The sequence below is a fragment of the Lipophrys pholis genome (genome assembly GCF_963383615.2).
Source record: "Lipophrys pholis genome assembly, chromosome: 1".
NCBI classification, from domain to species: Eukaryota; Metazoa; Chordata; class Actinopteri; order Blenniiformes; family Blenniidae; genus Lipophrys; species Lipophrys pholis.
Window position 1 is genome coordinate 33,358,476 of NC_137635.1, and position 127,877 is coordinate 33,486,352.

Below are 127,877 nucleotides of genomic sequence, written 5' to 3' on the forward strand. Positions count from 1 at the left end.
CTCTCAGCAGCAGCAGCGACTTTTGCATTGCGCAACCAAGCAGGCTGCGCGCGTCGAGATATCTCAGGTAAAGGTGCGAGGCGGTGGGGGACCAATGCAGAGAGGAGCTCCCGATTCAGGGAAGGGTCCATAGGTATAGGACTCTTTTGATGGCCCTTTAATTTAAACCCGCTCCATAGTAACGCGGCTTCGTCGAGGCGCTCCTCCGGTTTGGTTTTTCTTTTTTCCGCGTTCCCTCAAATATGTTCAAGACGGTCAATTACCCGACGGTGGATCCTGCGCCCACCATCATGCACGGCACTTGGTTTGCCACGGGGTGCCGAGAAAACACGCCCGTGGCGGTGGAGAAGCCCAAGAAAAAGGCGTTCAGCCTGGTGAAAATCATGTCTCTGAGCAGCAAGAAGGCGCACGGTGCGCATCCGCACCACAACAACAACATGCCGTTCACCATCCACTGTCACATCGGGAAGGAGATCAAACACATATGCAGCAACTGCAGCCGCGGAAACGACACGCAGGATGGTGAGTACGGGCTCCTAAAACCTTGTGTGGTTTCGCCCATAGTAAGTAGGGAAGCCTTGCGGTATTACCAACCACGACGTGTTTCCCTGTTGTGTTGGATCTGGCAGCGCCTCGTCGTCTGATAACCAGATCAGACGCAGATCAGTCTGTTTGTTTGTTTGTTTGTGTCTGTCCTTACCTTCCATTGCAGTGGTTTACTTAGAATCAAAATGACACCACAAAAAAAAAAAACCGAGAGTGATTCACTGTGGCTTGTTGCTGAAACTGCAGCTGAATGGATCAGAACTTCTCGCGGGGCTGGGCTGCTCCCTGTTGTTTTGCATAAAAACAAAGATGATTTGTTTCTCCTGATTTTAAAGATGTTTTTTCATGTTTGTTTTTTTTACCTGTTTAGATGTGTTCTGATGCAATGCAGCGTGTTTGTGCAAAGCCATTTCCAGTTCAGTGTCATTACATCACCACTCAGCCATCTTGGTATGCAAACAAGTGTTTTTAATTGAAACCAGTCACAACAGTTCGCTACTAAACTAGTGGAGAATGTGAGTTATGTGCACCACAGTGAGGGCTGCAAATACAAACGCATTTGACTCCCTCTGCACGAGATATCTGGAGAAAACGATCCTCCTTTCTTGTCCTTGCTGTCAGTAGACAGAGCTCCTCTCTTGTGCCAGAATTTTGTCAAGATTGTACTAAATTGCATCATCACAATTAGACATTCTGGTTTCTGTCTGTCTGGAAGTAGAGGGGGGAAAAAAAGAACCATGTAAGGAGGTGTTGAGCAGCGTGGATCAGCAGATCCAGTGGGTTAGATTTCACAGAAGATGCCCAGATCAGCCTAAATTGTGTTTGAAACTTTGCTTCATTTCAATTGTGTTTTAAAGGAGCAGCAGCCAAAGACGTTTTTGACGTTGTGCACAAACGCTGACGCTGAAGCTACTAAAAGTGAGAGACGTTGTCCTCTCTCCTTCAGTCATGCAGTGACGGAAGAAAGGCCGTTAAGACGCTGCTCAGCTTACAATCGGGTGTCTTCCTCTCTTCATCTGTCCTTTTGGACCTCTAATGAAGTCATATGAATCTCAACTGGATTCAATTAGCACTGACTGTGGAGTTATTTATAGGTTGGTGTGGTGGCAAGATTGCCAAGATGGTTGGCTCCGAGGCACCGAAGTCGTCAAGTAAGGGTCCGTGGGGCCGACTTCTGCACTGCATTACTGTCACAGTATTTATCAGGCTGTCCTATTGCCCTCAGGAGGGGGTGGGAGGAGGGAGGCTGGCCTGTAAAATGATACGTCTGTGTTGACGAACCCTGTGAAATTGATGTGGTGATTTAAAGGGGAGAAAGCTGGTCGGCTGATTCCCCGATGGCGTGTTGCGGATGACGATCTGAAGCAATGTGGTGACGCTGACGGTAGAGTCACTTCATGCGTCTAGAGTTTTATTTTTATTTCATTATTCTGTTTCTGGGTCCATCCTGTCTTGAAGTTCTAATAATTCCAATCATTTCATGGCCAGTGGTTCAAGTTTTGTGTTTAAATCAATGACTGCAACATTAACTACAGATTAGCTAAACTGTATGTAAAAATTCAGAATCTGTTGATCTTCATCTTGCAGGTTGACTTGAGATAAATAAGTCTCATTTGGCTGTAAAGGCTGCAGACAAACGTTCACAGTTGTTGCGATTGTCTCAAGGGGAGTGAAAATGTTTCCAGGTTCGGTCGTCCATTATACTCAAATACTAATAATAATCTCTGTCTGCTTTAGTTACTATGAATCCTGCCGTATAGTTTTACATCTGCTAAAGCAGCTCTGCTACTGTAGTGTGTAACTGCATTGATTGATTTGAAAACTCTTGACATCCATCAGTGTTGACCACACTCACAGTGGAGATGATTGAGGGCACGTTCCTCCAAGCTGAATGAATTCGTAGAGTTCGGGCCGCGAGAGTCCAAGTTGGATTGTTGTTTCTGAAAATACTTCTTTAATAAACAGTTCTTTGGAAGCGTTTTGAGTTGTGTGATTGTTCTGTTCAGTCAAGGTCACTTAGCCTAGTATGTATTTGAGAGACTTGGTACAGTTTGAAGTGAGGAGACTGGGGAGCACACGGTGCTGTTTGCTGCAAGCATTCCTCATAGTTTAGTCCTTTTTTTTTTTTTAAGCTGTTCACAAGCCAAGAGTCTTTTGTTTGTTTTCTGTGCACCATGTTGTTGGTTTTTCTTTTCCTGTAAGTGGCGCGTGTGTATCCCTTTGCATTTGGATTCATCTCTTCGTGTATTAACAAAATGCTTAACATTCATTGCTTCGGATATCAAACGGTACTTTAAAGTCTTAAGGGGTGGGTCTCGTGAATATTTGATGACGAGTAGAAAGATTTCGTCCTAATGAGGTGCTTATCAGTCTGTTTAGTGCGTTCTGGCAAGTCATGCAAACGGCTCAGTGTGATGCAGCCTCAAAGTGTTCTGCATAATGCCATCTGATATACAGGTTTGTTTATCTTCTTGTGGAAGCGCTTCCACTTACCATGAAGATTCAGGAGGCCACTCCGCACCAATGTTTGCTTCTTGGATCTTTCAAAACTAAACTGTCTGCATCTTCACCTAAAATACGTCATTCTGCTCGTCCCGTCACAGCTGAGGAGGTAGAGAGACTGGCCGCCATGCGCTCCGAGTCCCTGCTGTCCGGCACCCACACTCCACCCATCCGACGCAGGAGCAAGTTTGCTACTCTGGGTCGACTCCTCAAGCCCTGGAAATGGAGGAAGAAGAAGAGCGAGAAGTTCAAGCAGACGTCTGCAGGTACTTCACATATTCACAGTCGTTCCATTTTAACACTGGTGTCAAAACTACAAGGGTAACTTGTAAGAGAAGCTATTTTTTTTTTTTTTTTTTTAAACTAACTGCCATAATATTTTCTTTTAATTGTATAATATTCTAATACTCGTAAATGATTCAAATAATGTGCAGTGTTTTATTGTCAAAATTGCAACATTTATATTGTCAATCGGCCCTCTGCCATTGGGAATCATTGGGAAGCCTAAAATGTTGCCGGAAAATGGGCTTTGGTTATATTGTGCATCACTGCTTTAGCAGTCTCGAAGCGCTTTACACTGTTACGTACACACACACACACACACACACACACACACACACACCCCTGTGGCCACAGCTGCCCCAAAATTAAACTTTGCATCCCCTGCAGAGGTGCTTGATGTGGAAGGACCTCAACATTGGTAAACACTCTACCTTAATTTGAAAAGGTTGTGCTTTGGCAAAAAGAAAATAAATATTGAGTTTTGGTCCTCGAGGTGATTGAACATGCGGCGAATTGATTCAGCAAAAAGTGCAGCGTTGGAGTTTCATGTTTTTAGGGATCTTTAGATTTTCTTTCATCTTGCAGCCTGCTGTCGTCAGAGTGAGTGGTCTCCTCAGAGGTGGCTCTTCTTTTTTTTTTTTTTTTCTTTAACCTTCAGCTCCGATATCCTGAACTCTGCTGTCAGTCTGTTTGATAGGAGGAGGCATTTTCTATCTTCCAGGTTTGAAGTGGAAAGTTTATTGTGGATGCACAATTGCTCAGGAACTTCAATGTGGTCTGAACAAGCCACAGTGTAATGATGCATGCCCTTTGATAACAGCATCTTCTGAAGGACGGCGATGAAGAGCAGAGCAACAAAAGCTGCTGTGTTTGGGGTATTAATGCACAGTGGAACCGAGGGGACCGGCTCTATTCATTGCTTTTGTGATCTCCCTTGTTTTGCATGCGTACAGCTGCCACCTCCAAACAATTCAGTCGCCACTTTTGTTCTATTCTGTGCTTATTGTTGACAGATTATGACCCGCCGCATCTCGCTGGACTGAATTTCTGGGTTGAGTTGAGTCACAGGCGGTATGCAGCCTGACAGGCAGCTCTGGCCGAAGCTTTAGCTGCAGCAATCTCCTGCAAATGGAACCACTTTATCACATCTTAGCATGAAGCGTGGATCCAACTTTTAAAGTCAGAACTAAATGGAGTACTGGTAGTTTTTTTTTTTTTTTGCAGAGTCGCAGAAGTCCTAGTCTGAAAAATTCAAATGACGGGAAATGTTAGGGGGATTTTAAACTCTAGCAGGAAAGTCAATCGCAGTTCTATAGAGACTTTAAAGCTGCTAATGTTTGTTGTGTTTGTCATTGTGACTGAGAATTGGAGCCGTGGTTCCTCTCGGCTCTTCAGGCTCAGATTGTTTAGGGTCATTGTTTTGTTTTCAGCCGCCAGTGTATTGCTTTGGTTGATCCCACGTCTTTCCCTCGCATCGTCCACGTTTCCAGCTTCAGCAAGCTGCCAAACACAAGCTGTGAGCCGGAGAGCGACTATTTGAGTTTTATTGGGTCAGAAGCAGAAGTAGAAGTGCATGCTGATGTTCAAACTCTGCTTCTGCTGTTTGCTCTTGCGTCGGAGCACATTCAGCTACATGAGGTCGGAACATACATTGCACGGGCGCCGTCAAATCAGTTACTTTTACGACACGACATCTTATATAAGTAATCGTTGCTTCATATTTGAGTGTAACTATTTCAAATACACGGAAGAAAAGAGAAGAATGAATATAACTTATTCACGACAAAGTGTTTTCAGATTCTGTTATCACCTATTAAACAAAATTGATTTGGTGACCCGTAGCCTCGTTATTGATCTCAGTTTATTAATAGAACATCATGCATGCTGTTTTGCATCTGCCCTCATTTAAGTGCCAAGATGACAGCCGTTTGACTCTCCTTAATACAGATGACCTCATTTTTAAGAAATGATGGAAGACTGATGCCACCTTCTGCGACCAGTTTGATTTGTTGTATTAATTCTTTGTCTTTGCTGACAGCTTGAAGTCTCCAAGAGGTATGACTGGCCATTTGTTAGCCTGTGGTTTAAAGTCTTCGGTGTTCAAAAAAAAAAAAGGGAAAAATTTGTGTAGTGCAGTGGTTGCACTTTCTGTTTGTCTCATTAAAGGCAAAGTCGAGTGTGCGGTCGTGATCACCGCTGAACTGCTCTGATCTTGGACTTGAATGCGTCGTCTTTTTGTTCCGGCGGTTGTCGCCGATACCTTGCTGTTGATTATGTTTCCCCGTTTCAGCGGGGAGCGAGACCAGCCACTGGGCATGCAGATGTTGTCACGGATAATTGGACGGCGAACACAGCGGATGATTATGAATGTGTTGTGATATTAAGCAGATGAAGGCGAGCTCCGGGGGGCTGTACTCTTCACCTCAGGAAGGAAGACGGGAGAGCCTGACAGTTGGTTGGCTTGTCACGCCGCCTTATTCTGCTCGGTAAATTTTCTCCACGAGCTGGTATCAGGAAGAGATCTCACGAGGCAGATTTATCAAAGGAGCATGCATGTTTTAGTCTGATATTATCTTGACGTCTTGTTTTAATCTGATTAGCAGATTTCTCTGTAAGAAGCAGTCGTCTGAGGACACCGATGATCGATGGTGATTATCAAAATACTTTTATATAAACAATTTTCTTAATGTTTGTATAAGAAAGAGAAGTTGGTGTCAAAAGGCCGGGGTGTCCTCTCATAGGTGTCAAGGTCTCACTTTGCTTTGCCGTCACGGTTCGGCTCCTCATTGATAAAAGACTCCATGAAAGTTGCAATACAGTTTTCGTGAAGCTCAGCCTGTGAGAATTGCCTCAGTAAAAGCCTCCACTTTGAGCTACTGAGCCTCAGGGTTGGTAGGATGTGTTCCGAGTATCTGGGTCACTTCGCAGTGGAATAGGTTTTTTTTTTTTTTTATAAAAAAATATAAGTGTAGTGTTCTCAGATCAATGGCGGCTCTGCTCAGATATGCCAGTTTCATTTAATATGCTCTCAGCTGAGTCTCCCCGATGGGCGCCTAATCTTCTCATCTCAGTACAGATTCAGTGGCTGGAGCGTCGGACTCGGGCTGGAGTAGCCATCCAAGTAAAAGTTGCTTAATTTCGGAAATGAAAGGTTACATGAAGTGTTGTTTTTGTCTTAATTTGTGTACCTCGGCTGTACCCTCCATCGATTCATTTTCTGTACCCACACGGGAGGCACTGGAAGCGGGACTCTCGTCTACTTAATTCACCCAACGCGCAGGTCTATAAGCTGTGGATGGACACAGATTACCTGGAGACAAACCACATGCTCAAAAAGACCATGCAGACTCTACACTGAAATTGCCCCAAGTTTGAAATCGTACCGGGATGGTTTCAAAATGAGGACAAATCACTACAACACCACTGTAAGGCCTAGGAAAATCCTCAAAAAACGAATTATTTGTGTATCTGACACTTCTTTTTGGCGGTAACGCACTAGTAACTGATTACTTTTATGGAAGTGTCACAATAGCGTTATCGTGCTTCTCACCGCCAGCGGCTGAATGCATGAAGCTGTTGTCTTAACAGTCACCATTTCAATAAACTCCTGTTTGCTGATGGAGCCCCTCATTGATCATGAATTAACTCAACGCTTCTGACCGCAACACCAAAGATATCCAACTGTAAGTACCACGAGAAAGTTTCAGATGAAATTTTGTATGTGCCTCCTGCTTGCTGTTGATGAGTATCGCCTCCATTTTGTGTTTTTTCACCAAAGTCCCGTCCATTTTGACTGGCCAGCTTTTCGCAATTTTTTATTTATTTTTTAAACAGTTTGCCGAATCTTTCACAAAAGTCACAGCACACCTCTCCCTCTTAAAGAGGCAGGCACACAGAGTTAACATGAGACTATATCCACAGTAGGTGTAATTGGTTGGCAGGCAACAACAATATGTTTGACAAGATATTATAATAGAAATATATTAATCATTGTATGTTGGTAGAAAAAAACGAAAAAAAAAAACTTGTATACTAGTCTTTAGACTGACCCACACGGACTGGCTTTTTTTTTTTTTTGATTGGCACAAAATTGTGTTTTTGGGTACGGCTCTTTTAGGAGCATCCCAATGAAATAAAAAATAAATGACTTTCTCTTGCATGCTAATAATGTAATTTTTTTATTTATTTATTTTTGCTGGCAAGCCTGTGTTTCATCTCTTTACTTGATATGCAGCCTGTATCTGACAAGTTTCCACTTCAATTTCACCAATTTCCCCTTTTTGTTTCATGAGAAGCCACCGCGTGTCAAAATACGAAGACATAATATTCTCATTAAGGCTTTTGAGTTAATGGTATTATGCAACTGTGTACATCCCGTGGCCTGCGGTTATGTCATAAAGCTTTAAGTAATTACTTTTCATTTGAGATGAAACGGCAGTATAATCCTTGTACACATTGCACCATGGCCTGTCTGGGGTTGACCCTTTAGCCACATGTTTCCCTGGTTGAACTGATGTTGTTCATATTTATTAATCTGAAGAACATTTGTTCAGATGAATGAAAGGTTAAAAAGATTTGTAGTGTTACAAAATACTAGTTCAAGTTGGAGGACAACGTTTAGTTAACCACTTCAAAGGGCAAAAATACATGGAAATGAAATATTTCAAATCTATGGGCTGTTATTGAAAACTGTATTAAGTTTTTCTTTAACACCACTACATGCCATTTATATGTAATAAAAACCTGTAAAATTACTAAAAGTAAAAAAAAAAAAAAAAAAAAAAAGTGAATTTGTGTGAATTTATGGAAAACTGTTAACGCAGACAGAACAGAAGACTGTAGTAAACTTCAACTTTGCCTATATTTATCATTCATATCATGTCGGCTGCTCATTGAAGTAGTCTGACATGACCTGACCCTTCTTTATTTATCTTCTCGGTCCTGCTCAAACAGCAGATGTGATCTTGTTGCTCTCACCGTCATCAGTCACCATCTACATCAACGCCTTTCGTTCTGGTGAATAGCTACTTACTTTATCTGGTGTCTTTCTAAATATACAAGTGCAGTGGGAGGAGTGAATAGAAGAGTCCATGAAATGAAACGTATCGGGTACAAGGAACTGGAAGCAGATTGCAGGTACAGAGACTTTCTATGAGGTTGGTTGCTGTCTACCTGAAGCCTTTCCTCTGTTGAGCGTCACAGGTGCAGCCAAGATGAAGTCCATGAGATCAGCAAACAAAGCCACAGAGAAAACAACAGGGTGGCTTGGGATTAGGAAGGCTGATCCATGGATTGCTGCAGAGATGCAAGTCAGGGCTTGATCAACAGCAGCTGAGTCACCTGGATAAAAGTGTCTGATACTGTGAGACCAGAAACCCTGGCGATGCTCCATTAGATTCGATGCTCTGATTTAGTTTACTGCAAACTACTTCTTGTTCAGCGAGAAATCCTTGATGTCTGGTATCGGTGCTGGTTGATTGGACATGGGGGAAGAGACATGGAAAGGTATTATAGTGGCTTTTTCCTCATCATATTTGAGAAATAATCATGGTAAATACATGATAAAGGGGTGCGGCAGTATTTTAAGATTTGGAAGAGTTTTATAGAAAAATAATGGATTGGTTGTATAACATTTCAGAATGACGTTTTATGAGCTTACAGTTAGGGCTGTTTCTCTGAGTCTGGTTTCTGCAAAGATTTCTTCCTGTTAGAGTTTTTCTTTTCTACAGTCGCAAATAAATCTGCTTGCTCATGTGGATTCGTTGGGTTTTTCTCTGTTAAAAGCACTTAGAAATGACTGTGTTGTATTTGGTGCTATATAAATAAAGTTGAATTGAATATGAATAACAGATGCCTTAAACGCGTCACAAATTATTTTAATTTGCTGCACATTATTTTAGCGTTGAGCTTTTTCTTGGCATGAAAGTTGGCAGCCTTTTAGTTTAGGTGTTTATCGTGAATCGCTAAAACACTTGGAGTCAATTAAATCGGCTCTGTGGGTTCTGGGTCAGCTGCTTGATGGGTCTTGTTTACTCTCTTCTTGTTGTACTTGACCTAATGTTTATTGGGTCCTCCCTGGGGGAAATTAATCACTTTTGGATGGAGCTGCCAGCATCAGCGCCCCCATATCGCAAGCAGAAATGGTGCACTTTCCTTTGATTTCATGCTAAATTTGCCACTTCCTAAGGCTCAAATGGTGATTCTTTTCATGAAAAACGGGTGATATTTTGGTCACGTACTTCTCCTCAACTTCCTACCCCCCCCCCCCCCCCCCCCCCCCCCAAAAAAAAACCTGTTTAACTAATTCCAGGCTTAGAGCTTGTGTCAAACAGGCTTCTGTTGGAAAACTTTTGAAGTGTAGAGTGATCTTGAACGTCTGCTATCCTGAAGGGGCTCGCCGTGGATTGTACTGCTAAATGATAACTGTTGTTATTTTCAACCAGCTGAAGGACAGTGAATCCAAATATCTGCCCCACAGGGCTGCCAGTCTGACATTTATATGACTTTCAGTTCATTCTTTTGACTCTGTGGCGTTGGTTTTGAATGTACCGTGCTGTGACTGAGAGCAGGACTCGGTGAGGTATTTTTTATTTTTGTTTCCCATGAATCTCCTGCGAGGATGAAGCAGCATTGAAGGGCGATGGACTGGAGTGGACTCCTGGGTCATAAGCGAGGCACACATGGCAGAAGCCGTGATCTTGCTCCGGGGCAGGAGCTGCAGGGGCCTGCGGCGAGTCTCCTGTGCTATTCTGCTCGAGTGCCGTTGCTCATGCCCATTTCAAATTTTTAATTGGTTTCGTCGCAGGGTTAGATTTCGGAATAAGTAACGTGATTTTTAACTGCTTTCGTTCAGCCTGCTGATAGAAGATCTTAAACACTTCAACTTTTGAAGGCTAAAAATAGAAGCAGACAAGAGCTGTGGGACACGCCGTCTTGTGCATAATGTATTACTATGAAGCCAAGTGTTGCTGGAGTATCTCTTTTATCCTCAGTCTTCGCAAACTGGCGCTTTTTGCGTTTCCGCTTTAAGTGTTAACGATATCTTCATGGCCACATTTAGGATTCAATACATTATCTTCCCAAATGGAAATTTGGATTTTCCCGAATAAAACAAAAGACAATATTTACAGAAATGGGGCACATTCGTGGCTGAGTTTAATAGGTTTGCCAGTGAAGCAGCATAGCATGAAAAACATTTGCATTGGATATGAGCGTTTTATTCAGTGCAGTCAATATGAATAAAGTACAGTCTGCCGCTGTAATCGGTAGTGAAGATCCAGCAAATAACATGTTTAACGATAGTGGGGCAGAATTGCCTTGGAGTCCACAGATGTTTTACATACAGATTAATATTATTGCAAAGTCCTTTCTTTATTGTTTCTTTAAGTTCCTCCAAAACGTCATCACAGCTGCTTATATCATCACCTGCATTATAAATCTAGGATGTTATCAGCAGACATCATATTCTAATATAGCTGAATGATTTGTTTTTTTATTAAAGATATTCTCCTGTCTGAACTTTGAATTTGAGCAAAGACCACCAAATGATGGCTATACGCGTTTCAATGGCTTGATATGTGGCTTGTCAAGTGGTATGACAGTTGAGTGCAATGTTATTGAATGTCAGTACTTCATCACAGGGAATCAAGGTGCTCGTCACTAAAGAAAATAACTTTTGCAATACTTTCCCTCAAAGTAAAGAAGCGTTAAAAATGTGCACGTTGCTGTATTATGGCAGTGTTGCGGTGACGCATCAGCTGAGCTGAGAGCTGGCTGGGTTAGTCTGAACGAGTCACTCATCAGCTGAATTTACATCAGTGAGTTCGGAGGAAGACGCTCTGGATAATCTGGATATTAGCTTTTCTTGAGAGAAGAGGATTTATGAGAAGCTGCAACAGAGCCGATGAGAAGCTACAGATATGCAGACGGATCTTATCAAGGAACTTGATATTTACTTAAGACTACTAATGCATTTTAGCTTCTGTGGATACGAGTTAATGTTACTTGCTGCGATAGGATATTTTTCATTGAGTTCATGAATGTGAACAGGGGGAGTAAAAAGGGAGAGCTGCCTCCTTGTAAACAGGAGTTTAGTGGACTAGTAACCCCCCCCCCCCCCCCCCCCCGGAGAAAACGGGTTTTGTGGGAAGCTGAACTTCAATCGGCTCAGGAAAAGCTGCTATTTTGCATGCAGTTAATGGTGTTCATGGTTAATGTGGTATTCCCAACACTGCTTGTATTTTAAAAAGTATGAGCGATAAAGAGACGTGGTCGAGTTGTGTTTTTGTGCGTGTTTGTTTTTTTGTTGAGTTCAGATAGTCTTCTCAGACTGGCAGCCCGAGCTGCAACAGCATTTCTTTAAACTCAGTTTCGTCGGTCAGCCTTTTTCCATCACTGCTCTCACTACTATTTTTATGCCTACTGAGCTCCTTAACAACAACTGAGCCAGAAAGCAGGTTGGCCCATGACAAGTGGTAACCATGGATTACTGCCGCACAATAAAGTATCTTTCAGCATACATATCAAATGCACTGAATCTTTTCTGGCCCCGGCGAGCTCAGTTGGTAGAGGATGAGACTCGCAATCTCATGGTAGAGGGTTCATGTCCCACGCCGGGCGCCACCTTCCCGTGGGCTCACCACCCGCAGGAAAGGTTCTTAATGGGTGCAATGTGATCTGGGTGACAGTGCTCAGACTGCCACCCCCGCCACCCGGAAATGGATAAGCGGGAGAAGATGGATGGATGAATCTTTTCTGCATCTTAATTTTGCTTTCAGATGATTTTCTTTTTTTTTTTTTTTACTGAAATGTAACATGGACTGAATGTAAATCTTGCAACTATTAAAAAAAAATTAAATAAAAAAAAAATCATGAAAGTTGACCTCTTTTACGGTGGTGAAACGGTTTAATGGCTTACATTTTCACCTTTACGTCAACATACCTCTAATGCTCCTCTTCTCTATGCTCTCAGCTTTGGAGAGGAAGATGTCAGTCCGGCAGAGCCGAGATGAGCTCATCAAGAGAGGAGTGCTGAAGGAGATCTTTGAAAAAGGTGAGGCGATTTAATGTTCCGGACTGCCTGGGATTTAACTAGGAAGTCTGCGAGAGGGGATAGACGTGTGCTCGATTCGAAGGTCTTCAGTTATTCATCTCCTCATTAATCAGTAGTCTCTGATGTGCACTCTTCAAGATTTGGCACGGGGAATCTAAAGATATAATCTTTCATTATAGAAATTTTGTAGAGTTTTAGAAAACTCTTTGATCTTGATTTGACGTGCCTCCGACACCCCACATTCAAAGCTGGAGCGTAGAACTTCAGTCTGACAGCGGGGTGTCTCCCTGCCTCAGGACATCAAAAACAAAGTTGGAGGAGCTGAGAAAGTCTGCTGGCTCCTGCCTGGATGCAAACAGGGAGCATGTAAGGAAGTGTGCAGACTTCCCTCAATTGCATTGTGTTAAATCTAAGCTTTGTGGACAATTTGAAATACGGAAGAGAAGTCTTTGATGTGAGAGCTGAGGCAAATCTTATTCAAAAGCACAGACTGATAATTAATATTGTATTACATTTGTTGATTGAAAGCCTCTTTTTCCTGGCCTTGTGTGCCCTCTCCGCATTTTCAATAACATGCACCCTCTTCCTCAGTGAAAAGTCAACAGTAATCAATTAAAGCTGCCAGTCCCTATTTTAGCACATTGTCTGTCTCTTGTTAGGTGCATATTATTACTGTACACCCAGGGCAGATCACCAGTATGTCACAGGGACACACACACACACACACACACACACACAGTCCATATGTTGATCCATTTTTGTAATAACATTTTGTCAGTAATGAAATAATAATTCATTATATAACTGAAGTAGAATGGGGGGAAAAAAAATCATTTTTAAAGGTAATAACTGCAGCCAATAATGTAATAATTCATATATATTTTACTATTTTATGTTATTGGCTTTATTACATCAAGAATGGCCAAAATTATTACAATTTACAATGACCAGTAAACCAAGGAAACCCAACTGCCGTAAAAAGAAATCCTCAGCTCACACGCAAGGGACAACATGCAAATTCCACAGAAATCAGACTTGAACTGGCCAGAGCATGAAACACCACCCCCATCGTCCAGCCTTAAATCAGTAGTATTTGTTTTTATACGTTCAAAGCACACACTTACAGCACATCTGAATGTTGAACGTGGAAATAAATGTAGACGTCTTTAGATGATGATTGAATCTCTGTAGTGTACAATTAGACATTTCCTTAAGAGTATGTTGCAATGTGAAATCTGACACCTAGAATATAGCTGGACTGTGCTTGAAAGTTGCACAGGAATTTATGTAAATTCTTCTTTATTATTTGGAGAATTTTGATATGAGTGCATGCAAACGTTTCTCTGCATCCACTAGAAGTGACTACAGAGTTTTTAAATAAATTGCATAGTGAGAATACTTAAGAAGAGGTAAACTGGGTACGTAGGTATCAAATTAAAATGTTGGCATTTAAATAAGTGTCTATGCAAAAAAAATAAAAATTTGAACGAAAAAAATCTATAATGTTTAAAACTTTATTTGGATTTATATTATTGATGTACGAAAACAAAACGGTTATGGTAATGTTTTAAAATTGAAGTACAGACAAACTTTTTTCCAGTCTTTTTCAGGGGTCAAGCAGATAAAAGACAGCGCAGCTTCCACAGTAGAAGTGTGACTGTGTAGGTTCACAAAAGATTTGCTGGTATTAGAAAAGACTGTTGCTAATTCAAAGTGGACACAGGAAGACTTGAAATACAGCTATCAATGATAACTTTATTAATGATATCGTGTGCACTGGTGTATTGCAGATGATTGTTTTCACACTCTTTAGTTCTCATTCATAAAGCTCGACTGTCTGTTTTGTTCCAGTCAGTCACGAAATAATACACTGCAGTCTTTTTGAACGTGGAAAAAATGAAGTCTGAACCTGTTTCACAAGTCTTGCAGAGACCGTTCGAAGCGACGTTTCGGAAGTGCGACAAGACAAATGCATTGTTTGTCAGCATGTTGGAGCATTGCTGTGATTTGCTCCGTCAGTCTTAAAATGTGATCATGCAAAACCCATTAAATTACTGAGAGCTGTAGAAGAATTAAAAAGCAAAAAGTTGAGTCAAACTGCTCATGTGCTGTCGTTCTGTGGTCTGGTCCTTGCTGATAAAAAGCTCTCGGGTTGTTAAACACTCTTAGCTCCCGTTGGTGTGAAAACACTCCGACTTTGCATCAAAACTTTGTTTAAAAAGTCTGTTTGGGGCGTGTCTCTCTCGTGCAGTTCAACAGATCATTAATGCATGTCACGTTTCTTTTCCTTTTCTTTTTTTTTTTTTCTTTCAGCAACAGTTGAATTTCGATCTTCGATGGACAGTGGCGTCTGCACTCAGGAGCCCCCTTTGAAATCATCCATGGTCCTGCCCTCCAAGAAATGTGTCACCTTCCCAAGTGACCATCAGGACACCCCCGCCAAGCCGCCGCTATATCACAAACAGCCCCCCGCTCTCCCCCCAAAGCCTTTTTCTCGGATCCCAAACCATAGCACAGGTGAGCCATTTTTACAGAGTTGTCATGGGTATTTGCAGATTTCTATCAGTGGTCTCCAAACCAGCATACAGAACTATACAAATGGCAGGGTTAATAGATGGTAGGGAAATCTTCAATGGGATCTTCTTCACTTATTTCACCAGCGGAAACATTTTTCTTGGATTAGGCTCGACTTTGTCAAGACGTTACCTCAAAACCATCAGAGCGTCTTCTAGAAATGGTGCAAACAACGCTTCATTATTCAGAAAGCTTAAAATCCTTCATATTACTGCTGAACCTTGGAAGTTACTCTTGCTTCAAAACGGTTGATCACCCCCGAGACGTCTTGTTCAAGCCTTGCATAATGTTAAAGGTCAGGATTACAATAGTTGTTTCACGTGTAAACCATATTAAATGATGTGTTTAGAGCTGCCTGGGGGCCAATTAAAGATTAACCTCACCTTTGATTTAAATGCCTATAAACATAACAGGTATTGAGTTTAAAAAAAATAAAATAAAAAATTTACTTTATAGCAATACATGACAACTTGAAGATACTTTAAAACCAGAATTCACACTACACATGTATACAAATGACATTTTCGAATGTGGTGATTAATTTGTGCATTGCTTTGTCTTTTTTTTTTTTTTTTTTTTTCATGCGAATATCAGATGTATATGAGAGACGAGACATGACTGCTTCTGTTATATTCTGTACTTCTGTTTCTCTCTTAAATTTCCTCCAACATTTCTTTCTCTACCCATTTCATCCAACTTGTGTAACACAGAAGAAACATATATACACACACCAAACAATACGGCATGTTTCTCTGTTTTTAGGGGAAATAAAGCAACGACTACGTGCTTACAGACGACATGCAGACTCCACTTTAAGGCACCGAGTTTGGAATTGATGCAGTGTTTTATATGAAGTTCTCAAAAATATGCCAGTAGAACAAGTGGAAACTAAGTCTGTTACTAAAAAAAACACACAAAAAAAACGGATTATTTAAAGTACAAGAGGTTCTGGTAAATCTCACTCAGAACTGCTTGTTCCTGAAAAATGTTTGTAGTGCGATCTGTGTCATAATCCACCAGCAAGTAGCTTATTTTATGGGAGGTTGGTAATACAGCCTAATCACTTGGATATTGTTTAGTTGTTTTGTTTTTTTCATTTTGAGTGTACTCACAATAATTTCACTGATATTTTCTTGCAAAAATATGTCTGGGTGTGATTGAACATATTCCCAAGGTGATTCATATGAATATTAGAAAATCCTTACAATACTTCTTGAAGCAAAGTGATTCCTCTTTCACTATGTACACGACAACTTAAACCCCAACTACAGTCATCTGACGCATCGGTCATATGAAGATATTTTCACCCCACAAGATTAAGGGTCTGAATGTAATCCTGGAAATTATTCCCATCCTAAAGTCGGTCTCGTCTCCATGGTTTGTTATATTTACCACAAATACATTGAGTCCAGGCTTTAGCTGAAGCTGATTGTCCAGTATAGTTGGGTGTAAAATGATCATTTGAGTGATATTCAGACAAGATACTGGGTAGGAGTTTCCTGCTGTGTGAAGTGTACCTGCATTGCCACACATGTGCAGAGGATTATAGTAGTCTCATTACAATCCCCCGTGGTTAGGTCAGCTGGACTCTCTCCGTCATTATCAATCTGTCACTGGAGAGAAGTGGCATTACTCTGGCCTAATTCCAGTTCCTTTGTGCCTGAGACATGTCCGACCGTCTGAGTCTTCTGCAAAACAAACTGCAGTACACCACTACATGTTTTCCTTGGTAACTCTCGATGTGGTTGCATTTCTTTTTCTCTCTCTGTAGATTCTTGCCAGCCAATGAAGTTGCCCTGTATGCCCGGGGGGAAACACTCTCCCCCTCTGCCTCCCAAGAAAGTGATGATTTGCGTGCCTCCGGGAGGGCTGGACTCCTCTTCGTCTCCATCCCCCAACCCCCTCAGCGCTCTCTCGCAGAAGTGTGCCCCCCCTCAGGGCATGCCGTCCCACCACGGCACCACCTTGCTGCCGTCTCAGCTGGCAGGCTTATCCGCTCTCCACCAGAGCCATGGTCACCCGCTGCAGCTTCAGTACGGCAGCTTACACGCTCCCAGCCGGATCATCGAGGAGCTCAATAAAACGCTGGCACTTTCCATGCAGAGGTTTGAAAGGTTAGTAGTGCGCAGGTCACAAAATCTGATTGTGTGAAGGCTGCCGCGGATTATGCATTGTCCTCTGTCTGTACCAAGAATAATATCTTGGTTGGATTTGGATTAAATATTTTCTGTGTATTTTTTTTAAATTACTCAGATTGATGTTATGAAACATAGCAATAGTTCAGTAATGATGGTGCTGATATTTCTTGTTTTTATTGGCACTGAAAATGTTTCTCTCTTCTCTTTGGACATGAGGATCACAGGAAGTAGTGAACTAACTGAAAGCTTCCCCCGAATCAGAGTCATGACTGCAAACAGACATGAGAGCTACCACAGTGCACCCTGCTTATTGGCATTTATTTTTGTGGCAACTCGTCTGCCCTTTCCAAATATATTCTGCTCTTAATCGAGGTTGCATCCCGTCAGCTCCGGAGCACTGGTATACAGGTCTAAATTGGCACAGTGCATCACAGGCCAGCATGGCCTAATTCTTAAGTAAATGTGTGTATGTGTGGGCACAGGCAGGCGCGCAGAGTAGGCGTCCCTCCAGCAGTTGGCCTGACATAACATGACCAGCTGCTCTTTACAAGCGCCGCAATTCTTCATGTTTGGAGATCAGGGGACATGATAGCGGATTGGACATTATATAACCTTGTACGTTCCCTTTTTTTTTTTTTTTTTTTCTCCCAACCAAAAGCCATTTGGGCAGAGGATAAGGAAGTAACAGTCCCGACGTTGCTCACAATTAGTCTGAAAGCTTGAAATGGTTATGTAACCGCGACGCTCCAGCGAGGCGGTTATTAATCCGTCTGTCAAATATATCACTGATTAATGCTAGTGGATGCTAACTACTGATCGCTCCTGAAATTTAAGCGACTTCTTGTATGTTTTAATTGACACAGGTTGTATAACGTCTTCTTTTCCTCAGTGCAGAATAGAGAGTCTCACAGCATTGTGTACAAATGAACAGAACTGCTCTCAGTTTGTATTCAGGCTCTAGTTTCATTTATTCTGCCCTCCTTTTATAGATGGATTAATAGCCACTAAGCTATTATCATTATGTTCTGTTGCAGAATAGGTTTTTTGGGGGGATTTTCTAGGTTGAGAGGGTTCAGTGGCGCTAATATTTAAATAATATACAGTATGTTGCAGAGAAAAAAAAACGTAAAACATTTGCTGAGAGATAATGTCTTTGATGTCTTCATTAGATTTTTGCCTTTCACCGTGAGGCGTGGGCACAAATTCAAGTTAAATTAATTTCTTTTTTCTTTTTTTTAATCTCATGAGTGAGTCAACTGTGCATTCATCTCTTTTGCTGTGCTGACTTAATGTCAAAAAGACTATTACTGGGGTTCACACCAATGCACATTCAATGCAAATGCTCCTTCTACCCCGAAACGATTTTACCATAAACTAAATATTGCTCTGGAATTGCTTCACGTGGATTTAAATGTCACGACCATGAACATGTGCTCCAGTACAGTATGATGAATAGTGTTGCTAATATTTTGCCCCATCCCATGTTCGCCAGTGGACTGTCCAAATGATCAGAAACAAATAAATGCCTCTGTGATGGCCTCGAGTCAAACTAAACCATGTCAGATTTATATTGTTAGCGCATTTCCGAGAAGTGTTTTTGTTAGTTTTTTTTCTTTTCATTCCTCATGTCAAAAGAAAAGCTATTTATTCTTTCTACTCTATTAGATTATACTTGTGTTATTAAGGAAGTGGCCAACAAATGTAAATTTGTGTCAGCATTGCCCCGAAGCTATCATCATTTTTGTAAATTAAGTTTGTGCACTGAGAAGCTATAATAACGGCATCAATCTGTTGGGCACTTTTATTCTGAAAACAAAGATGAAATTTCTCAGTTGCTTTTCTTTTTGTGATCCTGATGTCTCGTCCTCATAGGACATGTATTCATATTGTGTGTATATATTATGAAGTAAAGCATGTAGAAGCAACCGTGATCATGTTGCATGTTGATTGACTGAAAGCTGTTTTTTTCTTCTACATGTTTATTACATTGAGATCATCTGTTGCAGTTTTGGCTACCGTTTGGAAGACGTTCGTAGCCTCATGCCTCCTTTTCACTCGTGTAGCTCTGCTTTGCACGGTGGCAGTCAGTGTGTCCCCCTGGACCGAAGAGAAGTGCCGTCTGTGATCATCGACTATGAGGACGACAAGGAGAACATGCCCAATGAGTCCGACTACGAAGATCTACCGAGCATGTATAAAGACGAGGACGACGACGTGGATGACGAAGAGGACGATGACGAAGACGACGACTCCCTATTTACGAGTGAGTGGAGGCAGTTTGTTTTGGGTTTTTTTTTTTGTCTTTTTTCTTCAGCTCCTCTGCGCTCCTTATTGTTTCTCCAATTAATCATTTTGCTATATTTTATGAATAATGTGATTCTCAGGCTGCATTAATAAATTTTTTAAGCGTCTTAATTATGAATGTTAGTCATACCATTTAAATTTTAATATTTAGCAAAGAGAGGAAAAACTACTATGAAATGACAGTGTGTCTTGGCAGGGGAGATTTTATTGTGTATTTAGCTGGTCGGATAGCTTATGTTCGCAGATATGGTGACCTCCTTGCTTGACCATTTTTAAATTGGTTAATATCACCTGAATAGTCTTGGAGCTTAGATGCAGAGCTGACCTTCAAGGCAAGGCCAAAATTAGGCACACAGTGTGTGTTTCCAGGCTCACGCTGTCACCAAACACTATTGTGTGTGTTTGCTTCCCGTTGGCAAAGCGACTGAACTGCGCGGGGCGTTTTTTTTTTTTTTTTTCTTCTTTCTTTCCCACCAATTTAGGATTTCTAAAAGTTGCCATTGGTCTTGTATGATGGAGCGGCTCAGTAATGTCACATCGTAGCTTTAAGGGTTGAAGTTATTTTCAAATGGCTTTCTGAGACATGTGTGCACGTCAGTTCAGCCCTGACATGGGACCACTGGCAGCCCGCGAGCCACATGTAACCCTCCTTGCCCCAGTTCTGTGCAGCCCCGTGAGCCAATTCCCCAAAGTGGTGATGAAAGGTCACTCGGCCACATTTGAACCAGATATCAGTTGTATAAATATCAAATGTGTCCATTTTGATTGATTTAATGTGATTTACAGACATATTCACATAACTAGGGTTAGAGTTTCACCCTTTGATCATTATGGGTGTCGACAACATTTCATCCTCTTTGCTGAAGAGGGTCGTCTTTGATTTACGCCGTAGTCTCTTTAAACATTTTACAGCTTTGTTGGTACTGATGTTAACAAAACAGTGACAACTGACAGCATTGAAAGATAACACTTGATTACCGTCAGCATTCTATTTAAATAAAAACTACTGAATTTGAGCGTCTCCGTTGTCAGCACTATGTGGGTCAAGATAATGACTGATTCCCTCAATATATAAGGCTTAAATCAGTTTGTTGGCTCTATAAATTGGATGTTGACTCTTTTAGAAAGAAACGGATGCAAGAATGACAAGAAGCATCAACAAAAGCAGCTGATATCAACTGGCAGACAGAAATCTGCGTGTTTCCAGCTCTTTAAACCTGTAGCTAATGTTTCAGGTTGGTAGTGCATCACGGGTACTGTGGATCCAGTTTACGGCCACTGTCAGTTAAAGTCGGACATTTTTCATGGTGCTGTCAGGTGGAGTGAGTTACTTTGGCATTCATGTTCCTCCTCCGGTATTAGCAGGTCATTGAAATGGAAACAAATGACACAATAGCTTCAGCTAATGCAAACAGTCAGTTTAATGAACTGTCCAGCCACCCAGCTCTTTTAATGTAGAACAAAAGTAAAACATAATGAGGTCACAGACAATTCACCAACACTAACAGAGCTGGTACTTTCACTTACAAGGCCATTATTGCCAAAATAGTGGCGTTACAGTAACCTACAAAGACCAATAATAGAACTAATATTAAGATTTGATGCCTATTTATAAAAAAAAAAAAAAAAGGATTTGCAACTTGTAACAGAGATGCAGGTGATATAGAAATTGCTTATGTCTTTTGTTTACTCTACATCTGCACTGGTTTTGATGCATGCACTGTGATTTGTTTGGGTTTAGGTACCTTGGCTCAGAAGGTGCTAAGAAAAGACTCTTTGGCTATCAAGCTGAGCAATCGTCCATCCAAAAGAGAGCTGGAGGAGAAAAACATCCTTCCAATGCAGACAGATGAAGAGAGGCTGGAGTCTCGGCAGCAGATCGGCACGAAGCTCACCAGGTGAGACACGTGCACACATGCATTTTTAAACCTGAATACATTTGCGATACATGCAAGACATGTAGGTCAGGTATTTCACTAAACCTGGTTGATTCAGACTCGGGAACGGACTCGGACTCGCAAACGGCTCTGGCTTTTCAGTCAAGCTCAGTATTTTGTCCCGCATTGTGTTGACGGCACCCAAAATCCTGGCGCATAGAAGTGTGACTCAGTCCTAAGCCGATGTCTGTTTTTTTATATTCTCAAGCACTTTTATATTCTTTCATATCTCCCTTCTTAACATCCGATAAGGATAAACGCTTTATCTCGTTAAAATGAGTCTCTGAAAATGGAGCTGACCTAATTTCAGCATAGCATCACCCCTCCCCTCTCTTTTTTTCCTTTTCTTGTTCTCTTGTCTTCCCTGTCTTTCTCTCTCCGTTCTTCCTCCTGCCTGACTTCCTCCCTCGCTCACTGAATCATCACCACAGTGATGCATGTGCCAAACTCTCTCCACCCGACTCCTCCGCACAGCAGCACCACGCAAGCCGCTTCATAACGGCAGTTTACACACACACAGGCTCACTACGCTGGCGCAGTATGTACAAAAGGAATTTGTGTACATATGTCAGGGTCATGAATGTGAATTCTAGTAGCTGGGCGGATCAAACATCACGTTTCTTCCCCACAGCATGATTTTGCTCTCTGTTCTTTAAATGTGAATCGAGAGACCAAATAAAGAAGGTGCAATGATGTGCTGGGGGCGAAGGGGGGGGGGCATACATCGAGGAGGTAATGCAGTAATATAAATGAAAGATATGAAATGTGATGTTGGCAAGCGGGCGATGGGAGTATTATCTAGAGAAATTGGCAAACAGCTCTATTGTTCCCCACTGTGACCGGAACACGGCGCATGTTCCCAGAAGGCCTGCCTGCTATACTTGTCATGTTCCCAAAAAGATAATGTCCTTCACACAGTATCGCCCAATGCACATCTCTCCCAATTTCACCCTGGCTTTTTTTTTTTGTTGTTGTTGTTTACCGGGAGCTTTGTGTCCTGTAATGCTCTAATGTCACTGCTTGTGCTGGCCCGGTCCTAATTGATTATGATAATGCTGTTCCAGGACATGCTGACCTCGACTTAGTTCTGTTGACCTGGTTGTCGGGGAAAGTGTTGAAGAGTGAAGGAAAGTGTTTCGGCTTTTACCCTTGAGCAAGCACACATACACTGAGGAATTTTTGGGATTTTCATTGCCTTCCGAAATCCACATATGCATTTATATTTTTCAATGCATTTATTTTGTATCCCAAAAGGAAAGATTGTCTCTTTGGGAAATGCATTTATTTATTTATTAGTATTTTTTTTTTATGTTTTTGGCAGGATTTTTAATTTCAGGTGCCTTGACTACATTTCCTCCTATTGTTCAATATAACAATTTAGAATGCATTGCAAAAGCAACAATGAAATTACATCAAAAGGTTTGCAATTGTATTATTGCGATTGTGTTTTGACTTATCTGAAAAAAGAAACAAAGGTTTGGTTCCTTTTGCTGATTATTTCCCACCATTTCCATAACTAGCATATGTGCTTAAAATGAACCAGATTTTGGTCGAACTGGTTTGGTATCGTTTGACACACACATTGATATTTCTTGACATTATTCGGAGAGGAGTTACTGCTTTAGCTTTTCTGAGCAATAAATCTCAAGTGGGAGAAAAAGACAAAAGATGAGATGAGACGAGCTCGCCTGAGCACAGACCGATGCTGCATACAACAGCCTATTGGGCTTAACAGCTCCAGATGGCTGTCAGATCTCACAAGACGGAGACAATTATTGATCTAGTGCCTACAGATAGACTTGCTTACATCAGGTGCTGACACGGTGCTTTAATACCAGTCCCCAGCTGAAAGTATTTGGATTGACCTTTCAGTGATTTCAATCGCGTTATAAATCAACAAAATATGAAATGATCTGCATACAGTGCATCTTTTAAGAAAAAGAAGAAAAGAAAACGTGTCTTTTTTTCCCCGTTTGTTTTTGTAAATGTGAGCGAAGGTTTTGTGATGAAACCTTTCGTTTGGCATTTAAAGGTGTCATAATCACATTTGCCTAATTCAGCATCAAATGTGAGCTCAGGCCTCAGGAACTTCTGGCTTTATTTTGCTCTCACTCATTCTTAATTTACAATCTGATGGAGAGACAATAATAGATGTTACTTGGTAGATGCCTTGATGAGGATTTGGAGACCGAGACACTCGGATACTTTCCGCGATACTTGAATCGATGCACAGATATTTGGATTGATGCCTAGATACTTGTTTGGATACGGAAATATATATATATATATATATATATATATACTTGTCCATATTCTTGGATACGTGCATTGATAGTCAAATTGATTAATTAATAAGTTTTGATACTTGGACAGATGGATAAATATTTAATCATGAGGGTGGGTTGATTTCAATGTACCTTATTGGAAGTTTGAACCACTGACCCCATTGAATATTACCAGAACTTAAATGCACAAGTTGGATTAACCACAATGGAAAGTTACATTAACATAAGTTCAAAGGTTGTAAAAGGACAGACGAAACAGTGCGGAGACAAAAAGCGCTCATTCTGAACAGTTTTTTCCTGTGAGAAAGGAACGGATGATCAGTTTTGGGGAGGGCCTCTGTCAAGCTGTCATGGAGTTAAGATAATGTGTGAACCTTTTTCTTAAATAAACACATCCGTAAACTGAAGCTCGCCCCAAGCGCTTTTTTCTGTAAATCACTTGTGTCGGGTGGGAGGGGTGTTGGTAAGAATTCCAAATGAGGTGATCTATATTCAATTGATTTTCAGACAGTGCCTTTTATCTAAATCCTTGTGTTGCCGGTTGTGCTGCTTCTTTAAGACAAAATGCCAATAAGATAACCTTGCAGGAAGCTGCTGTCAAAGCAAGAGAAGTGAGCGCGGGGCAAAATGTAGCGGAGGAAAAAATAAACTAAGCAGCCGACCCTGAACCACACTCACCGAGGACTTTATTAGCAGCACCATGATGATATTGCAGAGAGAGGCAGACCTCCCTTTGCTCCGACAGCAGCTTCCACTTCTTTTCTTCCAAAGGTTCAGCATCCTGTTGGAAATTCTCCTCTGATGTTCTGCTCTGTTCTGACATGATCACATTTATCCTGGGCAATTGTCAGCTGCGTGTTCAATTTCTGCTTCCAACACGTTCTATCAGATGCACTGGAGGTCCCTGAAGTATGAAGAACTCATGTTAATGGTTCTTCCCATGTGAAATCAGACCCATATACACATGCTGGCAGGTAGAACTTGTTACCAGATTTGTTTATTTGGTTAATTTATTTATTTTTAAAAAGGTCATGACCGACTCATTTAAATTCTGATATTATTTCGTAAGAGTTTACATTGCACTGAAAGTTAAATCAGAGAAGTTGGTTTTGCCACCAAGGAAAACAAAACACCCAAAAGCTGAATCTATGTTTTGATGTTCTAATAAATAAAGTGTGGTTCAAGGCTTCTTTGGTGTATTTCCTAATTAAAACTTGCCCTTCCCAGCGGTCTGATTAACAAGTTTATAGTGGACGTTGGGATACACTGGCAGCATGCACTTAAAATAATAATTATATTTGTGCATTCTTAATCTGAATGTGATTATGATCGATTGGAGTATCTGTAAAGCAAAACTCTTCCAGGATTGTGTTGTGCATTGTTTGGTTACTCCACTCTCTCATCGGACTGTTTGTGAAGTCAGAACTTCCTGCTGCTTCTCTCTCGTGTGACGTTTCACCACAGAGTGTGCATCTTTTTATTAATACTTTGCACTGCACCACACGGCTCCTTATAAATGTCATTTTGAGTTTACACAGGGTACCTTTGTGTGCAACAGCAGGGACGAAGAAAGTGAAATGTTGGCACAGATTTCATCTGAAATGTTTGACAATGTCATTATTAAAGAGCAGTTTGATTTTCGTTGGAAACACTAACCCCCTTTTGGATTCATTGTTGATCTCCGTGAGTTTGTGTGCTGACAATGGATGGTGTGTTTCCCCATCAGGCGCTTGAGTCAGAGACCCACAGCGGAGGAGCTAGAACAAAGAAACATCCTAAAACGTGAGTATCCTTTCAGGATGTGTATTAAAATGATCTCTTAAGTGTGAAATGTTTGAATAAAAATGTCACATCGCATCGTGGCAATCCGTGCTCGTAGCAGTCTTTTGCAGACTTAATGTAGTGGAGCCCGGTGATTTGGGAGACCTAGTTATGAGAAAGCTCGTGGCATACATCTCTCCCTTTATTTCTCCTTGGTCGGCCTTTTCATGTGAGTCGAGCAGGCAGGCAGGCAGCAGGGCTCCCCGAGGAGTCGCGTCCAGGGAGACCGGTGTCTTAGCTCAAACACACGCCGTATCAGAGAGAAGCAGTTCTGTTGCCTGGGACTCTGCGGCTCTCACATCAAAGACCGATTCACAAGCCGTTCCTGCTTTCCCAGAGGCCCCTGCTTGATTGGCAGAGTGCAGGAGGTAAAAACAAATGTAGGAATTTGAGTGACAAGTCAGGTCATCCCATCGCTCAGACACATAGGATAGGTTGAACACATTGGGTGCCGTTTTCTCGACGGACTCAATCCAAGGACAAAAAGTGAAGAAAGCTGTGTTTTGTAGATCATGTTTTCGATGTCACAATGCTCCCTGGCAAAAAAAAAGAAATCCTACACTGGTGAAAAGCCTGTTTATTCATCATTTAAATTATGCCATGAAGATGTGCTATGTTCAGATCCCAAAACCTCAGTTAGCCCTGGAGATATTGTGTTTGTACTGTTAAAGTGCAAGTCGAGCTTTATTGAAGAAGCTTTCACAAACATCCCAGAATGATTCTTGTTTACTTGTTTCTCCCTTCACTGAGCTGGAGGTTTTTATCCTCTGTAATTGAGTTCAAATCAAGACGAAGACGTATCGTGAGCAGCAATGCTTTTCCTTAAAAGAAGTGCTTTTTTTTTCTTTCTTTTTTTCTGAAATGTCTTCATTAGTTGATCACTTGATCATAAACATGGACCAAAAAGCCCTGAGACTGCTTAAAAGGAACAAAGCAATCATTCTCCCCTGATACCCATTCCTAATAGCATTAAACAGCCAATAATGGAAACTATTTTGAGCTTTGAGAAACTTCTCCAGCTCAGTGTGGCTCTAATGAGCCGTATTATGCAAAACAGTGTTTGTTGGCCTTCCAAAGAAGAAGAATTCAACGTCTGGTGTGTCTGGATTCAAAAAAAAATAATCCTCTCGTTCTTTGCAGCTCGCAATGAGCAGGAAGAAATGGAGGAGAAGAGGGAGATAAAGCGAAGGCTAACGCGGAAGGTGAGTCCAAAACAGTCGCAAAGTTGAGAACCTGCACGTGCTCTTGTAGCGCTGAGCGCAGATGTTAGACCCGTGCCCCGTCAGGTAAAGCTGTAGTTTTACTTCTCGGGTTTTCCCCGAGAGACGGCGTCGTCCTTGTTGCCCTTCAAGCACGTTGGCTGCCAAATCCTTTGACCCCATAGGGAGGTGTTGAGCATGTTCCCACCACTGTCAATTAAAGAATAACACTTTCTGCTCACCCGCAGACAAAACACTCAAAACAGACCAAAAAAAAAAAGTCACTCTGTTCAAGTAGACCTTCGTGTGTCGACCGCTTCAGCACAGAAGCACATAATTAATGCAGTTCACTTATTCTAAATTCTCTGAGAAGTAATGCATATTTATTTCAACATTTATCATTCATAATATTTTATGCAAACCTATGATCTGAAATATGTAAAAGGTCCTGTTTTGTTTTTTCATTATTATTATTAAAAGTTCCAGTTGTCCTCGAATATTTTAATCCTCATTACACTGTATTCCTGTACACTGTATTCACAAGAACACTTTGAATTCATATCCACAGGGAAGACCAGGATAAAGCTGCGTGTACAAATCACTGACATAATTAGAATGAAATAAAACATTAGAAATATACCCTCGGGGGGGGGGGGGGGGGGGGGGGGACTTCTAAGAAGTTCCAACCACTCGGGAAAACAAAAGCATAGTTGGACAATAAACAACTGCGACAACTTATCTGGATGTGAAATATCTATTGTGTACTTTTAGGAAGTAGTGTAAATTTTGTGTAATTGATTAAAAAAAAAAAAAATTGTTTTTTTGGTCAAAGATGTTGATGTTTAACTGAAATGCCATTCGTATCGAGTTGATTTGTGTCAGACGATTGTTCCAAACGGGTTTAGCAGCCCACTTTAGGATTGTTGTAATCATTGATTGTTGTTTCTTAATTACACACTTGGAACAGTATCTAAGATCGTAATCAGCGCTTCCTGCCGCGCAGTGTGACACTGAGAGCAGGAAAAGGCGTCCACGTGATATATCGACGAGTTTATTCAGTAGCATATGATAACATGATACTGTATTGGTAAACAAACAACCGTTCTACATTGATCCGGAGTCCAGTTTTCATACCTGTATGAAAGGGACAATATTGTCAAAATGAAAATGGTGATTGAGAGAATATCAAGTGTCTGGTTCACTGCTGAAGGATATACAGTAGTTGTAAAGATGTGTAATAATGTCGACACTCCCCGCAGGCCACAGTTTACGTAATTGGCTTATAAATGAGGTTCAACAATGCAGATAAAAGACTTTGCACATGGAAGAAAAAAAGTGGGTATAGATATCAAAATGTATTGCATGCATGCATATATATTCATACAAACACACAAGTAGATGCACAGATGACTGAAAACCAGAATCAATTAAAAAGAAAATTCTCGAGTTTGCACTTTTGTTCAGTAACATTTTAATAAAGTGTTTTGTTTTGGGGGTTTTTAAGACTGCAGGATTTTAAATATTAATTTGATGCAGTTATTCAGTTATCACTCAGTATAACGGAGCGTTTTGGTTTCAAGCTACTCTCTCATGGAAATTGGGGGGGAAAAAAGATTTCTCCGAGGTTCTGCAGAGCTGGTGATATCCCAGCAGCTCCCAATGCCTCACCTCGCTTTCAGTTTCGTAACTCTTCTTCCCCGTTTTGTTCCAGCTGAGCCAGAGGCCCACAGTAGAGGAGCTGAGACAGGCCAAAATTCTCATCCGATTCAGTGACTACGTGGAGGTGTCCGATGCCCAGGACTACGACAGGCGAGCAGATAAACCCTGGACCCGGCTCACAGCAGCAGACAAGGCCAGTATTACTTCAGCTAATCTTACACTTAAATGAAGATGATCTTTTAATATTCTCAAAGTTCGTCCTTCCCCTCATCTGAAATTTCTTCAAGCACTGTTAATCCCCCGCCCCCGCCCCGTTTGTGCTTTATATGATGCAACCCATGATGCAAGAGGGTAATGGCAGCAGGATGTGTTCTTCTTTCTCTTATTATGATAACTTCCACCTCATCTGTTTGATTCCCCTTTGTGAGTAAGCCCCCCCGGAGCAGTCCTGCTGTTTACTGTCCAGCCGTCCATGTCTGACTTCTAATGAGAGCTGGATTTTTATTTTATTTTTACATGTGTGCCGAGCAGATATTCCACTCCGAGCACTCCAGGTCACACCTGAGGACCGCTCATGTGGAAATCACAGGGATTCAGCGTTTTGATTATGCAACAACTTGCCTTACATAAGAGAGTAATTGGACAAGCAGTGCCCCAGGACCCCCGTAGCCACTGTGCTGCTGTGCTGACAACCCCCCCCCCCTCCCCGCTACCCCTCCACCACCTCCACAACCACTTCTGCTCCAAACTCATCAAGCACAGATCTGAAATGTTTGTCGATGCCTCCTCCCGAGGCCGCACAGGTCCCCTTGAGTAATACCGAATAGTAAAAGCAGTGACATCACCTGGCCCCGGCACTGTAACACGCGAGGGAATGTGAAAGTATGGTGAAGGGCTCAGCATTCTATTCTGTAGTCTGCAGCCCACCACTGAGCCAGAATTTCTGCTCTGAGGCTTTCATTTATTGGCCTTTGTTCTGCACATGAATGTACATAAATAGCATCTTTCTGGACAAAAAAGATGCTTTCATCTTTTTTTTTTTATGGGCAAACATTATTGAAGATGCAGTGAGGCCTGCATATATTGTTACACCCACAGCGCCTCCTGTTGACATAACTAAAGCACTACAGGCTTCACTTTGGCATTTTCTTTGGTCTTTTTTTTAGAAAATGTGCCACATTTTGAGCAGTTTAATCAAGACAGAAGAGTTTTATAGGGTTACAGGGTTCAATTAACTGTATTATTGTCAAAACTAAAAATACAATTTTTGTAGGGGTTTTTTCCTATATGTGTTTTATGTCTGTAAAACATTAACCTCTCATTATAGTTAAAATACAAGCTGTTTCCAAGCAACCGATTGTGAATTATATTGGAACTGTTAGATACCTGAAGAGAAGAAGGAGAAAGCTACGTTGATATGAGGGTAGAATTCAGCCAAATTCTTCACAGCCTAGAGATAAGCATAAATAATGCATAAAGCATACTAAAATGGAGGCAGTCTGGGCTCGGAGGCTACAGTTTGTGAGAAAAGCTTTCTCTCAATCTTGCTCCTTATTTGCCCTCTGCAGGCAGCTATAAGGAAGGAACTCAACGATTTCAAGAGCAATGAGATGGAAGTGCACGAGTCAAGTCGCCATTTAACCAGGTAATGTGCTCAACTTTTAGTTTGTGCGTGATGGTGCATGCCTAAATGTGCAGTGTGTGCAGAGAAGGCGTGAAAGTCCACATTATCTTAACTCAAGTTGTTTCAGGGCAGTTGTTGACCAGTAAAGCCTTTTTGTGATGACATCCAAGTAGTCATCCCTGAGGAGTGCCGGCTGAGCCTATAATGAACATATTTATAAAAAATTCACCTTTCTGGACACTGATAGGACTCATCTGACACGACACCTTTTTTTTTTTTTAAAGGTTTTTTCACTCTGTAAAACTATTTTTGACTCTACATTTTAAAATTGTTTATTTTTGTTGATATTGTTAGTAGTTTGCTTTTAATGTAAAAAAAAATATTTTAGATATATAAGGTAAAATGACTGGTGAACTAATTTTAATCACTGTGACACATAGACAGATACATAGACCACACGCACGCACGCACACACGCACACACACGCACATACATTCTCTCCTGGCAAGTCGCACCTCATATGCAATCAAGGACATTCACACAATGTCTATAATGAGGATGAGCTGGGGTGATGTAACACCATGAAACCTTTCTTAACAACCTTTTTCTCCCATGTTTGCAGGTTTCACAGACCATAGTAGACCACCACTGTCTGGAGGAGTGCCGGACAGATGCGCTCCCACCCCCCCCCCACCCACCCCCGACTGAGAACCTTAAGTGCTGGACAGTAAAATGGTGCCCGTTTCTACAATAAGGCCATGTCTTCTGAAATGCCTTTTCAAGACCCAAACAACTGAGTCGGTACTACGCCACCAGACACAGACGAGTCCCACCACTCCATCCGATGTAGTAGCACACGATGACTCCAGCTGATACGTTGCCCCTGCCCCCCTTTCCGTGGAATATTTCTCTCCAGACGCCCTGCCGAGCTCTCAGGCGGATGCTCGGCTCTGCAGCCATCAAGATCTTGTTTGCGACCGATTAACACTTGCGACGTCTCGCTGAGGGCGGCTGCACCTTGGTTCATCGATCAACCCCAGTGAACTTGTCTCAGTGGACATGTTTTTATCTCTCCTTTATTATGCTGTCCCCCCCCAGACTCCTTTAACCCCTTTATGAACAACTCTATGCGAGGATGCAGGGTCGATTGTTCTCAGTTCACCACATTAGAAGAAGCTCCATCTCTACTGAACCTGCTCAGACTTTGGAAGTGGCACAGAAAGACACACGGGCAGAAAAGGATGCATCCAACTTTAGAATCATGTGCAATATTTAATTTCCTTCTGCTTCTCTTAGACTATAGCACTCCCTGGAGTTCCCTTTGTGTCATTGCTATGTAGTCCTGACTTCTTTCTTCATTATGTGCAATTCTCACTGTACCGACGATGCTGACATCTAATTGCTAACTGTGAATTGAGAGTTTGGGTGACTTCTACACTCTCTTACAATGTACATTTTGTTTATATGCAAAAAGAAGGTAAAAAACAAATTCCTTTTAAAGAAGAATCATGCTTATCCAAGTTTTACTCTCGTCACAGTCTTACGGATTTAATGTTACAGTTGCAGCTGGAAGTTCAATTGTGTTTCCAGTGTGCATGGTCTGTTTTATATTTCTGTTGGTTTTTAAACTCTTAATTCTTGTCTTCACTCATCTCAGTGCTTTGAATTATGTGATTTTTGAAACTGAATATCAAGCGATGACTCACCACATTATCTTTTTGTTTGTTTGCAGCAGTACTTTAAATGATATCTGCTCATAATGTGCATTTGTATTATACACTTTTCTTTTATACTTGTCTCTCAAGCTTTTGACAAAGCAATATCCGTTGTTTGTAGAGAAAAGGTTAAACTGCAGGTGTACCCCCACCATTGTTTTTTTACTGTGCATATACACTATGCCTACACTTCAGGGTTTTAAGTTTTCTTTTATACATGACTTTAGAAAATATTTTATTCTGGAGAACAGCTCAATTTTCTTGAGTCAGCCACCCAAAAATACAAAATCTGCCTCTCTGACAGCTTTACCAGCACTTTCAGATGAGATTTGATTAAACCAACACTCTCGAAGATTCATCTTCTCAAATTCAGGAGATGAAAGGAGATTTTATTGTATTTACCAAGTTAGCACTTTTAAAATATTTTTGATTATCTGGATTCTTTGCACTGTTAAGAGTTTGGCTTTACAATGGTAAACGTTTGGAGGTTTGAGTCCAAATGTGAAAATTGCTCTTGGATTTCTGAGCCGTTTGTCTCGTTGTGTTGACGGTCTTGTTACCTCATCCTGCAACAGTATTTCAACACTCATGAGCTTTATGTGCACAGAGTTTTTTCTTTTTTTTCCTTTTTTTTTTTAACGGTTACTTTTAAAGTTGCAATATGATTGTTTTTTTTGTAAGATGACGAAATGTAGTAGAGGTAAAAGGCTGCTGGCTGGTACCACTGTAATGTGTCTGTCTGCAGAAGAACACATGCTCCCCTTTAGATAAAGGCTGTGATCTGTGATCGACGACTCGATAAAATTTAGGAATTTAAAACAAAATCTGTTTTGCGCAGTATGGTTTGAATGAGGTAATAAGGGTTTTGACCGGTTTGTCATCAGAAATCACTAGAAGTGTAATTAGTGTGACACCTTGCCTTTTTAATGAAAATTTTCATTGGGTTATCGCATCACAAAGGCTTTGAAAAATGACGTTTTGTTGTGTTTGGATTCAGCTTCTGTGCGATTGTTTATTTTTGATCCACAGGTTCTGTACAATAGAGCATAAAGGGAATGACTTCAATCAAATACAATCCTGTTCCCAGCTCCTCAGTAACAACCGGAGCCACCGGGCTGAGCATGAGGTTCTTTTTTTCTTCTTTTTTTAATACTGTTTTTGCTGGAATCAAGGAACATGAATTCAGCAATAATCCGTTTCCTTTTCCATGTTGAACAAGCAACTGAACACATCTGAAGTGGACCTTTTTTTTTTTTCTTTTTCTTTTTTTTTTTTTGGACATACAGAATACCATGTAAAGGATACATCATGCCAATTAAATCCCATTTCTGAATGCATTTGCATCGTATGTGTTGTTATTTTGTAGGTTCTCTTTCAAAGTGCAATCTCACAGCTGTAATTACTTGTTTGCAGGCGTCTTTTGAGACAATCTATTTTTACTGTAACTAATTCATGTTCTTCCATTTACTGTGTCCCTAAACTTTATGCTCCTGTTGAGTTTCCACAATGCATCCAGTGCTGAGTTTCTTTCTCAGGTGCAGCCATTGGCCCGTTGCCCCAAAGCAAAATTATTATAATGGTTATTAGCTCAGCTTGTTTGATTCAATTATAAAATCACATACTTCCCCAGGGGATTATTCTGGTGTTATACTGTTGTCTAAAACCTGCAGCCCGAGTTAAAATAATGGCAGGTCTGGCTTGGACCAGTTCCTCATGAATACTTGATTGTCACACATGTCGTGTGAGAGGGTGGCTCATTATGATCACAAGAAGATGCACTGACTTCAGATAAATCAGCCTTTTAGACATTCAATAGACAACTCCTGAAACATGTAATGCTGAAAATTAATGGTTAAATTGGATAAGTGCACCCAACCAGCTCTTATTTGAGATGATTACAAAAGACTCTTTTGAAATATACATGTTAAAAGTATATCTAATCACCAGCACAACATGCGGGACAATTATAAGAAGCAAAATAAAATAATTTGCTGTGCAGTCGGGTTTAAAAAAAAAAAAAAAAGGATCCTCCATAGAAATAACTGCTTTTTGACATTTAGAAATCCCCTGATTCTTGCCAGACACTGCATTTGTGTTTTTCGGATATTTATGTGGTTACGTGTGTATTACTTTTGTTGTGTGTGTAACTTCAAATTGTGGCTCGGTTTCCAAAACGAGTTGTCAATATCCCATCTGGCTCTGTTCATATCACAGCGTGTACTAAAACCTGAATTGCTCCCAGTGGAGGTTGATCACCTTGCATGGCAGCCGTCACCAATGATGTGTGTGTGTTTGGATGGGTTCATCATAAAAACAGTATAAAGTGTGTTGAGACTGTTAAAACAGTGAACATTTTTTTTATATATATGTGCCATATCTTTTGTCCCTCTGGTTACACCTATTATGAGAGGCACATTGAGCTGTATGGGGTTTATGTAATTAAGAGTCACCAGGATCCAAGAAATTGACATCAGTTCACATTACAACTACTATTGTATCATAGTATTTCCTTTACATTTATAGAAACAGTGTAAACTTTGCCAAAATCTTTTAAATGGCTGTAAACTTTAAGGTCATAGCCTTTTCAATCTGCAATTTCTATTAATCAGCGTCTAAACATTTCACTCAAGTATGAAATAATTGCAGTGCTTTTCCTTATCTGCAGTCACCATAGGACCTGCTGATAATTTGGATAATCAATAATGCAGCCCCAACACATACATATAATATTCTGTATACGTTTAAAGTCTATAACAATAATAAATAAAAGCACTTGTGGAACATATACACAAAAGGATGGATTAGTTTCTTCCATAAATGTATTCACCCCCTTCATATCTGCCTCACAATGGTTTAGTCCATGTTCCTGCCTGAAGATCAGTGTAAATGTGTCAAAAAGGAGGTATCTGGTCTCCTGTGGATACACTTCACAGACTCTGTGAAAACAAGAGGCATGTCAAACAACATTTATCTCCCTCTGCTCTTCCAACGACACCGATCATTTGCAACCAGACTGTATGTTGTTCTCAGTCTCATGGCACTGTTAAACAACAACAATTAATACCACCCCCTCAACTTCAGAGTGGTTTCAAAGCAAGCTGTAATGTCCAAATCACCAGATGTGCATTTATAGAACTGAATACATTTCTTTCCTTGGAACAGATATTTCTGTTGACTGATTTTATTATTGTCTGTGTGACATTAACCTTAAAATGAACTTGTATCCTTCATGGTTGTTTTTAATGATATCATCTGTCCTAATATAGGCTTTTATTAATCGATTTTATCTTTTAAATTCCATCCATCCATCCATCCATATTCTATACTACTTTGTTCTGTTCGTGAGTCACAGAGTGCAGGAGCTAATCCAGGTACACCAGGGACAGGTCACCAGACCACACACACACACTCACCTTTAGGGTATGAATGTGAATGCAATTCACAAAGTCACCAATTAATCTCACATGTGGCATTATGTCCCCAGACAGTATGAAGAGGTGGAGTGAGTGAGAGAGCATGTTTTTTGGACTGTGGGAGGAAACCGTAGCTATTTTGGAAGAAACCCTGGCATACACAGGAAGAACATGCAACATCCAGATGGAAAGGCCAAGTTCATACTTGATTCTGTTCACCATTATTTGCCTTTGTCAATACCTATGGTTTCATTATGTATTATTATTTTTGTCTTTAGTTTTACACTTTATTCAACAGCAATTTGTAATCTACTCGGAGAGTTTAATTAGTGTATCTGCCTTTTGATTTCTTCAGTTGAGTGTGCCCCATATAATAAGACTAAATACTCTTCATCACTGCGACTATATTGGCTATTTCACCGTTTACGGTTTTCTTCATTTCCTTTTAGAGGATGAACAAAGTTTTTCCTCACACTGATGTATTCGTTTTGGGGAAATTCGGCGCGCCAGTGCGCGCTGCTCTCCACTAGATGGCGAAAAGCTCAACCGAATATGAGCGTGTACAGTACACTGAGCCGGTCTATGGTCTTGTGAAATGGCGTCCTGATGAGATGGTGTCGAAGTTATTTGCCTCGTCACCACTAGTCAAAAACAATCGGAACCACTGCGAAGTGTATTTTAGCCATGCGTCTCAATCTGGGGATGTCGACGCTGCGTGCGCAACGAGTTGCGCGCAGTATACGCGAGCGCCGAACGAAGTTCCCCCCCACATATTCAACAGTTGACATCATCGGCTTTAAGGCAGCGTGTGGTTTGTTCAGGGGCTGTGATGAGTTTATTTTTTTAGTGTTAGTGTAAATTCAGCGAAAGAAGACGGCGCTCCTTTAAGTAGAGAACGCGCATCAAATTGGCTCCACACCAAACATTTTATACGAGCTATGTTTACGCCTCTCATCTGTTCGCCGCCTCGCTTGACTGAAACCGACGAACGGCCTCCTGGGAAATGTAGTTCTGACACCTGATCCTTATTTAAAGCCTAGACGGTCGCGTGCAATACACTTCCCACAATCCACCGCGTTGTTGTGAGCGGCCCCATCTTGTGTGCTCCTCATGAATATATATCAGTCAGTATTTGCGTAGGAGGTCGGCCGACGTTCATTTCATATTCCAGCGCTGTATTTTAGTCCAAATGGGACGCACAGTCACGTCTCCGCCCTGCTCAGTCCCTGCGCGCCCAGCCTCTTCCCAGCGACTCTAACCAGCAAGATGTTTTTTTTCGGAGGAGACTCCGACGGGGGAAAGGAAAGACAAGGCAAGAAGTGAATGACTACTAGTGGGATAACTCGGCAACACCGCCCAGTCGGCGGACATTTACCACGGTGGGCACGTATCCCGGCGTTTAAATGTAGTGGCTGTAGGTGTAACCGAGTGCGCACCGTTATTTATTCGGAGACGGGGACTTCTCACTGGCACGGATGGAAAGTGTGCAGGCTGCCGCTGAGGATGGCGCGTCGGATGGAGGCGCGACCAAGTTAATGAAGAAGCCCAGCGGACTGTCTGTCGCCCGGGGGACTCCGGCGGATGATGGCGGTGGACATTTGGCACCCTCCCGCGTAGAGGCAAAGAACGGAAACAGCCTCTCTCATTCCGCCTCCACGGCGGGAGCCAGTGCGTCAAACCGAGCCGCGGCGGCTGCTAATGGCCGGGGCTCGTCGGGCAACTCCAGCTCCCTCCTGTTGAGGCGGAGGCGCTTGAAGAGGAACCTCTCCGCCGCAGCTGCGGCCACGGCCACCTCGGCTGTCACTGCCGCCTGCGGCGCGAAGATGAACTCGGCCCTGTCTTCTGCGTCTTTGCACACTCGGAGTCTGGACAGGAAAACTCTGCTGAAGCACCGGCAGAACATGCAGCTGCAGCCCGCGGATCGAGAGTGGGTGAGAGCGGATCTCCACCGGGGCTCCGTACACGTCCACGACAGACTGACGCCCTCATATCCCAGGCCGGTCCTTTGCACTATGGACACCACAGCCGGCGAGGTTGCGCTCAGACTCAGTAAACTCTGCAGCAAGTCGAGCTCCGTCATGCGCATTTTTTGTAAAGATAGCTCCAAGACGGACCACAATGGCAACTGCAATGCGAAGTATGAATATAGTCACAATCCCTGCACGGTGAAAGACGACTCTAGTATAAAGTGTAACCACCTGACTCCCCTGGAATCCGCAGAATTAGGAAACCATCCGAGCGACAGGCTGAGATTATTGCTCATGGAGGATGCAGATGACAGGCAAAAGCAACAGGACGTTGATGGGAAACTTTTCACCCCAGAATCAGAGTCACAAGACAACATAACCTGCTCGCTGTCGGACTTGAATTCCAATTCTAACATTGACACCCCTAACGATGACGATTCGGAGCACAGGAACGGCGTGGACAGCTATGGATTAAATTCTGGATCAGATGTGGAGAGCAGTGCGTTTGATGACCTGAGCTCAGGGGCCCGGCTCAGTGAACACAGGGACTCCCTCAGTGATGACATGATCCTGGGAACAGAGGCGTCCATCCTCAGTCCCTCCTTTGACAGTGCCACAGAGGGCCACGACATGTATGGGAGCTCCTCGGACGAACTGGAGCTTGATGGTCCTGCGTCAGGCACAAGCATGGACGCCATAGTCCCGCACCACTCCAATGGCATCCTTGCTGTCACTGCCAACTACAAGCAGTGTGACATGGGCCATTTAAACGACATGACAAACAATATGGGGCCAGATAGCATACACGGCTCACACAGTCTGGGCAGCCTGCCACCCAGCAGTAGCGCAGGCTCATTGTCAAGAGCCTGTTCCACAGGTAATACCCCTGACATCCAAGACCCGGACTGTGGCCAAGGTGCTTTAAAATCAGAGCAGACATCACTCCACAATGGAGAGTCCTGTGATTCCAGCCCCACACTGTATGTTCAGCTGCATGGTGAAGCTGTCAGGAGGCTTAGCCCAGATGAGAGGCCTCTGCAGATCCAGAATGACTTTCTCTTTAAGCTTGGATTTAAGGACCCATGGAGAGTTCAAGAAGAGGGGCTTAACACAGAAATTGGATCCTTGTTGCGTTTTTATGCAGGTAAATGAAAAAACATATTCAAATATATTGCGTTTCTTTTTAAGATTCATGTTTCTGCTCATTGCGAGACTTGCTGGGGATTTTTGGTGGATATATATTATTTGGAGTGTCAGTACTTCTAACAGGTTATCAACCTGTCATTATGAAGCGGGTGCATTTCTGGATTTCTACTTGATAAACTGGCCATGTCTGTATTTCTGAGGGACCAACATGTTTTAAAAAGCAGCACAACTTGTGTCATAATTGCAGTGCACCACGAGACCTTTGCTGATAATAAGGGCAGCAATTTAAGGGGTAATTATTGAAAGCATGTTTGCTTAGGCCTTTTAGTGTTGGTTAACTGTGTGGTGCAATTAAAGGATCAGAGTGAGGTTAATGTCCAAAAGATGTTGGTTTACCACAACTACCTTGTCTCAGGGAGTCTCCTGAATTTACCTGATCGCTTTCTGTGTTTCTTCTGCCTTCACTGTGTGCTCTGCCTCGGAGCAGCACACGCTGCTTCAGTGGATACGCATGACATTACCCCAAAGCCATCGCCACAACTTATGGCGCTCCGACATGGGGCCCTTTCCGGCTTTTGCCCCATTATCATCCTAATGAAAAGGCTGAATGCCTTTGTGGTTGGATGGAGAATAGGGGTGGGAGCAGTATGGCTGAGAGGACCATAAACCCTCTCTGTGGACTCAGTGAATTCTGGTCATTGACATGCTACACACTGCCTGTCCTATTGGCATCCAACACAGCCGCTGTCACACTAACTAACTGCCTGCCAAGCCGGGTTAACATGCTCCTCCAAAGCTCAGGAAGCCCCTTTCTTTGCCGTGCCACTGCCTCCACCACTGCTGCAATGGCTGTAGCTGCAGTGGGAAGTATAAAGTTGGGGAAGTGTTGCATGAGTAGTGAAAATGTGAGTCTACTGAATATAGTCGAAAACCAATTGTTGAGTTTGAAGTTTTCGGTATGGTGTAACTTCAATTATTGGATTAGGTATGTGGATTAAGCTTTTTTTGTTTGGAATCTTCTCGATTAATGTTTTAAATACTTTAAAATGTGAGAAAATCACGAGACATTTTTAGCTGTGATTCACAAAGCCAGACATGCACGTTGAAATACCTTTTCCTGCCATACTGAACAGTGCATGAACAAGATAAATCAGTTGTTTGTTGTAAACAGAGGCGTCCAAGTTACTGTGAATTAGTACTTGATTGCTTTCAGTCTGACTGAATCGCTCATCAGGTCCACTCGGGAGTTAAATAAGTTCTTTGAAGGAAGATGCTCTGTAATCCGGATGTTAGTGTGTATTGAAAGAAGCAGCAACTAAACACACGACATAAAGTACAAACGTGCAAACAGCTCAAGTTAGTTCAAGATCATCCTCCTGCAAACAGGAGTTTAGAGAAACAGTAGCAGTTAGAGGCACCTGTCAGCTCGTCCACAGGACAGGACCTTCAGCTGGAGGCCACAAAGATAAAACATTTAAAATGGCCACACAATCTCCATGACCTTTTGTGCTCTTGAATAACTGGTTTGCTTAAGGTATTGTTGGAATGATTTCATCAAGATAGCATCATATGGCCACTTGTATGAGCCGGCATGCTGGCGCTCACATAGATGGATGTGCATTTATAGGAAAATATCTACACTGAGCCTGTGCAATCCGCTGAGTCGAACTAGTAGCAGCAGTGGCAGAAACGTGGGCAAAAGGAGCCCTGATGCCCCTGTGACGGCGCCGCCTCCACTTCCCATGTGAGACAGCTTAACTGTGGTCACCTGAGCTTTCCTCCGGCCTCCCCCAACAGCCGCGGGGAGGTCCACACAGGACGACTAATTCTTCTTCAGCCACACACGAGAGGACACAGAAGAGCACTTTGATGCAGATACAGATGTGTGGACTGCAAAATGAAAGATGCGTTGATCCCCTTGTGACATGTCTGGCCTGCGCTTCCTTACACGATGGAGGCATGTGAGGAATGTACGCTGGCTCCTCCAGAATGTCAGGCATGTCCGCTGAGGAGGAAGTGGACTGAGGGGGCGTTGGTGGGGGACGGGCTGTAGGAGGGGACACTGGCCTGATAACATGTGCTGCGCTGACTTGGAGTGGTTGTTCTGCCCAGAAAGTGGAGATGGGAGCAGCCTCAGCTGACTTGCTGGCTGCATATCAGGCCCAGCTGCCACAACTGTAGACTTTCAGTGGCTCCAAAGGCCTTTTTTATCTGCATTGCCTGAGCATGCGGAGTGGCCTTTGATACAGGAAGTCCAATATTTACCTGTTTTATTGCTCAGTCGCTCTTTAGGAGAAACACTGCCAGGTGCAAAACTTTACTAACAACAGAGTTATAGTAACAATTGTTTAGTGATTTGTGTTACATAAGGTAATCAGCAGTTTACACGTTCCGATCATGTGCTTGACCTCATGTCACCTAAATGATTGATGCAGACAAAAAAAAAGAGAAGTCTCCAGTGGTTTAGGGTGTGTGTACTGACATTGTTTGGAATTTGGCAAGAACATGCAAATTCCAAGCGCCTGACTTAATTGGTAATAGCTGTATGTGTGTGTGTGTCGGTGTGCCCCGCACGTGTGTGTGGGTGTGCATCACTTTTGAAAGTGATAACTTGTTTGATGCATTACTTCTTCAGCGGTGACTCCAACTTGAAAGAGCCCCATGTCGTTTCAGCGGTTGCCCAGATATAAGGTATCTGAACAGCTGATAATGCTGTGCTGCAGACTGATGAGGTGCTCGCCACTCCTTGAGATAAGGCGAGCATGTCAAGCATGGGAAGAAGCCGTTTAAGTTCAGGAGTTGCCATGGTGCAAGTCGCCAGATCTTTTCGGACAATGCAGTGACCGGTTTGACTTTGAAGGGGTCAGGTCATGCTTTGAGTGTACACACTCTGCAGTAGCCAGATGAGAAAACTCAGCTTGGCCTCTGAGACACACACACACACACACACACACACACACACACACACACACACACACACACACACACACACACACACACACACACACACACACACACACACACACAGGGCTGCCTGGATCAAAGGGCCGCTGTCCTCTTTGGCAGACTGATGAGTGATCCTTTCAGAGCTGCCCGCACAGGACTCTCTTGTAATGCCGAGCCAGCTTTATTAGAGTTTAAGTACAAGAGAAAAGAGCATGAAATGAAAAGCATGCACATTCTGTTGCAGACAAATCTATGATTTCACAGTTCTCAACGATTGTCCCACAGGGTTGGGCTTTTAGGAAGTTCTTCTACAGTTGCACTTAATCATAACACTCAAAACTAGTATTTGATTATGGTATCTGGGCTTTTAGGAAGTTCTTCTACAGTTGCACTTAATCATAACACTCAAAACTAGTATTTGATTATGGTATCTGGTTACTTCCTTCAAAAGTATGCGGTTACTTTGCCATTAACTCAACTCTTGCTATATGCCTGTGCACATATTTGTATTCTTGGAGTGTGTCTGTGACACATTAGCTGAACTGTGTATCAGTCTGATGACTGATTCACTCGCCACATCATTTGGTCGGAGGGACACGCTCTACAATCTGAACGTTGGTGCTTCAAAAAACATATTTATGAAAAGATAAGAGGCGGCAACGGAACAGCCCAGATAAACTATCAGCACGCAAACCACTCCTATTAAGAAAACCTAATGCATCACAGGTACTGTAGAAACAGTAAAATGTTAAGACTGAATGACTAAGTTCAGTTTACAGTAATGCGAAGAGTCACTCAGTGAGCGTGACAGAGAGTCAGCGGCCCTTCAACAAAAATAATAGGCTTTACTGAGTTAGCAGTTGATATAATCAATTTGTTACAGCTGCATAACTGCCACAAATAGTGTTGTTACAGTATTGTATTAGTCTCATTCTGGTCACAGCCACAGTGTAGTTTCCCATCCAGGTGAAGCTGTCATGCACAGGTCATTGTTGTTGTGTAACCGGGCTTCAACTGTGACAACAGGAGATCCTCAGCTCAAGAGGTAATGACGCCCCCCTCTGCTCGGGTGGCGGTGCTCCTTTACCCTGAGGTAATAGTGTTTGTATAGACTAGTTGAAAGTAAAGGAAACGGCATACTGAACCCTAACACACACTGGCGCAGGGTTTCCCTGGAGGCAGCGGACCTGGAGTCCTTAACCAATCCAACGCGGCACACTAAATTATTTAGATTCATTAGCCTACTCAGCTTTGCAAACACTCTCACTCGTGCTCTTCAGACTACCCACTCCTCTTTGTAAGCTCGCTACTCAACCTAATAAAGTTGAAATGTTTGAAGAGCAGTTTCTTGTAAATCTAAAGTGGTATTAGGTTTCGGTTTGCTTTATGAGCGCAGTTAATGACCACCGACAGCTCCTGGCCTGCAAACTGTGGAGGTATCAATCCATTTCAGCTTCGCCGCATGTTTATAGCTCCAGTTCATATGGGACAAAGTCGAGAGGGTTTTTAACCAGCTGTACCCAAGTTTCAGGGAACTCCTGTGTTGTTTATCCGTTTGTGCCAGTAAGGTGAACCTGGCAGGAAGAAATGTTCATGCAGAAACGATAATAAGATAATGGATCTCAAGTTGCAAAGCAGAACAACAGCGTCTTCCTGCTTGTGGAATGCGCTTTGCACATTTATAGTAAAATAACACTCACAATGAGAATTCTTTCTTTTATTTTCATACATTTTTACAATCCTCTTTTCTATTAAATGGTTTTAATATTACATTTTTGGGGGGCAATCCTTCCCAAAACAATTTGTAATTTTGTTCTTATTACTCCACTGTTACTGAGGTGCTCATTCACAAAAAAAGAATTTCTGACAATAAATGACTCCTTCATTGCTTTGGGATCTCTGCTCAGATTCTGTATTCATGCAATCACCCGGGTTAACTGTGCAGCATGTTAAAAAGACAGATTATTATCTTTTTAGGAACCTGAATGTTCCTGTTGAGCCAGTGGAAGAAAATGAAAAAACTTAATATAGGGGAATTACTACCTGGTCACAACATTTCAGGGTTTTGTGTGTGCCTCTACATGATATTCACAGTCACATGCAACACACACACACACAAACACACAGTGAGTCAAAGACCATGACTAAATAATTTCCTGACTTTTTATTGTCCAGTTAGTGAACTCCAAACCTAAATGGATTATGTTCTACGTCTACTCTGTACTTCAACCATCTCCTCTCATTTTTATATATTGTTATTATTTGTATAGCACCTTCAGTACATTAATGAATTTGTTTGATACGGTAACGTGTATGTAGAGGTGAGTTAAACAGGTCATATTATGCAAAATTCACTTTCTACTGGTTTTCCAACAGTAATAATCATCCCCATACCTGGAATGACGCCCCACAAGTGAGGAAAGTCTGTCTCTCTCTCTCTCTCTCTCTCTCTCTCTCTCTCTCTCTCTCTCTCTCTCTCTCTCTCTCTCTCTCTCTCTCTCTCTCTCTCTCTCTCTAGGTTGTTTGAATTTTTAAAAAGTGTGTTGCTCCAACCAGCCAATCAGAAATCAAAGCCTATATAGTGTCATTGGGGGTTTAGCCAATCCAAATCAAGGTAGGCCCTCCCTTTGACCCTCCCACAATTAGGCAGCTCTGCTCTGGCACATGGCACCACGAGAGGAAGCACTTCCTCCTCTTCCCAAGATGGGCATGTGGGACCACTTTAATAATCAAATTTAAGGCATTTACCAAAACATATATCTATGATTCAACAACTTCATAAAGATAATTATTCCAAATAATAAATGTCTAATTTAAAAAATGTAACGTATTAAGCTAACGTAAATCCATGGAATATAAAAAAAAGTTTGAAAACTAAAAAAAAGGGTAAAATTAAATAACTTATTGGTTGATTTTGCCTCAAGTGATGATTATTTATTCTAAATCATTGCAAGTTGTTAACATTTGAAGAAGACCATAGTATCTCAATTGCTTTAAAAGCTTTGTTAAATCTTAGATCTGGGCTATGTACGATGTTGAACATTATGGCCTTATGCATTAATGTTATAGCAATAGATATAGATAGTTTAAATTATTGACAGCATTGACTTAAATAGCAAAAGTGATCCATTTCCCCCAAAATATTTTGAATTTATCAAAAAGTTTAATAAATCAATACACAGAAATTGTGCCTGAATCAATAAAATGCCAACGGGATTGAAATCACTTGAGAAATAATTTTTAAAAAGTAGTTTACAGCGTGCATCAAGACATTTTTACTCAAGATTCAATATGTGAAGGGATGAAATTAAATCACTTTGCCTGTAGCCGCAAACAAAAAAATCAATAGTGGCGTGACTAATGGACGGCTGCTTGATTTCTCCTGATATAATTGTCTTCAATCCATGTAGACGCAATATGTTAACATTTTAAGGAGACAGTGATAGGTCAATTACGCTAAAAGCTTTGTGAAATCTCAGTCGAGGGCTGTGTCTTTCCACTGCTACCTCCGGCCCTCCCTGAGGAGGCAGTGGCTATAGTGACGTGATGACTTAAAGGACTCTGCAGGGTTTAAAGGCTTAATGAAGCGCCCAGCTTTCTCCAGCAAGGCTCTGTGGCAGCTATTAAGCGGAGAGGCGCTCACTCCGTCTTGTCTGTGCCACGTCGGTCGCTCCCTCCGCGCTGTCGGTGCGGCCAGATTGCTCACACACTCACACTTGCGCTTCTATGAAAACATTTTCAAAGGCAGAAGGAGAACAGTCTGCACAATTTATTAATTAATTTTTTTTGGTCATTGTTTTGGTTTATTTTTGTGTTTAATTTTGTTATGAACGGTCATGGATTACCCGGAGAGCAGTGTGAGGATCCCTGCTTGTGGTTCATTTTGAATATGTTTTCTCATTCAAATCAGGTTACACTGCTCACCTGAGATTTGTAGCTTGCAATAGTCAGGTGTCGCTTTCGCTTAAACCCATCGAGCACTTCGAAAATCACAACGTCCCCATGTATGGAGCGGCACGCGGGAGATCTTTGCAGAAGTGAGGCACCAGGCTGCTTCATCCTTTCTTACATCAGTGCCCCTGCATGACAGCGAATGGTCCTTCTAAATGGCCCATTGCTGAGTCATTATGTAATTGTGTAACCAGATTTCACACGTTCCAGAGCTTAAATCCACTACGCATGTGTCGGTGTGCACTGAGGCTTTATTTATTTTTTATGTTCACTATTAAGAGAGCCTCGGAGGAAAAGCAGGCCATTAGAGAACGATTTTATGCATTTCATGTGTCTTCCCATGTGAAGCACACACGCAGAAACCATCCTCCACGAAATGTGGCCATAAGGCCTGAGCACAGAGCCGGCTGTTTGTATCTCTGAGGAGTCACATGTGTCTACCGAGGCAGCCATGGAGAGGATGGTGGTGTCAGCTTGTAGCAGTTAAAGCCAGGGGAACTGTTTTCTGTCTAATATAGATTGCCTTCTTGGCTGACATCCTGCCTCCCTCCCCTCCTCTCTTCTCACACCGAATCTTCCTCCCTCTCTCAATTTCTCTCATGATCGATCCTCCTCCCTCTCCTCCTGCTCTCTCTCTCTCTCCTCGCATCTCCTCCTCCCTCACACCATCTGACAGTTTCCATTTATCTTCCCATATCTCTATCTTTAGCCAGCTTATTGCCTTCCACTCCAAAAAAAACCTACTGGGGACCCTCATAACTGCCTTCAAAAATATTAACAATGTTCAAGCTCATGTCATTATTTTGCAGGTCTAGTGCAGTTTAAAAAAAAACATCCGTTCCCATGGCTGTTTCTGTCTGTGGATGTGCTTGCTTTTGACTTGTAATCAGTATTGGTGAAAGGACGTTAGAAAAAGTGTTTCAGCGATGCCTCAACTTCAGGTAATGCAGCCCTGGTAAATGAGCGGCACAGACTTTCTGAAGTTTGCGCTTGTTGTACATAAAACAGTTGTGGAACTGTCGTCACTCTTTCTTGCTCTCAAGCTGTCGGCGGTATTGTTAGTCGGACCCGAAGCTGAGTCGCATTGTGGACATTTTTCATCAGCAAGTTTCTCATAACTCGTGGTGTAAACAGCTGCAGAGCTGCTGTCTCTCCCTATTGGGCGCAACACGCTAACTCATTGGCTGTTACTTTTTCACTGAATGCCTGTTTACCTCGTCAATCCTGAAAGATGTCAGCTCGTGGGTTAAGTGTGTTTTAATCTGTTCTCCCATCAGCTGTGGTGCATTAGAAGCCTGAAATAAACATTAGCGTGTCTTTATAGGTGTTTTATGAAAGTTGGTAGTTTATCTCAGCAGTTTAAGTTGCTGCTTTCTTGTGCTATTAGATCCTAAACCTGAATATTCACCAACTAATTGCCAGTCATCAGACTTAACGTGTCACAGCAACTCTGTCAAGTGGACATTATAGAGATTGTAACTTAACAAAGAAACGTTGAACCCTGGCCTGTTTTAAAGCTGTAACTAGTAACTGTCGTCAAGTTCTAACATGGAAAATGCTACTCATAGGTCACCTTAGTTTGGCACTGCTGTGGAAGTATTGGGAGGGTAAGAAATGTTGGGTCATGCATTTTGACATTTTAATTTTGTTGTGGTAAGCAGCTGAATCTTGGCTGAGCAGTGTCATGCTGATTTGCCACTGCTGTCTGCCAGAGAGCACATCCTAGATGGGGAGTTGGGAAAGGTTGTTGGGAAGGGCAGTAGCTTTTCCTGCCCTGTGGGGGAAGTCTGGCGTCTCAGCTGCCCGTCGAGCTGCCCTTGCCAAACGCTCCCCAAAACACCTTGTAGAGAGGGTTCCCCTTTCAGCGGGGTCAAGGAGCAGGCTTGACCGTCCCTGAGCTGAGCACCAGCCCCTTCTTTGACCGCATGCATGAGGGGGGATTAGAGGCAGGCCAGCGGGGGCTCACTCTCTGCAGCTTTGATCAGCAGCAGCATGGCCTAATACCAGACAACATCTGCAACTCTCAGCATTAAAGAGGCCCAAAAATTCCGATTAGGGAACACGCGGCCTGCATGCCCGCTAGTGTACAGGACGTAACTGTGTCAATTCCTGGATGGGAGCTTTTTTTTTCTTCTTTTTTTAAATACCACCGGTACAGTGGTGCTTACAATGATTTGTTTTACAAAGCCTAAATCTCCAGAGAGGGTATTCTGCTTTGTGTTTGAAATTCCAGTTTGATAGCCTTTCATTCTCTTCAACACTCCGAGAGTAATAGCAAAGGGACAGGATCGGTTCAGGTTTGGCACAGCTTTGTATTGAACTTGTGTCTTTGCAGAAACAAAGGAGCACAGAGATGGAGTGTTTTTGCACACAGCTCCGTGAATGGAATTTAGAATAAGCAGACTGCCCCCGAATCTTGGTTGGTGTCATCTGGACACGGCCAGATAAGGTGTGTTTGGGTGGAGCTCAGCTTGTTTCTATGGACTCTGCTCTAATAGAGAGTTGTTGATATGAACTGACCTAGTTTAAAGTTCATTCAGCTAAAAAAAAAAAAAAAAAGACAGACAGAGAGACACTTCCTCATTGGCAGGGAGAATGTTTTAGTGATCAGGGTGGAAAGTAATGTACAATCCATGCACTTTGATTGTAGAGGTATATCAAGAGCACATCATTCTTGGATTATTTCCTTATGACTCATCTTTGTTATTGTCGTTTTCGTGCACAGTACACATTGTACAAATACGTCCCAATAACACACTGAATGCCACTTATCGTATTATCAACAGATAATAAACCAGATAATCATTGAAGTGGCATGTTGTGCAACACACTCGAGCACTTTTCAAGAACTTCATCTTCATCTTCTTTGTCTTCAGCAAAAAAAAAAAAAATTATTATGAAAGAAGAATACCTGAGAAAATAAGTGAAATAGATAATATATCCTCCTCATTATTGCACCCACAGTCTTCTATAATATCACAAACCAGTATTTTAAGCATTATCATAGATGTATATTTCCCCCAAATTCAGCAGATTTATTAAACACGAAGTGCATGTAGGAAAACAAGCCACCATAAGAGCGGTGAAAATAAGATTAATAGTGACGGTCTTATATTGGAGTACATTTGATTAGATGTGCCCAATAAACTGTCCGGTCAGTTTGCATACCGGCGGTGTGTGTCCTGAGACGTTGTCGGGCTGGGAGAACAGCGATGGTGCAGAGATGGAGAGAGAGAGGGGGAGAGAGAGTGAGGAGACAACGCTCCACGTGCAGCTGGCCTGAATCATTTACGCTGCAATTTGCCTGCCTCTCGCTGTTAGCCGTACAGTTTGATAATTACCCGAGGTCCTGGAAAAAAAGTGGAGCTGTCACCTGCTGCTTTACCTGTCACTTCCCCTTCCCTGGGTGTTTGCTGGCTTATCACTATTCCACTTGTCGCTCTGTGGTCCGAGTCTCCCCTCTTTTCGTTCTCTCATTATCCCCCTCGCTCTCTCTGCCCTCCCACCCTCACTGAACCCCCACCCACCCCCACCCCCACCCCTCCCACCCCTTCTCCCCCAGTGCCACTGCGTTCACATGGCCCCTGCATGTGACAGGAATCCGAGCCAAAACACCCCGGATGCCCGCTTCAGCCCTCCACTGTTCCAGACCTTGTTAAATTTTAAACAAAACAAAAGGAGAGGGAAAGGAGGGAGGAGGGAGAAGGAGAAGAAAGCGAGAGGGGAAAAAAAGTGAGCACGTGGGGGCCGGGGGAATGTGCAACAACATCACAATCTCATTCATTCATTCATTCACTCTCTCTGTCCCTCCTGTGCATCATCAGGAGAGCACAGCCCTTTAATTCTCCCCCTCGGCCCCCCTCCTCTTTGCTCTCCTGGTGTGAAAGCCTTCCCCTTGCCTCTCTCTCTCTCTCTCTCTCTCTCTACTTTCTCTCCACTCTGAACTGGACGGATTGTAGTCTTAACCACAGATCGGGGGTTTGATTACTTTGTGGCCCGTACTTCTGTGAGGTGGATTAAAGAACAACTGTCTCTGTAGCTGCTGTCTTTGTGGCCAACTTCCTCCTTAATTGCCCCAAGGCCAATGTAGACGTTCAGATATTACGCAGAAATGGCAAGGTGGCTTCATTGGAAACACAGAAAACAGCAAACGCTTTAATAATGTCTGTACTTTTTCCCCTGTAATCTGAGCACACAATTAAGAAAATTTGTGTCTGGTAGATTCTTTCTCTGTTGTAAAAAAAAAAAAAAAAGATGGTGCTGCTGAAGTGATTTAATCAGCTGTTGGTTCACGTCCTGGGCTTTGCCGTGCATCCCACAAATGCACGTTTCTTACAAATGGGACTGTTTATTGAAAAGTGAAATAAATAAGCCATTTTCCCAAAACGCATTGTTACAGCAAAATATATTTCCTTACATTTTGTTGTTCTTTTCACGATCAAAAGAGTGCAGCTGCATAGTCGTCTCTGATATGAAGCCTCCCAGAACAACTCGTATTACTACTGCATCCCAGCAGGTCGCTGCTCGTCTCCGACTGTCATTTCTAGCCTCTGATAATGAACGGCGTCAGAGGTTAAGTACAGACAATAACCAATGATGTGCTTTTCTGTGAGTCTGTGGGCTTCCCTCTGGGATAATGTGGAACTGAGACTGGTTTGACTGTCTTTCATTGCGGATTAGAGGCTAATCAATCAGGGAATTAAAAGTTCCGTCAGTGTCGCCACACTGCGTTGGTCTGAAGACATGCATAATGCATCCTGATGGTGAGACTCCAGATTTGTGGGCAAACTGAAGCCAAAAGCATGCAATGTTTTGTTTTACGATTTGGTCGACCTGCTTTCAGATTTCTGTTGCTGTGAACAGTCAAAACAGGCCAGGTTGGAGTGTCTGTGAATCTAAAAACAGCATTATTGCTTCGCTTTCAGATTGTTGTTTGTGAGCAAAACATGTTCAGACAGGAGCCTGGAGCAGGCTGCAGTTTTAAGTTCAGGCACAGCATCATATTCATCCCTACACACACGGTTTTCTTCCGGCCCCACAGTACAGTACGCTGCTCTTGTATTCACCCAGTCTTTGGCTCAATCCAGAGCTATTCTAGTGCTGTATCTATGAAAATGTTACTGCCGCCTACTGAAAGCTGCTTTCCCTCGCTCAGAAATCCTTCTCCTCTGACAGGTAGCACATGCTCAGTGCACACGATGCATGAAATCCTGGCTGTTCGCTGCAAGCGTCGCTCCACGGTCTTTTGGAGAAAAAATAAACTGCAATAAAAACGTTTACATGCTGTGCTGTGTTAGCATGGTAATAAAGCCAGTAATGCAGGTGCATTGTGGGAAATGATATGGGATTGAGATCGATCTGATTTCCTGTACACTTGTGAAGCTGATACCGGCTCAATAGAAATCCACAGTTTTGTTTGTCTGAAACTCAATATTCTCACTTTTGATCTTTAGTTATGTGACCCTGATGCTTATCAAGCCTTCAGTCTTGGAGTTATAACATTATGTCTCACACACACAGACACACACACACACACACACACACACACACACACACACACACACACACACACACACACACACACACACACACACACACACACACACACACACACACACACACACACACAATACCTCAACCCAACTCCAATCTTTATCTGACCTTGAAACGTGCTTCCAAAAACTGAATGGTTTTCCTCCCGAGGAGCTGATTTTAGTCCCCATGATGAGAAGAAGGCAGGATTTGGTTAAATGAGCTGTTTGCAGTGCAACACAAGATGAGAAGTGCCATTTCTGTCTCTTAAGTATCAATGCTAATGCGCCTGTGATAATGATTTTTACTAAGTGGTTAAGTTTGGCTTTTTAACATAATGTGGATCTCTTCTGCGTTGCTGCCTAAATTCCCCATGGTATTGCAAATTAAGACCACGATCCTCCGAGCTGCATAATGCACATTTCTCCATAAATTAGGAAGATTATTTGTGCTATGCACAGACAAAAAAAAAAAAAATCACCAAATGTCACAGAGAGCTGTGACTCATGCAGTCCACCTGATTATCTCGTGCAATTTTGCTCTTTCGTGACCTTTACAATGTTTCTCCTCCTAATAGGCGTTGGTGCTGGCCTTCAGGCGGGATAGTGGGGCTGTTGTCTCCATTAAGGGACTTCATTTTTTTTTCCAAGACTGACCTCAGCAATAAAGTTGGTGGCACACTGATATGAAGTGAGATTACTGTTACTGGAGGGCACTGATGAAACACGCTGGTTAATTCAGGTCAGATTTTTTCACTTTCTAATCAAGTCAACTTTGACAAACGCTTCTAAAATACAACTTTGGATGAAATTGATTATTTTGTTAGTCTGGATGTGAGGATGCTGTCATGGTGACTCTCTGAAACAGCCCCCGATTTCAAAGTTAACAGGGTCAAAGAACTTACACTTTAATGATTACACTCAAGTTCTTGAGCTGCATACAGTATATTTTCAGTCAGAAGTAGCTTCACACATCAGTGCAGTATATGTTTCCCGGCAAGTGGTCGTCTGAGTCACTTTTATTTGCACCTAAATGATTTCTGCTACATAATGTCAGTATGCTGTCCAGTTTACTGGAAGGTGATACTTTGCTTGAAGGCAATATGGTTCCTGACTGTCATTTCTGCATGAAAAAAAAGAGCAATGGACATGATGGGGGGGGGGGAAGGAAAAATCTATATTTAAATATTGAAGCTTGAGGAGGTGCTCGTGGTGAGCTGTGGATGTGAAACGTCGCTTTTCCAACAGCGACCGGCATCATTAATGCGGCGGTACAAACGAACAGGGAAGCCCAGGGTGACAAGCAGGTGGGAGTCCTCTGCAAGCAAATTAATCATTGAAGCAAACGCACACACTCAAGAAATGTGTGTGCACGTTTATGCACGGACCTTCCACCACAATCAGCTCTAACCTTTTACGCCACATCAAACCGTCACAAACTCACCAATTAGCATACCCTGCCTCGCCTCTTTAACCCCGGTATCAGAGGGAGGTGTTGTCAGGTGGCTCCTTATCGCTGCTTCCCCTTCATCCCCAGCTCTCGCGTTTCACCCTCCCTTGATGCCCTTCCTGGGGGGGTGGGGGGGGGGCCTTTGAATGTGGGTAAGCCTAAACCTCTGTGTCTGGAAGGGTGTTATTGTACTGTGCTTAAGATGACAATACCTCACTCCCATCTTTTTCCCGCTCTCTTTAAGCCCCCCCCCCCCCCCCCCCCCATCCAGTATAGAGGCGCTGCACTCTATCAAGGCCCTGTATGGAGCGCTGCAGAGACAGGTTGCTGCTGTATACAGGCCATTAGCAACTGCTGAGTGACAGAATGCGGAGGCTGAAGTGACACAGCGATGGTGCTGATGAGCAGCCAGTGTCCTGAGCGAAAAGATAATGTGCGTGTCTGAAAAACCTCTTACATGATTTGGATGAAACTTAAAAATAGACTCTGCAGGAGAATCATCAGTCATTTTTCTGACTCGCAATAAAACCTTATTGTTTTATTTTAATATTTTTGGGGGAAGACGCAAGTAAGCATTCTGTGTGTGTGTGTGTGTGTGTGTGTGTGTGTGTGTGTGTGTGTGTGTGTGTGTGTGTGTGTGTGTGTGTGTGTGTGTGTGTGTGTGTGTGTGTGTGTGTGTGTGTGTGTGTGAGCGCGCGCGCGAATAAGCAAAAAAAATTGTTTACTTGGTTGTTAATCCAAAAAATATCTTTTTATCAATTCTGAGGAAAAATGCTGAATCCTCCCAATTTAGTGAAGACACTTTATTTCCTTAAAGCGGTACTCAAGTTGTAGAAAGTGCTCATATGCACCATTAAACGTAGGAAACATTTGTGAGCCCATTTTATAAAAACATTTGCAAATTTGAACCCAATGAATGCCAACTGTACGACAAATGGTGACAGAAGGTAAATGTTAATGATGACGTCACAACAATCGCTGTCTTTTACCTGAGACCTCCAAACTGGCAGTGAATCAGTGTTTTCATGTGAGGTGAAATGGTTAAATCTACCATTGCATATACCATTTAGATGATGCACAATCATTGTTTCTACCTCTAACTCGCTCCCATTTACTACAGCAAATGTCATACAAACTGTCGGCATCAGTATATTTCTGCAAACTATTTCTTGCAGGTCTCCCAACTTCTTTAAACCACGAATCAATGAATTATTAAAGTGATGAGCAATATAGTTGTACAAACAGTGAACCTGTGTAAAATACCTCTGACGCATGCTTGTAGTACTCGCGCTTCAGATGTTCTGTGATCAAACAAAACATTGTTGTCTACATACGTGTAACGGAGCTCGTGTAGATGTTTGTACCTCGCTCGTTTAAAAATAATCCTCCAGCCAGAAGAAACTCTATCACAGGGTTGTCGGAGGCTCTTTGGCGGCGATGGGGGTTTGCTTTAATTGCGTGTGTGTGTGTGTGTGTGTGTGTGTGTGTGTGTGTGTGTGTGTGTGTGTGTGTGTGTGTGTGTGTGTGTGTGTGTGTGTGTGTGTGTGTGTGTGTGTGTGTGTGTGTGTGTGTGTGTGTGTGTGTGTGTGTGTGTGTGTGTAAGCCTGATTATGTGTTCTCATGTGTTAGTAAGAGAGCTGTAAGACTGAAGGCGAGTGCTGCATCATTCATGAGTGTGTGCCACCCTGTGCCTGGGCTTCAGTGACCCGTAGCTGTCAACAGCGTATCCTTGAGCATGATGGCACTGGCTGTGCTGAGGACACGCTGGCATGTGGGGGGGCAGGGGTCATGGGGATAAGGGCATGGCAGGGCAGAATAGTACACCGAGGTCACTGTAGTACAATATCTGCAAAATTTTTCTTTTGCTCATTAAGTTCTTTGGGGAGGTCAGAGGCTCTCTGGGTTCTACCTGAGGAAACGGAAACAAAATGGAAAACAGTTGAAAACACTCTTTCTTTGCTCTGAATTACAATTTATATCATTAAATCGAGAAAGCTCGTTTAAAAAATTATTGAAGGCGGATTTTAACATCAGTCTCCTGCAGTGAACGGTGCAGAGCAGGTCACATCGGTAGTATATGATGCTCATTACGGCTGACAAACTATGGAAACTTTGTTTTATTTAAGTGTCACCTTGCGATACGAGTCGCTCTGAAAGATTGTCTGATGTGCAGCGAAATGAAAGCAAGAAAGAAAGACGAACTTTGTTGTCTTGACATCAACTTCAATAAGTGATATCATCATTTCAGAGCAGATAACATGTTAAGATCCTCCTCTTACTATATAAAAATCTCAAATTTGAGAAAAAGTTTGTACAAAATTGTTGTTTATTAGAGGTACAAGATTTAGTCCAAATAAAAAGATTTATGCATTTTTTATTTTAATTATTGGTTAAAGTATGTTCTTTGTCAGTTTAATGGTAAAAATTCAGCTTTAGAATGTAAAAATGGTAAATCCCAACAAGAGTCCTCACATGAAACCAGTCGTAATGTAACAAAATTCCAATATAATTCTTTTTGAAATGCATTTCTAAACTTCATATTTTTCAAAAACAAGGAGATTTTCTGTCTTTCTATTATTGTATATGAATGCGTTTTATCAAGTAAATGTTTAAAATGTTAGCCTTTATCCTCATACAATTCCATCTGAGAAATAAATACAAATCAGTTCGTCTATATAAAAACAAATTTCATTTTTCAGTGATTATTGACATATTTCGGAATAGATGTGAAGAAAGAGAGAAAGAGGTGTCGGGGTTTGAGTTAGATTGGGTAACATGCTTATTCCAAGCAGGAGCTGACGGATAACATGCTCATACTTTACATCTGAACGGAGTAAAGTGAGAAGAGGAGAGCAGAGAGTGTGGGTGACAGCTGGAGATACTGAAGCCTGACGGTATATACTCTGGAGGGGGGGGGGGGGGGGGGGGGGGGTGTTAATGGGGGGAGATAAGTAAGGAAAATGAAGAATGTAAGTTGCGCTGAGACCTTCCTCGCACTCTGAAACATCAAGATTAAAACCTTTCCAGTCTTAACCTGTGAGTGTGTGATCGAGACAGAGACACGTTACGTAACTGGACAGTCCCCTGCCAGGTTACTATCACAGAACAGCAACTCAATTCACACGTGTGCGGGCTTGCTTTATTTTGTGTGTGAAGGCGCAGCCTCCCATTTGTTTCTCACGCGTTCAATGACCTGCTCGTAATGTATTATTTCCCAACATAGAGCGGCCACCGTCTTCCGTGCCAGTGAACGAGTTCCTCATGCATTTTAACTCTCCACGGAGCAGCGTTACATAAAGGCTCGGAGGGTTTTGATGGAGAATACATCTGACCTTTTCTTCTGACAAGATATTAGACTCTCAGCTCGTGACGGAGGCATCAAAGTCTCTTTTTCTCAGTTGATAACTTCAAACAGGGAAAAGCAATGAGCATTAAAATAGCTCCACGCTGATGGAAGCTCGCCTTACTATCCTTTTTAAACCACCTCATCTGAAAATGAATGGCGTTTTATTTTTAGTTTGAAGAAATCTGGCCTGACGGAGCTGGACGTCTTGCCTTTTCTTTAAAGGATGATTCCACTTCTTATGACGTTAATCATCTTATTGGCAGACTTTTATCTCTCCAGCTTCAACTCTGTCATTATGTTAATCAGGTGGACTAGCTGGCGGTGGAGCTCGCGGCCCAAGTGGTTCAGGGCTCACGTGAGCGGGAAACAATACAGTTCTGCTGCGTTTTAATGTGAAGCTTAGTGCAGAGTGGTAATGGAGAGGAACCGCAGCTGGCGGTGAGAGTCGAAGTTGACAACAAGGTTTGCAGTTTAAAAAAAAAAGACCTCGTTTCTTATGTTAAATATCCATCCATCCATCCATCCATTTTCTTCCGCTTATCCATTTCCGGGTCGCGGGGGTGGCAGTCTGAGCACTGTCACCCAGATCACATTGCATTGTTAAATATCCAGGTTGTCAAACAGTCTCCAGGTCTGATTCTTGACTTAAAAATTTTCTGATCCCTTGTTCTTAAAATAAACATTTCCAATCTTCAAAGGCAGAAATCTCACTTTGAGATCTATTCTACTCAACGCGACATCATAAAACTTGCTACTTGTTTTTGTGACGTTTGTAGACGACAGTAACAAAATCCCAACTGTAATATGTGAACATATGGGTGATAGCTGTGCCAAATGAATACCCGGGAAAAACATACCTCTGCGTTCTGTTCGGTGTAGTAAAACTTTAAGGATTATGGTATTTAATTAATACCCAGGTGTCACACTCAACTGTGTTGTTTGCTCTAGATGCAATACTAATCCCACTGATGATATCGAGCTTTATGTCACATTCATTACAACAGCAGATGTACAAAGTGATTTATAAAGGTGAACACATTTAGGGTAAACACAATTAAAACATCAAGACATTTAAAAGACAAATACAATCTGTAAAGGCAGTTGTTATAATGGAATGAATTTAATAATCTGATGCAGATTAATGTCACTCACTAAATGTGCTTTTAGAGTGGCATGTCATTGTAAAAATGAGTATTCGTGCACAGAGGCTCACATTCATTGTTTCAGTCGGTCATTTTTGCGGCGATGCTGTGTCCTGTCCTCTCCGTGCCACCGCTCACGTTTTCAGCAGCCTGAGATTGGCTCGCAGACTTATTGCGCTTCATACTCAGCCTGATGTGACAGCGGATGCCTGCAGGCAATTCCTCCTCTGTATGTATTTATCCATCCATGCAATTTTGTCTTTTCTGCTCTTCTTCTCCTGAGCCATCTCTTGGTCTCACCGTATTTTCCCTCACCGGGTACCCAGTCGTCTACCATGTTCTTTTCTATAACCCGGCCCGTGCCGCCCGCTGTGCTCGTGCTTTCACTGCTACGTGCCACTCCAAACCCTCATTACTTTCAATTTATTTATTTATTTTTTTTAATGTGTGTGTGTGTGCGCTTTTATTTGTTTGATTCTTGCCCACAAAATACTAAATAATTCATTTGGGGGCACTGCACATTCTCAGCCTTGCAGTCATGTTCAGATTTACACTGTATTTAATTAATTAGTAGCGTGCACGCATGCACTCAGTGTATGTGTCATTTACATTCACTCATAAAGAAGAAAGTCCCTCGAGCTCCTGTGTTTCTGTGTGTGTGTGTGAGCACTGAGCTGGCTGATCAGTGGGCCCGTGTTTTCCAATGTAAGGTTTCATAACACTCACTCATTACATAACAGCAGCAGGAGTGGAGCCGAGAAGAGAGAGAGAGAGGGGGAGTTCGAGGGGGAGCACACATCTACGTACGTCAGTATCCAGCCCGATCGCAGGCAGGGAATCACTGGGGAGAATCTTTCCTCTTCTTTTTTTTTTTTTTTCACACGGTCATGCCAACACCTGCGATCCAGTTCACCCGTAACACCATTTCTCCTCTCGGACCGCTGAATCAGAGCCTACTTTCCGGGGATTCAGCTTGAATAACGTGTTGGCGCATGTTCCCACTGTGTGAGGCATGGTGGTGCTCATTGAAAATGCGGTTCCATCTTTTACTTAATGGTACATAAGTCATTTATTTAAAAATTCATGGCTACACAACATGATTTACTAACCACTTATGAAGCTGTTGCAGTTTCTCATTCAGGCCGTCAGCCGTATGACTTACGGCTGCATATTTATACATCATTTGCATTTGCGTCTGCGCTTCAGTATGGATTTGCATCAGGTTTAGACACCCTGATATCAGAAGATATTAAGTGGATCGGACGTCTACAGTTTTACGTTCATTTCTGATAAACATTGAAACATTTTCCGTTAGGGTTTCCTTGTGCCGGCATGCAAACCCAACACTGCCCCCACAGGTATTGAGTGGTAATGCAGTGACCTGATAACGAGCTGTACCATGTCCTTTAGTAGCATAGGGCTGTTTAGTTCCCTTCTCCCCAGGGGTAAAGGGTAATAATGGTTTGATGGGGAAGATATTGCAGACTGTGACCTCATTTGGATTCAGGATGTGTTTCACTGGACTGAAAGAGGATGTTTTGTGTGGTGTCTGCGTGTGTGTGCATGTTTCTACCTCCTGACTGCGTCCTTCCAGGTGACATGCTGAAAAAAGAAAAAAAAAACTATCAAAGTTTTAGGATCACCCATCAACCTATTTGTCCACTTCTGCTTCCCTTTGAGAGAACAGCAGCGTCTCATAGCTGACAGCGCAACAGCAACATATTTTCCCAGAGTTCCTTGCCACTATGGCCCCGCTCTTTAATGTGTGTAGGCGGAATAGAGAGGGGTATCACTTCGACTGTGCTGTTTAAGCTGAAGGATGTTCAGTGTCTGACAGGAGACAGGCACACAAAGCTGAGTGTCGCTCAGCTTTCCCTAGAGGGATTGGAAGTACTCCTCAGCACTCTCTTGAGAACAAAAAAAAGCAAGTACAAGCACATGGGCTGCCTGTCACTTCATGTTGAGATATTGGTCGACAATATTTCAGCGAACTCCAAATAATTAAAATTCTATACCGCTGCTTTGCTCCTGTTTTTTTTTTTTTTTTTAGATCACTCAACAAATTTGGCTCAACTCCAATGCATAGCAATCCAATCATGTTTAGTTTGATTAATTAAGGATAATGAAAGCAAGCTGCAGCATAGATGATTGAATAAATACTCATCAAGCTAATCAGCTGTGTGCAATGCTGTCCTCACAAGTAGAGATCGCTGTTGTTTATCATCATTTCACTGTAGTAAATCATCTGAATTAAACGGAAAGAAACAACAAAATTTATGAAAAAAAAGAAACAAACAGTAGCTCCTTGTCATATTTACATTTGTTGATATTATGGCACAACTGTTCAGTTTTATCTATATGGTGAAACACTTCGACTCATCAATAAATATAAATGCTGCTTCACTGAGTCATGTGACTCATCAGAAACCTTTATCATCACTTCAGACGAGTACAGAGACGAGAGAGTGAAAGAGAGAGAGAGACACACTGTTGTATTGACATTAAAAGAGGAGAGAAGCTTAGTGTGTTGAATTATGTCCTGAGCTAAACTCCAAAAGTGTCCTGAACAAACCCAAACTAACTTAGAAAATAGGAAAAATGTAATCCTGACTTATCAGTTGTGAGTTGTCTTTAAATACACAAGATTGCAATGGTGGGGGGGGGGACTTTTAATTCCATTTCATTGAAGGCCTTTTTCATTCGCGAAAATATCAGTGGTGAATAATTTAGGGAATTCTTCCACAAATTCACAAACAAGCTCAGGTAAGGTTAAAAGTTAAAAGTCACCAATTCATCTCAAATGAATGTTTGGGGACTGTGGGAGGAAACCCCACAAATGCCCAGTGAATACATGTAAACCACGCAAAGAAAAGCCCCCAAGTCCAACATGGAATTAAATCAAGGTTTTCTCGCTTTTGAATGGCTACACCACTGTGTAGACCAGTCTGTCCATTCATTTGTCTTTAAGACCATACACTCACAAGCTGGAATACAATAATAATTAAGAAAAATAAAGAAATTTTGTGATAAACGCGAGAATGCTAATCACTAACTATCTGAAGTACTGCCCAGTTCATCTGGACTGCTGCACTTGTTTTGGCATTGGCCTTCCTGGCAGTCAAAATATTTCAACCTAAACAGTCTCTGCAGTCGTCCCTGCGTCTTCCATACCCACGTTATGCAAGTTAGGGTCACAAAGGGACTGGAGCCAACACAAGCTGACGACGTACACAAAGCATCGTACCCCATAGCGAGGCCATCAGCTCATGACAAAGCAGAGGCATCAGTCAACCTAACAAGCATGAGGTTTTTATTGTGGGAGGAAGCCTGGGCACCTATAGAAAGCTCACCAAAGTGCAGGGAGAACATGCAAGTGCGTTAACAACTGTACCATTTGGAGCTTTTTGTAAACTGTCTGTTTCTATCTGAATACTGTCCAATTTGTCCTTGTTTGATATTTTGACTGCTGCACATTTAGTTTAAATTAACCTTCCTCTCAGTCACAATATTCAAACTTAAATCACGTGTTTGTAACTATTAAAGCAAGAGTATGACCCGAAGTACGAACAGGCAGGTATTAGTAGGCCAATGCTGAGAACATCTCACTTATTTCCCATGCAAACGTGGAGCTCAGCCTCTTATCACTTTTACACAAAGGACAGCTTGACACGTTTCACACATCAAATCCTCTTCAGTCCTTGATGTAAAACAAAAACAGAAAACAGCCCCACTCTTCTGTCTGTGTGGACCCGATTGTGTGAAAACATCTGGGAACTTCTCAAGGGGGTGTTGTAGGATTAAAGAGATACTAATTAGGGATCACTCAGTGCTGAAGCTGTGAAACTGTGAAGCTTAAACATCCGTGAGACTAAAAATCCCCCTTTGCATATTGTTTTTTTTTTTTTTTTTCGTTGTTTCCCTCTCTCTCGCTGCTCCGCATTCACACCCCAGCGTTTCTGTGAAAGGTGCAGGGAGGGGTGAAGTGTGAGGCGAAGGGAAAATGTGGAGCACTGTCACCCGTGATGGCCTTTGCCACCTTCTCGCAGGGCTCGTCAGCCGCTGCCTGAACACACAGCTGGCTTCAGGAGGCCCGTCACCCCGGGCCTGAGAAATCACCTCCAGGTATCGGCCAGACAAGGAGGAACGATGAAGAAATAAAAGAAGGGAAAGGTTCCGTTTAGGAAGAGAAACACGCCTGATAAGATTCAGGAAGCACATTTGCCCGAAAACACGCTGACCTTTCAGTAGGTACAATTCGACTGTGTGCGTGTGTGTGTGCGTGTGCGTGTTTTGAAGCAGAAATACAGTGAAGCTATTTGCGTCTCTGAGTAACAGCTGGCCTCACTCTGTTTTACATCTATTCCTATACCTGTTCTCCTCCAGCCTGTGTATGCACAGTTAATCTAGCAGAGTAATTTTAGTTCAGGAGCCACATATAGCCCAATTTCATAACAATTGGGCCAGACCGGTAAAATTATGCCATCTCCTTCATCTCTTGGCTTCTCCCTCCACCGCAGCGGATCCTCGAACACATACTAAGACTGGTGAATTAAAATCTATTTGTGAAATATGAGCGGATTAAGTAATTAAAAGACGGTAAAACTGATGTTAAAGATAAATAAACGAAAACCCAAAACAAAGTTGAAAATGTAATACATCACGTAAGACGAATTAAGATGAAATCCAGTACAATAAGGTCAATCCGGAATAGAGAAGAAAGATGTACTGTATGGATGGATAGAAAAAAATCTGAAGAACATTGAATGCTAATGTTATTGGTAGCCAATATAAGCTGGGGAGAGCTAGTAAGTCCTACAGTCTCGCCATCCGGTGCATCACATCTGTCATCGCCTATAGAGTAAACAAGAATGCGTCTACGCATGCTCGTGCTCCGATGTGACTTATGTGGGTCACTGATGCCCTGCGGTATGGCATGCCCAGTGCTGTAGTAGTGGAGGTGTGCGGATGTCAGGTTGCATTTAGCAGGGCATGGTGATTAACCAGGGGGATGTGTCCTTGTTATCAGTGAGACCATCTAGAGGAGAGGAAGGAGCGATGATCTGTTAAATGTTTGATGGATGGAGTGAGGTCGGCCTTGGGCGCTGACGGCTCGCTGCGGCGGGTCTGAGAGCCGGGGCAGCTCCAAGTGCAGACATCAAACAATGGTGTCTTTGCAGAAATACACAGTGTACTGACAGTAGATCAATATCTTTATACAATTACTGCTGCAGTTTAGGTTTTTGTTTGTGAGACCAAATCTTCTGAATCAGTTAAGATTGGATCCAGCATCCCTCCGACCTTAAGTTGAATAAACCTGTTAAGAAGACAATTAGATAGAATCTGCAGAATTCCTTTTTTTCTCTTTGAGAAAATCTGAATATTAACATGAGGAACTTGTGCTGTATGTGTGTCTGTTCTTCTATATGATACACAATACCGGTCTGTGGATGGTAACCTGCTTACACAATGAACCAAAGGGTATCATGTAACTGTGAACATAAAATCACTAAATCCACTAAAGACCTGCAAAGTAGTTTTGGCTTACTGTTTGACAGCTAGTACTTGCCTTTGAGTTTATAAACGGAATATAAGTCTAAGAATTGCTCCCGAAGGAAATGAAAATCTAAAGTGTGTGTGTGCAAGGCAATAAAGCTGTACACACATGTATAGTAGACCCGAGAGTGGAAGGGAAACTGGTATTTCCTGCGCCCAGGGAAAAAGGAAGGAAACCATCTCTAGTTACTAACAAACTCACACACACAGTAGTAATCTTGCTCCTACATACAGTAAGTCTAGGAATAGACTGGCTTCTGCACTTGAAGACAAACGCCCACCTTGCAGTGCCTGAGTATCCGTTGCCCTTAGATTATGGGATGACTGACCACCGTGACTAACATCACCGCTCCTCAAAATATTCCTGGTGTAGGTGTCTTATGAGCCATGAGTTTTGAATATGGCAAATGCCTCTTATAATTTCCTTCCCCTCTTATAGGGTTAGCAGGAGACCCTTGGTTTTTCTGGCCCACCCCTGTAAACAGGATGCTCACGTGGGAGTCCCACCCATCTCCCTGTTTCCTCCACCACGCTTTCCCATGGCCCGGCCCAAAGCCTGTGCCGGCATCCAGTCCGTCCCACGTCGATGGTTGTAAACGGCAGCGTCGGCGCAGGAGCCGCTTTCAGACTCACTCCAATCACAAAAGCAGCCCACTCAAGCTGTCTGTATTGTTTCCTCCCATAAAAATAAAGTCTCTTGCTGTTTTGGGTCCATCAACATTCGTGGGGGCAATTAGATGGATGCACATATGGAGATGGTTAATCACTGTCACTGTCAGGTGTGTGTGTGTGTGTGTGTGTGTGTGTGTGTGTGTGTGTGTGTGTGTGTGTGTGTGTGTGTGTGTGTGTGTGTGTGTGTGTGTGTGTGTGTGTGTGTGTGTGTGTGTGTGTGTGTGTGTGTGTGTGTGTGTGTGTGTGTGTGTCGGCCGGCAAGCAAAAGAGGAAACGAAAGGATGTGTGTGTGTGTTTGTGCATATGCTTGTGTGGGAGAGCGCACGCTCCAACAAAAGGCCTAAAAATAGTAAGAATATGCCCATGTGACATATTGAGGCTAAAAGCTTGTGAATAATTTGTCTAATGCAACACATACTCTCCTCCTAAGCTCAGTGATGAAAACGTGCTCCTGCTGATAACCTCGGCCAGCCTGCAAGTTGGGAATGAAGGGGGAAACCGGTTTCCTCCGTCTGCACAGCCGGGCTGCTGTCTGTTTCCACTGCATCACATGGATACCAGTGCCATTTGCAGGATGGATGCAGTGCATGTTGGCTGAAGAAAAACTTGATTATGAATTTGGATATGATCTGGTAACAAAAAATGTAACTCTTTGTACTGGATTCACACTCATGTATAAGTTTAAAGCATTTACACTAAGATTAATAGTTTATATGGTTAAATAAAAAATAAAAAAAGATATTATTTTAACTGGAATACAAATAAAATGCATCCGCGTCATATCATTTTAAATTTGTAAATAATTAACTCTTAAATGTCTTATCTAAAGCAGTAGACACCCATTACCTTTGCCTGAACCTTTACGTTATTTCAGGAATGAATAAATGAGGGAAGTTTCCCTAAGTTAATTTTGAAAATATATTGGAAAACAAATAATTGACAATTTATTCTCAAGGATTAAACTTTACTAAAGTAAATTAAATATTCATATATTCAGTAAAAATATTTGGAAAACAATCATGTACAGTATTGCTCAAATAAAACAATATTTAATTGATAAAAAACTAAGACATAAAAAGCAGCTTTTCTTTCAGTTTCCATTTTGTTCCTCCCAGTGTGTACACACAGCCACAATCAGCCAAAGCCTCAGTCATTTAATAGCATTTCTAGCAGCATGAATTGCGATATTGCTCCTTTTAAAGAGAGATAAAACCTGCAGTTTAATTTGTTTCCTGCACACTCCACTCGTTTCAGTTAAATGAACGTGGAAGTCGTCAGCAGAAGGAGAAGAGAGTAGGAGAAGCGTGTTAAATAAGAGAAGACAAAACAACCACTCATTCATTGAGTTGGGATTTTCAGGTGGAAAACAAATATTATTTTTAGGTAGTCTTTGATGGCAGAGCTGCAAAATCCTGATTAATGGACATGAGAATTATAATAAGCTGTTATAAGTTTCTAAAAAAAAAATAAAAAATACACAAGTTATTCATCTTGACTCTGTAGTACGTGACATAATGGCATCTCAGTGCATTACCTTGTAGGTACAGTATATGAGCACAGGAATGGAAGCATTACAGATGTTTTGCGCATCCTGGTAGCTCATTAAAACGTATTTATTCATATTAATTACTGTGATGATTGCCAGCTTTTAGCTGCTGCTGTGAAGTCGGGGCTGTCTGCCAGAGCGCAGAGTGACACGGGGAAAATATGGCATTTAGACAGAGAATTACACATTATAAAGTTACATGTAACTGCCTTTCGCTATAACAAGTTAGTTACTGATCACTCTTATTCAATCAGCAATGGGTCACAATTATTGTGGTGCATGAAAACTGTTGTGGGGCTGCTGTCTCTCTGACCTGACCCCCGTGACCTCGTTTTTTCTAATTATTTCACAAAATATTAAGTGTTATTTAACAATGTCGTATTCCGTGTGTAATACGTACCGTTGAGGTCTGTCGTGTCTCCGACATGTTTTATTATTGGCAGCTCGCCAGTGTTGCGTTCTCACAGTGTTAAATCAATAAGATGACTATTATCATTATACGTTGTACAGTTGTTCTTACATTCAGGCATGCCAAGAAGATTCATCACTGAAGACTTGCATGACTTCTAATCAGTATTAAATTGTAGTAGTTCACGTTACACACCCAGACTTCTGTCAGAGCAAATATCCTTTCGCAAACTAGGCCATTGATTCTGCTGTTAACACAAGATTAGCTTGTACCAGAGACTAGAGGTCAGGGCTCAGTGGCTGCATTGATTTTGGAGAGAAATCTCAAGTTTGTGTCAAACTCTGCCTCTTAAACAAGGTGAACACAACTTTTCCTCAGAATTACGGTAAACTGCGTTTGCATTGTTACGACCTCAGATTCAACTGCATAACTCATGCGGAGTGTTTTGAAGCCCTGCTGAGTGTGCCGGACCAGAACCGTGCGCGGTGCGCTGCTGTGCTGCATTAGTCTTCCAGTCCGCATGTGAAAGATTTGAATTATTTAAAGCCACAAGAGCTTGTGCAAGTTCACACTTGCTTACCCTACAAACACTTTCTTCCTTTCCTTTAACCCTTCTGGACTGACACCCCCCCCCCCCATCAACCAAACCAACCCTTTCTGCACTCTGCAGCCAGTTATGGGACGATCAACTCAATCAATCAATCAATAATCAAACAATCAATAATCAGTCATTCAATGTGTAATTATATAGCATTTTTAGGTAAATTGGTAGATTTTAAAAGGCCAGCAGATCATTTAAAAGGTGAAGGCAAAACAACTGCTAATCTTCAAACTGAACACAAAGACTAAATAAAATAGGAAACAAAAAAAATGTAAACTTCTCAATTGAAAATAATACATTTCATAATAAATATGATATAATAAATACGTCTTATTTGTCTCTCCAAGAGTAAAACTAAAATGTCCTTTTTTTTTTTTGCTGGGATGAGAAAACATTGAGGTTAAATCTGATGTGAGCACACAATATTCCAGCCACCAATAGGACGGGGAGGTGGGAAGGCCGGGCAGCAGCACGGATTAAACAGAAACGCCGGAGGGGAGGAGAACAGTGCATGCCAGCCCTGGGAGGTTGTTTAGTGGAGGTGGAGGTAGACGGAAAGCAGGTGGATGTTTAGACAGAACGATAACACAGCCCGGCTGACAGAATGGCTGATAAGCAGCCCGACGCTCAGGTTTGGCAAGCTGGCAATGAACTGAGCGCCAGGCTCAGAGGAAAGGCAAACAGATGGGTTAAAGTGAATAAGGGATCCGCAGATATTGTAACAGCGTAATTCAGTCGAGGTGCAATCTGGACTATTCAATCCCATGTGCTCAGTCGTACCTCCGTGCCGACCTCTGTGCCTGAACTTGTTCCCATTCCCAAAGTTTTTCTTGTAATTTGCAGAGTATACATGTTTCAGTGTACGCCTCCTCCTTGAAGTTGGAGGTCTGTTATGGATAGAACCTAAAAAATATTGAGGAATTATTTAACAATCTGAATCAGTGATTGAGTTGTTTGACTCAGATTAGATGACATTTGTGAATCAGCTGTTTTACGTGATAAAGGTCATTTGAATGTGGGTTTTTTTTTAAGTTGGGCAAAACAGCTACAACTACAAGGAGAAGAAATATACAAACCCCACACAGAGAGGCCCTGTGCACAAATTGAACTGGGGTTTTGTATAAGGGAAAAGTACTCACCACTACACTAGTATTATATGAAACGACTGGACTTTTATCTGTTTTTCCTCTTTCTGACTACATATATTCTCTTTGTGCTTCACAGGAAAGCCCCAAAACATCGAAAGCTTGGAGCGGGTTCAGCTGTCGGGGACCTACAACGTCCGGAAAGGGAAGCTCCAGCTGCCAGTCAACCGCTGGACACGACGGCAGGTCATCCTGTGCGGCACCTGCCTCATCGTCTCCTCCGTCAAGGAGAGCCAGACTGGGAAGATGCACATCCTGCCGCTCATAGGAGGGAAAGTATGTCAGAAACTTGTTTTCTTCTCCCTTCACACCGGCCTTTTATTGTGATGCTTTATACTTCACGCTTTGGATCATAAACTCATAATGTCTTATCACAGGGGAATGGCCTGTTAAAGTCCATGTTATTACCCCTCGTCATGTGCCCCCTTGCGTTGCGAAGTCACTTCAAACAACTGTTTGCCCTCTAGTTTGACATCCAGCTTTGTTCTTTTTTAGCTCAAGGTCAAAGACAAATGGAAAAAAGTCACATCTCGCTGGCTAAAAATATTTAATCAGGCACTCAAATAGCCTCTATCTCGAGCTCTTTTTTTTTTTAAACTGCCTAACTAAAAATGACCTTTATTGCTTTTTCTGTGTGTTCACTCATTGAGGGCTTATCTCCTTGTCGGCCTGCCGCAAAGGACACTCCATACCCCGCCACACCCTCTGTTTCAACATTTCACACACAACACATGACCTCTACTCCACCGCGCTTCCGCTCAGTGCCTCCACACGTCTTTGTACGTGTTGAGTCTGCATGTGTGCGTGCTGACGATCCATTCCAAACCAATATAAGTAGTCAGCTGATGGAGTTTGCAGGCTTGAGAGTAACGCTGCGTGTCTAAAATGCACTTTCACATGCATTTATTGCCGCTCATGTCACGCTCATGTGTTTATCATATGATCGTGCGTGCCTGATGCATTTTGTGCTCCTGGTTGATTGAACTTGTCGACACGCACCGCGTCGTATTTGCTTCGGAAAGACAAGAAATGTCGAGAACACCGTATGTCTGTTTTCCCTCCTTTGATTCGTGATCAGCATGAGGTCGTCGTTCACAGTCAGGAGCAGTGTCGCGATGGTGTTGGTTCTTCAGACTAATGTGTCACTCTTGTGTTTGTGTCTGGCCGCAGGTGGAGGAGGTGAAGAAGCACAATCACTGCTTGGCCTTCAGCTCAGCGGGGCCTCAGAGTCAAACCTACTACGTCAGCTTTGATAGCTTCACGGAGCACCTGCGCTGGCACAGACACGCTGCCAAGGTATGGTGTGTGCGTGAGAGTTGGAGAAAGAAAAAGAAACGCGCGCTTCCTGCAAATTACAGGCCGAGAGGAACTTGTTGGTCTTGCTGGCATATTTGGAACAGCAGACAGTATCACCTTGAGAGAATGCCTGTTATTTGACTGGTTGGATGTTTCTAAGAAACATTGCATGTTTTCCAAAAAGTCCAAAATCAAATTTGCCCTAAAAAAACAACAAGTAAAAAGACCAATTTTTCTGATTGATATAAGATGCATCATACACATGGTTTGATTTTGGGCCCTCAGACAAAAAAAACCTAAAAAAATCTGCAATGTTTTTCATTGTGGCTTAAAACTTAAGGTTTTATATCTTAGATCTAAGATGATGACAGCAGAAATATTATTGCAACAACACATCATCAGTCTGATGAAACTCGCCAGCTCACGGTCCCCATTAATGGGAGAACAATTAAACGCTTGGCGAATCCTGCTTCATAACGATAGGAAGAGACGACATCAGAGCATCAAATGCCACGTTGCTATGAACGCTCGGTCACGATAAGACAGTTATCCCCGTGGTAACTTTTCTGATACTTCCTGCTTATAACCAAAAACATCAGAAGATGAGGGGATATGATGACGATTAATACTTAATACAACGGTAACACGACACCCAAACAATGGTTTGTACATTCCAAGAGAGATAAAAGGCAATACTCCTCTTTCTCTTCCTTTTCTTTTCTTTTTCCAGCACATAAGTGGCATAAGGAGGGAAAAAAGAGATGCTTTGGGAGGTGGTGTATTGGATTGGAATAGACATTGATAAGAATGGTATCCGTTATTTCATATTCCAATGCTGTGAACAGGAGTTGCCATTGGCACTTCTCATAACCATAACTCATACACCCATTTGTGGTATCTAAAAAATTCAGGAACTGCCAGAAAGCAGAGAAATGGAGCATTACAGTGGCCCGCAGGACTTCCACAGTACGCCCGTCCAATGTCAGACGAGATTCACCAGCGTGTCGGTTCCATCAGTAAAACTATTGAATCATGAATTGGAAGATGAAGTTATGTTGTGAAGTAGAGGCTGAGGGCTCACTCTTTGCACCTTTCTGGACAATTCTACAACCATGAAGTCCAAATAGATCCAGTCCATCTAGTAACAAGAGGATTAAACAGTAACTAGAGGTTTGCATTTCCGGACGAAAATGCATATGTGAATGCCGCAGCCGAACAAAGCCGAACTGCAATGCTGTAAACTGTAATGCTCCTGGCCGCAGGCGCCTCGGTAGATCCCCCACATCCGGGGGTGCGGCGAGAAGAAGTAGTGCATCCACGTGCCGTTATTGGTCAGTAGTGGCTGTCATAGAAAGGAAAGGTCCAACTGAAGATTGCAGGAGTTATAGCATGGTTTTAAAGAAGTCAGAATAATAATGACTATATGCCTTGTGGCATTCACATAATAACCATCATATTGCTGTTATCATTTACAACCACAACATTCATACTTGCATGTATCCATCAACCTTTTGTAAAGCTTTATCCAATTTTAGGGTTGTGAGGCACTGGAGTCAATCCCAACTGATTATTGGTGAAAGCAGAGTAAGATTAGAATTATGATTTACAAGATTATGCCATTTTTAGCACTAACAATAATGATGTAGCAATAGGTTGACTGCGTCATGGGATCTAGTAGGTGAGAACCAACATTGATAAAATGTTAGAATCTGCATGAGGTCATATAGTAAACATGTTTGGTGCAGTCAAATAACTAGGACACATCCTCATGTGACCCGCGGAGCACGGTTAGGGAGACGCTCCGGTTGGGGTCTGCCTCGCTGCCTCAGGGTCTGAGCAGCTCACAGTCACTGAGTCAGAGTTAACGTGAGGACACGAGTCCAAATGGCAAAGAAGTGAACCTCTCAGCGGGATAATGAACCCGAGAGCGCTCATCATTTCACCGCGATGTGATTCGCAACGCGGAAATGGAGGGCCGTGAATCAAAAATGCCATTAGAAGTGTCCGAGGGATTTAAAATAGACCACTCGTGTAAGAGGACAGAAAACATCTCAAACAGCAAACAGTCTTTTGAAGAACAATAAGAATTATATTAAATAATAATTATATATATTATATCATCCACAGGTCTTTCTGGAGATCGCTATCCTACTTTCTGAGGTCACTTACTAAGGTTTTCTAGGAGTTGCTGTCATTGGTCATCTGAACCTTTTTCAAATTAAACCATTTACAAAAGTTGGATGCAGGAATATATTATCAGATGGTATGACATACTCACTCTATACCGTCTCAACTAACATAATGGATTAAGAATTAAAGTATCGTTGAATTTTATCACAATCCAAATTTATTGACATTACTGTTTGATTCATTTATCATCACTGTTATGATCCTTTAGTTGAATCTGATTTTAGTAAGCAACTATGTGTTTTTTCCACATTTTAATTGTATGTTATCAACTTGGATAAAGATCCATGCTAAATATCATTCAATCATATCACATTACATTTCCTAATATTGTAGTAATATATTAATTAGAATTTATTAACTGATCTTCCTCATTTGTATCATTGTTTGAAATTATTGGTATCGATTTTTCACATTAGAACTATAAAAACTATAAAAAGCTTTATTGCTTCTTTTTTTTTATTACACAAACCAAAAGAGTAAAGTCCAGTGTGGCTATTACTTATTATTTTACCATTATCTGTATATTTTGACAGATTCTGTTAAAACTGTAATCTTCCCACTGAAAAGATCTGCCTTCTGTAATCTGATATGTTGTAATGTCCAAAATATCACTTCTTTCAATTATTGTTCCAAAATTGGAATCCTGAATCCTGCACACATTTCACTGCTGTCCAGTCTGTGGTGTATAAAACAAGCGTCTCTGGGAGCTTTACACACAGAAAACACCACTCATGGCTCTGTCTCGCTCTCTCCTCTTTTCTCATTGGAACTCAACTAGGCCATAGCCAGAAAACCTCTTTTCTAAATATTACCGGGGACATGCATGTCACCAGCACCCTGAGGGCCACTCAGAATAGAAGCCTGGATAGAAGCAGCACGTGCTCCACTGACAACTGCTGAGCCTCCAGCTAACGCTCCTCTGAAAGGCTCCTCGATATTTATTTATTCCCCCCCCCCCCCCCGTCAGATTTTTTTATACTTTCATTACAGAATCAAATGCTTTTCTTTTTTTTTTTTTTTGACCAACTTATGATTGAAGGACAACTCTCCTGAGCACCTAGATTACATAACGTGGTCGTTTGTGATGTTAAGACGTTAACCTGTGGGACTTTCCCTCCACTTCCTCTGACTCTATAATCCTAAGAAGATTGACACTAAATGACATTTTACCCCCAGCGGGCTGCAAACATACACACTAAACCAGTCTTGTGTGGTCGAGGTAATCCCTTTTGACCCAACGTCCTTCTTTCTCTCATTCTCGCTCTGCTTCCTCTTCCATCTAGATGGTGTCCCAGAGGATCAACTCGGTGGATCTGTCCTGCTGCAGTCTGGAGCAGCTACCTCCAAACCTCTTCTACAGCCACGACCTCACCCACCTCAACCTCAAACACAACTTTCTGCCTGCAGACCAGCGGCTGCAGCAGCTGCAGAGGTACAAGGCCACAATAAATACACTGTAAAACACTCCTGACATTTCACCAGAAGAACGAGGCGGGCTTAGAAAAGCCCTTCGTATTCTAAATTCCACATTTCTTCAAAAGTATCATCGGAAAACATGATTGAATAATATCCTCAGATATCTTTTAGAGGCACTGGAGCCAATCCCTGCTCAAAATGGATGAAGCTGGGATACTCTCTGGACAGGTCAAATGACAGACTAACACAGAGAGACACACTGTCTCACACACCGAAAGGCAATTTAGAGTCACCCAGAGAAAACCACACACAGGGAGGACGAGCTAACGTTACACAGAAAGACCTCAAGCGTGCTAATCACCATGTCACTGCCACTGGAGTGTCGCAAAGATTTGAAATCTGTAAACACCATGACCAGCCATGATCACACCAGTGCACCTGATTGAAGGACTGAACTTAAAAATGTTTTAAAGATCTGGAAATTGGTGTGATAACCTGCAATACGCCTGTCAAAATATAGTCACAGCTACAGTCTGCCAATAAGAGGCATCTGCTGCCTCTCATCCAGAGATACTGTTCATATAAACTGTAAATAATGTTTCATTTGGTCTGTTTTAGACTTTTAGAGATATAATAGATGTTTCCCCTGTGCACACATGGAATTTATTTTTACTCTGACTTGCTTCCACTTTTCGGAGACGTGCTTGTCCACATCATTGGCGACAGAATTGTGCATGCATGTGTGATTATGTCTCTCTGTGTTTGTTCTGTGACGGGCTGGAGACCGGTCCAGGATGTACACCGCCTTCAGCCCATTATCAGCCGGGAGCTGCTCCAGTTCTCTGCAACCCCCTGTTTGGATAGAAAATGAATGAATGGATGCATATGACGGTGTTTATTTTTACTGAAGACTGTGAAGGATGAAGTGACAAGATAGTTGAGACAGGTTTGGACGACTGCTGCTGTGAGCAGGATGAAAATAGACACAAGACAGGGTTTGGAAAACAATTAGCATAACTGGGCCACAATAGGAGCTGCAATGGGCGTGTTGGACGTTGAGGCGGCAGACAAGAATTTGTCACAGCAGGTCATGGCTGAACGGTTTTACAGAGCTTTAGCATTGTGATTGCAATTTGCAAGCCATCGACCTCAGTTGTTTAGGACGGCGGCCATTGGCAAACGCGTACCAAAGGTGGCCGGCCAGGGCCGTACCAGACTCAGTCCGATGAGCCCTGAGCCCCAGAAGGGTAGATGCGTCCATGGGGAGGCTTTTAATGTGCCTGGCCTCCCTCACTCTTTCCCTCTGTGGGCACCATCTGCTGCATGCTTATCATGGTCTCAGATTAAAGACCACAGCCAAGACATAAGTGTGTGTGTGTGTGTGTGTGTGTGTGTGTGTGTGTGTGTGTGTGTGTGTGTGTGTGTGTGTGTGTGTGTGTGTGTGTGTGTGTGTGTGTGTGTGTGTGTGTGTGTGTGTGTGTGTGTGTGTGTGTGTGTGTGTGTGTGTGTGTGTGTGTGTGTGCGTGTGCGTGCACTTGCATTGATACATGCACTGGTACACTTTGCACGCTTGTCACAGCGTCTCTTTGCAAAGATTACTGCCAGAAGACTTCTACCATTTAGCCGAGTGAATTGTGTGAACTGGATGTGTGAGCTTCAGTTAGCTGTGCTTGCAGAATGATGCGTCTGTGAGAGGGAGAGTTGCTCGCTTGTACGCAACAGAAATAGAGGCTGCAGGCTACAGATTTGGGGTCAGTGGATACAAAGTCTTGATACAGTATGGCATTTGTTGTGTTTCTCGTCTTCATTTTAAGACAGCGGCACTGAAGGAATCAGTGGGTCTGCATTGTGTGACTCCGTTTGTACCTGATAGAAAATTGTGCATCAGTGCAGTTCTGATTTTCCACATTCTATTTTGTTTTTTTTAATTCATTTGTAATCTGCAGGATTCTGATTGATGCTAAATAGAAGATCACAGAGGACTACTTTTCTCAGTCTGTGAGGGCTGCACAGCTCCCCTGCTGGCCAAGTGAGATAACGTCTATTTAGTGCTGCCAAATCAAAGTAGGCTCATCCGCTTTTGACCCAGCATGACAGAAAAAGAGGTCAGTAATGAGAAAGAGATGAATAGTTAGCTGAAAATAAAGAGGTTTTGACAGCAACATGCAAGGGAGTTGCTTGAGTACTCGCGTCCCCTTGAGAGGCACGAATCAAAAGAAATGGAGTCGAGAGCAATATTGCTCTTTGCGCGGCCCTCTGTCAATGTGGGTGTATGTGTTTTGGTGTGGACTGCTTTTGTTTCAGTACAAACACGAGCTCTTTCTGACATCTAACATGGGGTCATAGTGCTTTTGTATTTTTCCTGGGGCAGTGGAATGTGTGAACCTGCCGCCTGCCTCTCCCTTTCTCTCTTTTCTTTCCGGCCAAATACTAACCGGTGAGGGATTTGCCAATCAGATATGCATAATCAGTTGTCTGGGATACTAGCTTTCTCTTCTGGCATGGGAATGCCTTCCCAACATGCATCTCGCTGTGAGACAGAGATCGCCACTCACGGAGGGGGAATAGCTAATGTTCCATGCATATCATTGAACCATCGGCCTGTTTATTTGCATATGTATGATAATTTAGGAAGCCGTGAAGGACAAAAGAGTCACGTAACTACAAGACAGAAAAGCATCAGCAAATTGCTATGAAAGGAACCAAAAAGTGAAATGTTACCACATTATGAACTCCTAAAGGTGATGTGGTGAATGTTTTAGTGAGTCTTAACAGTTTTTCTTTACATTTCAGTACATCCTGAGTTGTATTAGCGTCTATTGAGAAATGTTACTGCTGCCATAACTCATATCAACTCAATATACTCTACCTTTTCTTCTTTCTGAGGAAACCAGTTTGTTAGCAACTAATCGCTATTTCTTCCTGCCTTTTTAACCATCTAACCAAAAGTCAGTTAGGAAGAAGTATATTTTCACTACAAGTGGAAATGGAAAGTTCCAACTTCTGAGTGGGGAAAAAATATATCTGAATGCTGCCAAACTTGGAAATTCCCACCGGGAAAGTCGAAAGTTATTGATGGCTTAGAGAAGCAAATCTGAACATTTGTGCTGAAATACAACTATCACATAAAAGAGGGTGAAAAGACCCATATTTCTTGAGCCGAGCCCAATGGCAGCTGAGTTTGGCAACGAAACGAAATAAAAGTGGTACCTTAATACATAACACAATATGGTAATAAAATAGTAACTCTGGAAGGCAATTTTATAAACGACAAAGCATCTTCTGTTGCCATGTTTAGCCCCACGTTAGAAAACGTACCTTTTGTAAGATTTGTAAACGCTTCAGAAATCAAGTATGTGAGATTTGATATATTTAGTATGATTAAATGTCACATACTTGATTTTTTGAAATCTTTTTTCTTCATTTATCTTCAATAATAAAAAAATTAACGCTTCAGAAATCAGGTGTGTGTGTGTACTCGTATGTTTTATATCTTATGACCTTTCAAGGAACACAAATCTGCTGGACAAAACTGTAAAAAAAAAAAAAAAAAAAGTAATTATGAGGGGTTTTTTTACTCGATTTTGGTGATGAATGTTTGTAATCGTGATAGCGAGCAGTGGCCAAATAACAGAATGAGATGAGAGGACAGATGATAGAGAATGACACACACACACACACACACACACCCTGAGGAGGGGGCATGAGCGTTACTCAGCAGATTGCAGAGGTTGATTTAATGGTGGAATGACATTTTCCCACATCCCCTCCACCAACTGCCTGCCGGAGTCACCCTCAGCTGGAAGGACTTGGCCACCCGGATCAATAGCACTCATGTCCCGGGCGCCTTTTCTTCCATCAACTGAGTGGCGTGTGTGTGTGTGTGTGTGTGTGTGTGTGCTGTTGCAGTGCGCATGGCTAACATGGCTCAGCTTCACCCGCTCACTGCGATAGGGTGATAACAGGTTGCACGTGTGTGTCTGTGGATAAATAAAGAGGAGTATCTCACACACACACACACACACACACACACACACACACACCCACGTTACGCCGCTCCCTCGGCTCGCTCCTCCCTTGAGAGTCCGACCCCTGTGAAGGTCACCGCTCTGCCATGGGACGGCACGAGAATGCCACCGGTCACCAGTGTTTAAATGAACAACACAGACATCTCTGTTCTTGTTTGCTCAACAAGCCACTGAAGGTTTTACCTTGCTGTTTACAGGGAGGCTTTGTTCACGCATGTGTTGAATCTAACTGTTATTGTCTCCAACACTTTGCTTCACTACCCATGAATATATGTATGAATAGGTTATACTCTATTAAAAGATTATTGTTGACAGTACACGACACTCTTCTCTTTTTGTTCAAATGAATGTCTCGTCTCTCTCCAGGTTTTCTCGTCTGCGGAGCCTCAACCTGTCCAATAACCATCTTGGCCAGTTTCCCCCGGCGGTCTGTGACATCCCCACCCTGACAGAAGTCAACCTCAGCTGTAACTACCTGGCCTCTGTCCCCGGCTCTGTGGGTGCTATGACCAAGTAAGGAACGAGAAGATCTTGCTGATAACCATAGCTTTTCGATAATGCATGGCAACATAAACTTTTCTGGAGTCTCAACACTTTCCCATTAAAATATCTATAACTGATGAGAGTTGTGCATTTAGTCACACAGTTACAACTGAAAACTCTTCTTAAGTCTCTTTCTATGCAGCTCACCTTGTTGATTGACAGTTTTTTTTCCCTTTTATCACAATATTGGCTATTTCACTAAACTCCTGTCTGATTGAGGAGTTTCTCATCGATTCTGACATTATTTTTAAACTGTTGCTTTTCGTCTCTATCCACAGTTCGGCTGTTGTGTCAGAGCAACTCCACAATAATACTAAGAAAGGCCTCAAAAGTAATTCAGTTGTCACGTTTAGAAATGAGTAGTTGTAATATTTTCAAGTAACTCACCGCTTCTGAAAGAAGTAACAGGTTGTGACTTACTTACACGACATGACAAATCCTCTGCAGCAACATTTAAATTGATTTCAGTGATTCAATAAGCTTGAATCTACAGATTACAAGTCGTTTTTCATCTTGGCTACAGTAAAAGATGCCGGGTAGCAAATTCATTCTCTTATCGTGCCATATATGTCCAAATAACATGAATCTACATCTAAAACTTTTAACATATTAACCATAAGTTCACTTGTTTCAGAGGCCAGTATTGCACAATGCACAATAAGACAATGATTTCGCAACGGTCACATGACATAACAACCACCAACAATGTGCTTTGCCAGCATTGGAGCAAACTACAGTGTTATTAGTGTAACATTAATCTTACTCTGTTCACTCAAATGAACTTTGGTCCGATTTAAAAAACAAAACAAAAAAAAAAAAAACACTTCTGACTTCTTTTTAAAGTTTCTTTACATTATTTCTGAGCTGATCAGATATTATGGAGAATGCAGTTTTGAGCGTCTCCTCCTATTTCGCCGTGGGCAGATGTAGCACACTGATCTTGAGCAAAGCGTTGTTTGGTAGACGTTGTCAAGTAAAGGAGCCTTGCATTGGGTTTAGCATGTTCTTCACATTGACGTTAGTCTGCTGCAGGTGTAGTCCAGTCCAGAAACATGCCTGTGAGGTTAAATGTGATGTCCTGCTGACCCGTTCTGGACTCTTTCCTGGGAAACTTCCAGATTTCATAGAGATGACGGAACATAACTGATTTTGCTGGCTGTACATCTTTTTCTTTTCTTTATTTTTCTTTTGTCGTGAGAATACTTTGAATGTTTTAGGTTTTGGTCGAGCTTCAGTTTTAACCCCATGTACTTTTGAAAAAGCCCCCTCTGCTTCCTCTGTAAATGAGGGTGAGATATATTTACTCAACTTATTTCTAGAGAGTTCCAGGTATCCTCCAAACCTAAATCTGTCTCTGAAGTCAAGTGAATATTCATATTATGTGTTGGGTCTATTTTCCTCCCTCACCACAATAGGGATTAAGGGTGATCTTTAGTAACTGGGTCAGTACTGACAGTTTGGATATTACATCTGCTTCGAGCTAAAACCTTATTTGAAACTAAAGTACAGGTATGCGGCTTGAAGCAGTGCAAGAGGAGAAGTTAATCTGCAGGAATGATCTGGTATGCCTGTAAATTCCTCAAGTGCCCAGTAGGGCATCTGTGCTGGCACTGCCATCTGCTGGACATTTAGAGGATTATCCCATTTGGTACATTATCGCTGTTGGAAGTTCATTATTTCTGTAAATATCAAAGAAATGATTGTTGTTGTTTTTTTTCATATTATCGACCTCTTCCTAGACCAGACCTTGGCAGTCGAATAAGATCCATGAGAAATTCTGGATAAACTATGAATTATTCTGCATGATGCTTCGCTTTTATTTGAAGGTAGCCTCTTTATCAGTTTTTAGACTTTGTGCTTAGTCGGTGTTTGTGAGCCTTCACAACGTCCTTATTTACTGCAGTCAAGGTAAAGCAGCGTGCTTGGCTTGTGGACGACAGTGCAATTACAGAGGATTACAATTTAGAGGGAATTAATTTTCCACCCTCGGATCTAAACTGAGGTCATTTGCCTGAAGTCCTTGTTCTTCTCTCAGTTTGCAGACTTTCCTGTTGGATGGAAACAGTTTAAGTGACCTGCCCAGCGAGCTGGGGTCCCTGCAGAGGCTCAGTTACTTGGGCCTCTCCTTCAATCAGTTCAGCCACGTGCCGCAGGTGCTGGAGAGGTTGACCTCCATGGAGAAGCTGTGCATGGCCGGCAATCACCTGGAAACGCTCACTCTGCAGAACTTCCGGCTGCTCCACGTCAAACACATCGACTTAAGGTACGGCCAGGCGGGCAGGGCCCGTCCACACACCATTGCACAATTCTTTAAAATAAACATAATGTGGATTATCATTGTCATAATTGAACTGAAATTTGAAGCCGCCGGTCATGCGTATCCCGAGTACTGCACGCAGTGACACATGTTAGTCCACTAATGACCGAAACAAAAACACAATGAGGCAGCCAAAACACGAACAGACAGCCAGACAGCGCGGAGTCAGGAAATCATTTGCCTGCCGTGGCTCCGTTAGCCGTCTGAGAAATCACCAAGCTGGAGTGACTTGCACTATTTTGTAGTTAATGTCTCACTCCTTCTGGGCTCGCTTGAATCTCCCTCCTCAAAAAAAAAAAAAAGAAGTTTACATACCCAGTTTCTCAGTCTCACATGTAAGGACAAAGATCACCTGGTATCCCCGAGGAAGTTTTGTTTTTATTTGTGTTCTCTTGGTTTAAAAAAAAAAAAAAAAGTGTCCCAGAAACTGTGTTGTTGAATATTTGGAGCGTTTTGGTTCCAGGTCCAATGAGCCTCAATCTACTCCTGCTTTTTGCAGATTTCAAGATTGTCGTTCATGTATTTCTACGTTCATAAAGTTAGCTTTTTACAGCATAGAATATTAAAAGTTTGAATGAAATGTATTATATTTACTATTATCAAATCAATGCACAGTCAGCAGCTCCACGGATGAAACTCTGAATAGATTTAACCTTCAACGTTGAGTTAAGAAAAAGGCCACAGTGAATGGAAACTAAAGGCTGATATATGGAGGAGATAATGTCATTTAAAAGAATTTGAAATGTGAGAAGAAGAAAACATCTTGTAATGAACCTTAAATGTTCTGACATTTCACTGATTTAGTTGCTAAAACTGTTTGAATATCCTATGACTGTACCTTACTATGTTATATGAATGCCTTATTTAATCTGTTCTCTCAATATTCAGCTTCATTCTCATTTGTGTGTCTGAAGATGACAAATCTCTTTTTCTTGTCAAGTATATTAAGTACTCCTATATGTTTCAATAGTTTTGGAGTAGTTGCCAGAATGACAATGCAATGTAACTGTGTGCTCAAATCAAAAGCAGAAACTTATGGCTACTTTCTCTGTTTTTAAGCGGCGTTTTTGATTGTGGGACCTGGTCGTCCTTTCGTCACTAATTGATCCAAGATAACAAACAATCCAGTCATTTTCAGTGGTTATACTTCCTCATGAGCCACCAGTATTGCACAAACTGTGTAACCAAAACAACCCGACGCTTGGGAATACATACCAGCGATCGCTCACACTTTGTGCGGTTCCGCCTCGTCTGCTCTACACATAAACCATCGCCTCCTCCTTGCCTCCTCTGTCAGGTTGAATAAGATCTCCGTCATGGTGCCGGATGAGCCAGACCTGCTGAGGCACGTGACCCAGCTAGACGTGAGGGACAACAGGCTGACGGACCTGGACGCCTCGGTGTTCCCCAGACTGGAGGTGCTTCACTGCGAGAGGAACCACATCGGCAGTCTCAAGGCCAAGGGCTGCTTGCTCAAAGGCATCTACGCCTCCAGCAACGGTGTGTTTGGACAGACGCACACAGAACTCTTTCCTACGACCCTGTAACAGACCGTCGTCATCTTTTCTTTTTTTTCTTTCTATGATCGTCCATCAATAAGGAATTAATTTTTAATCATCAGTCCCGCAGTCTCATTGTCTCTCTCCATCATTCCTCTCCGACCTGTCATCTCCGTCCTCCCGCCGTCCGAAAGCGCTCCCCCATTTTCCATCCACCTGCTTCTGTAATAGACCGTGTCTGTCCTTGCTGGAGGTTAATGTGTTTGGATTTCTCCCCACAGAGCTACGACAACTGGATGTCAGTCCTGTGCCCTCCAATCTCAGCTACATGGATATCTCCAGGTGAGAATTATTCCTCAGGTGCACGGTGCGCTATTTATAAACCTGAACCTCGTTTACAGGACGTCCTCGCCACTTGTCAGGCGCACAGAAGCTTTATTTGTTTGGCGTAAATGTTGCTCTGGAAATGATGTGAGTGCATTTGAAAGCACTTAGTCGTGTGTTGAAATGTGAGCGCAGGAAGCTGTCATTCGTTAACCAGGTTGACCCTGACCTTTGACACGACCATGGATTGTAGAGGAAAACATAGCTTCCTCTTCAAAAACCTGTTCACGTTCGATAAAAGGCATAAAAGACCACCTTGATTTAAACCCTTTTACCCTAATTTCTGCCTGTTTCTTCCTTACTAACTATGACAAATTAATAACTATCAGAGAAGACAAAAAAAATTGTGCTTGCGTTGGATATTGTGTAAATAATGACCAGGCTTGACACTGTTTTAAACTTTTAATAAATTAACATGAACACTGCTGTGTTTTGGCCCTTTCACTATCAGTTAGTGCACAAGGTCACCTGTTTGGTGAATCCGATCAAATGTGAAAAATTGTGATACCAAATGTAATCCGAGTGCTGACAGCACGTAATAATACAAACACTGGAGCAACTTCAAAAAAATGACTCATTACAGTGTATGATCGTTGTACTAAATGAGCTTGTTGAGGAACATTTTTAAGTCATGTGATTTTGGTCAGTTGCACACTTTGCAATTTTGTGAGTAAAACAAGTCGCAGTTGAAAATATACCCTTGAAATACTCATCAATTCAAAAAGTCCAGACTATTAAATTTTCCCACTTTAAAGTATTTCACCGAGTGCCCGAGAAAGAGTTATTATATCTCCCGGGTTTACCTTCTATCTATGGATTACTTAATTTAATAAAAGTAAACAAACTGGCTACTTCAAATATCACACGATCAACTTTTCATTGTTTTTCTGAGCCGTGTCAATTTTCAGGCTTTGATAGTGTCACTTTTAAAAACAGCTGCTGAAAATTGTGATTACTATTCTATTCTTTGTAAAACACACACACACACCCAAAACAAAACTGTAAATGATGTAAGATAATAGACGATTACACGCCTCTACTATTTCAGCCCATTTCCACTGCTCTGCAATCTGCACATAATTCTTCATCATCATCGTCATCATCACCCTGTCTGTCCTCCTGTAGGAACCATATGGAGTCCCTGCCAGACTGGCTCTGTGAAGCTAAGAAACTGGAAGTCCTGGACGTGAGCCACAATCTCATCGCTGAGCTGCCGGCACGGTGAGTCTCTCTCGCAGCCAACGTGCCTGCATGAGCCTGTAAATGGAGTACAGTGCCGGATTATTCTCCCTGCCCTTTGCCGGCCCGTCATCTATCCCCCATAGAGGCTCATAAATCACACCGATAGCCTGTAACCTCTGTAGCCTACGTCCATTCTCTTCCTCTTTATACAGCCTTTTTAGAAGGTCGGCTCAGATGCACCTCTTTCTCGTCCCTGCATCTTGCTCCGTCTGTCTCGTTGCCTTTCTCTTCGTCCTCTCTCTCACTCTCTCTTGGGTTCTAAATGTCTATACACCTGCTATTCTTATTGTCTGGAGATGCTTTTTGGGTTTTTTCTACCCATGAATGTCAGAATGATAAATTTCGGCTGCAGGCCCCACTAGAGTTGTTGCTATTTTCTCATCCTTATAACTGTTTCAGCCTTACGCTGCATTTTACCATCCATCCATCCATCTATCCACCTGACGGTGTGTGTGTGTGTGTGTGTGTGTGTGTGTGTGTGTGTGTGTGTGTGTGTGTGTGTGTGTGTGTGTGTGTGTGTGTGTGTGTGTGTGTGTGTGTGTGTGTGTGTGTGTGTGTGTGTGTGTGTGTGTGTGTGTGTGTGTGTGTGTTCTCTGTGCTGCAGGTTGCTTTGCAGCAGCAGTCTGAGGAAGCTGGGTGCAGGACACAACCAGTTGCAGAAGCTGCCAGAAAGAGTGGAGCGCCCTCTGCTGGAGGTTCTGGATGTACAGCACAATCAACTGGTCGAGCTGCCCTGCAACCTGTTCCTCAAATCTGACAGGTAGCATTAATCATGAAGTGGGAGTGATTTTTATAATTTTTTTTCTCCCCCCTCTAACATCAGACCGAAGCACTTAATGTTGGGAAATGACTGGGGAATGAGGATGAATTATGAGGAGGCTTTTTCAATCAAGGATGGCATCCAAGGGCGAGGATGACACACAAATATTAAACAAGTCATTTGAAAGCGACGGAAATGATTTGATGTTGGAATTACATGCATGCTGTTATATTGCACTGGCTCACCTCAGTTGTTTTTTTTTTTTTTTTTTTTTTTTTAAATGTCCTTGTCTGAAGGAGAAAACATGTATGCGTTTGCTTCGACTTGCAGCTTGCGGAGCGTTAACGCATCAGCCAATAAGCTGGAGCACCTGCCTCCATCCAGCCTATCAGAGGAGAGCCACAGCATCCTGCAGGAGCTCTACCTGACCAATAACCGGCTCACAGACAAGTGTGTGCCCATGCTGACCGGTCACACACACCTCAGAGTTTTACACATGGCCTATAACCACCTCCAGACCTTTCCAGCCAGGTAAAAACCGCAAATCTTGTTGTTATGTTATCATGGGTTGATTACTTATTTGGATTACTCCAAATAACCAGAGCAGGGGGGCAAGCAAAGAAATTCAGTTTATTGTGATATAAAGGGTTAGGGTTAGTGTAATTAATGCTTAAATTTAGTTATTCGACATTACAATCCAAATCACACATTTCTAGCTCACAACTCTTTTTTTTTTTCATTGTTCAGTTTCATTGTGTTTAATTTATTCCCACGTCATATACATTTTCAACATGGTTGGATGCATAAAATGATAATGTCAAGAGAACTATTTAAGCTGTTAGTAGTCGTCCAGTTTTCTGCAGCGACCGTGGCCTCCTCCCACAATTCAAAGACGTCTCATGTAGCCGGAATGCTGAGATTGTCTTATATATATATATAATATCTGATCTTTTATCACTGTATGTGTTGAAAACATCAACTGTATATGTGTTGTATTGCATGTGATTACCGAACTGAACCAAACATGGTCGTCTGGTTAACTGGTCACTCTAACCTGCCTTCAAACTGTGTGTGTGTGTGCTGCGTGTGTAATTGTATGAGTGTGAGTGTGTGTGTGTGATGGTAAAAGAAGTGTAGAAAAGGTTGTGATGTATTTCTTTGTTTGCTCCGGCTCAATCGCTGTATTTTTTTCCCCCCACTTCCAGTAAAATGGCCAAGCTGGAGGAGCTGGAGGAGGTGGACCTGAGCGGCAACATGCTGAAGACCGTCCCCACCACCATCATGAACTGCCGGCGGATGCACACCCTCATCGCCCACTCCAACGCCATCGAGGTCTTCCCGGAGGTCATGCAGCTGATGGAGATGAAAGTGAGCTCATGTTTGATCACACGCCTACAAAACTCAGAGGTTTGGACTGTGGCCTGTGTTTGTGCGAGGACTGACGTGTTGTGTGCCGTCGTTGTCAGTGTGTAGATCTGAGCTGTAACGAGCTGGGTGAAATCACTCTGCCAGAGAATCTGCCTCCGAAGCTGCAGGAGCTGGACCTCACCGGGAACCCTCGCCTCAACCTGGACCACAAGACCCTGGAGCAGCTCAAGTAAGTCACTGTCTTTATATTCCCATGCGTGATTTTGTTTGACTTTAACTGGTTTTTGTGTGGACTGTGTATTTGATTGTAATTGTGTCCGTCTTCTGGACTGTTTTCTATCGATACGTTTATGTAGCGTATTGTACCCATTTTGAGGAGAGAAGCGACTCCTCTAGATTTTATGTGTCATAGCGCCTCAACCCGACCCAGTGAATGTGATATTTTCATGTTTCCTTGTTTTTCAGTAATATTCGCTGCTTCCGCATTGATCCGCCTCCAACCTTTTCTTCAAATGAGGCATCCGGCGGGCCTGCTGTGTGGAGCCATGGTTACACGGAGGCCTCAGGCGTCAAGAACAAGTAAGTCCAATTCAGTCGATGATGAGACAACCGCCGCCGTCGCACACTCGTCCATTGAAGCCTTTCTAATCCCAGACTCTCGAGAGGCAGGATTGTCAAAGCCATGTCACTCCGCTGGAAGGAAACACTGAAGCGTTGCTGAGCAAAAACACAAATCATGCACATTCAAAAGACCAAACCTCTCCAATGTAATGCAGACAAATTCAGTTTAAAGGTGCTATAAAGCAACACAGCATCACTATCTATGGCCGTAATACACTACTAGCTCAAATAACTGTTGTATCACTGTTATGACTTATAAACTTAGTAGTTGGAGTTACAAAGAGGGGATTTTACATGTAACTTACTTTATGATCCACGTGAAAACAAGTGTAGAGTTGCTGTCTGTCTACCTCACAAGCGAACTGTTACCGTTTCACTAAGCTCCTGTTTGCTGGAGGAAGAGTCTCCTAATCCTGAAGTCCTGAACGAACTCATTCCTCGTGACTGCACCATGAACCATCATGACAGCACCACCTGCTCTTATTATTGCTTTTCATCAGTATTATCTATTATTGTCTGTAGCATCACTGGGATTTCCTCCTTGTGGGATGAATAAAGTCAATCTTATTAAAATGCTTGTAAATATAATTTCCACCTAAAACATATTAGTAAAGACTGTTTCAAGATTTTTGAAACGCTTTTAAAGTATTAGGGGGTAAAGGACTCACAAAATACAGTAGAAATAAACATTTAAAATAAAAGAAACTGGTCAAAATTAACTTATTTTGCAATTTAGGGCCTCAGTATTTCTTTGAATTTGATACGTTTCTTTTTCAAAGCTTTGTAGTTTTGTTACCACATTTTTAAACACCTTTGAATCCTATTCTCCGACAATATAACATTTTATTAGCGATCTTAAATGTGACAAATGAATTTGACAAACGAATAAATGCTGCATAATGTCACAATGCATCAGTCAGGTCCACTGACTGAAGGTAAAAGTTATAAGGGCCATAACACCAGCATTGTTTGCGGTATTTTAAGAAGTATACCACAAAATCTTCCCTAATTTTCTCAATGTCTACGAATCCAACAAAAGCAGCACTGATCAGAAATTAAGAGAATTTTTTAATCTTATTCTGTTACTGTCTTCAGTAATAATCAGAAATAACAGAAATCGTTTTGGTAACTTATCAAGAAATGATCACGACAGGATAAAAGAAGTAATAAATAAATGTGATGAATAACTTATTTTATGTGCCTTTCTTAATGCCGGTGCTTTAAATAGCACGCCCAACTGAGTAATTCCACAACAGAACGCTGATTGTCGCCTCGCAGTGAAATCGTTGGTCTCTCCTCAGACTCTGTGTGGCGGCCCTGTCGGTCAACAGTTTCTGTGGAAGTCGTGAAGCTCTGTACGGCGTCTTCGATGGTGACCGGAACGTGGAAGTGCCGTACCTCCTGCAGTGCACAATGAACGACGTGCTGGCTGAAGAACTGCACAAGACCAAGAGCGAGGAAGACTACATGACCAACACCTTCCTCGTCATGCAAAGGTAGAGTTTCGGCTTCGTCCTGATGTCATCTCAAATCACCAAACTGTTCCAAATATGTTTTTATGGTAACGTGTTCACATAATAAGTTACAAGTAATGCTTGTAATAAAGATGGCAAAACAGATTTTCTTCACTTCAACCGATCACCTCTCACCCTAATAAAGATAGGCAGAGGCAATCAACAGCAGTACGTACTATGGGGATTAACCTTAGTTAATATTTGATTTGTTGCATGTAAAGGAATTATGACTGTAGACCGAAAAATACATCTTTTAAATCATTTAAACCTGAATATAATTGATGGCCATTTCTTATATTTATTAGCAGTATGTTCCCCACCCCCCTTTTCAAATATGCATGCATGTAATTATATACACCTGGTAACTACTTACTCCAAGTAATCCTCAATTAATCAAAGATATCTATAACGCAAACTGGGTGGTGTGTCAAGTGACTATTAATTTATTATTGTTTCTCATTTCTATATTAAATATCTTCGTCTGCATTTTTAACCCCTTCCTTGTGCTCCTGCAGGAAACTCGGAACTGCGGGACAGAAGCTGGGCGGCTCGGCGGCTCTTTGTCACATCCGACATGACCCCACTGACCCGGGCGGCTGCTTCACCCTCACAGCTGCCAACGTGGGCAAGTGCCAGGCCATCCTGTGCCGCGACGGGAAGCCGCTGCCTCTGTCGCTGCTGCACAACGTGGGGCTTGAGGAGGAATATCGCAGGATTAGGCAGCACAGGGCGATCATCACCGAGGTAGAGACGCGGGAATCAGTGTGCTAATTAAAGTAAATGTGATGTCACATGTGTGAATGTATTTGAGTCCAAGGGTTGATTCGTGTACTTTTCCCCCACAGGATAACAAGGTGAACGGAGTGACGGACTCTACGCGGATCATGGGTTACTCCTTCCTCTACCCCTCCGTCATTCCTTGTCCCTACGTGCAGACGGTCACCCTCACGCCTCAGGATGAGTTCTTCATCCTGGGCAGCCGCGGCCTGTGGGACTCGGTGTCTCCCACCGAGGCCGTGGAAGCCGTTCGAAACGTCCCCGACGGCCTGGCAGCTGCTAAAAAGCTGTGCACGCTGGCGCAGGGCTACGGCTGCACCGACAGCCTCAGTGCTGTCGTGGTGCAGCTCAGCGTGAGCGAAGACTGCTGCTCCTGCTGTTGTTCTGAGCCCCCCCAGCCTCCGCCCAGCCCCGGCTTGGGCCCCTACCCGCCCTCCTCATCCGGCATCAAGGAGCGGCCCTCTGACGGTTCCCTCCCCGTGCCCCCGTCTTCCTGCAGCGAAATCAGCAGTGAAATCAGCACCAGCGAGATGAGCAGCGAGGTGGGCTCCACTGCCTCGTCCGACGAGCCGCCGCAGAGCTCCCTGGTGCTGCTGCAGGAGCAGCCCCACCACCCCCACCTGGGTCTGCACCATCAGGCCCACTTGTTGGCCCTACAAAACCAGCAGGCCAATATGAGTGCCCAGCCCTGCCAGTATCTCTTCCCAAACTCTGAGCTGCCGTCGGCCCGCAGCTGCTGCGCCCTCCACCCCGCCTGCCTGGCGGGCTCCTTTCAGAGGCAGCTCTCCAGCGCCACCTTCTCCAGCGCCTTGTCTGACAACGGCTTAGACAGCGAGGACGAAGAGCCCATTGCTGGCGTCTTCTCTAACGGGAGCCGCGTGGAAGTGGAAGCGGACGTCCACTGCCTAAAAGCAGAGGCCTCCTTGTCCTCGTCGCCTCAAACTTCAGCCCCTCCAACATGCAGTCAAGAACGCGCAGAGCTCACGGTCCCGCCACCTCCTCCTCCGCCGCCGTGCACCCCGGAACCGCTGGAGGACGCGGCGGACATGAGCCAGGGGGAGGCCGAGAACGGCCTGGAGCGAGACGAACCGTGGCAGAGTGCAGGAGCAGGAGGCGCAGACGCGGGAAAGCTGGCGGGCAAGAGGCGGGTCAACGGATCGGTGGCACGCCAGGAGAAAAGCCACAACCTGATTGAGGTGGCTGCCGATGCTCCCTCCAAAAAGTCTGGGGGTTATTTCACAGCGCCAGCACAACCCGACCCAGACGACCAGTTTATCATCCCCCCAGAGCTGGAGGAGGAGGTGAAGGAAATTATGAAACAGCATCAGCAGAAACAGCAGAAGCCACCTGGGACGGATCAGCCCTCGGACTACTACGACACCCCGCTCTGAACAGCAACAACTAACAGCCTCATCTTCCCTACATCAGCCTAATGGCTCCGATTTTTTTATTTTTGTTTCTGGGCCATATATGGACACCAACACATTTATTTCCCTCAAAGAGGCTGTAAAGTGTCCCTGAAAAAGTCTCACCCAGCATTTTCTAACACATCCTCCTATTTTTCCTCCCGGCCTCTCCAACGGAGGAACGCGCACTATAACCTGCTCCACCCGTACACTCAAACAGGCAAACGAGCCCTTTAATGATATTGAACCCGAGCCTGTGGACGCAGCTCTTCGTGCCCTTCTTAAAGACCGTGGAACTTTATTTTTACATTAGTCGACCAGCTGTAATCTACACTAGTCTCTTTACAATAGCATTAGCTTTGCCACAAACACTTGTTGATATGGATAACAACTCCATGGTTTGTTTGTTTGTTTTGTAAGAACTTACCATATCTTTTAATGTGAAAGCAGCGAAGTATGCTGAAGGATTTTTAAAAACAAGAGACACATAATCTTCTTTTTTTATTATTATCAGTGAACTATGTTGAATGGTACACCAATAATACCACACCTAACTGTTGTAGATAGGGCACTTAAAATACTGTATTTCTTCAGTAAATCATGGCTCTTGGCCTGTAAAATGGCATAGAAATTTTTTGTAGAAATTTGCAATACTAACTCCTAGGAGTTGCATACTCTTGGTGACTCAGTCACTTTTACTAATCTTCTCTGAGAGAAATGGTGATTTTTTTTTTTTTTTTTTTTTCCAATGATTGTAAATAAGAGAAATGTTGTATACTGATGCTTTTAAAGGAACTGCATACCTGTATGTCGGTGAAGGTTTTTAGTGGCGGGGGAGGAGGTGTCGTTTGCTATTATGGAGGTATCACCCCCTTCCCTCCTGTCTTGCAATGTAGACACACTCACCCACACACACACACCTACACACACACACACACACACACACACACACACGCACATGCACACACAAATGTAAATGTGCAATTGCAAGTCAGAAACCCTGACGTTCCATGCAATATAATTACACTAAAGTTGCTATGGTTTGCTCCACTTTGTCTAATTGTGATGTCCCGTAGTCATCACTGTATCTATTCAACACAAATAGACACACACACACACACACACACACACACACACACACACACACACACACACACACACACACACGCAGACACACATACACACACAGGTAATTTTAGTCCCACCTCCCTCCTACAGTAACTGTTATCACCGGCATGACTGTGTCAAGTTCAGTAATACAAACAAATATATCCACATGGAAAAGAGACAACACAAATGTTCCTGTCTTTGGTATAATAAATTTTAAATTTGTGAATATATGTCATGTTGTTTGGAATCTGTTCTGTATTGATAAACCCAAAAAAATTCAAAAGACCTTTTGGCTCTCATGATGGGACTTTATGTAGTGGAATTAATTTTAAACATTCATACAAAAATAATCTTAAAATAATAAATTTAACATGTAGATATTCTATTGAACGTATAATGCATTAATCTGTGAATGTAAACATTATTTTATTCCTTCAAAGTCTGGTTTTCAGAAGGAGCTTTCTTTCCAAGCTTCCTTTCTTGACGTACTCCTTCCATGTAGAGATTTATTCCATCAAGGCTTCACGTGCACGTTCTCCATGACGAGACCAGCATTCGCAGGTTTCTTATACTTCTTCTTCACACAGACGACGCTGATTATTGTGATGACCAACATGGCTGCCAGTACAGACAGAGAGGAGGCCAGAGCAAGGGTGGTTTTATCCTGCAGGTAGCCCTTATACTGGCAGCTGCTTCCGTAGTACCACCAGTCGTCACCCACCACACACCTGGAGAGGAGAGAGGCCGACATGAACGCCAGGCTCAGTAATATACATCGGAAAATAAACAAGGCACAAGCATACAATTCTACAAAAATGTAAAGCAAAAACCAAGGGCGTCCTTCTGTTTGGGAATATTCACAGTATGTTAGTAAATCTCAAACAATTAGAAAATGATTGAAGTTCTCAATGTTTCACTCCCGTAAAGCAGCAAGACATCGGTGCAAGATCAAATATCTTTAGGTAAGTTTTTATTACTTTTTAGTCAAAAATACAGATTAGAAGTGAAACATTCTGTTTATGTTGCTTAAATATAAAATATGTTCAAGTTTCCTCGTTTGAATTTTGACAAACACCTTTACAAATAATTGACAATTTGTCTGATTAGTCAATTTGTAAATAGATAATTGCAATTTCCAGTGTGTTTCACGCTCTCGTTATGCCTTTTGTTTTATTAGAAGCACTTTTGCATCAGTTATGACTGGACATTCTAATATTACTGTGAAACACGACAAACAGGCAAAAACGTCAACATGTGGCCCTATTGTGCAAAGTCCATAATGCATTTTATGAAGTTGTGTAATGCATTTAACACTTTGCTTTAACACTCCTTATGTGCTTTAATTTTATTTTTTTGCTTTTACCACAAGTCAGATAAAAATGAAATATTGACATTATTTTCACAATCCTGTTTGTTAATTTTCCTTAACAAAAAGTTGACCAAACACTTCTGCTCTGGCTTTCCAGTTGTAAACAGTTAAATCCCCATCGGGCAGATTGACCAGTGTCTCTTATTTCAGATTGATTGGACACAGCAGAAGTGACCAATCCTGGTGCAGGAGGACCATCATCCTGCATGTTTCCAAGTCTCCACGTTCCTGCACATCTGATAATTATGAGTGGCTCGACATTAAGCTTTTTGTCGAAGGAACACTTACATTTTTTTTTAAAAACATCTTGTTATTTTCTATTGTTTTAGATATGCTTGTATGATTTTGAAACCTTTGTAAAGAGATAGACCAACTGTCCTGTTTCAATTCTTTACATTTACACATAAGTCTATGTCAGCTACATTGTAATCTTAGAAAAGTCAGACACTGGCTTTGAAAGGCTTCCAAACAGCTGGAGTTTGATCAAATTGTCTAATGATAACATTATAATAAGACAATGATTTGTACTATGGACTCTTATGTCACATTTCACTTTAAAAAAAAAAAAATTAATCCTAAACAAATAAAAGAGAACATTTACAGTTTTACCATTCAATGATACACAATTAATGCCACTTTGTATGGGTGCAACAATAAAAGTAACAATAGAGTACTTTTTTAAAATAAAGAAAAACTTCAGAACAATTGTAAATGCCGCAATTAAATAAACCAATAAAATTTCAACTTGAAACAACTAATATTAATTTAAATAAGACAGAATTTGTTCAATTAAATAAAAGTGTATAAGTGTAAAAGTTAATGTTTTGATTATTTAATGTGGATTTCCTGATACAAATCTGGAGTTTTAATGAGCACTATGGCTCCTTCATTTATTCAGCCTATAACTGATCACCTGACTGATTTGAAAAGTTTGTTTCCGTACAGTAACCCAAAGGGATCTCTGCACGTTTTCTCTGCATTTGAACTCGTCCATTGTTTGCATTTTGCGGCTCTGTGACTGCAGCTCACCTGCAAGCAGCTTTGCCTTCGTGCATCACGCAGACTCCCTCATTCTGACAGGTCACACCCAGGCAGGCCTCGGGGGGCTGGGTGGTGGCAGGCTTCGGGGTGGGGGTGGAAGTGAGGGGATTGTGGGTAGAGGAAGGTACAGGCTGGGTCACTGTCAGGTGGGACACATCTGGAGAGGGCCAGCACCACAAGAGCAGCAGTTAGATGGAGCCAAGTGGAGGCGCTGGATGTTTAGATCACATGACTGTGTTTCTCTGACATTCAAAGCTCAATGGATTTACATGTGGCACTACTCCTGCTCAACACGTGATCGGTTGGCACAAATAAATGCATTAAAAATGAATCCCATGAAAAGAAAACATTCAAAAGAATGCAGTTATAAGGTATGACATTTAGAAACTAAGTGATAACATTTTTAAACAACAGTGATGGTAAGTTAATATGAATATTGGCTATATTTCTTTGTTATGGAAGGTTAAAATGAGTTGTGATCTCAGTATCCTTAAATGTGATAATCATGTCCTCCAATAAGGTCCGTTCATACATTAAAGTAATTTATAGTATATTCTGGTGATGACTGAATGCTCTCAGTTTAAAATGAATCTCAAATCTTATTTACTTCAGTGTTGTACTAAACACCAGTATCTCAAGCCCTGATTTATAATTGATAGAAAGTACAGTCTCAGCAGCCTTCATACAGTCAGTTTATTTTCTATCCATGATGGGTTTTAATAAAGTGGCTGAATGCTGCTTAACCTCCTTTGGATTTGGTCCAGGTCGCATTTAATGAATCTGCCCCAGTTTACCTGAGGGGTACGGCTGTATTTTAGTTAGTTCTCAAAAAGATATAATACACTGTACAGATTAATTTAAAAAGAAATCCTGTTACTTGTATGACCAGAAGAGGCGAAACAATACGATTAACCCTTTACAGAGCAAACACAAGAACGCTTGAAGCTGGAGAATTTCAACCGACTTCAAACCTTTCGAAGATCATTCAAGAGTCAATTTTTAGCACAATTTTCTTTTCTTTTGATCTTTTGATTTTGAGGGAAAAGTGCAGGTTTGAAACCTTTCTGCTCTGTAGGAGCTCATAGAATCTTGTTGAGAAATCTCATTCAGTCTTACATTGTAACGTATTACTTATTTATGATTATCAACGTTAATATTAATTTATTAATAATGTTGATAATTTACTCAATTTGAAAAAAATTATTCACAAGCAGCATCGGTTTCAATTTGTCACACAACTAGCTTTTCATGTGTTGTGTGAGGATCATTAACTCATCGTTGTTCATTTGTAAGAAACGGGAAGAAATGAGGACGTCATCAAATCTGGTCAGTTGGCTGATAAAGGGTTAATGAGCATGTGTAACATCTCATACAGAAGTTACACACATAAAGTGCCAATAAATCCTGATATTTACAGTTACTTACATTTCCACTTGAAATTAATTTAGTTCATATCAGGAGTCTGCTGCTTTGTCTCCATTTTCTATGAGTTTATAAATCAGCTTATTTCAAAAAAGTGCCAACATCTACATTTTAGAGCATCTTCCTGGTGGATCGGCCCAAGGTGAGAGGAACGACACCAGGCTGAATCTCAATGTGTGCTTCACAGTAATGCAGCAATAATACAGTTACTCTATGTGCGTATCATCTTACATCAACTTTACCTTCCATAGTCAGGAGAAAGATGGCGTCTCCCCCCTTGATGAAATCCCTGCTTTTGGCCCTCAGGTGGGTGAGATACACGGTGGTCCCAGTGCCTGGCCCACGGAAATACTTTGTCCCGTCCGGTTCCGTGACCTCAACGCCAACCTTACGGGGGTCATCCCAGAAAAACTGGTCGGAGTCTGTTTAAAAGAATGTGCGAATGAAATATCAGATCAGATCACACCAAGAGCAGTGATCTCCCGGGTGTACAAGTTAGAAATATTCAAAAACAACATGATGATATCTGTTGGAGGAGCTGCACCTGTGACCTTCCTGCCGGGGTCAGTGGTGACGCTGCGCTGGTTGGACATGCGCTTCTGGATGTGAGAGTTTTGGTCCATGAGCATCATGGTGATCTGTTTCCAGGGGCACGGCCACTTCTGCCCCGCGTCGCCCTCATGGGCCACCAGATGAGCGTACGCCGACAGCTCACCAGGGTAGTCCGCCTTGCCGCTGGGGTACAGCTGCATCTGGAAGGTGTAACCCTCTTTGGAGGTGAAAGGGGGGCTAAAGATGGAAGTGTCGTTCGGAGTGGTTTCCATAGCGTTACGGAAGTCTTTCACTCGCCATATAAACTCTGGACAGGTGGTTTCAGAAAGGTTAATATCATCCAGGGACAGTCCTCCTGTCGCTGGCCCATTGGCCACTTTGGTGCCTTCAAAGACAACACGGAATTTCTTCCGGACGTCCAGACTGACATGGTGCAGATCCCACTGATTCTGGACCGATCCTGTTACAGCACATGAGGGGAACGTATTGACTTTTTTAAGCCACAAAAGCACAATAATCACCAACAGCGGTAATTTAATGGTAGTCACCTTCTACGGTCTTTATAAAGCGCAGTGTTCCATTGGGGTTAGCGGCGTCGTATTCCCTGACGTGGATCTTCAGGGTGTCGGTGGGACCGGCACTGTTGTAGAAGAAGAACTGCAGACACTGGTAACCTCTTTTGGGGTAGAGGATCCTGCTCTCCAGCAGGCTCGTGTCCCCAACGCTGGCCATGCCGGTGCTGAAGTGCATGAAATACCCAGAGCCTGAAGATGTAATAGGTAAACGGTTGGTAATGAGAAATTTTAACTTTGTGACTGTAACAAGGAAACTACTTTTATACTTCCTGATCAATTGGATTTTGTGGTTTGTTCACAAATGTTTAATTTACCAAGTGTATAGAACTGCAGGATAGGACATAATGTATGTGCACGTACTGTACATATGTATAAAGATTTATTTTGTTCAATTTATTTGTGGTTGATGTGGTGATTTAACACCAAAATAGCTGTATAGAAGTTCTTTATATTACAAACCTTTATATCAGTTTCACCCATCGATATCACTATATCTGAAATCATCTGTACACGTTCCTCCTACCTACTGACAAAGTGTCTATCCTAATCGTTACGATCAGGAATTGGCCTGGTTTAACCTGCGGTTGGACAAAATATTGGTTTTACATTGGACAGGTCACTCTGGTTTGAAAAAGGGGTGAATTACTGTGACATGCAGAAGAATAGTGCAGATGTGACATCATTATTTAGCACTTGATCCTGTGAATGACGACATTTGGTAACGTCCACATTCGCTGCTGTTTCTTTCAAACTAGGTCTCCTGACTGAGCACTTGAGTGGACTGGAGCACACATGAGTGAAGTGAATCTTAAAACATGCTCAGTGCCTTTTGGTCAGTCAAATGTAAGATACTTTCAGGACAGTCAATTGCATATTTCACAGAAATCATGTGACAAATGAATCCACGTAAGGGACTATGTGTGATTTTGGCTTGTATACTTCTTTCAAATTGATTTCCTTATGTATTAACGTCACGTGAGTGTTCATCCAGAACTCTCTGGATTGGAATAGTTTGAGAGCGTCACAATCCACCAAGGTGATTCCCACCGTTGCATTTGCCCATGTTGGAGTAGTCGGTTTCAGGTCCTCCAGCAACTGTGGCGACCCGAACCCAGTCACGCTTGTCTCCTCGCCCCTGGATCATACCGCAGATGTTCTCACGCTCAAAGTCGCATGAATCCAGAAAGGTGGAGCCCTGGGCTGGAGAGCATATCAAAAACACATACACACACACACAGCTGTATTGAGCACTTTGGACTGCAATAAAGCCATCACTTGCACAGTCAAGTCATCAAATGAATGGCTGCATTATTCCATCGGAGCAAAATTCCAGAGATAAGGTTTCCGATAAAAATAGATTTCAAGCGATGGCTCGGGGAGACATGTCCACGCCACGCAGTGAGGTGAAACTTCAGAGCTCTCACTGCAGTTGTAGAGGCGGTGCAGCTTCAGCAGGTCACTGTCACTGAACTCCATCCGCTGGCCGATGACGTCACTGAAAGCAGGGATCCTGGTGACGATGGTGGGCTCGGTGCCGTTACGGAAGGCGTTTTTACTGTAGTGCATCATGGAGCCGTAGTCGTAGGGCACGCCCAGCGAGCTGGAGGTGGTGTCGTCGTAGGTGTTGAAGTTGTGTTCCTTGCCTGCAGATCAGACAGTGAGATATCAGCGCAGTTCCACCCAGCGCGGCTTATCACAACATCCATGTTTATGGCTTGTTTTCAGGTGTGTTTATTGAGATCCTTCGTAAAAGTAACTCATCAACAGACGGCGAGAAGCTTGGAAAGCAACGATTGCTGACACGTCAAAGTACTTTCCGTGTAGACTTTGAAAATGAATTTGCCTTCTACAAATGATGACTGTTCAGTCATTTGAATCGGTTGAGGAATGACGTTTAGAATAAAATATTGGAAACAAGTACTCAATTTATATACATCAGTCACTTTTTAAAAAGTAGAGAAATGACTTTACTTGATAGCTACCGATTATTTAAAAAAGAAGTTTGTAGTTACTTGGAAAAGTCCTCCACATTATTGTCTCTCTCAATTGGGACACTATAGTTTCTTCCTTTATTTAAATTTTTTTTACATATTAGCTGTTATGGTTCTTTACTCGTTAAGCTCAGCTGAAGTTTCACCAGGTAGCGGGAGGAAGAGGCTCTGTGGTCTTGATGGTAGCACTTTTTGTAAAACAAAAATAAAACAGCTAAGTTAAAATACTAACATACGGCCCACTGTCATAATATTTATTCAAACCCGTTAAGGCGTCGCAGCTCTTATGGGTTCAGGCTAATGTCAACGTTAAGATCAGTACGTTACGAGACGCTCCTCCTCCAGTAATCTGGAGTTTAGTGAAACAGTAACATTAAAAATAAAAGCTTTACATGGTCTGTAGAGCAAATCTTCAACGTGGGAGTTTTGTCTACAGCACTGAACAAAAGGTGCACATTTTTAATTGACAAAAGTAACAACTAAGTAATGCAAGTATGTATAGTTATAATTTGCATACTACTAAAAGTAGAGATACTTCATTGAAGCACTTTACATGAGCAACTTGTAAGTGGAAAAAAAAGGTTTCCACCTGCAAATAGAGAAATTCATCCCCAAGTGGGACGTTTCGTTTAGCTCAAACATGTTAATGTGATATTAATGTCAAAATGTGTGCATCTAATTAAGAAGAAAAAAAGCACACTCAACACATCCAGTGAACCCAGTGAATCAATAATACAGACAATCAAATATGCCTGAGTTTCTATGAATAACGACATTGTTGTTCGTCGTTTATCTGCATATTTTTGTACAACTGACTAGTTGTTTTCATGTTGTCATGTGAATGCTCAAAGTAGAAAATGAGAATTTTTTTTTTAAGTGATAACTTTCTTAGTTCCTTCAATAGCAACAATGCAATAGTTCTATTATCAATATCTGGTAGTATGTTCCTTCCGGTGTCTCAAATGGTTCATACCCTCTGAGATGCGATCCCACATGATTTGGACGTAATCATCGCGGTCAGACCTGGACTGCTCGTGCCAGAAACCCAGAGCGTGAAGGAACTCATGTTCGATGGTGGCGATACGATCACAGTTTGTCCCTATTGAGAGTCGCTGCTTTCCAATTTTCCGGTTACCGACAGAGGAAAAACAGCTTTTTGGGAAGAGAAAAACCCCCAAAGAGGATCATCACACAAAACCCACAATGTGTCATCTCATTTGATCATATGATAAAGAAGATATAATCAGACTATTGCTTCACTCATTGACAATATTAGTGTTTTTGTTCTCGCCTTACCCGCTCCCTTTAAAGATGGAAATATAGTTTGCTTCTCCACTCCAAGGCTTGAAGTCGATGCAGCTCTTGAGCCGGTACTGCTCGAAGGCCTTGAGAATGACACCTTTAGCATTGATCTCTGCAGAGAAGATATTTCACTGCAATTAGAGATGAAGAGAATCAACGAATCCAAAGTTGGAGCTCTGGTCAGTTATTCAAGGATGCAAATATTTAGGATGATGTTACGGGCTGCTTGTTAATTATTATAGATAAATAAGAATGTTGAATGTTAAGCCTCGCTTGAAGGTTTTGTTGCAACTAAATATCACTACTAATGCTGCTAGGTAATAGTAATGTAAGGTAAACATTGCAGGTAATTTCCTGAATCAACAATGTCAAATTAAAAAGTGAGTTTTTGTCTTGTTTTGTCTTTTTTTTTTTTTTTTCTAACAAAATGAACCCCGTAAACATACAGAAATATTTGTTTTAAAAAAACCAATCATGTCTGGTATTGTATACACAACGTGTACATTGTTTTAAAACTATATCACATAAATAATATTCTTATTGATGCGAACATGAGGAGCTTTTGCATGAATTGAAAGTTTCTGATATGCACCCTTACCCAGGTCATCTTCCATGTAGTATGGGACTGTTTTTGGCCACCTGTACTCATCTCCTATCAAGGAATTTCGAGTTTGTTTCTGCAGCGACCAGCGAAAACAGACGACACACAGACACGAGCAACATGAATCATATCAAACTTTCTTTCAATAAAAATGCAGCACAGGTGAAAATCAACACACCTCATCAAGCACAATATCTCCTTCCACAAGGTTTAGCCCTGCCTCTGAAAAGAAAAAGAAAAATGTACTTAGAAGGATACTGAAGTTAAAAGAGAAATATATCGGCTCTATATACCTTCATTGATGTCAAAAATGTCAAGGTCCCGTCCACCATCCACGTCATAATCTGTCAAATGAAGATGTATAAACATGAAAAGAAGAAGATGAAAATGAAGATGAAGATGATGAACAGAAGAAGAAGAAGAAGAAGAAGAAGAAGAAGAAGAAGAAGAAGAAGAAGAAGAAGAAGAAGAAGAAGAAGGAATGATAAAGTTTATACTTACCGGGCACTTTTGCTGTGGGCTGATCAATATAAAACAAAACAAAGATAATTTTAGAGGTGCATAAATCATTGAAATGATTTCATCATAGTTGTAATTTCCCAATAACGTAACACAATTTCTCACCAAGCAGAGAGCTGCACCACACAGAAGACACACAGCTTGAAGAAGCCTCACACCTGAACATCTCTGCCCGGCCATGGCACACGGTTTGGTGCAGGCGACGGCCACTGAGCCCTGACACACGCGCTGAGGCGAGAAAAATAAAGATACACGTGATCAGAGGTCAATGACTGACAGAGCTGTAAAGAGTTTGAGTTACACAGCAACTTCACTCTGTTAAATAATCTGCCAACAAATCTTTACACGCCTATGTAGTTATAAAGTCCTGTAGCGGTCTTCGTCTGCCTGCCACGCTTAGTGTCCTTTCATATTTGATATGTAAACACAGCCTTTTAAAATCTGTTTCCTTCCTTTTAATTTCTTACGCTTATCAGAGCTTTATCGAGTAGTTCAAAGATCATCTCCCGGCGGTGCAGATTACCTGGGATTTTCTTTACAATTCTTCTTCCCCAGCTGTCAAAACTTACAGTTTAATGGTTAAAAGAAGTCACAGGGAGCTTTTAACATCAAGTGCTGCTTCTTGCTTGTGCAGCTTTGATTCTGACACCTTCTATCACACCCTACTGCCCTCAAAAATCAGCTGTTACCCCGAGAAATTATTTCTTATTATATTTTTTTATCATCTATTATTACCAAAACAACAAACAGTAAACTGTGATCTGATGCAGCTATATGGTCCATTCAAAGTGTCATGGACTATGTGAGAATCTATCTATCTCTCTATCTATCTATCTCTCTATCTATCGATCTATCTATCTATCGATCTATCTATCTATCTCTCTATCTATCGATCTATCTATCGATCTATCTATCGATCTATCTATCGATCTATCTATCGATCGATCTATCTATCGATCTATCTATCTAGATTGTTCAAAGTATTATTGTGACTTTACTGTCTTAAAACCTGAAAGACTAAAACCCCAACACTTATTGGTAGAATAACCCAAAGTTGGATAAAATAGCACCACCATGTGGCCACTGGAGTGTGTGCGTGTAAAAACCTATAAGATCCCCTTGAATTGTTGCAGCATTGAGTTTTGACTTTCAGATTAACTCATAGTTACTTAGCCAGCACTCTGTATTTATCCTATCATTTTAAAGACTTCTGATGTTTCAGTATCGATCAGTTGAACATAAATCGACAGCGGGGAGTAAAAAGGGAAACGTGTCGTCTATGCAGCCGACATCACATTCTCTGCGTGTCTGGATGCTGCCTGTAAGGAAGGATCTCCACTTCATCCAAGCAGCATCTGCTCTCCCTCCTGTTGTGGATTTGACCTTAGATGATTTGTCAAGTTCACGTTGTTGTTCACAGTCCTATATCTCTCTCTCTCACACACACACACACACACACACACACACACACACACACACACACACACACACACACACACACACACACACACACACACACACACACACACACACACACACACACACACACACACACACACACACACACACACACACACACACACACACACACACACACACACACACACACACACACACACACACACACACACACACACACACACACACACACACACACACACACACACACACACACACACACACACACACCTTTCTGGGCTGAAGATTAAAGTCTCCTCGTTCTGCCGGAGTAAAGATAAGACCAGAAGAGACTCATTTCTTATCATCATGCACACCGTTTATTTTTTTTATTGAAAGTTCACAGCAGAAGCAGGATGAACGACTTACAGAGCAGCTTCACAACAGCCTGATCATCGAACACGCGGCGTCCTCCAGTCCGCAGCCTTGCAATATCAGTACAGTTTTCACTCCGTCGAACATTTCACCATTTTAACATACAGACGGACCTTAGACCAGCCGACTTCACTCCTGAAAGCAGTACTACCCGTCCGCTTCACCCCCATATGTGTCGTTGTAGAGTCCTCACTTTAACCACACAAACTCTCATTTTGAATTTTCTACCCAAATCACGACTAGATCGGAAACAACTTCAGCTGATTTAAAATCAGTTTCATTCTCTATCGAGTTTTTCTTTGTTTCAAATATTTAGCATCATTTGGAGAAAAAAAAGAAGAAAAAAGAAAGAAAGAAGTAAATATAATCCCTGGTAGACTGAAGTTGAGATGTGCAGATACATTTGAAGGTCCACTAAAATCCATAAACCAACAACCAAAAAAAAGAAATCACAGTGGGCAGACAATGCTTTGTATATAATATTGCAATACATGGGAAATAGTGTAAACATCTTTTAAGTCATTTGTTGTCTCTGAATTGGGAGTGCGTGAACTTCAACCTGACTTTTATTACAGTAAAGTCAATTATCTGGCACGTCACTGTAAATCTGCACTTTTATCTGTGTGACAACAGTCAGTATCGCTCTCATCTTGATGAGTATATCGGAAATTTTCAAAAAAATATAGAAAACATTGACAGGAGCCGGCACTGCAAAGTAGGATTTAAGGTTTTAGCTGCCTGTATTCAAGTTTCTAAAGTCAAGTAATTAAGTTGAACTGTGTCGAACTTGCCTGATTTGATCTTGACTTCCGTTCACTCTGCTGCTAAAGCAAATCCCCCCAAAAACTCTCCATCAATATACTCCTTTAACAATAGTACCCTGTTTTGTAAGGCCGACTCGAACAATCTTAAATTATGCCAACCACCTGTACCGCACACGTTTATATCTACAATTAAAATCCACGGAGTTCACTCTTGTCAAAACCTGGTACCTTACCGAAAGGCCAATCCAACAAGCCTTCATAGACTTGCATGTCTCACACTGATGTGTTCCGGATCGGGTTTGAATTTACACCGTCAAAATGTATCGTCTGTTAAAGAAGGCTAGAGAAAGCTAGAGAAATTATCTGTGAAACAAGTAACAGAAATTATTTGCTGTTTAATGTGGAAATCTCCGGAGGTCGAAGTGAAGATCGAACAATGCTGGCATGTCAAGCGTGAGCAGGACAAACGTTTGTCTGCAGAGTGTCTGCAGAGTGTGCTGGTGAACAGAGGGTCTGGTGTGAAATGCAGTCAAATGACCAGTAATCTCATAAAACTGACTTTTTTTTTTTTTTTAAGATTGTTGTTTCACTAAGATGATTCTATTGAGCTTAACTACAATGCAGAGCCCTCAAGGGTTTTTGTTGTTTTTCACTAAAATATCTCAAAATTAAAATGGATTTATGATGCTCTCGCTTAGTGTTGTGCTTCTCGGTTCAGTATTTCACATTAGAATGATACTGGGCTCCTCTGAAGGTGGGGGTAACAGTACGTTTGGGTGTGAGGAGAAGATGCGCCCCGACTCCAGTTTGTATGGGAGTGTGTGTCCGGAGCCGTCGTGCCGCAGCAGTCGCAGCCAGAATGCTTCCACCAATCCCACGTTGGAAACTTCACTCCGATTAGTACATATCTGTTGTCCCACAGTCATGAAATCATGCAGGCTTGTTCATGTTTACAGTATGCTCGTAGATACAGAAGGAAGGCGCCCTCCCTCCTCCCAACGCAACCGCCACAAACCACCAATGGCTCCGTGTTCGCGTCTCTCAGTTCTTGTCAAAATCCAGATCTGGTAGTCTTTTCACTAAAGCCTTATGATCCAAACTCACGGTGGCCACCAGTCCTCCTTCATTAGATGGAGATCCACTGTAGTCAATGTTCTCTCCTTTTAGAGTTGTCAGGTGGCCTCCTACAAAACGACATTTAGACAGTTCAGCACACATTAAGATGAACGAAAAGCCTAGTTTGTATGTTGAGTCAAAGTAGGAAGAGTTTGGTTATTTCATGAAATAGTTCTGACTTGTTTACAAAAGGAAGTGACGTGTTCAGAGAAATGAAAGGAAGTCTTGTTCCAAAAAGAAATGAAATTTGAAGGAAACCAAGTCATAATGAGTTGCCACATTACCCATTGCGTTCAGTATTGCCGTCCCGGCGCAGATGTCCCATTTCTTTATAAAAGTGACGTGGATGTAAACATCTGCCTGGTCGATAGGATTTGTGTCAGTGACAGGCATCTTCAGCAGGGACAGCACCTTGTATCCTGAAAGATAAAAACACACACATCACTAAGAAATAGCTGCAGCTAGTTTCTCTTCTTACTTGGACAGAGACAGGAAAACACAAGGAGCGACAGTAAGATGATATCAGTGGGAAACGCTATTGATTAGCCTGGAAAGAGGATTCAGAATTCAGAAGCCTACGACTGAACTCTATTCTCGTCTCACCTGCGCCACCTGCTGGTATGATCGTTGTGTTGGTTCCAAAAGCTTTATGAATGAAGCTTTGAACTTTCCCCGAGTGGGAGCGCGACACGATGACTTTGGGGGGGTTGAAGTTGTAGGAGGCCCGAGACAGCATGTTCGATCCCTGACCGACGTACGCCCAGGCTGGAAGGAGAGGACAACAGCAACAGCATCAGTCCAGCTCAGGTTTCACGCTCACTGCTCAAGAAATGGTTAGAAAATTAAATGCCTGCCTGTTTAACGATGCTCATTTGATTGTGGTAAACGTTTCACAAACTACAAGAAAAATATGACACAAAAGAAGCCCAATAATACGATGAAGCGAAAATATCATCCCATTATCAGTGTTACTTTCAAGCAGAGGCCATAATTATCAGAAACAACTTTTTAAAATGCTTGAAACTTTTATGTATCTTGAGTGCAGAAATACGTGTTAATGTTTTGGAGATTTACTTATAAAGCAGCTAAATAAAAAGCATGTGACAATACCACCAAAACAAAACCAAAAAAAAAAAAAAGAGAGAATTTCTAATCATTAACGAAAACAAATAGAAACATTATACAGACAAATACACAACATAAAACTTTAATTCCCGTGTGGAAAAAAACCCAGAAACTCACCAGTGAAGCCACTGAATGGCTGATGGATGACTCCGATCACTGGTTTTCCCTCCAAGGCCACACAAACCATCGTGGTCACGTACTTCGAAAGGTTTTCTGCACAGTGAAGAGACGAAGAGGGGGAAAAGAGAGAACATGATTTGAGTAAGAAAGAAGTTTGAAGATTTGGGTGCAAACAAGTAAAAAAAAAAAGGATGAACAGCAGAGAAAACAAAATGTGTGGAAACACTGTGTATCGTCAGTCCTCTGAGCTCGGAATTTAAATCTTTAAAGTCACAAAACAATTAAAAGTAAAACAGAATAAAAGCGAATGGAGCTAAACTGCCTTAAGGAGGATATCAGGTTCACATTAATGGGGAATTATTTAATCACTACCAAAGCATCATAAATCTTTGAATTATTGTTGTATATTAAATCTATTTGAGGCAATAATGGTATAAAATACTCTCACAATTTCTTGGAGCAGGTAGATGACCTCCATTTGTTTTCTAACTCACTTAAAAAACTGAAAATGGTTCCTTTGCTGACTCATTATTATCTATATCCGTTATTCATAGGCACTCAGCATGTTTAAAGTGTATTTTTTTATAATTTTGTTGAATATTTGAAGAGGAGCAGGCAACAATATATTAAATGGCTATTATATTACACAGCTGTCATAATGCATTTACACCCAACCATTCAGCGCTGCAAATTCCTCCCTGGTTGGGTGAGTCACTCCCCCAACCAGTGAGTTGGGTGAGTGACTTGACTGGCTGCATTTTCATGCAGCCAGTCAAGCAGGTCTGCTGCACCTTTATTCATCCGGGCTATTCCACATGAAAAAGGCGTTGCACCTAATGCTGGTCAGCCTTTAAGCTGGAATCCGTCATTAACTTTTCCATGAGAATTTAAGGGGCTTTCGCATCGGACAAGTGGAAAATGTCCTTGTTTTGACCCAGTTCCTACAGAATGTGTCACAGCACCAGCGAGAATTGACATGCACACCTGTATATTCCTGTGTTGCATCAAGAGGGTCGATCCACACAGTGAGGGTCTCGGGAGGAACGTCTTTGCCCCCGTCGATCTTGTCTAGTATGTCCGCTGGTATGTCCCTGCTCCACGTCACAGTCTTATCCACCACCGTGTCAAACTCCTCACTATTCACCTGGAAACAGACACACACGCAGACAGAAAAAGCTCATTTCCTGGGTCCTCAAGGTACGGAGAATGATTAATAGAAATCACAATAATCTTTATTCACAGAGCACATGTCGTGACATGAACCCATTTTAGCTCAGGGCCCACATTCATCCTCACTTCATCTCAGCTGGCCCAGACTTTTAACTTGATGCTATAATATCCATTAAATACTGACAATTACAACATTTTCCTTTAGTTGTAGTAGGAGAAAAAAAGGTACATCCTATTCTTACATTTGATGCAACTTTTACTTCTTATACGTTAGACTTTGTTCACTATTTCTTAAGTATTGTGCACGGTGGTTACCGCTCCCGCCTCATGGAGAGAAAGTCGGTCTTTTCTCTGCAGGGTTTGGATGTTCCTCCTGGGTGTCTGTGGGATTTCTACGGGTAGTCACACGGTCCAAAAGACATGCATGTAGATGTAATAATTACCTACATTTGAAAAAGTGTTTGCTCATCTCTCTGTGTTGGACTGGTGACCTGCCGAGGGTGAATCCAGCCTTCCTTCATCTATCGTTAGCTCTGATTGGCTCCCTTAACTACTTAAATGTCTTCCGTAAAAATAGTCAAACTAAAGACTCTGCTGATCTCTGAGCTGTTAACATTGTTGTTGAACTCTGAGTCTCTGTGAAGCAGTATTACCTCCGCTCTCACACAAACTGAGTAATCTACACTTATCAGGAACAAAAGCTGCTTTTATTAATAAAATAACAGGTATTCTTTTCTTTCTTTTACACTTTATGGTCAATCTACAGTCCAGCCTGTGGATTTTGGCCGACGGGCCACATGTTCAACGCCCCTAATTTACACAGGGAAATATTAAAAAGACAATCAAATCTAACAGAAGAGGTCAAATCAAGGAGACATGACAAAATCAACAGTATATCATGAGCTGCTTGTTGAATCTTCCAGGTAATGAGGAAGTGCACCATAAATCCTCAATGCAAAATCACTTTTTTTAATTACTTTAATCCTATTTCTTTTAATAATACATATGTCAATCAACAATAGTGTTTTCATTATACAACCAATAGATTGTACTTTCAACTTTTTACTGACGATGAACCATCACATTTAGGGATCTTTCATTTCCAAAACAACATACTTAAAAGGTCCTCGACGCTTTTCAAGAGAAGATATCAGACTGTAAAAGAATACCACGACAAACCAAAAAGCATAATAAAAAACTGACCTTGACATCAGGGAAAGTGTTCTTCAGCAGGTTGAACATTTTCCGATGAGACATCAGGTCGCCCATAGTCATAGGGTCATTGGCTCCCTCCTTGGTCTTTCCCTTGGACTGTTCATTCAGGGCGTTGGCTTCACGCACCCTTTTCACCTTTGATAGATGAAGAAAACAAAACGCTTTTAATCAGAAAGGCAATATAGAATTATTACTTCATTCTATAACAATGAAAAGAATAAAAAAAATTTAATAAAAACCAATATCTGCCTGGGTAATGAGAGACAAGAAAACATCTGGTAAAGAAAATAGGCAATAAGTTAAATCAGGAGCAATTTTAGAGGTTAGTTTATGATTCGTTGGTTAGACAAAAAAAAAATAAGGAAAAGATAAAATATCATAATACTACCAAGGTAGTTAAATTATTTGATGAGGTTTAAAAAAAAAAAAAAAAAAAAGTGGTGTTTCCCAGCTAAATGCTGAGAACTTTTCCACCAGTTTAATAAACTACGGGGAGGAAAAGCTTTATTTTACCTCTTTGCCACCGAGTACAGCAGCTTCCACTGAGACCGCCAGCACGTCCCTCAGATCCACCTTCGTCTTTTGTCTGTCGAAGTGCATGAGGCCACAGAGAAAGACTGTTATCTTCTGAATGAAAAATAAAATAAATAAATAAATGAATAAAGGCTTCAACCTTTCGTGACATCAAACCTGGTGAAACTACTTCAGGCTGATCACGTTGTGGGCAGTGAATGAGATGAGGAGATTTGGACACTGAGGATCCTGTATTACAGCGGCTGTTTCATGCTCATATTCAGCATCTTACAATCGGACCACTGTCTTGGAAGATAATTGCACAGATCCAGTGTTTCCTCGCTGGAATCCAACAGTAACACTTTTGAGCCGGCAGTAGAGCCCAGTTTTACCTTTCGACACCCTCCAAACTTCTGAGCTGGCTCTTTACACACTCTTTGAAGTCAATCGAAAACTTTTGATTTCCAAAGAAACTATCTTCGTTTCATCCCTCCAACTACTGAAACGTGACAGTGCTCAAGATTTAACAGCCAATGGCAGGAAAATCTCGATTTTAACGAGTTAGAATTATCTTAAGTCCTTCTTAGTGTTCAGCAATGCAAGCAAATATTTGCAAGGCACAAAGGTTTAGTGAAATGAGATCCATCCAGTTTAGCAGGTTATTAGGGCTTCATATTGTTTTGTTGTATTAAAGCGTTCCACCTGCTGCAATAAAAATGTATACTTGTGTCTCAGGTTGTGATCATCTCCTAATCCTGATAGAACCTTTATTCATTCACCCAATAAACTGCTTTATCTACTACAGCCAAGTAAGTGGCTCCCTTAAACACAGGATTTTAATTCATTATACAAAAAAAACAAAAAAACAGCACATTCATTCCATGTCAGAGCCATAAACTCAAACAAGTTTATTGTTGTTTGATGTGTTGATGTGTATCGTTCATAGCGACGGTTCGCGGGTGAAAATACACAGAGAATGACAAGGTAGACGGAAACCACAAGAAACGACAAGAATCCATCCACAACATGAAGGAAGGGCCACCTGCTGAGAGAACTGTGGCTGTTTGAAAGGGAAAACAGACTCGCATCAAATACTAATGTGACAAATGTCCTCCAGGGTAGACAGACGCTTTTAGAAACCCTCGCGTGTTATGTGAGCACACACCTTATAACACCTTCTGTACACCGCACTATAAGCTTTAGATTTCAGTAAACACAACCACTCTACACTTGTTTACCACTCAGGTAACCTTTAATACACCAAGAAGGCTACAGCATCTCATTTTACTTTAATATGACACCTTTCGTAATCCTGTATGACACTACATGACAACAAACCTTACATATGAGATACCCATAACCTCAATGTGTCTCAGAGTCTGTCAAACAGGACCTTCCCCCACTGGTATTTCATTTAGTTGGATTCATTGTGCTGTCATCCAGTAGTGTCTCACTGCCCCAGGTGAAGTGACAGTTATCCAGTTTTCATGAACTGTGGTATCAAGATCAGTGGTATTTGACATGTGCTGTAAAAGTGAGTTTCTTCTCGCACTAATCTCCAGACTGCTTGGATTTTGACTCAGAACGATGTGCAATGATCGACTCCACCACTGACAGAACTGCAGTTTGCAAGAATATATCATATTTGCCCTGTTTACACTCTTATGAAAGGAGATTTTTGCACAAAACTGTGCAGAATTCCAGCTATAATCTGAGGACTGACAAATTCTAGATGCTTCCTGTAACTAATTTTAACTATATGATAGTTACCATTAAAACAGTGGGGAAACCTTATTTAAAGAAAAAAACAAAAAACTGAGAGCACATCTGTGTGGTTGGAGAACAAGCAACAAGAATACACAAACAAAAATCACCTCTAGGTTTGGAAAGCATGAAGAAAACAACTGTTGATTGCTAATCTAAGACAAATATGTTTTCTAAAACTACTACAAGACAGTGCCTGGAAAATCTTAAGTGGTAAAGAATGGCATTTTGGTCAATAACAAAATAGTTAGACACAATATAGTTCCATACAGAGAAGCAGACTAATATATATATATATACGTAGAAATATGAGCAATCAAGATGTAGGAAAAAAATCTTAAAGTGTGAGTCAGAAATGGAAGAAAGTGCTTTTTTCCCCCCATCTTGATTGCTTGACAGCAGCTTTAACAAACTATCATTGATCAGTAGCTCCTTTGGGTAGACCTGTCAATTTCAGTCTTGAGAAAACTGCAGGATGGACCAGCTTCTTAGTTGAACATCAGAAATATTCAAAAAGGCTGATTTCCAAATGTTGCCAACACAACATTAAGAAATCGAGCTGTCTTCCTCTTTCTGTCTTTTGAACAATGACGACTCCTTATTTCACTCTTAAGTTCCATGTCATCTATTACTGATGGATAGACAGATGAATGATTTGTTTAACTGGCTTGTGTTATTTGATTCAGTAGTAATATAGAGCCGTTATCATCTGTAAAACTGAAAATACAATGCTGTTAGGAGAACAGAAGTGGGCCCAATACTGATCCCTGAATTACCGTATGAGGCATTTCTCTAGCCACCACTAATAATCTGGTTTTAGCGACTGTTGTGTCGGTAGATGAACATTACCTGAAGGCAGACAGGCGGCTGGAGATGACCCCAGCGTACAGGTGATAAATGACCCCGACTCCCAGCAGGCAGAACACCGCCACACCGAGCGGGGAGAGTCGGATACCCATCGGAGCCATGATCGCAGTAAGATACGAGTTTTTCTTCCGGTTTGTATCCTACCAAACACAGATGTGTTCGCAGTAAAGTGGGACAGAGATATCAGTTAGCTGACGTGGCTATAACCTGAAGCTTTTCACCCGGCGTCCCGATTAAAAAAAGCCGAAACACGGGCACAAGGAGAAGCAGTCAAACACACAGATTCGCTCAGTGGGCTAGCTCTTTAGCATCATTGACGAACTTCACCAGATAATCGACTGTCTTCTTTGTTTTCAACGACATCCCGTTTCCCGAACAGCTCGTCGACTCGTCTCTGTCGCTGTTAAGTCAGTGAAACGAGCCGAGGACGGAGTTGTGTGGACAGCAGAGCAGAACAATCACAGCTCTGTTCACTCATTTTGCCTCCCGACGTACGGAGGTCACGACTCAACTTCTCTTCCGGGTTAGAGCTGATGACGTCATCACGTTTAGTCAACGCTTTAGTTAAATATATTTTTTGGAAACAATATATTCAGATGGTCAAAACTGTTCAACTGAAGACTATCATTCGAAAAAAAATGTGTTCAATTTCTATTTTTTTTCCACCACAACAAAACAAAGAATGTGTTAATGTAAAGCACTTTTGTACGATTTGCGGGATCTACCGATTGCATGTGCAAATAATTGATCCGTAATTTGCGCAAAGATCAGTCGATAGTGTTGCCTAACCCTAACCCAGAGATAATATGTGCACTGGATCCATCATTGGGGTCCGAGCCCGAGAGAAATTTGAATGCAAGGAATTATTATTATCATAAGTTTACTTTCTACTACTATGCAAACTGCCGCATTTTTGACTGCTGATTTGCACACACATCAGAAGAGTCGAACCATTTTATATTTTATGGTCATGCACAGGAGAAAATGGCATGGATGATGGATGGATGGATATATTCACACAGTTTGGTCTTGAAGTTAGTTTTCCATTGGAAGATGTGTCTGACCTTAAAATAGTAGTGGTGTGCGATAGTGCAAGATTTAGTATCGATCCGATACCAAGTAAACACATGGCCAGTATCACTGATAAGATCCAACACTTTATATTCAAGGTTAATGCATCATCAAATTGCTGAATCTGGATGAATTTCCATGGGTTTTAAGAGTTTTTATGATTTTTCATTTGGTTTGTAAATTAGTGAAAACCTAGCATATAATTTAGCAAAACTTTATAGGTAAACAGAAAATATTTTACTATCATAAAAAACAAAATTGTTCAAACAATAAGAACAAAACAACTTTCTCCCATACATTGTAATGTCTGGATTTTATTTTTCAAAAAGTGTACAAAACTCTCACTCCAGAACAAATTAGAACATAGTAGTGTTCAGGCTGGAGCAGCATGCATGCATAAAGGAGAGAAACTGAAACTTAGTATCAATCTCATTGTACTGGTATCATTTGATTTCAATGCCAACGAAGGTATCGATTTTAATTGATATTTGGATCAATCCACTCACCACTATAAAACAGTGATTCTCAACGTTTTACTGGGTTTCCAACACTGTAATTCAAGTCTAACACACGGTGAAAGTAGTTTAAACAATGAACGGCAATAAAACAAAGAAGCAGAGACTCGGATCAACATTTAGAGAGCTGTGTGTTTCGACCACAACTAAGCTGGTTTACACTTGTTAGAAGTTTTTTTTTATTATTTTAACCGTGATGATTATGGCCATTTACACGTTATGCACATTAATATTTAATATTACATCTTTATTCTGTCTTAGCTGTGTGCCTAAATTTGATTCTTGAGTAATATGCTTTATTTGTTTTGAGGCGAGTTACTCTCATTTACAAATAAACACAACTTTCAGCTGTTTAAACTCAGTCACACGCCCTTTGGTGGAAAGCCTTCTTTAATTTTTGTTAGCTAGTGGTTTGCTGTGGTTGTTTCCATGTTTAGATTTTCCTATGACCCTTTGTACGGGCTTTCATCCACACTGCCTTCTTTTTCCTAAATTCATTTTCTGCCTCTTCCCTGTTGTCTCTGCTGGGCAGCCTGCAGGCATCTTATAATCTTCAGTCTCTGTGATTCTTGCTGGGCATCGGCACATCTGTGTCACCTCGCCCTCACACTCTCTCCTCTGTTGTCATGGTTACAGACATCTGAGAAACCAGTGCCTTCTTCTTTTGTTTTATTTCCTTTATTTCGCCTCAGTCCCTGTCCTCTTCATCACATTTTTCATGCTTTGCTGGCCATCTGACAGAGATGTGGTAAGTGCTCAGCTCCTCGTCAGACACAGAGTCGGGGGCGTGGCTCATGAGGTCATGACCCCGAAACGACTTGGGGAAGGCGATGACATCGCGGATGCTATTTGCCCCGACCATAATGGAGACCAGCCGATCCAAACCTGGAAATGCACGGAGTAACAAGACAACAGGCAACACATTTAAATTGTTAAGCTTAACAACAATGGATGCCGTCACGTCGACCAGCAGTTTACCATAATGGAGCTGAAACACGTCAAGTAGTAGTGATTCACTAACTCCCTCCTCAGCTACTTCTTTCCTTTCCAAGACCAAAGAGAAAAGTACTTGTCCCAACCAAGACAGCAGCCTCTGCTCCCCACTGTCCCCAAAGCACTGTCACTACTATCCCTCCTCACTTGACAGGCGCCCCCTGGTGTTGAAAGCTGCAACAAAATGCGTGCAGCCTTAAAATGCAACCTTACCCAGAGCAATGCCTCCGTGAGGCGGTGCTCCTGAATCCAGGGCCTCCAGCAGGTGGGAGAGGAGTTTGGTGTCCTCCTGCAGAAAAACAAACATTTTCAATTATGTGGCACGCCAAGTAATTCACATTAGATTGATTCATCCTTTTTCTATGGAACACAGACAGAAACACAGAATATGGGTCCTGACAATAAGAGATAACCTTCATTTCCTATTGCTGATCTGAAGGATAGTTACAGGTCATGGTGCCAACAAACATGCAAGTTTTAATCAAATACCTTTTCTATTTATTCAATTTCTCTTAAAAAAAACAACTAATCAAACTAATTTGAGTTAAAAATGCCCCTGTTTAAATAAAAAGTTGGAAATAATTCTTAATGTTACATGGATTCTTCTATTTAATCACTTTTAGCTAAATGTCATGACTTTTTAAATCAGATTTTTAATATTTGATGTAATCAAGACTTTAAAAAATCTCAAAAATGTCCCAATAATTTGACATCTGTGTAATGACTTTGTTTTCATCTCAGTGTTGTCCATTTTCTTTTAATTTTCTATTTTGACTTTTTCAACATGAATCTAACATTTTATCTAATAAATGTCACATCTCCTCACACTATAATGTCAAAGCAGCTTGAAAGTCACTTTATTCCTTTCACAGAATTAAACGCATGTTAAATTCTGACATAATGAGATCAAATCTGACCTTCAGGATATTCGTCAAGACATGAAGCTGCTCCGCTGCTTTATGGATTCGAATGGAGCCTCCTCCAATCTCACTGCCATTTAGCACCAGGTCATAGTGTTGACCTCGAACCTGAGGAGAAAGGAAAATGCCATATGAGACTCAATATTCTTAATTTGTGTTGCAGCACCAGAAATAGAAGCACCTTGTGTGGTTCTGTGTAGAGTAACTGGGAGTCTTCTGGCAGCGGAGCAGTGAAAGGATGATGAGCCGACTCCAGTTCCTCTGGCTCGTCCTCTTTGGGCAGGAAAAGAGGAAAGTCCACAACCCACAAGAAGTGAAACGCTGAAGCGTCGCGGAGTGCAACGCCGAAGGACTCCAGGAGCTGTGCAGACTGCAGGCGAAGACTACCAAGCAATGGACGCTGAAAGCGGAGCAGAGAGACAAATGATGAGAAACTAACAAACAGTGGCAGGAAGGAGTTTGTCAACCCATCAGATTTTTCCAGTCAGGAGTCAGTAGTTTTGGAAACCTGGAGTGAAAAAAACGATTGGGACAAGCTCCTGCGACCTACAACAACTTTTTGACAGTTATTAGTGAGAAGTATCGGCTCATAGCGAGCAGAAGATCTCCGAAGACCTGCAGTCAAGAATTATTGAGCTGTATAAAAGTGGAGAAGGTTACAAAGCTGCCTCAAATACTTTAGACAGTTTGACTAACCGTCTACAAACGGAGATGATTTAGTACAGTGGCTTCTCTCCGTGGAAGTGGGAGCATCATCATATTTAGGTTAAGGGCTGCTTTGCTTCCTTATGGCCGGGACAGCTTGCCATCATCGAAGGGGGGGAATAATTCCCAATTTCATCGGGGCAATGGGCAAGTCAGAGCACAGACCTGTTATGTAAAGAAGAATGGACCAGGACTACTCCTGAGCTTTGTGCACATTTTATCACTCCCTTTGGAAGTGTTTTTCCTTTTTAGAGTTAATGCTGCTGAAAGAGGTTCAAATAGATACTAAAGCCAAAGATTCATTAGCTTTTCTGACCAGGATTTTGCATGATTTATTTGGTAGTATGAGGGACAACAGTTATCACAATGATCTGTGTGATATTAGGTTACACACATGGCCTTTTTTAAATATTATTTGATACTTGGATCATAAAACATTTTGTGTTCCATTGACGTAGAACATTCAAAATTTTTCACATAATGTTTATCGTCACTGTGTCCGTCGTTGCCATGTACAATATAATCTTTATGTGTCATTGCAAAAGTACAAGGACACTCAAGTAATGTGGACCTCTCACCACAGCGTGGAGGGATCCAGCTGCCACCAGCAGCAGGTCTCCTGGTTTGGCTCCAGTCGTCTTCAGCAGATCGTCCGTGACTGATTGAGATAGCAGCGTCTTCAGGGGAGATTTCAGCGTCCCGTCGGCTCTGAGCAGCACCAGACTCAGCTCCTTCAGACAAAACAGAGATGTGTGAAGAGAACGATGACTCTCTGGTTGTTGGTTTTAAAAAAAATAAGTTCTTCTTCTGCCCAGCGGTTGATGGAGGTCTTCTTTATAGTCAAGGTTTCATACACAAAGCCACTGGACTGTGTTAATGTGGGACAGTCTGTGTTGTGGCTGTTATTATGACACCTGAATTATCTTAAGATTTTATTTTAATTGAGTATAGACAAATGTATTTAAATACAAAGGATTATGTCATTAACTTGGATTCACATTGTAGATCTAGTCATGTACTTTATTTATGTATTTTATTGCCCTTCTTATTTCCTAATTCCAGACATCCAAAACAATACATTCTCACAGAAAATTAAAAAGCATTACACTGTGACAAAACAAAAGTGACCAGTTTGACCAATGTGAAAAAAAATAAAAAAGCGTGATCAGAAACGTACCTGTCCAAACTGAGTCTTGGCTGTTTGTTTAAGTTCATTCAAAGTTTTCCCAGGGAAAAGTTTCTGTTATTAAATAGAGGACAAAAACTGTCATTACAGACAGACACAGTGCGCGTGTTCACACGATATGTTTTCCGTGTCTGTTCATTGCACCAAACTATGACATTTTTCCAGCATATCTGATATTTCAGTACTCACTGCTCCGCCGGGGACACAGATGGCCTGAACGCTGCCTTCAGGCTGGCAAAGAGCAGATCGCAGGAACCCAATATCCGAGGCTAAGAAAACCTCACTGAGGTCGATCAGCTGGGCAAACAGAAGAAAGAAAAGGACTCGTGAGGTGGGAAAAAGGGAGTTAGTGGAAAAGAAACAAACAAACAAAAAAAAAGGGTTTTGTTCAAGTTGTTTCTTTTCCACGCTGCTTTCTAAAACCAAGTTCAAGCCACCATCATTTAAATGAAATCAGCCCTCCACAGATTGCCTCGAGACATTACAGTGAAGCCAAACAGTGGCAGATATATCCACTCTCACCAATATCCAAAAGAAGCAGCCTTCAAAATAGGTGTATTATTACTTTATCATGTCTTCTTATGTTTTCCTTTCATGTAGGCAAAGTCTATGGGCAGCTGACATTTCCATTCTGTACATAACGTTTTATATATATATATATATACATATAAAGAAACTGTAGTTCCTCACCTTCATATTGAATCTGGTGTCAGGTTTGTCCACACCGTAGTCCCTCATGGCCTCTTCGTATTTCATCGTCTGGAAAGGAACTTGGATGGGACCTTTCTCTGCAGGCCAGGAGTGCTGCAGCAAACCTTCCACCAGAGACACGATGCCCGCCTGGTCCACGAACGACATCTCGATATCCACCTGCGAGAGACAAGGACACAGTTTCTCTTCGTACTGATCAAACTGTGAAGGTTATGGGCCACAGAAGAATAATCCAAGTCAAAATGAATTTAAAACTTTTTTATCATATGAGAAAAATTGCTGCTACTATACTGGAGAGTGTGGAATAAATGACACATTGTGATATTTAAAGCTCGGGTCAGTGGGTTGAAAACACAGATTGAAATTTTCAACTATAAATTCTGTCATATCTCTAATATTAGTCAGATTCATTAGTTTTATTTCTTATTTTTTTTCTGGATCTATCCCCTTGGGGCAATTTTTGACCGAATGATCCATCAGTAGCAGCCACGGAGAGTTGCGCTCAGAGAGGAATTTAATGAATGTTCTCTGATAGAAAACACTCCTGAATGGTCCAATGGGGATAATTAATGGGTTTCATCCCAGGCGATCAGAATACAAGGAAACGTCCAACAACTCCAGAACGTTGAAGGAGAAAAACGGCATCTGAAAAAGATTTGCGAGGTAAAATATTGCATCTTGGGGTCAATGCACGACGTTACCTGGGTGAACTCGGGCTGCCGGTCTGGTTTAGAGCCTTCGTCTCTGTAGCACCGAGCGATCTGGAAGTACCTGCCACAGCAGAGGAAAGACTCAGGAGGTGAAAAAACTCACGCTGCTGTCTACGCCAACACTTCATTTTTAACATTTAGAAATGTGATAGATCAATTATGAGCTTTTACATTTGTAAAGTTTGCCTCTCAAACTTTGAGCAGGGACTAAAAACAACATATTTTGGTAGATTCAATTAACAATCAAATAAAGAAACTGATGCGGGAATGTTGAGCTGTACACACAAAACATAAACACAAAGCTGAACACTGACAGGAACTTTTATGGATATTCTGTATTTAAGCAGATCTTGTGGTGGTTTTTAGATAGATGTTGTTTTTGCTTGCACGAACCTGTCTACACCGCCCACCATGAGAAGCTGTTTGAACTGCTGCGGACTCTGAGGCAAAGAGTAAAACATCCCCGGCTCCCTGGAGGGAACCACAAACTCTTTGGCTCCCTGAAACACACACACACACACACACACACACACACACACACACACACACACACACACACACACACACACACACACACACACACACACACACACACACACACACACACACACACACACACACACACACACACACACACACACACACACACACACACACACACACACACACACACACACACACACACACACACACACACACACACACACACACACACACACTCAGAACTTTACCATCATGATCATGTGTGACAGCGTTATCTTCAACAATAAAAACAAACATCAACAGATCAAAACAAAAGTTACGAAAGACTCTTGAGGTGATGTTGAAGAGACATTCGTTTCAAAATGTGATTTATGTCTCCTTAATGATAACCGAAGTCATACCCCTGGTGTCCTTTTAAACAAGGTCGGAGTTTCCACATCCACAAAACCTACATCAGAGGAAAACACAAACAAGAATAATGGTTAGGATGGTCTCCGCACATGGAGTCCAATGTGAAGCTCTGGCAGCTTCTTCTCACCTTGTACATTACAGAGATAATCTCTCATCTTCATCACCAGCTCAGACCTCAATCTCAGGTTCTTTTGCATCTGTGATGACCTCAGGTCCAGGTAACGGTACTGCATTCGTATTAACTCGGATTTCTACATGGCCATAGGGGGGAGAAAATAGATTAGCTTTATAATCAAGAAGAGCTGAACCAGACATGTGGATGTGTGATGAGCCACTTACTTTAACAAAGTCTTTAATTTCAAAAGGAAGCTTTCGACACATATTAAAAACCTCAACATTTTCCGCCAGGACTTCTATTTCTCCTGTTGGCATCCCCTGACGTGAAGACAAAACAACCAGAATACGTTCACTCGCTCGGATTGGGAAAAGACTACGTCACTGGTCACACAGATGATATAGCATCTTCTGTATGATCACGTAAACAAGCTGCACTCCAGCTACATCTGGGGTGAAAACATGAATTGTGATGTAAACTATCAAGAGGGTACAACGTTCCACTCCAGTTATCTAAGGTTTTCCATCTTTCCTAAGACTTAAAGGGTGGAAAAGTGAGTGTTTTTTAATACAGTGACTGGCTACATTAGTGGAGGTTTTAGATCAGCCCACATTGTGAGATATTAAAACTGAAAGATCCCACTTTTTTTCCCGTCATACAATAAACCGTTTCCTTCTGCACTGTGCTGAGAGTTCTCACACTGATGAGAAGCCCTGCTTTTGACAGCCAGCCATCATCTGATATTGCACAAAAAAAAAATAATTAAAAAATAAATGCAAACCTTGTTCTCCTGTCCTGCTGGTCGAGGTTGAACAGTTCCTGTCACCTTGATGACCGACTCAACTGAGAGATCACACAGCGCTGATTTCAAACCACCGGCAGACTTAAAAGAAGAGGAAAGTGTTACATCTCTGTTAGTAGTAACAGCTTTAATTAGACAAATTGCCAATTACAGGTTTTGTTGAATTCTCACTTCTTCCTGAGGAATGAGGATCTGTGTCAGACCGGTGAAATCTCGCAGGATGACAAACAAATCTTGTCTGTTTGAAACAGAAACACTTTATTAGAATAAGAACAAGTTTTAATAAACTGGAGTTTCAGTCACGCAGCCTTAAAAAAACCAAAAACAAGTTGCAATATACATTTTTTCCAAGTACAATTATGAAATGAAAAGATGATCAAAAACTCTGTGGACAATGTTGCTGTCTTGCATTCAGGCATTTTAATTACTGAATGGACAAACTACTTTTCTGTCTGACATCGATAATATTTTCATACAGGACAACTACTAGGGATTATTTTATGCACCGAGTAATGCCAGAAGCATTTTCATGATTGGCTGATCAATAAGTTTGTCAATAATGATGTCAAAAGTATTTCAAATGTCTGGAATAATAACTGAACATATATGGAAACAGACAATAATTAATATAATTGGGGTTTTACACTCGTACTTAAATGGCATCAATAATTGTTCATTCCGAGTGAAAAGTGATACAACCAGCAGTACATGAAACAGTAATAATATGAACAACGGCAACATGTTTAAAGAAGAATTTAAAATATGAAAGTGGGATTTGAACGCCGTACTACGACACCCAAAGAAAAGAATTAACCTAATGTAACACCAGGGAGGACACTGTAATCTATATATCACATCACAAAAAAATGTTGTTTTATCATAAAGCTCATTAATTTTGTCTTCTTTTATTGGTCACTGACAAACAGTTTCTAAAGAGCAGAACAAGACCTGAAATACTGCACCCAGCCACAGAGAGTGACTCTGTCTCCCACATGATCCGATCTGAGCTCCCCACATGTGTGAGTCCTGAACGACAAACTGCTGGGACCTGAAAACAGAAGAAAGTGAGAACAGATAGCACTCTGACGAGTTTCTTCATCTCATAGTCCCACTTCACTTCAACCAGGTTCTCGTCAAGGATCGAAGTCAACCACACAGAACTTAAACTATATAGGCTCCCCCAAACTATCATGAAATTATTAATAGATCTTGGGATCCTTAGAAAATAAAAAAATATTCGTCCTCTAATACTATTTAAATGATTTCAATATGTTAGTTATTCACACAGGGTGAAACTGTTAGTTTTACCCCTTCCCTTATTTGTCTCGCAAGTTCTTCTAAAGACTTAAAAAGGAAAATAATCATGCTGGGAGAAATGCATCCCCTCTGTCGCCCATCATTTCTCCTGCTACTATTCCCTGACTTGGGAGTTTGGTGCCATTCTGAGAAAAAAAAAAACTCAGGGAGTGAGTGGACAGCCGGGTACAGGCTGGGCAGGACAGCAGTCCATGAAAGGGACCTTCACAACGAAATCTATTCAGAGTCAACTATTAACACAGCATGCAACATGCAAACTCCACGAGGTGCAACAAGCAGTGCAATATCAATTCAAAAGATAAACATGATAAAATGTCGAGTTATGTAGTTCAAAAACTGAACTTGAATGAAAAAAACACTATACATCTAAATGTATGGCTTCAAAAATAGACTGCACTGTTCATGATTTTTCCCATTTATATTTACTTTATTTCCTCTTCTGAGAAGCTTACAAGAAATCTGCAAGTTGTCTGATTTACTCAGTTTTGACTGGTCTTATTTTCATATTTTACCTTTTTCTTTACTTCCTACAGTTATTATAGTACAGTATATCACCTCTCGAGCAGCTTGAGCCCTGCCACACAGGATTTCTTTAGATTTACTGAGGTTTTCCACAGGCTGACTTCACACGAGAAGCAGAAAGACCCTGGTCGGTTTGAAGTGACCCTCAGCAGTGAGCGTCATTACCTGTGGCTGCAGAACCAGACCTGCACAGTCCATGTGAGCAGCTCACAGCTCTGATCTCAGCCCTCTGCGGGAGGCGTCCTTGACTTGAGGTCGACATGGAGCTCTGAAACCATAACCTGTGCGACCTGAGTCCGCAGAGCAGCCTCTGCAGCACAAACCTGCTTCTCGCAGCCATCTGGCTCAACGTGAAGCTGAAGCTGATGTGAAGTTATCCAAACAGGACCAGAATCATCACCGTGTCCCCTCAGTGCATGTTTCAAAACACCGCGTGGAGGATCCTCTCAGGCGGAAACACGCTGCCATGAAGTGTTTACGGGTGAAATCACTCTTTTGTATCCATATGAGAGGGTTTACGATAACAACCAGAACCGAGGAACACGCCTCTGTCACTTCATCCGGTCCCGGTTCCGCCTGGCGGTCGTCCCGGTCCAACACGGATATGGTTCACACGATTTACTACCCCTGTGGATTAACCGAAATGTTATTCAACACTGTAGGTTTATGTTATCCACTATTTTACAGATCGGCGCTACGCTGCAGGAAGTGACGACAGAAACCAGCCCAACGTATTCAATCGGCGATGTGATTGATCGAAAACCGTAAATTATCTCAACGCATCTTCGCAACTTTTAATACATATATAAGGAAATGGCAAGACAAAGCAATCTAGATTAATTTATAATTCGGTGTATGAGTTTAATCTATTTCCATTTTTTTTGCATCTTGCAAAGTCTTCCTCCTTTTTTGGCTTTTAATTAAAAAAATTAATGTTTTTGTTTTGTTTGGTTTTGTATCATTTTATTTTCTTACCAGAGTACTTTTCATTCCAATTTTTTGTTTATAAAATTATTGTTGAACATTATTCCTGCATAGTCATTTTTATTCTTATGATGTTTTGTTTTTTTTAATGGATTTGATTCTACTTTTTTAACCACTTTTAACTACCATTGTTTATTAATTATGCTTTTGTTACTGTGTTTGCTGAGTTTTATCAATAAAGCAGTCTTGTGCATAAATTGATTTATTCTATGTAGTTGTTTTTTTTGTTTTTTTTATTCCCACTTTGTGGATCCTTTATTCTTTCACGGGCACTTTAACAACAACTAGAGAACTATTCATGAGTACTTTTGAACAGACATGAATTCAGAAATATAATCCATCCAATCATATTTTACTTTACCGATCCTAAAGTATAAGTCGATTGTATTAAAATTACAGTGCAACCTGTTGATTCAAAGGAAATCAAAGACACTGTGACATTTATGATAAAGATGATCATGTCTGGCATTTTAAAACATAGACATTATAAACGATAGACGCCTAGTAACGCTCTGGATAGTGATGCAGCGTCGCCGCCATATTGGACGGGGCATCTCGCTCTCGGGTAGCACCACAGTCAACGGCAGTTAACGGTCAACGAGCAACTTTGTCCGTGTTTTGTTTACAACAAGCTGAAGAGAGCCGACCAGTGGACATTTCTCAGTCTTTCTCTGAAAGGGACCCTCTGATGATGTAAGTATTTCATTTGTTGAATAAGGCTGTGAGCATCATGAATCGGTTCATATCAACATCATATCGATCTCTCTCTTGCTTTTGTGCAAATCTTTTTAGATAAACTCACACATTGTACATGTTATAAATAAATGGATAGATATTGTAGCCCCGGCAGTGCGCATACAGGGACGAGGAGACGGACTGTATTGCTCTGGAATTCCTTTATTTTGCTCTCATCTGCAACCTCACCTCGGCTCAGGGTGTTACACACAATGCAGACGAATTTTATTTGGACAAAACAACACGAATGCACAAACGATAATTGAACAATAACTTGACAATAACAGAACAGCTGAAACACGTAACCAAGACAACACATAAACAAAGTTAGAGGAGCTTTTCCCACAATCCTTTGCGCCACGCCCACAGCGACCGCTACAATTTGTTAACACAATCCCTTTTTCTGACACACACACACACGCACACACACACCAGACACCAGACACCAGACACCTCATACAACCTGTTGGTATTAGTATTTTTTAACTCATTGGTAAAAATAAAACTTCACGAAAACAAACTGTCAATACAAGGAAGGTTTGTTTTTATTTCTGTGGGGCCCACTCGGTGTGTGTCAGCCCACAGTCCACAGCTGCTTTCAAATACGTGTGCGCACGCGTGTGTGCATGCTCTCCTGAAATAGTTACAGAAAATGTAATATACTCAGCCCACAAAAACATAAATATGAAGACATGTGTTATTGTTGTTTACACGCCTATGAGAGAGAGCAAGAAACAACTCCAAATGATCAATCAATTTGTTTCTTAATTCATACATTTATTAATATGCCATATCATATGTCAGTCGTTGTGAGGAAGCATAAATGCAAATTATTTCAGCATGAAAGCATGTATTTTTTTTGTGTGAAAATTTGGCGAGTGATGATTATTGTAGTTGGACTACACCTTCCTCAGGAGAAATAAAGACTTTAGGTGCGGGATGCCCTATCCAAGATGGTGTCGCGCTGCGAGGTCAGGTCCAGCGGGCTTCGCCAGTCAATGGAGCGTCTCAATATATTTTCTCTACGACTGTACCTACGATTGGGAAAACGAAGCCGCCCCCTCCCCTCTTCTCCGCGGTGGCTCATTGGTGGCTGCACTGTCCAGTCTCTACTTTGTGGCCAGGTGTGAAGAAAATCTCCCCTGGCCAAGGACAGATCGACAAGATCCCTGGCAATAGCCCCGAAATTAATGTTAGGGTCAAAGGCTCAACTGCACTGGGGTTGACGGCGGCCCATCCCATCCCTTCTCCAATGTGTCCCAAAGCTTCTTTCTCTTGAAAATGATGGAAGACAGTCCTGATGGTCCTCGTGATGGCTGATACTAAGACAGTAACCCAAAAGTAGGATGGGCATTTTGAAGTTTTCATTTGTTGACTAGCAAAGAATAAACCCAAGTATTCAGAGAGCTAGTGCAACACCTGGAAAAAAACCTTCTTCTAGATCAAAGTGAAGTTACCAAAAAGAAAGCACAGAAACCAGAAAGCTAAAAAACGATGATGTCATTTAGTCTAGATCAAATCTCAGAAGATCTGACCAACCATACTTGTGTTCTCGTGTATCTCGTGTCATCAGTGGGAGACCAAGTACTGACCCAATTCTTAGGCCGTTTCTCAACGAGAACACATGGAATATCTGGATGTGTTCTCGCTCCGCCCACTTTATCGAGGATGCATCCACATGGAGCTGTGCAGGCTTGGGAAGCCAAATTACCCATAATGAATTTGAAAAGAGATGGCGGAAGAGATCCCGGAGAAGAAAACACACAGCTGTGAGTAAAAAATCATAAATATTGGCGTTATTGTTTAACAGAGTGGAGTTTTAAGAGGGTTTTGATTTAATTTAACTTATTTTTATTATAGGAACAGTGCATGTTAACATACATTTCTGCAAAATATGCCAGAATTAGCCTAATGGCTATTCTTCGTCTGTCGTCCCTGTACAATTGTTGTGTGTCATCCTGCGGCCATCTTGGATTTAGGATTTTCGGCGAAAATAGTTATAAAATGTTGATATGCGGTCGATATTTCAAGATCACGCTTACTTGAACATTTGTTCCGACGTTTTCTGAAATTGTGGATCCAGACTGTGCTGAGATGAGGCAGGCTGTGATTTCTCTACAGTGGTTAAACATGAGATATAAATCTTTTTGTGTAAATCTAATGGTGTCCGTGTAAATTTCAATTTATTGGTGAGCAAATCTGCTCAGCTGAGGGCAAGGATCATGTTTAAAGCTATTTAACTTGACTTCAATGTTTAAAATGAGAGGTGAAGGTACTATTGGCCATATTGTTTTGTCTCAGTCAACAAATGTCTTGTACTGATTATACTGGAGGATGCTGTGCATTCAAACTAACACCATGTACTATTTCAATCCAGGACTACTGAGGAAACTGAAGCCTGATCCAGTGGAGAAGAGGAACTCATCCTGATGTGGATGGGAGTCATTGTTCTTTTCAAATGCTTGAAGTAGTGCACGCATATATATTCATACATTAATAGCTCATTGAATTGGTAGTGTGTCCTTCTTTTTGTTTTTATGTCCTCCTCATAGACTACGTGATCGCTTCAGGGTTGGATCTGATGATCAAATAGGCAAATAAAAGAGGAGAATCTAAAGGCCAAATACAAGGTTATTTACCAGTTTCTTTGTTTTGAATTAGCAGACAGACGTAACATAGACAGAACAGATGCAGTAAAAAGGAGAGAGAGAGAGAGAGAGAGAGAGAGAGAGAGAGAGAGAGAGAGAGAGAGAGAGAGAGAGAGAGAGAGCACATCATGCACAGATCCCCAGTTGCCAATGTACATGTTAATAAACCTCATATAGACTATTTTTTAAGGACAGGTAGTTGCAGGAAAGATTCTACCTTGCTGAGATGTTTCGGCTGCATCTGCAGCCTTCCTCAGAGCGTCATCTGGCGTGTGATGACATGTCGGTCTTTATCAGGTGACCGACCAGATGATTTACTTGCCACAATTTACTTGCCATCTAGTCCTCTCTCTCTCTCTCTCTCTCTCTCTCTTTCCCTCCAGTCCAGTCCGTCGCCCCACAACGGAAGCAGTGTATAAAACTCGAAAAAAAACAAAAAACAACCTGAAATGCCACAGTGAAATTCATGCCCTGTTACAACGCGGACACATGTTCTTATAGACAAGTGTGGCCTATACTGTATATGTGTACAAATATATTCTTTCTTTTTAAATGTGGTGGGTGCAGCTTATGTTCATCTTTTAAAAATAGTTTACACAGTATTGTCTGTGGCCCATATTGGCGTGATCATCGACAACATCAACATTTTTCACAATTACACACTTAAATCGTTCTATTACTGTACAGGCAGAACAATTCCTAGAAATTCAATTCAAATAGTTTTCAGCAAAATGCACCAGGTTCCTGTCTGGTCCATTCCTACATGACCCCAGGTACCTCTGGGTCAATTTTTAAATGGATTCACTGCAGCTTTTTTTTTTCACAATTACACGCTTAAATTACACCCAAACCATGTAATGCTGTACAGACTGATTAAATAAAAAGGCCCACAGGGACAATAAAAGTACATCTGATCTTATTCAGGATGGTGTATAGTGACACCCACTCATCTCTCTCTCTCTTTCTCTCTCTCATTCTTTCCTTAAATTATTTTGGGGGGAATTATTAAAAGTCTGCCAATATTTAAATAAATATGCAATTACTTACAACATGTACTTGTGTTTTGTGTTTTATTATTATTATTTTTTTAATCTCACACTACTATAATAAAGCAGCCAGTGGATCCACACACTGCACAAGGTGCCTTTATGCGACACTGACAACCTGCCATACAAAATGTCTGCGCATGCCACTGAATATTATGTTTTTGTCCCATATTTGTATGAGAGACTGACAACAGGTCACCAAGAGGAGTACAGGCACTTATTTTCTTCCACTTAAAGCACAGACTGTGTGTGAAACTATTTTTTTACCATCTGACTTCAACCTGAATTTTACTAGATGCATATTATTTGTGATATGAACACATTCAAAACAAATTATTTAGCAATTAATTTTTATTGCAAAATACCAAAATTAAAAGAATAAAATTTGTATTATTCTTAAATAGAAACCTGTCTTGCTTCATAGAACAAAAATACATCTTTATTTAACAGAACTCCATCTGGCTTAAATAACAACAGAATGAATAAGAATGAACTTAAAATTGTATAAATTAATAGAAAACAATAGAAAGCAGAACATTCCTGTAATAGTGCACATTTAGTGCAATAAGAAAAGTGCAAACAGTCTGTGGAAATGTTCTAAACATAAAACATTTGTTCCTCCAAATGAATGACAGAAGGCTACAGTTGAAGTAAAAAGAAAAAAAGATTGAACTCATGAACTCAAACGCTCAATGCTACATCATGTAAAGACAGACTATTTTTCCAATTTGTATTTCTGTTGAACTCTTGCTGCAGTGAGGATTTGTTTGTCTTTCAGTGTTACAGAGTAAAACGCTGATCAAGACATTTCATCATTTAAGGCTGACAATGAGCTCACTTCTAATTAGTTCAGCAGAACATTTGTTCTGCACATCAGTCCACTTCTTCATGTAAGAAGGAATCCTCTCCACAAACAATATCAGCTGGATGCTGAGGGCAAAGGACACAACAGCCTGGATATTGGGGAGGAACTGGAACCTCTCTGCTGTTCTCTTGGACTGTTTCCTTCTCCTGAGGTTCTGCAGTGTGGTTCTGTAGTGAGGTTCTGTAGTGAGGCTCTGCAGTGAGGTAATGCAGTGAGGTTCTGCAATGATGTTCTGCATTGAGGTTCTGTAGTGAGGTACTGCAGTGAGGTTCTGTAGTGAGGTTCTGTAGTGAGGTTCTGCGGTGAGTTTCTGTAGTGAGGTACTGCAGTGAGGTTCTGCAGTGAGGCTCTGCAGTGAGGTAATGTAGTGAGGCTCTGTAGTGAGGTACTGCAGTGAGGTTCTGCACTGAGGTTCTGTAGTGAGGTACTGTAGTGAGGTTCTGCAGTGAGGTTCTGCAGTGAGGTTCTGTAGTGAGGTACTGCAGTGAGGTTCCTTACTGAGGTTCTGTAGTGAGGTACTGTAGTGAGGTTCTGCAGTGAGGTAATGTGAGGTTCTGCAGTGATGTTCTACAGTGAGGTACTGCAGTGATGTTCTGCAGTGATGTTCTGCAGTGAGGTACTGCAGTGAGGTACTGCAGTGAGGTTCTGTAGTGAGGTACTGTTGTGAGGTTCTCCAGGAGGCTGTTTGCAGTCACACCCTCCTCATGAAGCTCATCCATAGAGATGTTTATTCTGCCAATAGAGATTAGAAGTTGACCTGAGTCATAAGTGGCACAAGGGTCATTTACATTGGTGAATAAAAGGGAAACAAATCATATTGGTTATATTCATAATTTTGTATATTATCTTGACTACCTGTATAGTTCACTTTATTTATTATTTATTTATCCATCCATATATTAAGTACATGAACTGTTTGAACTTGTAAAATGTGTGTATAAAACAATGAGTATTTGTGTGTATACTCTAAAGTAACTTTAGGATTATGTTGATATGAATGATATTTATTTGTATATATGATCTATTTATTTGTTTCTAACTATCAATAATATTAAACATGGTTTATCACTACACTGGCGGTTGTTTCATTCTTATCTGCCAACCAGTCAAAGCTGCTCAATGATCTTCTCCATGTCATCGAAGGAGATCTTCCCAGATGCAGAGAGTGGGGCAGCTCAAAAAGGCTTACGGTAAAGAGTGCAGTGCGCTTTATAATTGTTATCACACACTTTTTGAATTTAAAAAGTGCTTTAATTTTGAAATAACTCAGAATAGTGGCATTAATCAAACTTGAAAGCAGGCAATATCATATCGAGTGTTTGGTCATATTCAAATTTTAAATAGTCTTTTAATTTGAAATGACAAATCAGAATATCCTAATATTAACTCAATGTTATCCTGGGATGGTCCACTATTACTATGATGTGGAATGACTTTATGATAACTAGGAATTTTGGAGGTAATCCAACTTTAATTCAAGAGATACTACATTAAGTGTTTGGTCATATTGAAACCTTCAATGGGCTTTCATTTTGAAATGACACATCAAATTTAGCTCAGACTTTACGAGTAACATCATGAAGTGGTCTACTATCAATCTGACATGAAATGGTTTAATGATAACAGGGAATTTCTTTTTAATATCAATTTGAAGTTGAAGGGAATGGAAACCAGATGTTCTAATTAATAAAGCCTTTATTTTGATATGCCACATCAGATTGGGCTGATACTTGGTGAGTGACATCCTGAGGTGGTATCAGGTTGATATAGAACAACTGAATGATATCAGGGATTATCCTCTTAATATCAGTTTGAATTTATAACAATGAGTGTCCAGATGTGCTATTTCAGAGGACTCTTATTTTGATATGACACATAATGAATAGGTCAATCAATTGAATTAAATGAAATGAAATTGGTTTATGGAAACAGAGGGATTTAATTTAATATTAATAATTTTTTCCCCCCAAGATATTCTGTTTTGTTGGGCTTTTAATTTGAGAGACGTCATCAGAACGGGCACATGGTTATTGTATTATAATAACATTAATACACCACTGACAGAAAATTTGTTTTCAATTTATTTTGGGGGGGGTTGTTTCTTCAGGCAGCATTAAGAGTGGATGGTTTGAACAGCCGTTGACTGTCTCTGGTCCATCGCGATCATTGTACTAATCCAGCCAATTTTGGACCAAACTGGGATTATGAGGCCTTCAATAGTAAACACAGTTCAACTTGCAGCCTTTTAAATTGATCTCTGCTGTGATTACACCTCAAGTGGGCAGTGTACAGTGCCATGCAGTAGGCTTTATATACCTAATCATTTCTACCTTATCAGTACCCATGCTAAAT

At 41.7% G+C, this 127,877-nt stretch overlaps 5 protein-coding genes across 6 annotated transcripts; 2 read left to right on the forward strand and 3 right to left on the reverse strand.

Moving 5' to 3' along the window:
- Nucleotides 1-449: 449 nt before the first annotated feature.
- LOC308119719 (phosphatase and actin regulator 1-like) lies at nt 450-32,974 on the forward strand. Its single transcript, XM_080479869.1, has 12 exons — nt 450-522; nt 3,150-3,314; nt 12,302-12,382; nt 14,696-14,899; nt 16,728-17,070; nt 19,158-19,357; nt 21,140-21,296; nt 25,347-25,402; nt 26,582-26,643; nt 28,352-28,496; nt 29,872-29,944; nt 30,546-32,974. The coding sequence occupies exons 2-12, from the start codon at nt 3,176-3,178 to the stop codon at nt 30,559-30,561; spliced, it is 1,476 nt and encodes a 491-aa protein (XP_080335995.1). The 5' UTR covers nt 450-522; nt 3,150-3,175; the 3' UTR covers nt 30,562-32,974.
- A 3,270-nt stretch (nt 32,975-36,244) lies between these two features.
- Nucleotides 36,245-88,999, forward strand: phlpp1 (PH domain and leucine rich repeat protein phosphatase 1). Its single transcript, XM_080471066.1, has 17 exons — nt 36,245-38,162; nt 66,536-66,732; nt 67,627-67,752; nt 71,226-71,374; nt 75,753-75,899; nt 77,965-78,192; nt 79,544-79,746; nt 80,027-80,087; nt 81,255-81,350; nt 81,976-82,131; nt 82,462-82,662; nt 83,337-83,499; nt 83,598-83,728; nt 83,965-84,078; nt 85,422-85,616; nt 86,150-86,378; nt 86,480-88,999. Exons 1-17 carry the CDS (start codon nt 36,527-36,529, stop codon nt 87,800-87,802), a joined length of 5,355 nt encoding a protein of 1,784 aa, XP_080327192.1. The 5' UTR covers nt 36,245-36,526; the 3' UTR covers nt 87,803-88,999.
- A 219-nt stretch (nt 89,000-89,218) lies between these two features.
- On the reverse strand, nt 89,219-98,504 carry mep1bb (meprin A subunit beta b). The gene is made up of 14 exons (XM_080486132.1): nt 98,405-98,504; nt 98,282-98,300; nt 98,074-98,124; nt 97,959-98,002; nt 97,778-97,856; nt 97,174-97,291; nt 96,851-97,029; nt 95,311-95,529; nt 94,934-95,086; nt 93,860-94,075; nt 93,304-93,771; nt 93,002-93,181; nt 91,326-91,494; nt 89,219-89,655 (listed from the first exon to the last, which is right to left on the reverse strand). The coding sequence occupies exons 1-14, from the start codon at nt 98,477-98,479 to the stop codon at nt 89,442-89,444; spliced, it is 2,184 nt and encodes a 727-aa protein (XP_080342258.1). The 5' UTR covers nt 98,480-98,504; the 3' UTR covers nt 89,219-89,441.
- A 1,555-nt stretch (nt 98,505-100,059) lies between these two features.
- On the reverse strand, nt 100,060-109,309 carry bpnt2 (3'(2'), 5'-bisphosphate nucleotidase 2). Of its 2 annotated transcripts, none has more exons than XM_080464728.1 (9): nt 109,114-109,309; nt 108,769-108,926; nt 106,156-106,228; nt 105,631-105,777; nt 104,242-104,401; nt 103,255-103,350; nt 102,616-102,777; nt 102,297-102,431; nt 100,060-102,080 (listed from the first exon to the last, which is right to left on the reverse strand). In XM_080464728.1, the coding sequence occupies exons 1-9, from the start codon at nt 109,147-109,149 to the stop codon at nt 101,938-101,940; spliced, it is 1,110 nt and encodes a 369-aa protein (XP_080320854.1). In that variant the 5' UTR covers nt 109,150-109,309; the 3' UTR covers nt 100,060-101,937. The 2 variants fall into 2 exon arrangements, with proteins under 2 accessions (XP_080320854.1, XP_080320855.1); XM_080464729.1 differs by having other exon boundaries at nt 109,067-109,304.
- Nucleotides 109,310-110,139: 830 nt separating this feature from the next.
- On the reverse strand, nt 110,140-119,930 carry dars2 (aspartyl-tRNA synthetase 2, mitochondrial). The gene is made up of 17 exons (XM_080464750.1): nt 119,413-119,930; nt 118,357-118,456; nt 117,580-117,646; nt 117,388-117,489; nt 116,831-116,926; nt 116,619-116,742; nt 116,482-116,528; nt 115,991-116,097; nt 115,589-115,658; nt 114,867-115,046; nt 114,366-114,473; nt 114,168-114,230; nt 113,569-113,721; nt 112,467-112,685; nt 112,283-112,393; nt 111,579-111,654; nt 110,140-111,257 (listed from the first exon to the last, which is right to left on the reverse strand). Exons 1-17 carry the CDS (start codon nt 119,585-119,587, stop codon nt 111,061-111,063), a joined length of 1,995 nt encoding a protein of 664 aa, XP_080320876.1. The 5' UTR covers nt 119,588-119,930; the 3' UTR covers nt 110,140-111,060.
- Between the last annotated feature and the right edge of the window lie 7,947 nt (nt 119,931-127,877).

Excerpts from the sequence above, each read along its gene's own strand:
- phlpp1 (XM_080471066.1), top strand. The coding sequence starts at position 36,527 with ATGGAAAGTGTGCAGGCTGCCGCTGAGGATGGCGCGTCGGATGGAGGC. Across the intron at positions 75,900-77,964 it reads TCTGTGGGTGCTATGACCAA|TTTGCAGACTTTCCTGTTGG; the intron begins GTAAGGAACGAG and ends TTCTTCTCTCAG. Across the intron at positions 81,351-81,975 it reads ATCGCTGAGCTGCCGGCACG|GTTGCTTTGCAGCAGCAGTC; the intron begins GTGAGTCTCTCT and ends TCTGTGCTGCAG.
- LOC308119719 (XM_080479869.1), top strand. The coding sequence starts at position 3,176 with ATGCGCTCCGAGTCCCTGCTGTCCGGCACCCACACTCCACCCATCCGA. Across the intron at positions 26,644-28,351 it reads AGCGAAGGCTAACGCGGAAG|CTGAGCCAGAGGCCCACAGT; the intron begins GTGAGTCCAAAA and ends GTTTTGTTCCAG. Across the intron at positions 28,497-29,871 it reads CACAGCAGCAGACAAGGCCA|CTATAAGGAAGGAACTCAAC; the intron begins GTATTACTTCAG and ends CTCTGCAGGCAG.
- dars2 (XM_080464750.1), bottom strand. The coding sequence starts at position 119,587 with ATGGCTGCGAGAAGCAGGTTTGTGCTGCAGAGGCTGCTCTGCGGACTC. Across the intron at positions 116,927-117,387 it reads CAGCAGGACAGGAGAACAAG|GGGATGCCAACAGGAGAAAT; the intron begins GTTTGCATTTAT and ends TCTTCACGTCAG. Across the intron at positions 115,047-115,588 it reads GGCAGCCCGAGTTCACCCAG|GTGGATATCGAGATGTCGTT; the intron begins GTAACGTCGTGC and ends TGTCTCTCGCAG.
- mep1bb (XM_080486132.1), bottom strand. The coding sequence starts at position 98,479 with ATGGCCGGGCAGAGATGTTCAGGTGTGAGGCTTCTTCAAGCTGTGTGT. Across the intron at positions 95,087-95,310 it reads GCACCGCCTCTACAACTGCA|CCCAGGGCTCCACCTTTCTG; the intron begins GTGAGAGCTCTG and ends TATGCTCTCCAG. Across the intron at positions 93,772-93,859 it reads CTTTATAAAGACCGTAGAAG|GATCGGTCCAGAATCAGTGG; the intron begins GTGACTACCATT and ends GTGCTGTAACAG.
- bpnt2 (XM_080464728.1), bottom strand. The coding sequence starts at position 109,149 with ATGTCGTTGAAAACAAAGAAGACAGTCGATTATCTG. Across the intron at positions 104,402-105,630 it reads ACACTTTCCCTGATGTCAAG|GTGAATAGTGAGGAGTTTGA; the intron begins GTCAGTTTTTTA and ends GTCTGTTTCCAG. Across the intron at positions 102,432-102,615 it reads CATACCAGCAGGTGGCGCAG|GATACAAGGTGCTGTCCCTG; the intron begins GTGAGACGAGAA and ends TTTATCTTTCAG.